The 144,179-nt window shown below is 43.2% G+C and overlaps 6 protein-coding genes, 2 long non-coding RNA genes and 1 pseudogene across 17 annotated transcripts; 2 read left to right on the plus strand and 7 right to left on the minus strand.

Moving 5' to 3' along the window:
* Positions 1–19,153: 19,153 nt before the first annotated feature.
* Positions 19,154–84,210, minus strand: LOC110500698 (RAS guanyl-releasing protein 2). 10 transcript variants are annotated; one of them, XR_016490370.1, is made up of 19 exons: positions 83,696–84,160; positions 70,488–70,572; positions 57,939–58,086; positions 57,538–57,640; positions 57,090–57,146; positions 56,836–56,967; positions 56,098–56,248; positions 55,559–55,732; positions 49,901–50,017; positions 49,436–49,717; positions 44,589–44,669; positions 44,141–44,260; positions 43,764–43,879; positions 34,051–34,192; positions 24,116–24,152; positions 22,221–22,379; positions 20,815–20,914; positions 20,424–20,649; positions 19,154–20,330 (listed from the first exon to the last, which is right to left on the minus strand). XR_016490370.1 is itself a non-coding variant. In XM_036958147.2 (18 exons), exons 3-17 carry the CDS (start codon positions 58,006–58,008, stop codon positions 20,856–20,858), a joined length of 1,800 nt encoding a protein of 599 aa, XP_036814042.1. In that variant the 5' UTR covers positions 58,009–58,086; positions 70,488–70,572; positions 83,696–84,160; the 3' UTR covers positions 19,154–20,649; positions 20,815–20,855. The 10 variants fall into 10 exon arrangements, 4 of the variants coding, with proteins under 4 accessions (XP_036814042.1, XP_036814041.1, XP_090070918.1 ...); XR_016490368.1 differs by lacking the exon at positions 70,488–70,572 and having other exon boundaries at positions 83,696–84,210; XR_016490367.1 differs by having other exon boundaries at positions 19,154–20,649; positions 22,141–22,379.
* Positions 84,211–84,691: 481 nt separating this feature from the next.
* Positions 84,692–86,670, minus strand: LOC118942792 (uncharacterized). Its single transcript, XR_005038443.2, has 2 exons — positions 85,289–86,670; positions 84,692–84,876 (listed from the first exon to the last, which is right to left on the minus strand). It is a non-coding gene; the product is annotated as an uncharacterized LOC118942792 (long non-coding RNA).
* A 5,986-nt stretch (positions 86,671–92,656) lies between these two features.
* On the plus strand, positions 92,657–94,997 carry LOC110500700 (cystatin-B). Its single transcript, XM_021578207.3, has 3 exons — positions 92,657–93,240; positions 93,356–93,457; positions 94,104–94,997. Exons 1-3 carry the CDS (start codon positions 93,172–93,174, stop codon positions 94,230–94,232), a joined length of 300 nt encoding a protein of 99 aa, XP_021433882.1. The 5' UTR covers positions 92,657–93,171; the 3' UTR covers positions 94,233–94,997.
* Positions 94,998–108,004: 13,007 nt separating this feature from the next.
* LOC149973261 (uncharacterized) lies at positions 108,005–109,272 on the minus strand. Its single transcript, XR_016490371.1, has 2 exons — positions 109,135–109,272; positions 108,005–108,279 (listed from the first exon to the last, which is right to left on the minus strand). It is a non-coding gene; the product is annotated as an uncharacterized LOC149973261 (long non-coding RNA).
* A 513-nt stretch (positions 109,273–109,785) lies between these two features.
* LOC110500702 (ependymin) lies at positions 109,786–117,044 on the plus strand. Its single transcript, XM_021578209.3, has 6 exons — positions 109,786–110,025; positions 110,337–110,371; positions 112,441–112,569; positions 114,241–114,430; positions 114,623–114,716; positions 116,523–117,044. The coding sequence occupies exons 1-6, from the start codon at positions 109,959–109,961 to the stop codon at positions 116,659–116,661; spliced, it is 654 nt and encodes a 217-aa protein (XP_021433884.1). The 5' UTR covers positions 109,786–109,958; the 3' UTR covers positions 116,662–117,044.
* On the minus strand, positions 116,846–117,883 carry LOC110500886 (citrate synthase-lysine N-methyltransferase CSKMT, mitochondrial-like; annotated as a pseudogene).
* A 4,227-nt stretch (positions 117,884–122,110) lies between these two features.
* Positions 122,111–126,875, minus strand: otub1b (OTU deubiquitinase, ubiquitin aldehyde binding 1b). The gene is made up of 7 exons (XM_021578211.3): positions 126,681–126,875; positions 125,978–126,045; positions 125,502–125,600; positions 123,603–123,721; positions 123,376–123,460; positions 123,036–123,230; positions 122,111–122,678 (listed from the first exon to the last, which is right to left on the minus strand). Exons 1-7 carry the CDS (start codon positions 126,724–126,726, stop codon positions 122,481–122,483), a joined length of 810 nt encoding a protein of 269 aa, XP_021433886.1. The 5' UTR covers positions 126,727–126,875; the 3' UTR covers positions 122,111–122,480.
* Positions 126,876–129,121: 2,246 nt separating this feature from the next.
* LOC110500705 (cytochrome c oxidase subunit 8A, mitochondrial-like) lies at positions 129,122–129,838 on the minus strand. Its single transcript, XM_090214793.1, has 2 exons — positions 129,618–129,838; positions 129,122–129,340 (listed from the first exon to the last, which is right to left on the minus strand). The coding sequence occupies exons 1-2, from the start codon at positions 129,735–129,737 to the stop codon at positions 129,248–129,250; spliced, it is 213 nt and encodes a 70-aa protein (XP_090070919.1). The 5' UTR covers positions 129,738–129,838; the 3' UTR covers positions 129,122–129,247.
* Positions 129,839–129,981: 143 nt separating this feature from the next.
* Positions 129,982–143,297, minus strand: LOC110500703 (glycogen phosphorylase, muscle form). The gene is made up of 20 exons (XM_036958152.2): positions 142,545–143,297; positions 140,342–140,443; positions 139,896–139,974; positions 139,650–139,753; positions 139,312–139,443; positions 138,896–139,007; positions 138,556–138,638; positions 138,138–138,281; positions 137,712–137,804; positions 137,414–137,560; positions 135,394–135,557; positions 135,139–135,253; positions 134,914–135,015; positions 134,653–134,800; positions 134,511–134,569; positions 133,506–133,647; positions 133,136–133,343; positions 132,707–132,841; positions 132,534–132,600; positions 129,982–131,891 (listed from the first exon to the last, which is right to left on the minus strand). Exons 1-20 carry the CDS (start codon positions 142,986–142,988, stop codon positions 131,739–131,741), a joined length of 2,733 nt encoding a protein of 910 aa, XP_036814047.2. The 5' UTR covers positions 142,989–143,297; the 3' UTR covers positions 129,982–131,738.
* Positions 143,298–144,179: the final 882 nt, after the last annotated feature.

Here is a 144,179-nt window from a genome sequence, read left to right on the forward strand (position 1 = left end):
CCTTAAACATTATACTTTGAATGTCTTGTTTATATATTTTCTCAACTTAATTGAAACAGGTGTTTTATCTGTGATACTGTAAATTGATTTAACATATTAAAAAAAATGTTATCATAGGATGTGATCTTAAGTTACAAATCTTTAACATTGTTCATTGTTTGAATCTCTTTTGTTAGTTTATATATTAGAACATAGTGTTTATTAAACTGTAGACTTGATGGCTCTTTTGGAATTAGGTGTTTTATCTGACTCACAAAATGAATGATTCAGGTGAAAGTCCAAGTTGAAAGCATAGGTCCGATTACCACCCTAATGACTGGCTTACTTTATTGGAAGTTAGTTTAGATTGCAAGAAAAAATCACTAATTCATCAACAAGGTTTTCTTTTAATTAAACTGCTATTTATATTTGACCAAATAAAGTTTTGTCGAAAATGTAAAACTGGTGTTTTTTTATAGTTAGTTCTTATTCCATTTGTACATTACTCATTAAGACCCATCTGAACCACTAAACAGGTGTCAGCTGTAACCATGATGTGCTGACCAATAGTTTGCAATTGGAGAAGAGAGATGTTTTTAAATAATTCACTGTAAATGATAGAGGAGAGAGAGGGTAAAGAACCCAATGATAGAGGAGAGAGAGTGCGGAACACCCAATGATAGAGGAGAGGGAGGGTAGAGCACCCAATGATAGAGGAGAGGGAAGGTAGAGCACCCAATGACAGAGGAGAGGGAGGGCAGAACACCCAATGATAGAGGAGCGGGAGTGCGGAACACCCAATGATAGAGGAGAGAGAGTGCGGAACACCCAATGATAGAGGAGAGGGAGGGTAGAGCACCCAATGATAGAGGAGAGGGAGGGCAGAGCACCCAATGACAGAGGAGAGGGAAGGCAGAACACCCAATGATAGTGGAGAGGGAGGGTAGAGCACCCAATGATAGAGGAGAGGGAGGATAGAGCACCCAATGATAGAGGAGAGGGAGGGCAGAGCACCCAATGATAGAGGAGAGGGAGGGTAGAGCACCCAATGATAGAGGAGAGGGAAGGTAGAGCACCCAATGACAGAGGAGAGGGAGGGCAGAACACCCAATGATAGAGGAGCGGGAGTGCGGAACACCCAATGATAGAGGAGAGAGAGTGCGGAACACCCAATGATAGAGGAGAGGGAGGGCAGAGCACCCAATGAAATAGGAGAGGGAGGGCAGAGCACCACATGACAGAGGAGAGGGAGGGCAGAGCACCCAATGACAGAGGAGAGGGAGGGTAGAGCACCCAATGACAGAGGAGAGGGAGGGCAGAACACCCAATGATAGAGGAAAGGGAGGGTAGAGCACCCAATGATAGAGGAGAGGGAGGGTAGAGCACCCAATGATAGAGGAGAGGGAGGGTAGAGCACCCAATGACAGAGGAGAGGGAGGGCAGAACACCCAATGATAGAGGAGAGGGAGGGTAGAGCACCCAATGATAGAGGAGAGGGAGGGTAGAGCACCCAATGATAGAGGGAGGGCAGAGCACCCAATGATAGAGGAGAGGGAGAGTAGAGCACCACATGACAGAGGAGAGGAAGAGTAGAGCACCACATGACAGAGGAGAGGGAGAGTAGAGCATCACATGACAGAGGGGAGGGAGGGCAGAGCACCACATGACAGAGGGGAGGGAGGGCAGAGCACCCAATGACAGAGGAGAGGGAGGGCAGAGCACCACATGACAGAGGAGAGGGAGAGTAGAGCACCACATGACAGAGGAGAGGGAGAGTAGAGCACCACATGACATAGGAGAGGGAGGGCAGAGCACCACATGACAGAGGAGAGGGAGAGTAGACCACCACATGACAGAGGAGAGGGAGAGTAGAGCACCACATGACAGAGGAGAGGGAGGGCAGAGTACCACATGACAGAGGAGAGGGAGGGCAGAGAACCCAATGACAGTAGAGCGAGAGCAGAGAACCCAATGACAGAGGAGAGGGAGGGCAGAGAACCCAATGACAGAGGAGAGGGAGAGCAGAGAACCCAATGACAGAGGAGAGGGAGGGCAGAGAACCCAATGACAGAGGAGAGGGAGGGCAGAGAACCCAATGACATAGGAGAGGGAGGGTAGAGCACCCAATGATAGAGGAGAGGGAGGGTAGAGCACCCAATGATAGAGGAGAGGGAGGGTAGAGCACCCAATGACAGAGGAGAGGGAGGGCAGAACACCCAATGATAGAGGAGAGGGAGGGTAGAGCACCCAATGATAGAGGAGAGGGAGGGTAGAGCACCCAATGATAGAGGGAGGGCAGAGCACCCAATGATAGAGGAGAGGGAGAGTAGAGCACCACATGACAGAGGAGAGGAAGAGTAGAGCACCACATGACAGAGGAGAGGGAGAGTAGAGCATCACATGACAGAGGGGAGGGAGGGCAGAGCACCACATGACAGAGGGGAGGGAGGGCAGAGCACCCAATGACAGAGGAGAGGGAGGGCAGAGCACCACATGACAGAGGAGAGGGAGAGTAGAGCACCACATGACAGAGGAGAGGGAGAGTAGAGCACCACATGACATAGGAGAGGGAGGGCAGAGCACCACATGACAGAGGAGAGGGAGAGTAGACCACCACATGACAGAGGAGAGGGAGAGTAGAGCACCACATGACAGAGGAGAGGGAGGGCAGAGTACCACATGACAGAGGAGAGGGAGGGCAGAGAACCCAATGACAGTAGAGCGAGAGCAGAGAACCCAATGACAGAGGAGAGGGAGGGCAGAGAACCCAATGACAGAGGAGAGGGAGAGCAGAGAACCCAATGACAGAGGAGAGGGAGGGCAGAGAACCCAATGACAGAGGAGAGGGAGGGCAGAGAACCCAATGACATAGGAGAGGGAGGGCAGAGAACCCAATGACAGAGGAGAGGGAGGGCAGAGAACCCAATGACAGAGGAGAGGGAGAGCAGAGAACCCAATGACAGAGGAAAGGGAGGGCAGAGAACCCAATGACAGAGGAGAGGGAGGGCAGAGAACCCAAACATAAACTCCTCTATATTTATTTTTGTTCCTTTTTACCATTTCAACCCCATAATACCCTTGAGAATATTCACATATACACAGGTGCATATTAAAAAATACCAGGAATTTGTCATTTAAAAAAAAAAACATTTTCATAGAGAGACCAGGGCAGTTGTCAGTGGATGTCAGAGCAAAAACCAAACCATGAGGTTGAAGGAATTGTCTGTAGAGCGCCAAGGAATGATTGTGTCGAGGCACAGATCTGGGGAAAGGTACCAAAACATTTCTGCAGAAGGTCCCCAAGAACACAGAGGCCTCCATCATTCTGAAATGAAGAAGTTTTGAACCACCAAGACTCTTCCTAGAGCTGGCCGCTCGGCCAAACTGTGCAATTGGGGGAGAAGGGCCTTGGTCAGGGAGGTGACCAAGAACCTGATGGTCACTCTGACAGAGCTCTAGAGTTCCTCTGTGGAGATGGGATAACCTTCCAGAAGGACAACCATCTCTCCAGCACTTCACCAATCAGGCCTTTATGGTAGGAGAAACCAAGATTGAAATCTTTGGCTTGAATGCCAAGCGTCACATCTGGAGGAAACCTGGCACCATCCCTACAGTGAAGCATGGTGTTGGCAGTATCATGCTGTGGGGATGGTTTTCAGCGGCAGGGACTGGGAGACTAGTCAGGATCGAGGCAAAGATGAACGGAGCAAAGTACAGAGAAATCCTTGATGAAAACCTGCTCCAGAATGCTCAGGACCTCAGACTGGGGCAAAGGCTCACCTTCCAACAGGACAATGACCCTAAGCACACAGCCAAGACAACGCAGGAGTGTCTTCGGGACAAGTCTCTGAGCGTCCTTGAGTGGCCCAGCCAGAACCTGGACTTGAACATCTCTGGAGAGATCTGTAAGTAGCTGTGCAGCAATGCTCCCCATTCACCCTGACAGAGCTTGAGAGGATTTGCAGAGAATGGGAAAAACTCCCCATATACAGGTGTGCCAAGCTTGTAGCATCATACCCAAGAAGACTCGGGGCTGGAAAAGTACTGTGTAAAGGGTCTGAAAACTTGATATAATATTTAATTTTTTTGTGTATACATTTGTCTGTTTTTGCTTCGTCATTATGGGGTATTGTGTGTAGATTGATGAGGATAAAAAACTATTTCATACATTTTAGAATAAGCCTGTAACATAACGCAATGTTATGTCCCAGACCTGCTGTTTTCAACTCTAGAGACAGCAGAAGTGGTAGAGATACTCTGAATGATCGGCTATGAAAAGCCAACTGACATTTACTCCCGAGGTGCTGACCTGTTGCACCCTCGACAACCACTGTGATTATTATTATTTGACCATGCTGGTCATTTATGAACATTTGAACATCTTGGCCATGTTCTGTTATAATCTCCACCCAGCACAGCCAGAAGAGGACTGGCCACTTAACATAGCCTGGTTCCTCTCTAGGTTTCTTCCTAGGTTTTGGCCTTTCTAGGGAGTTTTTCCTAGCCACTGTGCTTCTACACCTGCATTGCTTGCTGTTTGGGGTTTTAGGCTGGGTTTCTGTACAGCACTTTGAGATATCAGCTGATGTACGAAGGGCTATATGAATAAATGTTATTTGATTTTGATTTGATTTGCAAAAAGTCAAGGGGTCTGAATAGTTTCCGAATGCACTGTATGTAAGATTTACAGCGTTTTTCAGATGTAAGTGGTACATTTCCAAAACTCTTGGCACACAACTTAAATTGTGTAATATCCTCTCATGTTCAAAACCTTTCATTGCCTTTAAAACCTCTCTGGGATATGTGGGACGGTAGCGTCCCACCTCGCCAACAGCCAGTGAAAGTGCAGGGCGCCTCAAGCATACAAGTATTTTACACCATTTTAAAGGTAAAATTCTCGTTAATCCAGCCACAGTGTCTGATTTCAAAAATGCTTTACAGCGAAAGCACCCCAAATGATTATGTTAGGTCACCACCAACTCACAGAAAAGCACTGTCATATTTCCAGCCAAAGAGAGGAGTCACAAAAAGTATAGAGTCACACTAAGTATAGAATCAATCTTTAGGATGTTTTTAGGATGTTTTTAACATAAATGTTCAATAATGTTCCAACCAGAGAATTCCTTTGTCTGTAGAAAAGCAATGGGACGAGAGCTAACTCTCTCGTGACCGCGCCTCAGAGCCTGTGGCAATCTGCCAGACACCTGACTCATTCCTCTCTCATTCGGTCCCACTTCACAGTAGAAGCCTGAAACAACATTCTAAAGACTGTAGACATATAGTGGACTCCTTAGGAAGTGCAACATAGCCCCTATTGTAGATACAGTGGGATATTGGTTGAGTTAAAAAACTACACGCCTCAGATTTCCCACTTCCTGGTTGGATTTTTCTCAGGTTTTCGCCTGCCATATGAGTTATGTTATACTCACAGACATCATTCAAACAGTTTTAGAAACTTAAGGGTGTTTTCTATCCAATACTACTAATAATCCGTGCATATTAGTATCTGGGACAGAGTAGCAGGCAGTTTACTCTGGGCACCTTATTCATCCAAGCTACTCAATACTGCCCCCCTGTCCCAAATAAGTTATTCAAGTCAGGCAGTGTATGACCATAGGAAGCCTCCTCAGTGGATCCTGTTTCTTGCCTTTCATTTAGGAATATTTTATTCATGCCCAGTTTTTAAGGATCCGGTGTAGTATAACCATCCATGCGTTCCAATCCTTGCTGACGCTCTGAAAATGTTGGGTTTATTTTCCTTCCATCGTAATCGCTGATTGTTCCTGTCTCTGAACAGGTGAAAATCCTCTATGTGGGGAGCATTATCTCCACCTGTCCTGTCACGTCATATCAGTAAAGAAGGAGAAAGACAGTTTGCGTTCGTAAGGTTTTGCAACCATAGGGGTCTCTGCATGAATTTTAATCAAGTATCCTTTGAATTTCACAGTGATGGAAATGTGTTTGTATCTCACTGTGTGTGTGTGTGTGTGTGTGTGTGTGTGTGTGTGTGTGTGTGTGTGTGTGTGTGTGTGTGTGTGTGTGTGTGTGTGTGTACTGTATGTGCATGAATGCATAGATAGTGTGGTTGGGGGTGAGGGGTTGTTGGAGAAAATGCCCATCATGAATCATTATTCTGTTCACAGGGTTCGACACACCTTCCTCATGCCTTCATCAATATCACAATATCACAGAGTGCCAGGGCTGCCACTGAGTTGAAACATAGACGCATGGTAGCTTTAAGTTCTTAATCAGTTATTGATCTGTTATCAAATCAATGAGAACATGGATTTTCATATTGATTATTCAATTTGACTTTTGCAGGAAAACAAGGCACCAACCTAACATACGTCTTAATTCAGCAGAACAAGACACTAACATATCATACGTCTTAATTCAGGAGAACAAGACCTGGATAGATGCTCAGAGTTACTGCAGACAGCATCATACAGACCTGGTCAGTGTGAGGAACCAGACTGAGAACACAGAGATAGAGAAGAAGATATCACTGAGGGTACTGCCTGTGTGGTTTCAAGTTTCCTGGAGACAAGAGTGACTTCTCATTCAGAAACTGATGGCCAGGATGGCCTTCAGCAGATCAGAAAAACAACAACACTGTGTTTAGGCTTCTCCTTCATATTCTAATAAATGGTGGAATGAGCCGTGATAGAAGCTGTCCTTTTATCTTCTATGGTAAGTTACCATATTCTCCTCCAGATATTATGATGACAGGAGAACTCTAACGTTGCCCCATGATTCACTACTGTCATTGTGGGATTGTATTATATTGTAGACCCAGCTGTGGAGACCCCTCATAAACCTCAATTTAAGAGACAGGTGGTAAGAGTCAAGGTGACCCCAAAAGACGAACATCGGAACCTCAGCAGTCCTGCTGTTCAGGACGCCATCTTACAAGAAGTGAGTTTCACCCTGTTCATGAAGAATTAACTCCTTATATGACACAAACTGAGATCTCCTCTCTGGTCTTAGTCCTAGTCTGTTGTGGATGACCTCCTCTCTGGTCTGGGTCCTAGTCTGTTGTGGATGACCTCCTCTCTGGTCTGGGTCCTAGTCTGTTGTGGATGACCTCCTCTCTGGTCTGGGTTCTAGTCTGTTGTGGATGACATCCTCTCTGGTCTGGGTCCTAGTCTGTTGTGGATGACCTCCTCTCTGGTCTGGGTCCTAGTCTGTTGTGGATGACCTCCTCTCTGGTCTGGGATCTAGTCTGTTGTGGATGACCTCCTCTCTGGTCTGGGTCCTAGTCTGTTGTGGATGACCTCCTCTCTGGTCTGGGTCCTAGTCTGTTGTGGATGACCTCCTCTCTGGTCTGGGTCCTAGTCTGTTGTGGATGACCTCCTCTCTGGTCTGGGTCCTACTCTGTTGTGGATGACCTCCTCTCTGGTCTGGGATCTAGTCTGTTGTGGATGACCTCCTCTCTGGTCTGGGTCCTAGTCTGTTGTGGATGTATCTCTCTTCTCATAGAGTCAAAGGGTTGAAGTCATGAATGTGTCCGTATAGCAGGAAGGAATGGTGGTTGTAGATCTTCAGAATGACTATTATTAAGTTAAATCGTGTGTGTGTGTGCGCGTGCGTGCATGCGTCCGTGTGTGTGCTCGTGTGTCCCCAGATGAGGAACAAGCTGAAAAAGTAGCCCGATGGGACGGTCTTCCACGAGGAGAAAGAGGGGTCTCCCAAGAAAGAAGAGGAGGATATGAGGATGATAACAAAGCAATAACTCTAATTCTGTCAAATGTTCTCGTTATATTTTTCTTTTCAATTTTGATTAATAATCTGTACTGGTACAGTATTTGTTTTCTCAACCTAATTCAATGTGTTTTATTAACTTTGTCCGTTAACATTAACATTAATACTGTTTTCTCGTAAGCTTTTTTTCTTCATAATTATCTTGACTTGGTTGTTTTATTATTATCTATTATTATCTATTAATTAGTGTTAATCTGTAGTTATATTAACAGAAGTATCAATGTTTTTTCTTTCTTTAATTGAACATGTATATAAACTATACTGTAGTTTTTTATTGGTTAATGAAGATGTCTTTTCTGATGATCAAATAAATTCTTGTTGCCGATTGACAGTATCGGTCTAGAGTTGTTATTTGTCTTATTCTATTTCAAGTTTCAACTTTCATTTATTTTAAAGTGCATTCAACACATTTTACCTTGATGATAAAGACATCTAGACATAATGTGTAATCAACTCCTCTCTTCAGGACTCTGATACACTGGTACCAGTTAGAACCATGTCCTGCTGAACAGAGCTTTAGTTACATTTTACATAACTTCCTCAAACCAGACAGATGGGAACTTTACCACATCAAGCCAGACCCAGGATATTTCCTGTAACACACAAATATGTGACAGGCAAACCTGGTCCCAGATCTGTTTGTGGTTGTGAAATTCATTCATTTGCTACCTTCTGCAGACACAACCTAGGCTTTCAGTGCAGTGGATAGGGACTGACTTGAGGTCAGATCTAATGCCATGATGACCTTGGCTCATGTCTGATGGCTGGAGTTTTCAATTTTGGAACTATCCGTTGGTTCCATTGTGCCTGGCAATTTCTAAGTGTAGCTTTTTACTATTTGAAATACAATTATTTGAACTAAGTGATGGAGATGACCAACCTATATTTTCGTCACTATTAAGTTAATTGAAGGGATAATAGTATGTGTTGTGCACGGTAAGTGGCATTTCCCTCCGAGCTAAAGAACCCCGGCAATATTGATATCACTGTTCGGGAAGGAAGCCATTGTAGAAAGAACAGAGTGGTGGAGAAAATGAAAGAAGGCATTGTAGAAAGAACAGAGTGGTGGAGAAAATGAAAGAAGGCATTGTAGAAAGAACAGAGTGGTGGAGAAAAGGAAAGAAGGCATTGTAGAAAGAACAGAGTGGTGGAGAAAAGGAAAGAAGGCATTGAAGCCCTTTTTTGTTTTTTTGCAATGGTGTATGGCTGGTTACAATTAGTATGATAATTAGCCCATCTGTTTGGAACACCCACAGTCATGCTAGAGCGATTATGAACACCCCACAGAATAAGAACTCACTGCTCACTGCCTAGCAACCGTTAGCACGTTAGCATTCTGCTAAACAACTGATCCCGCTGAGAAGTGGTGCGGACACGATCGTTTTTGAAGTATTAAAGGCGCTAAAGGTCGAATTGGACAATAATTGGACAATACCAATTATGTGAATGTCACGGCTGATGTACAATTTAGTGCAATTCACTGCAAAGGGGCTGCTGCAGAAGGTAGCTAATGAATGACTTCACAATCACAAAAGTGAACACACTGAGAATAAGAAAATGGACGCCCATTACCGCCAGCTCTACCCAAATTGCATGTATTGATTTAATTAAACATAAAGGATCAATTTCATTACAGGTGACTGTTATTTATTATAATCTCATTCAAAAAGCTTGATAAAATCCCCATGCACCAATTGGTCAAGCCTGGTAGAACATGCCCTTGGATACACAGATCTAGGATCAGTCTATCCTCACTAAATCCTAAACTGAACCGTTCAGTGAAAATACAAAACAGACATCAGAGCAGTATAAGTCCTAGAGGGGCAATTTCATCCTATACCTATTCTCCAATTCCCCATACCAAGACCCCTTCCCAACCGTTGTCCAACTGGTTCTCTCTCTACCCTCTCCTCTGCAGTGGGGAGAGGCTAAGAGAGGGCTGCCTGGAATAATTTATTAAAGGCGGTCTCCCAAAAACTCTGTAAAACATACCTGTCGAGCTCCCGGAGGTGAACACTGAGCTTCAAAGCAATTAAAGCTGAGCTAGAGAGTAGAGAGACGGGATAGGGTCAGCCTCAGACCGAGCTCTGGCCTGATCAGTCATACTATTTACACTCTCCAGACCAGCCTTCGTGCCTGGTAGGGCAGGGGGACCTCTGAGACCATCTTCCCAGGTCAGGATCTCCTAGCCTGGGATTAAACCTGCCATGACCCAGGGTGGCTGGAAGAAACCCACCAGAGGCTCCATGAAACCACATGGTCAATGGGAAAGTGGTGATCCCTTTACCAGGCTTAGTGTGTAGGAAATGTTCAGAAGAAAAACAGATGTAGGATCTTAATCTGATCACCCTGTTGCAGGAAAACCTTCCTGCAATGTAGGATAAAATGTGTATTTAACGTTTAAAAAGGCTTCTGAAGTGTGCAATATCCACTGATTTTCCTTTAAGAAAAATTTATCAACCCCTACAAAAATGTCCATTAATTATAACCCACATGACAATTAAAATATCCTGTTACTGCAGGTTTATTTCCCTGCTGTAGCAAACTGGCTCAAATTAAAATCTTAAATATGTGGTGTCTCATGGTATTGTACATAGGATTGGGCAAGAAAATAGATTCAATATAATGTTGATGAATGGGTAGATCTGAGGACAGGTTCATTTGTCTATTAAGTAGTCCCTGTGTTATTGACAAACAGCTAATAGCTATTATACTACTGTAGCCAAAGACCCTATAAACCTACAGGAACCAATATACAGATGTAGGATCTTAATTTGAGCCAGTTTGCTACAGCAGGAAAATAATCCTGCAGCAACAGGAAATGTGAATTTGTCACACCCTGATCTATTTCACCTGCCCTTGTGATTGTCTCCACCCCCTCCAGGTGTCGCCCATCTTCCCCATTATCCCCTGTGTATTTATACCTGTGTTCTCTGTTTGTCCGTTGCCAATTCGTCTTGTTTATCAAGTCAGTATTTGTTCTCAGCTCCTGCTTTTCCCAGTCTCTGTTTTTCTCGCCCTCCTGGTTTTGACCCTTGCCTGTCCTGACTCTGAGCCCGCCTGCCTGACCCTGCCTGCCGTCCTGTACCTTTGCCCCACCTCTGGAATGTTGACCTCTGCCTACCCTGACCCTGACCCTGACTGCCTGGTCACTCTGCCTACCCTGACCTTGCCTGCCGTCCAGTACCGTTGCCCCACCTCTGGTTTACTGACCCCTGCCTGCCTTGACCCGTCTATTACCTGCCCCTGTTGGAATGTTAAACCATTGTCAATTCGATATGTCTGCATCTGGGTCTTACCTTGATTCCTGATATAATTATTATGTGGATTATAATTAATGGACATTTTTGTAGAGGTTGATACAATACTGACATTTCAAAGTGGATTTTAAAAATCAAATACACTACAAATTAAGATCCTACATCTGTAATGTCTAAATCCATCCGTTGGAGGTGTTAGCTGGCTGTCATAAACAGAGTCTAAGTGGTCTTTAATAAACCCATGGTTTTACATGTCTCCCAGGTGTTTTCTCTTAAAACAACTAAAGAGGTTTTGCTCTTTAGCTCTGCAGTCTAATACATCTAAGTGAAGTGAACTGATCGTAACCGCAACAACGGGTTCACTTAAATTTAAATACCTCTTAACACATCTCAACCCTGTGGATAATTGCTTCCCCCTGTCTGTTTCTCTGTCAAAGTCGTCATCTCAACCACCACCACCCCCACCACCCCCACCCCCACCCCCACCACCCCCACCACCCACACCACCACCACCACCCCCACCCCCACCACCACCCCCACCACCACCACACACAGTCCCTTTCGTCCATCTCTCTGGGCGCACAATTATATTCATACGTGTCTGATCTGATGAGAGGAAGGGGGGGGGAAATAGTTTGTCTGAATAACTTCTGAGTCTTTAACTTGGAGCATTATGGTGTATTAGTTCCGCTACTTGGCGTTCCGTGTCCACCGTCGAGGTGGGTTACACAGCTAAGTATGAAGAAGCACGATGACTATTTTTTGGGCAAGAAGGCAGTGTTTTCTTTCTTCAGTACTATAAGCAGGAGGTGGGCTGACGCTGTCGGTTGAACCAAAGAAGAGAGAATGTAAAGCGAGAGATGAAGGGGGAGGAAAGAAAGGAGGAAGGAAGGAGGAGGAAATAGAGTTAGAAATTGAAAAGGAGAAGAGATTTCAAAATGTTTGAGGAAGAAACTTCTTTAGAAATACTTTGCTGACCTCCCTTCATAATCATGGCCAGTGTTATTGACCTTCATAACTATGGCCAGTGTGGTTGACTTTCATAATCATGGCCAGTGTTATTGACCTTCATAACCATGGCCAGTGTGGTTGACTTTCATAACCATGGCCAGTGTTATTGACCTTCATAACCATGGCCAGTGTTATTGACCTTCATAACCATGGCCAGTTTTATTGACCTTCATAACCATGGCCAGTGTTACTGACCTTCATAACCATGGCCAGTGTTACTGACCTTCACAACCATGGCCAGTGTGGTTGACTTTCATAAACATGGCCAGTGTTATTGACCTTCATAACCATGGCCAGTGTTACTGACTTTCATAATCATGGCCAGTGTTATTGACTTTAATAATCATGGCCAGTGTGGTTGACTTTCATAATCATGGCCAGTGTGGTGGACTTTCATAATCATGGCCAGTGTTACTGACCTTCATAATCATGGCCAGTGTTACTGACCTTCATAATCATGGCCAGTGTGGTTGACTTTCATAATCATGGCCAGTGTGGTTGACTTTCCTAACCATGGCCAGTGTGGGTTGACCTTCATAACCATGGCCAGTGTTATTGACCTTCATAACCATGGCCAGTGTTATTGACCTTCATATCCATGGCCAGTGTGGTGGACTTTAATTACCATGGCCAGTGTTATTGACTTTCATAACCATGGCCAGTGTTATTGACCTTCATAACCATGGCCAGTGTTATTGACCTTCATAACCATGGCCAGTGTTATTGACCTTCATAACCATGGCCAGTGTTATTGACCTTCATATCCATGGCCAGTGTGGTGGACTTTAATTACCATGGCCAGTGTTATTGACTTTCATAACCATGGCCAGTGTTATTGACCTTCATAACCATGGCCAGTGTGGTTGACTTTCATAACCATGGCCAGTGTTATTGACCTTCATAACCATGGCCAGTGTGGTTGACTTTTATAATCATGGCCAGTGTTATTGACCTTCATAACCATGGCCAGTGTTATTGACCTTCATAATCATGGCCAGTGTGGTGGACTTTCATAATCATGGCCAGTGTTACTGACCTTCATAATCATGGCCAGTGTTACTGACTTTCATAATCATGGCCAGTGTTATTGACTTTCATAATCATGGCCAGTGTTACTGACCTTCATAATCATGGCCAGTGTTACTGACTTTCATAATCATGGCCAGTGTTACTGACTTTCATAATCATGGCCAGTGTTATTGACTTTAATAATCATGGCCAGTGTTATTGACCTTCATAATCATGGCCAGTGTTACTGACTTTCATAATCATGGCCAGTGTTACTGACCTTCATAATCATGGCCAGTGTTACTGACTTTCATAATCATGGCCAGTGTTACTGACTTTCATAATCATGGCCAGTGTTATTGACTTTCATAACCATGGCCAGTGTTATTGACCTTCATAACCATGGCCAGTGTTATTGACCTTCATAATCATGGCCAGTGTGGTGGACTTTCATAATCATGGCCAGTGTTACTGACCTTCATAATCATGGCCAGTGTTACTGACTTTCATAATCATGGCCAGTGTTATTGACTTTCATAATCATGGCCAGTGTGGTGGACTTTCATAATCATGGCCAGTGTTACTGACTTTCATAATCATGGCCAGTGTTATTGACCTTCATAACCATAGCCTGTGTGGGTTGACCTTTCTAACCATGGCCAGTGTGGTTGACCTTCATAACCATGGCCAGTGTGGGCTGATCTTCATAACCATGGCCAGTGTGGGCTGATCTTCATAACCATGGCCAGTGTGGGTTGATCTTCATAATCATGGCCTGTGTGGGTTGATCTTCATAATCATGGCCTGTGTGGTGGAGTCAGAGAGGTTCAGGCTAAAGATGGAATCAACGATGTTCCCATCAAATCCATGCCAGTGGCGAGACATGGCTGTTGTTGTGTCCTCAAATTAGTTTTTCGAGGTTGTATAATGCAGCTTATGAGCTCTGTGGTGTTATAAAGAAGCTCTGTGGTGTTATAAAGAAGCTCTGTCTGGTGATGTTGTAAGAAGAGGCCTTGTCTTTCTTTAGTGAATAAATCTGGTTTCTGAGACAGAAAGAAATCGTCATTAATATGACGAGTGAATCTTGTATAATCTAGCTGATAGACATTTATTTTTAACATACTGTACATTCATCCACTCGCTATATCCTCAAAAATTGTAGTTTGCATGAACTGATGAGACATCATAGAGTTGGTACAGACCTTTGTAATAAAATGCATTTGAAGTAAAAGCTTTGCCACAGACGTGTCATGTATAACATGTCATGTATAACATGTTATTTTATACTTTATATTTCCTATCAAAGACATAAACATGCAGTCAAGGTGAGGTGACATTATGTGAATATCCTTACATTGCCCAAGACCTTCATCCTCCTCTTCCTGTCCCAGATACAAAATACAGTAGACAGCCTATATAGTATTAAGCAATTTACATGTCAGTCATTTAGCAGACACTGCTATCCAGAACAACCTTCAGTAGTGAGTGCATACATACTCTTCGCTCCCTACTGGTCCCCAGTGGGAATCAAACCCACAACCCTGGCATTGCAAGTGCCATGCTCTACCCACTGAGCCACACAACCTATGTATAGTACAGGCCTAAGGCGTTGGCCAGACTGATCCGTGGAGAACGGACACCAAATCAGAACGGATTCATTTTGGTCCATGCTCCTCTTTTAATTGGCTAACGTATCCATCGAACCGTCAAAAGTTAAACTCATCGGAACTTTTCTCCCATGGAAATTGTACGGATATTGGACTCGTCATCTCCGCTGGCCGTTAACGGACGACTCCCATTGAGAAAGCATTTGAAATCACAGATATGGATGACATCAAAAGGGCTAGTTTGGCCACGCCCGAAGACCCCTCAACCTCACTCACAGATACAAAACACAGAAGACAGAGGGGACAGAGGGGTCGGCGGGGACAGAGGGGTCGGCGGGGACAGAGGGGTCGGCGGGGACAGAGGGGTCGGTGGGGACATACAGAGCCATAAACAAATAGGGAATAAGCTGCTCTTGTTTTTTGCCCATCTTCCTCCCGGGTAGCTATTGACAACAGGCCCGGGCCCAGCGGCGCCTCAGCCTGGAGCTGTAACTAGATAAGTCAGAGGCATGCTATCGCTGATCCCTCGGTCGGGAGATCCAATCTGCCGGTCCATCACTCAAATGCACGGCCCAGGCAAGGAGCGAGCGGCGAGCCCCTCCTCCTCGCCTTCCAATCCTGCAGCTTGAGGGATATTAAATATGCGCCCTGTCCCAGTAGCCGATGCAGTGTTATTGATTATGTGTCAATCCCGGCCGGCCACTGACGGTCGTTGCGGTATCAGTGACGTTTTTTTCTCAACTCGAACCCAACCAACTCTGTTAAATGAAAAGATCTAAATGAGAAGACATGAAGATATGAGAGTGTGTGTGTTTTGGGGAGGGGGGGGGGGGGGGGGGTCAGACAGGACAGTCTTAGGGCCCTCTGGGTTTCTGGAGCTGAAAGACAAATACTAGAAATACACACTTTATACTACTAACTGATTCCCTTTTATGATGTCTCTTATACCCCGGCTTTCAACCAATCAGCATTCCGGGCTCCAACCACCCAGTTTATAATGAGGATTCTAGCAGACTAGCACCCTAGAGTGAGGAGCACTGGGACGTTTTGCAATGAGTCTCGTGCAATTAAGGCTGCAGCACGGTCTGTCTGTGAGAGTGTACTCACCAACCACGGTCTGTCTGTGAGAGTGTACTCACCAACCACGGTCTGTCTGTGAGAGTGTACTCACCAACCACGGTCTGTCTGTGAGAGTGTACTCACCAACCAAAAAAAGGAAGATGCTGTCAGAAATACTTTTTTTTTTATGTGGACAGGATGAGAAGCTACAGTTAACTAATTAAAGATCCCCTCTCTAATCATAAAGACTGAGGCTCTATCTGGAAAGTGTGTGGCATAACAAATACTCCATATCCCAGTGGTGTTAAAGGTCCCATAGAGTGAGAGTGGGAACATACTTATTAAGCCCATGCCACTCAAGATCCTCCTCTCTCCCTCCCCAAACCAATCAGCCAACTCATACATCACTACTGAGGAGGGGTGAGAGAAGTGATAACCGAGCAGTGATAACAGAGTAAAATAAATCTGTTGGTTTTCTTTTAATATTTAATGACTTTACACCCAGCAAACCTGTGTGTGTGTGTGTGTGTGTGTGTGTGTGTGTGTGTGTGTGTGGGGGGGGGGGGGGGGGGGGGGTTTAAGTGCAAAAATTGACTGATTCATTTATTAACTTGTGTTTATAGGAATGCTACCCTTTCCTCATGACAGAACATGTATTATGCATTTCCTCTTCGTGCAATGCTCTTTCTACCCAATGACTGTGCCCCTGAGTGAGTGCCTATCCCTTTAACAGCTCAACAGCACCATCAAGTGGTCTATCCTGGTACTAGTAACACTGCTGGGGGTGCATATACGTGTCTGTGCCACTAGGGGCCCGTGTTGTGACTGTAAATGTACATGTATGAGTATGTTTTCTAATTCCTCTAGCTGTTTGAGTAGACATTAAGTCAATGTGTTTTAACATGGTGAACATGAGAATCCTACCACTCTAACAATGTCAATATAATTTACACATGTACACAGTCTACATAGAATCAAATCCCTGTCAATCACTCAAGATTATCCACATCCATGTCAACTAACAGACTACAAATCAATATACACAGTGTACAAAACATTAGGAACATTTTTCCATGACTTAGTTTTCACCTTGATTCGCCTGGTCAGTCCAAGATCCCTTATTGTTGTCACCTGTTAAAACCACTTCAATCAGTGTAGATGAAGGGGAGGAGACGGGTTAGAGAAGGATTTTTATGTTTCGAGACATGGATTGTGTATGTGTGAATGGGTAAGGCAAAAGATTTAAGTGCCTCTGAACAGGGTATGGTAGTAGGTGCCAGGCGCACCCGTTTGAGTGTGTCAAGAAGTGCAACGCTGCTGGGTTGTTCAAGCTCAAGTGTCCCGTGTGTATCAAGAATGGTCCACCACCCAAAGAACATCCAGACAGCATTGGAGTCAACATGGGCCAGCATCCTTGTGGAACGCTTTCGACACCTTGTAGAGTCAATGCCCTGACGAATTGAGGCTGTTCTGAGGGCAAGGGGGGAGCATCTCAATATTAACAAAGTGTTTCCCTAATGTTGGTCCACTCAATGTACTTTTCTTTCATAAGCATCTATTATTCTGATGGCATATGAGTCAGAGCTGGGTGAAATACATACAGTATTTAAATAGTATTTGAGATGTGCCTTACTATTCCATTCCTTCCATCCTTCCATTGTACCGGGCAAGCTAAATTGATCGCAGCCCTAAAGTGCACTCCACACCAGAATATAAAAATAGGGCTTGTACGGTGTCCACATTAGGACATCCTCAACTCAACTGCTGAGACTGAAGCTGTCCTAATATGGACACCGTAGGTTTGAAACATTGTAGACTGACGAGCAACAGGGCTTGTTCTACTGTACCAGTCTTCTCAAGGATCTGAGAATCCATTTTTGATCCAAACGGAATTCCTTCACATCAAGGTCGATGATGGAGATTGGCTAACAACGTGAGGCTATTTCCTGCAGCCTTCATTACAATGTAATTAGCTCCAGAACTATTCGATTTCCGTCACTGAGATCAATACCAGTCAGGGCCACAGCTAAACGACGGAGCAGGCCGGGCCTTCACGTAGCTGAGTGGAAAGTATCAATCATGGGCCAGACTACACTCCTACTGTTACCGTGGCCACACGCAGGGATGTTAGAAGTAGGCATATGAGGGTGGGTTGAGTGTTTGGATAAAATTGCGATTTTGTTAATAGGGATTTTGAGAATAAAGGCAAATATGTGAGATATGACCACCAATATGCTTATGTATGTTTAAGACACAACTATTGAGCATCTAAGCTTTGAGTGATTACAAATGAAACTGCTATCACAGTAATGTTATTGGTTTCTCTTCAGACAGAGGAAACCAAGGTGAAAAGTCTGACAAAATCACAACGAGAGCACTGTGATGTAATCAGTTCACTATATACCTAATCCATTTGATCAGTGTTGAGTGTAGGCGTTAACACAGGCCTTGGTGTGTGTGCGTTCTAAGGACAGTCTGACCATCAGTTCAGACAGTCCTTGACAACTCTGCTAATGTAATTACACCACAGCTAAGAAATTAAGTGAAACATCCCCGCTCAGTCAATAAAGCAACCGAGACGAAGAGACTGAACTCTCCATTCATCCCACATGAGAGAACTCAGAAATATTCAATACAATAACGTCAGATCAAATAGCTGCATGAATCAATGTGCAAGATGGAAGCTGAGGAATCAAATAGTGCATTTCCACATAACAAATTGGGGGGCAATGAAACAACGGAGCCCCATTCATTTTCAAAGTTGGGACTGTTGGGCGATGCGAACATGGGCGAGGGAGCGTCAACCAGGCAGGACTAAAGTTGGGGAAAGCTGAACTTTATGCAGACACTCTGCGCTATCGCAACGCTATTGTCCAAGCAGAGCTCACTATAGCTTCCATACCCTACTTGATTGGATGTTGGTATCTAGCACTACCTTGCCTGCTTGCTAGCACCCACACGAGGGAGAAGCTGGAGCTTTACAGATTGCCGGGTAGAAATGTAAACTACGTTTACGGTGAATGCGGTCTTGGCTAACGCGGGAACATTGCCTTTAAATTTCAATCGCGCTGTAACTTCTGCAATACGGATTGAATAGAGCCCTTCGTTTCTTTGGTAATAACAGAGCGCATGGCCGGCTGGTTAAGAATTCCAATACCGGACGTCAAGCAACTACATGAAGGCAGGGAAAGTGGGTCGGATATAAACTTTAGACAAGGAATGTGTGGCGGGAATGGATTCGGTAAGAGTCACAAACACACACGACACGTCACTGGGTTGCTGTGCTATTAGTCCTATCATGTTGTGCATCCTCCTTAAAACAAATAGCAGACTGATGCATTCTGCATTTAACACTGAGAAACAGCAGAGACACGTCCACAGACGGTGTACTGTAACAAATGATAGCCTTGTCCAGGAGAAACTGCCATGGTAGGGCTGGCAGTTTAGTTTTGGACATAAGTAAAGAAGCAGGATATTGCTGTATTAATGAAAGCCAGAGGAATAACTTCATTCAAAGATACACAAACAGCTAACATTGTGGGACTATCCCTCAGAGGATACAGACCCCAAAACTAATACGTTGAGGAGAGTCTCTCGCCTACAGGATTTCATGTTGCCATTAAAAAATATATATATACATGCGACATTAAAAATACACTTAACAGACATTTTGGCAAATGTGGATCCCCTTGAAGCATGCTTGATAAGACAATGGACTTACATGTCTCGTATTAAAATAGACGTTCAAACAGATGTCAATTCTCAGGACAATATATAACATTCACCGTTTCAAGCTACACTGAAAGTTACTGAGAGGAAAGGTCGTGTGTGGATGCACTGAAACATAACAGTATTACAACAATATACCGTGCATACACACCACAGTCAAATTACCATAGGAAAAGCATTGATATTCAGGTAAACAGGAGGGCAAAAAACACAACAGCATTCAAATGCTATTCAAATGCAGGATGTACGTTCCACAGTCCATTTGAGTTGTTGCTGTTGTTGTGCTAGATAGCGGTTTGATAACCAATCCACGAAAGCAGCAGTCGTTCTGGAGCCGAAACGTTTCATCTCTGACATCGAACACACCGTGTGTTTTAAAGTTTCTCCCATTACATTTACAAAGAAACAAGCTACTCAGACAAAGCGAAGCTTCACTCCCCAGAGAAAGCAGTTGGAAGTCCAGGTGGCATGTAGCCTATGGATTCTATTTTGGCAATAACAGCACCTCTTATATTTTGGAGAGACATCGTTTAGGTTATTAATATAGACATAATAATAACAACATATAGCTAAATGCATAGCTAAAACATACCACTTAGACTCGAAGGTAATAACATTACACTAAACACAATGTGATTTTATTTTCTATATTCAGTGTTAAGTAAACTAGGTAAGAGATATGAAAACATGGGCCTACATGCAGATTTTAAAATATAGATTTAACACAGAAAGACATTTTGTACAAATTCACTTATATTGGGGGAGTTGAAATCTTGAGTAAATGTAAGGTATGCATTTGCAGTATTTTTCCACTATGTGGCGGCATCTCTCTCTCGCTCTGTGTGTGAGTGACATGTCTTGAATAAAGTGGACAATGTTCTCTCTTCTACACAACCGACAATCATATCTGTTCTACCTAATGGCAGTCTGAATGTTGCAGATAGAAATGGAATGGATAGAGCTGAAACGATTCCCTCTTTTAGACGACAGACAATCATATCTGTTCTACCTAATGGCAGTCTGAATGTTGCAGATAGAAATAGAATGGATAGAGCTGAAACGATTCCCTCTTTTACACGACAGACAATCATAATCTGTACTAGATGATACATTTATATCTGCGTTATGTAACGTTGTACCCTGCTGAGCAGACCCCAGCAGGCTTCTGGCTCCCGACCACTGTTGTTTCCTCCTGGCAGTGTTTGGCTGTATGAATGCCAGAGTACGTAGGACTTCTAGGAAAGTGATCAAAGAGAAGTCATTCATTAATCTGACTACCGGTACTTGAATACGTGAATTGATTGTTCATTTAAATCACATTAGGCTACTTCAGTCATTGGCTCGTGATCTTCCAAGGCCTCCAAAATTAACTATTATAGTAGCTACAGAATGTATTTTACCTGAAGGGACATATCAGGCCTGCCTATTGGTTATCATCTGGTTATAGATGGACATCAAACACACCTTCCTCCACTGCCTGGAGATCTTCCTCTACAATCACTGAGAGCGAGAGCGAGCAAGAGAGGAGAGAGAGAGAAAGAGAGAGAAAGAAAGAGACACAGACAGACTCAGAAGAGTTCAGTGACCATGGTTACTACTGTCTACTGTCTCGTCCACCCATGAACATCATTGCATACTCTCCCCATTAGACAAGGGCATTGTTGAACGGAGTTGCACCCCGCTCCCCCCTTGCCCTCAGAACAGCCTCAATTCGTCAGGGCATGGACTCTACAAGGTTTCTTTCTTTCTTTCTCTCTCTCTCTCTCTCTGTGGACCTGAGCCCTATGACCATTCCTCAGGACTACCTAGCTTGATGACTCATTGCTGTCCCCAGTCCACCTGGCCATGCTGCTGCTCCAGTTTCAACTGTTCTGCCTGCGGCTATGGAACCCTGGCCTGTTCACCAGATGTGCTACCTGTCCCAGACATGCTGTTTTCAACTCTCTAGAGACATCAGGAGCGGTAGAGATACTCTGAATGATCGGCTATGAAAAGCCAACTGACATTTTACTCCTGGAGGTGCTGACTTGTTGCACCCTCGACAACCACTGTGATTGTTATTATTTGACCCTGCTGGTCATCTATGAACATTTGAACATCTTGGCCATGTTCTGTTATAATCTCCATCCGGCACAGCCAGAAGAGGACTGGCAACCCCTCATAGCCTGGTTCCTCTCTATGTTTCTTCCTAGATTCTGGCCTTTCTAGGGAGTTTTTCCTAGCAACCGTGCTTCTACATCTGCATTGCTTGCTGTTTGGGGTTTTAGGCTGGGTTTCTGTACAGCACTTTGATATATCAGCTGATGTAAGAAGCTTTATAAATACATTTGATTGATTGATGTATGATTCCTCCGCTCGTTACATTGCTGTGATTTGTGTCACATTTACATTGCAAATCACAGGCTGGTAAGAATGCCCCAAATGTCTTTGTCTGCGTGTCACAACTATTTGGGGAGAAACATTACACACACTTTGAATAGTGAGCATGGTAAAATGAGTGAAAGGGATCCTCGAACAAAACTAACAACGACACAATCATTCATTTGAACTACATGCTAATGGTGGTCCCGTTTTCAAATGAGATTTTGGACCTGATTTACTAGGCATTTGTGCCAGGCACATTCCAGGGGGACCTGATTTTGAGTGACACCAAATCTGAAGAATCGTGGTCAGATATGGCCATTGTATTAGTGAAACCAGATTGGGGGTTGGAGGGGGTCTCTCACCTGTGTTCTGTAGGCTTGGTGGGGTGTTGGCCAGGGGCGGGAAGCTGTAGGAGCGAGCCTGAAGGGAGGGGGTCTCTCACCTGTGTTCTGTAGGCTTGGTGGGGTGTTGGCCAGGGGCGGGAAGCTGTAGGAGCGAGCCTGAAGGGAGGGGGCATGCTCATGGCTGATGCTCTTGGTCCGTTTACGACACTCCACAGCCAGACGACCTCGACACGCCTTGTGACAATTAATTCCACACGCTGTCCGAGGAAGGGAGGGAGAGACGGAGGGAGTGAGTGGGAGAGATGGGTAGAGGAAGAGAGGGTGAGAGAGGGCAAGAAAGAGGAAGAGAGAGAGGGTGAGAGAGGAAGAGAGGGTGAGAGATGAGCAGAGAAAGAGGAGGAGATAGAGGGTGAGAGATGGGCAGAGAAAGAGGAGGGGATAGGTAGAGAGTAAGGGTGAGAAGGAAGATAGGGATAGGGAACGAGGGAAGAATGCAGGATGAGATGGGGAGTAAGGGGTGAAGTATGCGAGGTTGAGAAGGAGAGAGAGAAAGTTTGATAGAGAGGGAGGGGTGCAAATAGAATCATTGGGGCAGAGGGAAGAGTGAGTGGTGAGAGGTAGGTGCGCTTACACGCAGTGCAGATACACACACACACACACAGCCAAACAGACCCTGACAACAGCTGACAACAAAGGACCCTCTAGGAGCAGGGACAAAAGGGGGAGCAGGGATGTCCAGGGGGTCAGTGAGAGAAATTCAGAGTAATGAAACACATACCTAGATATACACACACACCTATACTCATTCATTTACACACACCTATACTCATTCATTTACACACACCTATACTCATTCATTTAACACACACCTATACTCATTCATTTAACACACACCTATACTCATTCATTTAACACACACCTATACTCATTCATTTAACACACGGGATAAAAATAGTGCACTACATAGGGAATAGGGTTCCATTTGGTACCCGAACCTGAGAGACAGACACAGTCTACTGAGTGTAGTACAGACAGAGTGCAGGTGTACGCTTAAAGGCGAGTTGGAGCTAATGGAAGTCTGCCATGTGACTCATCCCAATGTCAACACATGGTCAGACTACCTTACATTATCCCAGTATCTCCCAATAACAACACATTTAATGATGATCCATTGTGCTCTGTTCACGTGTTGACATAGGGAGCCCTGTAAGCAGATAATGTCATGTACTCTGTTATATTTGCCATGGTTTCCATGCCGTTGACATTAAGCTCAAAGCCACCTTCGGTTTGAGTGATGATTGTTTGCAATCGATGATGACAAAGGGAATTGGTAATTCAATGGCGCCATGTGCGGAAGAATTCATAAAAAATGTATTTCATAGACATGTTGGGGCAGAATGATTTTATTTATTTATTTCATAGACATGTTGGGGCAGAATGATTTTATTTATTTATTTCATAGACATGTTGGGGCAGAATGATTTTATTTATTTATTTCATAGACATGTTGGGGCAGAATGATTTTATTTATTTATTTCATAGACATGTTGGGGCAGAATGATTTTATTTATTTATTTCATAGACATGTTGGGGCAGAATGATTTTATTTATTTATTTCATAGACATGTTGGGGCAGAATGATTTTATTTATTTATTTCATAGACATGTTGGGGCAGAATGATTTTATTTATTTATTTCATAGACATGTTGGGGCAGAATGATTTTATTTATTTCATAGACATGTTGGGGCAGAATGATTTTATTTATTTATTTCATAGACATGTTGGGGCAGAATGATTTTATTTATTTATTTCATAGACATGTTGGGGCAGAATGATTTTATTTATTTATTTCATAGACATGTTGGGGCAGAATGATTTTATTTATTTATTTCATAGACATGTTGGGGCAGAATGATTTTATTTATTTATTTCATAGACATGTTTTAGCCATTTGAACTATTCAAGTTAGATAAATGTATTGATACTCTTACCTTTACACTTGTATCCCTGTTTGTAGAAGCCCCATATCTGGAGAGAGAGAGAGAGAGGTCATTTGTCACTTCTTTTCATGAGATTCTTGGAACATGAAGGAGACAGAGGGAGGTGGGGGAAATGACAGACGAAGGCAGAGTAACAAGGAGGAAAGAGAGAGAAGAGGATGAAAAATATAGAGGAGGAGCAGGTGGTTGTGGGGAGAGAGAGAGGGAGAGGTAGAGAGAGAGGGAGAGGTAGAGAGAGAGGGAGAGGTAGAGAGAGAGGGAGAGGTAGAGAGAGAGGGAGAGGTAGAGAGAGAGACAGGTAGAAAGAGAGAGTGACGGCTGGAAAAAAAGAGAGACATGTCGGTAAACTTTCCAAATGTCGACAAAACAAATTACGCTACACAAGGTGAGCTGTTTTTGTGTCTGTAAAATGAATTATGCAGGAAATCAAATATTGATATAATAATCATCACATCAAAATCACGCGATGATATTGTGTGGTCAACCCACTACGACTGAGGCAAGCATGCAGTTTATTAGGCTCCAGATGAAATACGTTACGATGAACTTTACAGGATGGTGAAAGTGCTTGCTTGAAGCTAGATGCTCCTTTATAATTAATATCAGGGGTCTTATTTAAAATGTATTTTAATTGAACCTTTATTTAACTAGGCAAGTCAGTTAACAACAAACTGTTATTTACGATGACGGCCTACCCCAGCCAAACCTTCCCATAACCCTTATAGCTGTAGGCTATACCCTCACTATCTGGTAGCTGTAGCCCAAACCTTCCCATAACCCTAAGACGCTGGGCCAATTGTGCGCTGCCCTATGGGACTCCAGGATCACAGCCGGTTGTGATACAGCCCGAGATCTGTAGTAATGCAACTAGCACTGAGATGCAGTGCCTTAGACCGCTGCGCCACTCAGTAAGGTTATTCTGGTGACACGATCATCAATTGGCTGTCGTAAAGACAACAGCTTTTTTTGTCCATAATAATCTCATTATGTAGGCTATACCCTCACTGTATCTGTTAGCTGTAGACTATACCCTCACTGTATCTGTTAGCTGTAGACTATACCCTCACTGTATCTGGTAGCTGTACCCTCACTGTATCTGTTAGCTGTAGACTATACCCTCACTGTATCTGTTAGCTGTAGACTATACCCTCACTGTATCTGGTAACTGTAGACTATACCCTCACTGTATCTGGTAACTGTAGACTATACCCTCACTGTATCTGTTAGCTGTAGACTATACCCTCACTGTATCTGTTAGCTGTAGACTATACCCTCACTGTATCTGTTAGCTGTAGACTATACCCTCACTGTATCTGGTAACTGTAGACTATACCCTCACTGTATCTGGTAGCTGTAGACTATACCCTCACTGTATCTGTTAGCTGTAGACTATACCCTCACTGTATCTGGTAGCTGTAGACTATACCCTCACTGTATCTGGTAGCTATACCCTCACTGTATCTGTTAGCTGTAGACTATACCCTCACTGTATCTGTTAGCTGTAGACTATACCCTCACTGTATCTGTTAGCTGTAGACTATACCCTCACTGTATCTGTTAGCTGTAGACTATACCCTCACTGTATCTGTTAGCTGTAGACTATACCCTCACTGTATCTGTTAGCTGTAGGCTATACCCTCACTGTATCTGGTAACTGTAGACTATACCCTCACTGTATCTGGTAACTGTAGACTATACCCTCACTGTATCTGTTAGCTGTAGACTATACCCTCACTGTATCTGGTAGCTGTAGACTATACCCTCACTGTATCTGGTAGCTGTAGACTATACCCTCACTGTATATGTTAGCTGTAGACTATACCCTCACTGTATCTGGTAACTGTAGACTATACCCTCACTGTATCTGGTAACTGTAGACTATACCCTCACTGTATCTGTTAGCTGTAGACTATACCCTCACTGTATCTGGTAGCTATACCCTCACTGTATCTGGTAGCTATACCCTCACTGTATCTGTTAGCTGTAGACTATACCCTCACTGTATCTGGTAGCTGTAGACTATACCCTCACTATATCTGTTAGCTGTAGGCTGTACCCTCACTGTATCTGGTAACTGTAGACTATACCCTCACTGTATCTGGTAACTGTAGACTATACCCTCACTGTATCTGGTAGCTGTAGACTATACCCTCACTGTATCTGTTAGCTGTAGACTATACCCTCACTGTATCTGGTAGCTGTACCCTCACTGTATCTGGTAGCTGTAGACTATACCCTCACTGTATCTGGTAGCTGTACCCTCACTGTATCTATTAGCTGTAGGCTATACCCTCACTGTATCTGGTAGCTGTACCCTCACTGTATCTGTTAGCTGTAGGCTGTACCCTCACTGTATCTGGTAGCTGTACCCTCACTGTATCTGGTAGCTGTAGACTATACCCTCACTGTATCTGTTAGCTGTAGGCTGTACACTCACTGTATCTGGTAGCTGTAGACTATACCCTCACTGTATCCGGTAGCTGTAGGCTATACCCTCACTGTATCTGGTAGCTGTAGACTATACCCTCACTGTATCTGGTAGCTGTAGACTATACCCTCACTGTATCTGGTAGCTGTAGACTATACCCTCACTGTATCTGTTAGCTGTAGGCTATACCCTCGCTGTATCTGTTAGCTGTAGACTATACCCTCACTGTATCCGGTAGCTGTAGGCTAGAGTGCACGTGCCAAGACCAGAGTGGGCACATTCACTATATAACACAACATTTTAGAGTTGAAAATGCGATGAAAACCACTGTAATTATAGCCTGTATTTATGGCTTGTATTTTTTTTTTTTTCGGTACATGGGAATTTAACCGCAAAAGTTATTATATGTGCACTATTTTTATCCGCACCGAGTTAATTTGATGGAAACACTTCTCTGGTAAAAAAAAAAACATTCAAAAATGCAGATTTTCAAACATTCGGATGAAAATCTGTCAACAATTGGACGGAAACCGAGCAACTGATAGGAAGTGTGAGAGAGAAAGAGAAAATGAGCATTAGAGGTAGAAAGAGAGAGGAGGAAGAGAAGGGAGGTGGTGGGAGAGTGAGATCAAGCAGGCACTAGGAGCCCACCGCGGGGGAACAATGGCATGAAAGACTGGTCCAGGAGATCACAGCCACACCAGAGATCTGAGGACAGAGAATACCCCGACCCCACACACACACACACACACGGACGGACACACACATGGAAGGACACACACATGGACGGACACACACATGGACGGACACACACATGGAAGGACACACAAATGGACGGACACACACATGGACGGACACACACATGGAAGGACACACAAATGGACGGACACACACATGGACGGACACACACATGGACGGACACACACATGGACGGACACACACACACACACACACATACAGCAGGGACCGACAAACGAACACAAACAAGCCTCGGTGGCACCAAAACACTGACCAGATATGGCTTCAAAGAGTATACATTTTCTTTCCTAAACTAGACCAACAGGACATAAAAACCTCTCATCAGTCAGACACCAAGAACAAGGGCTACATCCCACAACCACAGGCATGGCTTTGTAGAGAACTAAACACCAATCCTTACAACTGACCCCTTGTATAACCAATATCTCTAGCCCCTAGAGCATAACAACACTCTCTCCCTCCCTGGCAACATACCAAATGGGCCCTGGTCAAATATAGGGAAGAGGAGGCCAGTTGGGATTGCACTGTCCTTCTATCTCCCAGTGAGTACCAACTACACAGTGAGTACCAAGACCCATTCACAGGAAGCTTCAGTAAGTATGTGATGAGACTACAGCGGTGGTTGTCAGAGAGACATTAAAACAATGTTGGATTGTGAAGAGAAGTCTGATCCACTCCATAACGGTGGCGGGTGGCTTGTTTTTTCCAGTGCAGAAAAATGGGAAGTTGAATTGTTATGTTTGACCCGAAGCCAACAGCCAACAGGAAAGCAGGCAGGCAGGCAGGAAGTAGCTGGTGGCCCTGTCGCTCTGCCACACACTGTTACCGAGCTAATCTTTTCTCCCTCCCTCCGTTTCATTTTTATTAAAATTTTCCCAGAAGGGCTTGGAAATTCCACTTAGATCCCTTGTGTGAATCATCAGTGTGTGTAGAAGGTGGGGGTGGGGGTAGGGGTGGTGGGGGTGGGGTAAGTGTGTTTTTCTTTTTTTTTTGAGAGAGAGAAAGAGTGTGTATGAGTCAGACGCTGTGTGTGTTTGTTGATGTTGCTGCACCTCATCTCTCTCTTTCTGTGCACCTGTTGGAGCGGTCACCCAGTCACCTCAGTATAAAGCCATCACTGGCTCTCATTACACACTCTGCTGACTCACTGGCCATGTGTGAGGCAACAGAGAGTTCCTCTGAAGAACTCAGACACCACTCGGTCTGTCTCCTCACACAAGCACATGAAAAACCAGGCTTGTCAAGGACCCAATTACCTGCCTACTGTGTTACCTCACCATCCCAGTGCTGTATCTCCAAATAATTGGCATGGCCCCTAGACCAGACCCAATATTAATACAGAATAATAAATGCGGTTACAGTCCAGAATTTTCATAAAAATATGTCAGTATACTCCAAGCGACAGGGCGTGTCCATTCATTTTTTTTTTCATTTAACCTTTATGTAACTAGGCAAGTCAGTTGAGAACAAATTCTTATTTTACAATGACGGCCTACACCAGCCAAACCCTTCCCTAACCCGGACAGCGCTGGGCCAATTGTGCACCGCCCTATGGGACTCTCGATCACGGCCGGTTGTGATACAGCCCGGGATCGAACCAGGGTCTGTAGTGACGCCTCTAGCACTGAGATGCAGTGCCTTGGACCACTGTGCCACTCGAGAGCCATCAATGGTCATCAATGACATTCTGTCCAAACGGCCCTTTCACCAATCAATTTAATCAATCCAAAAATGCATTGAAGACAGTAGGGAATAGTAGAGGAATAGAGATCTATACAAAATCCTGGCAATTTTGACCAAGGCTCTCTATTGTGATTTAAATCATCTATTTTAAGACATTGTGGTAATTGGTCTGTATGAGTCTGCATTGTACTTTAGAGGGAGGATGGATGGTCAAACTACCATTTACTACCAAGATGGCGTAGCAGTCAATCGTCTTTGTCCCTTGTATATATCTCTTTACATATTTTTCTTTGCATATCTTTTTAAAATATTTTCCTAAACCTCAACTTCTAAATACTTTCCTGCAACCCGCCTCACCCAATGTAGCGTGGATCAGCTTTTTTTTCTAAAGTATTTATATTTACTTTGGAATACCTCAACTGAAGCTAGCCAGCTAACTACCTACCAGCTATCAGTCAGCAAACCATTGCTAGCGGTCATCAGCTAACCTCTAGCTCGGAAAGCTCTCACCAGTTCGAACAACGTGACTCAAACCAGAGCATAACGGACCTATTTCTCTCCATATCCCCGGATTCCTACCGCAAACTCTGAAGATTTTCATCTGGATCTTCGCAACTAGCTAACTGCAATCCCAGGTGACCACTCCTGGCTAACGTTTCCATCCCGGAGCAAGCACCAATTAGCCTGAAGCTAGCCCGGCCAGGGCTCCTGTTCTACCACCGAAGCCCACTCCCGGGCTACAATATCTAGACCCCTTCTACTGCCGGTACAGGACACGGAACCCCGCTGATCCTCTACGACTGGAATACCGACATAATCTGCCCAAGGATTCCAACAAGCCCCACAGGCGCAACGCCCGCTGAAGAAGGCCCATTCTGCTAACCTGCTAGGCATGCTAGCTACCTAGAGCTACCTGGAACCCTACTAATTCCACGACTGGTCTATCGACGTCACCGCACGAAGAGGCAAAAACAGACTTACCCCCATCTGCTAACTGCCAGCTTGCCTGCCCCGGTCTGCTAACTGCTAGCTTGCCTGCCCCGGTCTGCTAACTGCAAGCCCCTGCTAACTGCTTGCTTGCTAACCCGGTCTGCAAATAGCTAGCTTGCCAGCCCCGGTCTGCTAACTGCTAGCTTGTTTAGCCCCGGCCTACTAACTGTTAGCATCGGCCTGCTAACTGTCTGAATCGCCGCGTCCCCAATCAGCCCAACAACTCACTGGACCCATATGTTCACTTGGCTACGCATGCCTCTCTCTAATATCAATATGCCTTGTCCATTACTGTCCTGGTTAGTGATTATTGTCTTATTTCACTGTAGAGCCTCTAGCCCTGCTCAATATGCCTTAACCAACCATGTTGTCCCACCTCCTACATATGCAATGACATCACCTGGTTTAAACGTCTCTAGAGACTATCTCTCTCATCATCACACAATGCCTAGGTTTACCTCCAATGTACTCACATCCTACCTTACCTTTGTCTGTACGCTATGCCTTGAATCTATGCTATCGTTCCCAGAAACCTGCTCCTTTTACTCTCTGTTCTGAACGTGCTAGACGGCCAGTTCGTATAGCCTTTAGCCGTACCCTTATCCTACTTCTCCTCTGTTCCTCTGGTGATGTAGAGGTTAATCCAGGTCCTGCAGTGCCTAGCTATACTCCCCAGGTGCTCTCATTTGTTGACTTCTGTAACTGTAAAAGCCTTGGTTTCATGCATGTTAACATTAGAAGCCTACTCCCTACATTTGTTTTATTCACTGCTTTAGCACACTCTGCCAACCCGGATGTCTTAGTCGTGTCTGAATCCTGGCTTAGGAAAACCACCAAAAACCCTGAAATCTCCATCGTTAACAAAAAACAATTCCACCAAGATAGAACTGCCAAAGGGGGCGGTGTTGCAATCTACTGCAAAGATAGTAATACAGAACTCTGCAGGCTATCCAAGTCTGTACCCAAACATTTCGAGCTTCTACTTCTAAAAATTCACATTTCAAGAAATCAGTCTCTCACTGTTGCCGCTTGCTATAGACCTCCCTCTGCCCCCAGCTGTGCCCTCGATACCATATGTGAATTGATTGCCCCCCCATCTATCTTCTGAGCTCGTGCTACTAGGTGACCTAAACTGGGACATGCTTAACACCCCGGCCATCCTACAATCTAAGCTTGATGCCCTCAATCTCACACAAATTATCAATGAACCTACCAGGTACAACTCCAAATCTGTAAACACGGGCACCCTCATACATGTCATCCTAACTAACTCGCCCTCCAAATACACCTCTGCTGTTTTCAAGATCTCAGCGATCACTGCCTCATTGTCTGCATCCGTAATGGGTCTGCAACCAAACGACCACCCCTCATCACTGTCAAACGCTCCCTAAAACACTTCTGCAAGCAGTACTTTCTAATTGACCTGGTAGGTGTATCCTGGAATGACATTGACCTCATCCCGTCAGTAGATGATGACTGGCTATTCTTTGAAAGTGCCTTCCTCACCATCTTAAATAAGCATGCCCCATTCAAAAAATGTAGAACTAGGAATAGATATAGTCCTTGGTTCACTCCAGACCTGTCTGCCCTTGACCAGCACATGCTAATGCATTCTGCATTAGCATCGAATAGCCCCCGTGATATGCAACTTTTCAGGGAAGTTAGGAACAAAGTAGTTAGGAAAGCTAAGGCTAGCTTTTTCAAACAGAAATTTGCATCCTGTAGTACTAACTCAAAATAGTTCTGGGACACTGTAAAGTTCATGGAGAATAAGAGCACCTCCTCCCAGCTGCCCACTGCTCTGAGGCTAGGAAACACTGTCACCACCGATAAATCCACTATAATTGAGAATTTCAATAAGCATTTCTCTACAGCTGGCCATGCTTTCCACCTGGCTACCCCTACTCCGGTCAACTCCTCGGCACCCTCCACAGCAACCCGCCAAAGCCCCCACCATTTCTCCTTCACCCAAATTCAGATAGCTGATGTTCTGAAAGAGTTGCAAAATCTGGACCCCTACAAATCAGCCAGGCTAGACAATCTGGAACCTCTCTTCCTAAAATTATCTGCCAAAATTGTTGCAACCCCTATTACTAGCCTGTTCAACTGAGATCTGAGATTCCCAAAGATTGGAAAGCTGCCACGGTCATCCCCCTCTTCAAAGGGGGTGACACTCTAGACCCAAACTGCTACAGACCTATATCTATCCTACCCTGTCTTTCTAAGGTCTTCGAAAGCCAAGTTAACAAACAGATTACCGACCATTTCGAATCCCCCCGTACCTTCTCTGCTATGCAATCTGGTTTCAAAGCTGTTCATGGGTGCACCTCAGCCACGCTCAAGGTCCTAAACGACATCATAAACGCCATCGATAAGAGACATTACTGTGCAGCCGTATTCATCGACCTGGCCAAGCCTTTCGACTCTGTCAATCACCACATTCTTATTGGCAGACTCGACAGCCTTGGTTTCTCAAATGATTGCCTCGCCTGGTTTACCAATTACTTCTCTGATAGAGTTCAGTGTGTCAAATCGGAGGGCCTGTTGTCCGGACCTCTGGCAAACTCTATGGGGGTGCCACAGGGTTCAATCCTCGTGCCGACACTCTTCCCTGTATATATCAATGATGTCGCTCTTGCTGCTGGTGATTCTCTGATACACCTCTACGCAGACGACACCATTCTGTATACTTCTGGCCCTTCTCTGGACACTGTATTAACTAACCTCCAGACGAGCTTCAATGCCATACAACTCTCATTCCGTGGCCTCCGACTGCTCTTAAACGCAAGTAAAACTAAGTGCATGCTCTTCAACCGATCACTGCCCGCACCTGCTCGCCCGTCCAGCATCACTACTCTGGACGGCTCTGACTTAGAATACGTGGACAACTACAAATACCTAGGTGTCTGGTTAGAATGTAAACTCTTCTTCCAGACTCACATTAAGCATCTCCAATCCAAAATGAAATCTAGAATTGGCTTCCTATATCTTAACAAAGCATCCTTCACACATGCTGCCAAACATACCCTCGTAAAACTGACCATCCTACCAATCCTCGACTTTGTCATCTATAAAATAGCCTCCAACACTTTACTCAACAAACTGGATGCAGTCTATCACAGTGCCATCCGTTTTGTCACCAAAGCTCCATACACTACCCACTATTGCGACCTGTACGCTCTCGTTGGTTGGCCCTCGCTTCATACTCGTCGCCAAACCCACTGGCAACAGGTTATCTACAAGTCTCTGCTAGGTAAAGCCCCACCTTATCTCAGCTCACTGGTCACCATAGCAGCACCCACTCGTAGCACGCGCTCCAGCAGGTATATCTCACTGGTCACCCCCAAAGCCAATTCCTCCTTTGCTCGTCTTTCCTTCCAGTTCTCTGCTGCCAATGACTGGAACGAACTGCAAAAACTCTGAAGCTGGAGACTCATATCTCCCTCACTAGCTTTAAGCACCAGCTGTCAGAGTAGCTCACAGGTCACTGCACTTGTACATAGATGGGCTGTGTACAGATGGGCTATCTACCTACCTCATCCCCATACTGTATTTATTTATCTTGCTCCTTTGCACCCCAGAATCTCTACTTGCACATTCATCTTCTGCACATCTACCATTCCAGTGTTTAATTGCTATATTGTAATTACTTCGCCAACATGGCCTATTTATTGCCTTAAATCCCATATCTTACCACATTTGCACTCACTGTATATAGACTTTTTGTTTTCTTTGTTCTACTGTATTATTGACTGTATGTTTTGTTTATTCCATGTGTAACTCTGTGTCGTTGTATTGTGTCGAATTGCTACGCTTTATCTTGGCCAGGTTGAAGTTGCAAATGAGAACTTGTTCTCAACTGGACTACCTGGTTAAATAAAGGTGTTCTCAACTGGACTACCTGGTTAAATAAAGGTGTTCTCAACTGGACTACATGGTTAAATAAAGGTGTTCTCAACTGGACTACCTGGTTAAATAAAGGTGTTCTCAACTGGACTACCTGGTTAAATAAAGCTGAAATAAATAATTAACAAATAAATAACTGACCAGTGGATAAGATACTCACAAAGCCAGCGCAGTGTTCACAGAAGGTGGGTTTGACATAGGTGGTCTCTGTGAAGGTATGGATGAAGCCCATCTTACAGTTGAGCAGAGAGCTGGCCTTCATGAAGTAGTCGATCATCTCTTCCCGGCTGATCTGCCCATCTCTGGAGGGAGGGAGAGAGAGAGAGAGGGAGAGAGGGAGAGAGGGAGAGAGGGAGGGAGAGAGAGAGAGAGAGAGAGAGAGAGAGAGAGAGAGAGAGAGAGAGAGAGAGAGAGAAGAGAGAGAAAGGTCATCTGCCATTGGCCTAAAGAGCCGGGAACCCAGACTTCATCAAAGAAATTGGAAATACAGACATTTTCATCTAAAATAAATGTGGTATAGAGAAAACGGGCCCACTGGTTGCTGTCTAGGTTACAGGGAGCTGGTAGTCCCATCAACCAAACTACTAGCAGTGAAACAGGGAAGGGACTCAGGGGGTACGCTCATATAGAGCAGATCTAACTCTCTCTAGTAAATTTGTCAAAACAGGAACATTTTACATCTGGCTAGAAATGATTTATGAAATGATCTCAACAGCGAAAAATGTCCTAATGTGTGCTACCTCTATCCCCCTAATAGAATCCCCATACTTTAATGAAGACAGCTTCTCCATCCTAGAAGGGGAGATGAACCATTTCCATGTACTAGTCTGTGGCGGCCTAAATGCCAGAACTGGACAAGAACCTGACACTCTTAACACACAGGGGGACAAACACCTGACAGCCTTCCCCTCCCAAATATACCCTCCTAGTCACTACGGCAAAACAACCAACAACAAAAAGATCACAACTCCTGCAGCTCTGTCACACGCTGGGTTTGTACATAGTCAATGGTAGGCTTTGTGGGGACTCTTACGGTAGGTACACCTATAACTCATCCCTTGGCAGTAGTACTGTAGATTACTTTATCACTGACCTTATCCCAGTCTCTCAGAGCATTCGCAGTCAGCCCACTGACACCCCCATCAGACCACAGCAAAATCACAGTCTACTTGAACAGAGCAATACTCAATCATGAGGCATCAAAGCCAAAGGAACTGCATAATATTAAGAAATACTATAGATGGCAGGTAGTGTAGAAACCTACCAAAAAACTGTTAGGAAACAAATTCCATCCCTTTTAGAAAACTTCCTGGACATAACGTTTCACTGTAATCGTGAAGGTAGTAGAAAACCTAAACAGTATATTTGACCTGTAAGCTCCCATATCAAATCAAAAAATTAAGCAGACAACTGAAGAAAATAAACAACAATGACAAATGGTTTGATGAAGAATGCAAAAACAAATTGAAGGAAGAAACAAACAACACAAAGAGTTATCTATCCAAAACAGAGATGTATGGATAAACCACTTCACCAATCTATTTGGCTCCATAACAAAGAACAGACAGCAAAAACATATACCGGATCAAAAACAAATCTTAGAACCAACTATTAAAGACTACCAGAACCCACTGGATTCTCCAATTACGCTGAATGAACTACAGGACAAAATACAAACCCTCCAACCCAAAAAGGCCTGTGGTGTTGATGGTATCCTGAATGAAATGATCAAATATACAGACCACACATTCCAATTGACAAACACCGGCAAAAACTTCTAATCAAATCAAATGTATTTATAAAGCTCTTCTTGCATCAGTTGATGTCACAAAGTGCTGTACAGAAACCCAGCCTAAAACCCCAAACAGCAAGCGATGCAGGTGTAGAATCATGGTGGCTTGGAAAATCTCCCTAGAAAGGCCAAAACCTAGGAAGAAACCTAGAGAGGAACCAGGCTATGAGGGGTGGCCAGTCCTCTTCTGGCTGTGCCGGGTGGAGATTATAACAGAACATGGTCAAGATGTTCAAATGTTCATAAATGACCAGCATGGTAAAATAATAATAATAATCACAGTAGAGTTCGAGGGTGCAGCAAGTCAGCATGCTTTGTTGATGTAAAAAAAAAAGTTTCACTAAATTTGGCATGAGGGTCTGCTATACAAATTGATGGAAGGCAGTGTTGGGGGACAAACATCCAACATTATAAAATCCATGTACACAAAACAAAATAGGCTAAAAACACAAACTTCTTTCCTCGGGGCCGTGGGGTGAGACAGGGATGCAGCTTGAGCCCCACACTCTTCAACATATACAGTGCTTTGGGAAAGTATTCAGACCCCTAGACATTTTCCACATTCTGTTACATTACAGCCTTATTCTGAAATGTATTAAATTGTTTTATTTCCCTCATCAATCTAGACACAATACCCCATAATGACAAAGCAAAAACAGTTTTGGGGAATTGTTTGCTAATTTATAAAAAATAAAATAAAATGGAAATCTCACATTTACATAAGTATTCAGACCCTTTACTCAGTACTTTGTTGGTGCACCTTTGGCAGTGATTACAGCCTCGAGTCTTCTTTGGTATGAAGCTACAAGCTTGGAACATCTGTATTTGGGGAGTTTCTCCCATTCTTCTCAGCAGATCATCTCAATCTTTGTCAGGTTGGATGGGGAGCGTTGCTGCACAGCTATTTTCAGGTCTCTCCAGAGATGTTCGATCAGGTTCAGGCTCTGGCTGGGCCACTGAAGGACATTCAGAGACTTGTCAGAGACTTGTCCCAAAGCCACTCCTGCATTGTCTTGGCTGTGTGATTAGGGTCATTGTCTTGTTGGAAGGTGAACCTTCACCCCAGTCTGAGGTCCTGAGCGCTCTAGAGCAGGTTTTCATCAAGGATCTCTCTGTACTTTGCTCCGTTCATCTTTGCCTCGATCCTCGAGTCTCCCAGTCCCTGTCACAACATGATACTGCCACCACCATAGGGATGGTGCCAGGTTTCTTCCAGATGTGACACTTTGCATTCAGAGAAAAGAGTTTAATCTTGGTTTCATCAGACCAGCCTTTTGGGAAAACTCCAAGCGGGTTTTCATTTGTCTTTTACTGAGGAGTGGCTTCCATCTGGTCACTCTACCATAAAGGCCTGATTGGTGGAGTGCTGCAGAGATGGGAGAACCATCCAGAAGGACAACCATCTCCACAGAGGAACTCTAGAGCTCTGTCAGAGTGACCATCGTGTACTTGGTCACCTCCCTGACTCCCCCGATTCCTCAGTTTAGTCGGGCGGCCAGCTCTAGGAAGAGTCTTGGTGGTTGCAAACTTCTTCCATTTAATAATGATAGAGGCCACTGTGTTCTTGGGGACCTTCAATGCTGCAGAAATGTTTTGGTACCCTTCCCAGATCTGTGCCTCAACACATCCTGTCTCTGAGCTCTAAGAACAATACCTTTGACCTCATGGCTTGGTTTTTGCTCTGACATGCACGGTCAACTGTGGGACCTTATATAGACAGGTGTGTGCCTTTCCAAATCATGTCCAATCAATTGAATTTTACACAGGTGGACCCCAATCAAGTTGTAGAAACATCTCAAGGATGATCAATCGAAACAGGATGCAGCTGAGCTCAATGTCGAGTCTCATAGCAAAGGGTCTGAATACTTATGTAGATAAAGTATATATATATTTTTGTTATATATATTTTTTACAAACGTTTAAAAACTGTTTTTGATTTGTCATTATGGGATATTGTGTGTAGATTGAGTATTTATTTTGTAATAAGGCTGTAACGTAACAAAATGTGGGAAAAGTCAAGGGGTCTGAATACTTTCCGAAGGCACGGTACATCAACGAATTGGCGAGGGCTCTAGAACAGTCTGCAGCATCCGGCCTCATGGTATTCCAAATAATAGTAGCTAGTAATAGTAATAGTTGCCAGGACCACAAATACAAATTCCATCTAGAAATCGTTGTCCTAGAGCACCCAAAAAAACTATACATACCTCGGCCTAAACATCAGCGCCATGGGTAACTTCCACAAAGCTGTGAACGGTCTGAGAGACCAGGCAAGAAAAGCATTCTATGCCATCAAAAGGAACATAGAAAAATCAACATAACAATTAGGATCTAGCTAAAAAAAATACTTGAATCAGTTATAGAACCCATTTCCCTTTATGGTTGTGAGGTCTGGGGTCCGCTCACCAACCAAGACTTCACAAAATGGGACAAACACCAAATTGATATTCTGCATGCAGATTTCGGCAACAACAAAAAAATCCTCTGTGTACAACGTAAAACACACAAAATAATGCATTCAGAGGAGAATTAGGCCAATGCCCATTATCAAAACCCTTTTAAAGAACTGTTAAATTCTACAACCACCAAAAAGGAAGCGATTCCCAAACCTTCCATAACAAAGCCATCACCTACAGAAAGATGAACCTGGAGAAGAGTCCCCTAAGCAAGCTGGTCCTGGGGCTCTGTTCACAAACACAAACAGACCCCACAGAGCCCCAGGACAGCAACACAACTAGACCCAACCAAATCATGAGAAAACAATAAGATCATTACTTGACACAATGGAAAGAATTAACAAAAGAACTGGGCAAACTAGAATGCTATTTGGCCCTACAGACAGTACACAGTGGCAGAATATCTGACCACTGTGACTGACCCAAACATAAGGGTAACACTTTGACTATGTACAGACTCAGTGAGCATAGCCTTGCTATTGAGAAAGGCTGCAGTAGGCAGACCTGACTCTCAAGAGAAGACAGGCTATGTGCACACTGCCCACAAAATGAGGTGGAAACTGAGCTGCACCTAACCTCCTGCCAAATGTGATAACCATATTAGAGACACATACATCCCTCAGATTACACAAATCCACAAAGAATTCTAAAACAAATCAAATGTTGATAAACTCCACTCTACTGGGTGAAATTCCACAGTGTGTCATCACAGCAGCAAGATTTGTGACCTGTTGTCACGAGAAAAGGGTAACCAGTGAAGAACAAACACCATTGTAAATACAACCTATATTTATGTATTTTCCCTTTTGTACTTTAACTATTTGCACATCATTACAACACTGTATATAGACATAATACGACATTTGAAATGTCTCTATTCCTTTGGAACTGTGTGTAATGTTTACTGTTCATTTTTGTTTATTTCACTTTTGTTTATTATATATTTCACATGCTTTGGCAACGTAAACATATGTTTCCCATGACAATAAAGCCCCTTTGAACTGAATTGAGAGGAGGGAGGGGGGAAAGGAGGGCGGGCGAGGAGAGGGAGAGAGAGAGAGAGAGAGGCAGAAAGAGAATGAGAAAGTGAGCGATGGAGAGAGGGTGAGAGGGAGGGTGAGAGGGAGGGAGAGGGAGAGAGGGAGGGAGAACAGGAGCAAGAGCCAGAGGGAGAGAGCAAGATGGAGAGGAAGAGAGAGTGAAAGAGAGCAAGGCGGAGAGGAAGCGAGAGCAAGATGGAGAGGAAGCGAGAGCGAGCGAGACGGAGAGGAAGAGAGCGAGAGGAAGAGAGAGCGAGACGGAGAGAGAGCGAGAGGGAGAGAGACGGACAGGAAGAGAGAGGGAGACGGAGAAAGAGCGAGAGTGCGGGAGGGAGACGGAGAGGAAGCGAGAGCGAGCGAGACGGAGAGGAAGAGAGAGCGAGCGAGACGGAGAGGAAGAGAGAGCGAGCGAGACAGGGAGAGGGAGAGCGGAAGGTAGATGGAGAAGAAGAGAGAGCGAGAGGGAGAGAGAGAGCGAGGGAGAGAGAGAGAGGGAGGGAGAGCGAGACAGAAAGAGAGCGAGACAGAAAGAGAGCGAGCGAGACAGAAAGAGAGCGAGCGAGACGGAGAGAGAGCGAGCGAGACGGAGAGAGAGCGAGCGAGACGGAGAGAGAGCGAGCAAGACGGAGAGAGAGCGAGCGAGACGGAGCGAGAGCGAGCAAGACGGAGCGAGAGCGAGCGAGACGGAGCGAGAGCGAGCGAGACGGAGAGAGAGCGAGCGAGACGGAGAGAGAGAGCGAGCGAGACGGAGAGAGAGAGAGCGAGACGGAGAGAGTGAGCGAGACGGAGAGAGCGAGCGAGAGGAAGAACGAAGAGAGAGCGAGATCGAGGGAGAGCAAGAGCGGAAGGTAGATGGAGAAGAAGAGAGAGCGAGAGGGAGAGAGAGAGCGAGGGAGAGAGAGAGAGGGAGGGAGAGCGAGACAGAAAGAGAGCAAGACAGAAAGAGAGCGAGCGAGACGGAGAGAGAGCGAGCGAGACGGAGAGAGAGCGAGCGAGACGGAGAGAGAGCGAGCGAGACGGAGCGAGAGCGAGCGAGACGGAGAGAGAGCGAGCGAGACGGAGAGAGAGCGAGCGAGACGGAGAGAGAGAGAGCGAGCGAGACGGAGAGAGAGAGAGCGAGCGAGACGGAGAGAGAGAGAGCGAGACGGAGAGAGAGAGAGCGAGACGGAGAGAGTGAGCGAGACGGAGAGAGCGAGCGAGAGGAAGAACGAAGAGAGAGCGAGATCGAGGGAGAGCAAGAGCGGAAGGTAGATGGAGAAGAAGAGAGAGCGAGAGGGAGAGAGAGAGCGAGGGAGAGAGAGAGAGGGAGGGAGAGCGAGACAGAAAGAGAGCGAGACAGAAAGAGAGCGAGCGAGACGGAGAGAGAGCGAGCGAGACGGAGAGAGAGCGAGCGAGACGGAGAGAGAGCGAGCGAGACGGAGAGAGAGCGAGCGAGACGGAGAGAGAGCGAGCGAGACGGAGAGAGAGCGAGCGAGACGGAGCGAGAGCGAGCGAGACGGAGCGAGAGCGAGCGAGACGGAGCGAGAGCGAGCGAGACGGAGCGAGAGCGAGCGAGACGGAGAGAGAGCGAGCGAGACGGAGAGAGAGCGAGACGGAGAGAGAGCGAGCGAGACAGAGAGAGAGCGAGCGAGACGGAGAGAGAGAGAGCGAGACGGAGAGAGAGAGAGCGAGACGGAGAGAGAGAGAGCGAGACGGAGAGAGCGAGAGCGAGACGGAGCGAGAGAGAGCGAGACGGAGCGAGAGAGCGAGACGGAGCGAGAGAGCGAGACGGAGCGAGAGAGCGAGACGGAGCAAGAGAGCGAGACGGAGCAAGAGAGCAAGACGGAGCAAGAGAGCAAGACGGAGCAAGAGAGCAAGACGGAGCAAGAGAGCAAGACGGAGCAAGAGAGCAAGACGGAGCAAGAGAGCAAGACGGAGCAAGAGAGCAAGACGGAGCAAGAGAGCAAGACGGAGCAAGAGAGCAAGACGGAGCAAGAGAGCAAGACGGAGCAAGAGAGCAAGATGGAGCGAGAGGGAGAGGAAGCGAGAGGAAGAGAGAGCGAGAGGGAGAGTGATGGAGAGCGATAGGGAACGAGAGCGAGGGGGATGAGAGAGAGGGGAGGGAGAGGGATAGAGAGAACGAGAGGGATAGAGAGAGCGAGAGGGATAGAGAGAGCGAGAGGGATAGAGGGGGAAAGTGAGGGAGAACGGAAGGGAGAGAGGGGAGAGCGGACGGGAGAGAGGGAGAGCGGAAGGGAGAGAGAGCGGGAGGGAACGAGAGCGGGAGGGAACGAGGGGGAACGAGAGCGGGAGGGAACGAGAGCGGGAGGGAGAGAGAGCGAGAGGGAACGAGAGCGAGAGGGAACGAGAGCGAGAGGGAACGAGAGCGAGAGGGAACGAGAGCGAGAGGGAACGAGAGCGAGAGGGAACGAGAGCGAGAGGGTGGGATAGAGAGCAAGAGGGTGGGATAGAGAGCAAGAGGGAGGGATAGAGGGAGAGGAAGAGGGAGGAATAGAGGGAGAGGAAGAGGAAGAGGGAGAGCAAGAGCGAGAGGGATGGAGAGCGGGAGGGAGAGAGAGAGAGGGAGGGATAGAGAGCAAAAGGGCGGGATAGAGAGCAAGAGGGAGGGATAGAGAGCGAGAGGGAGGGATAGAGAGCGAGAGGGAGGGATAGAGAGCGAGAGGGAGGGATAGGGAGAGCGAGAGAGAGGGATAGGGAGAGCGAGAGAGAGGGAGCGAGAGAGAGCGAGAGAGAGGGAGCGAGAGGGAGGGAGAGCAAGAGGGAGGGAGAGCAAGAGGGAGGGAGAGCAAGAGGGAGGGAGAGCAAGAGGGAGGGAGAGCAAGAGGGAGGGAGAGAGAGCGAGAGAGAGAGGGAGAGCGGACGGGAGAGAGGCAGAGCGGACGGGAGAGAGGCAGAGCGGACGGGAGAGAGGCAGAGCGGACGGGAGAGAGGCAGAGCGGACGGGAGAGAGGCAGAGCGGACGGGAGAGAGGCAGAGCGGACGGGAGAGAGGCAGAGCGGACGGGAGAGAGGCAGAGCGGAAGGGAGCGAGGCAGAGCGGAAGGGAGCGAGGCAGAGCGGAAGGGAGCGAGGCAGAGCGGAAGGGAGAGAGGCAGAGCGGAAGGGAGAGAGGCAGAGCGGAAGGGAGAGAGAGAGAGGGAGAGAGAGAGCAAGACGAGAGGAAGCGAGAGAGAGGGGGAGGGAGAGAGAGAGGGGGAGGGATAGAGAGCGAGAGAGAGAGAGGGAGAAATGGAGAGCGAGAATGAGAGGGAGAGAGAGGAAGAGAGAGCGAGGGAAAGAGATAATGAGATGATTAACAAGATGTGTCTCTTTCCTGATCTAATGGTGTTATACTATAACATATATGGTTACAATATCAGTTATTCGTGACTGTTGCTACGTAGCCTACAGTTACAATATCAGTTATTCGTGACTGTTAATACGTAGCTTACGGTTACAATATCAGTTATATGTGACTGTTGATACGTAGCCTACGGTTACAATATCAGTTATATGTGACTGTTGATACGTAGCCTACGGTTACAATATCGGTTATATGTGACTGTTGATACTTAGCCTACGGTTACAATATCAGTTATTCGTGACTGTTGCTACGTAGCCTACGGTTACAATATCAGTTATTCGTGACTGTTAATACGTAGCCTACGGTTACAATATCAGTTATATGTGACTGTTGATACGTAGCCTACGGTTACAATATCAGTTATTCGTGACTGTTGCTACGTAGCCTACGGTTACAATATCAGTTATTCGTGACTGTTAATACGTAGCCTACGGTTACAATATCAGTTATTCGTGACTGTTAATACGTAGCCTACGGTTACAATATCAGTTATTCGTGACTGTTAATACGTAGCCTACGGTTACAATATCAGTTATTCGTGACTGTTAATACGTAGCCTACGGTTACAATATCAGTTATTCGTGACTGTTAATACGTAGCCTACGGTTACAATATCAGTTATTCGTGACTGTTAATACGTAGCCTACGGTTACAATATCAGTTATTCGTGACTGTTGATACGTAGCCTACGGTTACAATATCAGTTATTCGTGACTGTTGATACGTAGCCTACGGTTACAATATCAGTTATTCGTGACTGTTGCTACGTAGCCTACGGTTACAATATCAGTTATTCGTGACTGTTGCTACGTAGCCTACGGTTACAATATCAGTTATTCGTGACTGTTGCTACGTAGCCTACGGTTACAATATCAGTTATTCGTGACTGCTTGTACGTAGCCTACGGTTACAATATCAGTTATTCGTGACTGTTGATACGTAGCCTACGGTTACAATATCAGTTATTCGTGACTGTTGATACGTAGCCTACGGTTACAATATCAGTTATTCGTGACTGTTGCTACGTAGCCTACGGTTACAATATCAGTTATTCGTGACTGTTGCTACGTAGCCTACGGTTACAATATCAGTTATTCGTGACTGTTGCTACGTAGCCTACGGTTACAATATCAGTTATTCGTGACTGCTTGTACGTAGCCTACGGTTACAATATCAGTTATTCGTGACTGTTGCTACGTAGCCGATGGTTAACAGTTGCTGGGATGCTGCTTTTGTCTCTCACTGGTTTTTGTCCAGTTCTCCAAACTTGCTGAGATAGGGGAAGTTGTTCCTGATGATCTCAAACTCCTCCCTGGAGATGTGACCGTCCCCGTCAGTGTCAAAGTTCTTGAAGACAGACTGTAACCGAGGAAACACACATCACCACAGCATATCAAAACAGAGTACTACGGTTGTCATGACTGGGACTCGTTGTGTATTAATGACAGGGTAGCTGTGAGGATAACGACTATGTTCCAAGCCAATTACATGGCCTCAACAAGTTGTAATTAGCCATCAATTGGATGTGAGTTGAACCAGACTAAATGCTGCGCTCACCATTGAGGACAGCATTCAATCTGTTTAAACCAGGCTAGATGTGAGAATCATAGCGTAACGTACATCCACCATCTTCTCTATGTGTTTGTTGATGACCGCAGGGTCGGCTTTGGGCTTCACCGACGCAGCCCACTCGTCAATCATCGATGGCTGGGGGGCAGGCGCAGGGGAGGAGCCGGAGTTCTACCAAACCAATGAAAAGACGGGAACATAAATCAATGACTTATAAAGCGGAAATTGTTGTCATTTCAGCAAAGATAGTTCTGGGAAGAGAGAGTTCCCAAACGAGAGAGTTCCCCAGAGACTTCCTAGAAGCAATGAAAGTTGAGAACAACAGTGTTCAAGTCACATGATTAGGTTTCCTAGAAGCTGTGCAATTAGAAATGCGTTTCCTATAAACTATAACAAGAATACGTTGACTTCCTATAGGAGTTATAAGAACACATAGAAGAAGTTCAATAAGATATAAGCTGGAAGGACACATTGGCCCCTATTGACCCCTAGCTCTCACCGCCGGTTTAGCACTGCGTGGCTCTTTCTGTAGAGACAGCTGGTAGATCTCCTCTTCCGTGTGGTACTGGTCCAGAGACACCTGCAAAACATGACAACTTGATGAATATAGCTACTGCATGTGGATACCATGACAACAGAGGAGAGGAGAAGAAGAATGCATTGTTGTTTCCAGAGGATCACAGCTCTCTCTCATATCGAATAAATAATAATGGAATCATTTTCCTTTTAAGGATCATGAATAAACCTAAATAAATTTATTGATTGAACAAGGAGGCTTAAAGCCTGTTTGGTGAGTTAACATTGGCTCTCCACAGTAAACCGTATTGCCATGGTTTCACAAACGCATTGACTTTTAACTCCATCTTCTAACAGCTATCCAAACGAAGTCTGAAGTTGAATAAACCGTATAAAGCCAGTGAATTATATGATTGAGTATCGACCACTTCTTAGCAAACTTCCACAGGTGTCCTTCAACTCATTAATGGCTGTCAACAGAGTCTCTAATAAAAATAAAAAAAGAAAGCACACAGAGCATATTTTGCAATAAAAAAAAATACCCTGTCCACATTCAACCCACCAATTATCATTTTAGTCCGTCATAACTTAAATCCTGCTATGTGGCAGCTAATTTTGGGGACCCCCTTCCAATTTAAAATATACATCATGGGATAATTGCCCCACTGAAATTTTACACCTGGAATTGTTTTTAAATATTCTAGGTGTGTACAGAAATACCTAACCTAACACACTGTGATCCAGAATGTTATCATCACAAAGCGTTCTTATTCAAACACCGCACCCCCTCAACCATCAATAACCAAATGCAAACCAATAGAAATCTATAACCAAAATACAAGCACTAATTATTGGCTAAATGAAATTCAATTTCATCACAAACTTCAATGTTACCAAATTATAAATATAGATTTCAAAATAGCACAACACCTCGTCAAGATCAAAGAATTCAAACAAACGAAGACATGAACAATGTAAAGACGGATCTTAGCCTGGCCAAAGAGACATGGCGCCATTAAAAAACATGGCCGGTCAGATGAACTAGAGAATGATCAACACGTCCTCCACTGCTCCAATCAGAGCTTTTTATCTCCTGAAATTTGAAGAAAGAATGGATTTGTTGAACTACCAGTTCAGGAGAGAATCTGCATTATTTTAGGAGAAAACGTAGACATATTGCTGCAGATTAAACCCTGGCCTGTCATAATATTAGACACACAATAGCCATGTCATACACATGAGGCCTTGAATATTTAATTTCTCAACTGTTACCTGATTATTATATTTGATGTGTATAATTGTATTTGTTGATATACACTATATATACAAAGGTTTGTGGATTTGCCTATTTCAGCCACACCTGTTGCTGACAGGTCTGAAAACAATTGAGCACACAGCCATGCGATCTCCATAGACAAACATTGACAGGAGAATGGCCCGTACTGAAGAGCTCAGTGACTTTCAAAGTGGCACTGTCATAGGATGCCACCTTTCCAACAAAATCAGTTCGTCAACATTTCTGCCCTGCTAGAGCTGCCCTGGTCAACTGTAAGTGATGTTATCAAGAAGTGGAATCGTCTAGGAGCAACAACAGCTCAGCCATGAAATGCCCAGGATTTTGGAATGTGATGTTTGACGAGCAGGTACAAAACATTCAAGAACACCTCCTCTTTCCATGACATAGACTGACCAGGTGAACAAGATGTCACTTGTTAAATCCACTTCAATCAGTGTAGATAAAGGGGAGGAGACAGGTTAAATATGTATTTTTAAGCCTTGAGACATGGATTGTGTATGTGTGCCATTCAGAGGGTGAATGGGCAAGACAACAGATGTAAATGCCTTTGAACGGGGTATGGTACTAGGTACCAGGCGCATCGGTTTGTGTCGAACTGCAACACTGCTGGGTTTTTCACGCTCAACAGTTTCCCGTGTGTATCAAGAATGGTCCACCACCCAAAGGACATCCAGCCAACTTGACACAACAGTGGGAAGCATTGGAGTCAACATGGGCCAGCATCCCTGTGGAACGCTTTCAACACCATGTGGAGTCCATGCCCTGACAAATTGAGGCTGTTCTGAGGGGCAAGGGGGGGTGCAACTCAAACAGCACCTGGCGGTATCGATCTCCCTCTAGATAACCGGGCTAATAAAGGCACCTGACAGGAAATCAACCTTTACATATCCCAATAGGAAGTGGGTGATAGGGGAGGTTGAATCATGAATGGCAATTAAGAATGTGTGTGTGTGTGTGTGTGTGTGTGTGTGTGTGTGTGTGTGTGCACAGACGTCAGCTCAATGTCTAGATTTTATTTACATTTGGTTGAGTTGTCAACTAACGTGAATTCAACACTAATGTCACCATGACATTGGATTTAGGTTAAGTGCTGGGTGAAAAAGAAAAACACTAAATTCCCTTATGTTATGACACGTTGTTCTTGGATGTTGAATTTTAATGGAAACAATGTTGATTCAACCAGTTTTTGCCCACTGGGTAGCTGAAAACCAGAAATAGAGAATAGTTTTTCACTGTGCAAGCCAGAGTGCAGTACCTGGCCAGAAGAACACACAGGAATCATGAGAGTATTCACTATCACTTTTCACTGGAATGGAAATGACATAGCAATATCACAGTCTAACGGTGTAAAATAAGCATTATCATCAGAGGAACATAAGTTGGAATACATTTGAATAGCAGAAATCTGAATGCCCTTTCGAGGTAGTTATTAGCTATTTCCCAGTGGAACCTATTGGAATTTGCAATTCCTATTAGGCCATCAAGCTCCCTCTCCATCCTTGCACTCCCAACAGGTCACTTTCAATATATTCCCTAATTTTGAGTGACAGTCCTCCTCTTAGCCACACGCCATCATTGATTCCATTCATTTGTGGTAGATTACTGTATATATATATATATATATATATATATATATATATCTCACACACACCCACACACACACACACACACATATATATACAGTGCCTTGCGAAAGTATTCGGCCCCCTTGAACTTTGCGACCTTTTGCCACATTTCAGGCTTCAAACATAAAGATATAAAACTGTATTTTTTTGTGAAGAATCAACAACAAGTGGGACACAATCATGAAGTGGAACGACATTTATTGGATATTTCTAACTTTTTTAACAAATCAAAAACTGAAAAATTGGGCGTGCAAAATTATTCAGCCCCTTTACTTTCAGTGCAGCAAACTCTCTCCAGAAGTTCAGTGAGGATCTCTGAATGATCCAATGTTGACCTAAATGACTAATGATGATAAATACAATCCACCTGTGTGTAATCAAGTCTCCGTATAAATGCACCTGCACTGTGATAGTCTCAGAGGTCCGTTAAAAGCGCAGAGAGCATCATGAAGAACAAGGAACACACCAGGCAGGTCCGAGATACTGTTGTGAAGAAGTTTAAAGCCGGATTTGGATACAAAAAGATTTCCCAAGCTTTAAACATCCCAAGGAGCACTGTGCAAGCGATAATATTGAAATGGAAGGAGTATCAGACCACTGCAAATCTACCAAGACCTGGCCGTCCCTCTAAACTTTCAGCTCATACAAGGAGATGACTGATCAGAGATGCAGCCAAGAGGCCCATGATCACTCTGGATGAACTGCAGAGATCTACAGCTGAGGTGGGAGACTCTGTCCATAGGACAACAATCAGTCGTATATTGCACAAATCTGGCCTTTATGGAAGAGTGGCAAGAAGAAAGCCATTTCTTAAAGATATCCATAAAAGGTGTTGTTTCAAGTTTGCCACAAGACACCTGGGAGACACACCAAACATGTGGAAGAAGGTGCTCTAGTCAGATGAAACCAAAATTGAACTTTTTGGCAACAATGCAAAACGTTATGTTTGGCGTAAAAGCAACACAGCTGAACACACCATCCCCACTGTCAAACATGGTGGTGGCAGCATCATGGTTTGGGCCTGCTTTTCTTCAGCAGGGACAGGGAAGATGGTTAAAATTGATGGGAAGATGGATGGAGCCAAATACAGGACCATTCTGGAAGAAAACCTGATGGAGTCTGCAAAAGACCTGAGACTGGGACGGAGATTTGTCTTCCAAAAAGACAATGATCCAAAACATAAAGCAAAATCTACAATGGAATGGTTAAAAAATAAACATATCCAGGTGTTAGAATGGCCAAGTCAAAGTCCAGACCTGAATCCAATCGAGAATCTGTGGAAAGAACTGAAAACTGCTGTTCACAAATGCTCTCCATCCAACCTCACTGAGCTCGAGCTGTTTTGCAAGGAGGAATGGGAAAAAATTTCAGTCTCTCGATGTGCAAAACTGATAGAGACATACCCCAAGCGACTTACAGCTGTAATCGCAGCAAAAGGTGGCGCTACAAAGTATTAACTTAAGGGGGCTGAATAATTTTGCACGCCCAATTTTTCAGTTTTTGATTTGTTAAAAAAGTTTGAAATATCCAATAAATGTCGTTCCACTTCATGATTGTGTCCCACTTGTTGTTGATTCTTCACAAAAAAATACAGTTTTATATCTTTATGTTTGAAGCCTGAAATGTGGCAAAAGGTCACAAAGTTCAAGGGGGCCGAATAGTTTTGCAAGGCATTGTATATATAAAATACGTTCTTAACTGCCAATTAAGCTCCAACCTCTCTCTCATTAACATTTTCTTGGAAGTCCTTAACTGAAGGTAATTCCTGCATACAAAACCATATTATTTCATTGTCAATTATGCATATTCTTGTTCTCTAGTTCACCATGGTAATAGATAATTGCCATAGGTTTGCAAACTTGGCAAGACAGCGCAAACAGATCTGGAACCAGGCTATGTGACACTAACCGTAAGTAGGTTAAGTAGGTCTGTGTTGGCATCGATGCTGGGTGGCGTGGTCTGGATCAGAGCCAACTCCTGGAGGATAACATACAGCTGTTGGCTCTTGGCCAGGTTGACCCTGCTCTTGCCCGGGTCGGCCCAGTCGGACAGCGCCACGTGCACGGCGATCAGGTCCTTGAGGTGCACGCCCAGGATAGGAAAACGGAAGCCTGTGCAGTCGGAGAAGCGACGCCGGTACTGGCTGTAGTTGCCGCACGACGTCACCAGTTCGATCAGGCTGTTGAACACCTGAGGGCATGGATGGATGAAGGAGGGAGGAAGGGTGAAGGAGAAGAGGAAGAGGATGGGGCATATGTGGGTTAATGTGTTTCTTTATCCTTTCTGTTTTCAGATAGTAATAGTGGTGGTAACACCAGGTTGTTTGTAAAGCGATAGCATGGAGTGTAGATAAGGCATGAGATGTTAGTTCACCTTGTTGGTCTCGTTGCTGATGTGTGATTGGGTGTCTTTGAGGCGAGATATAGAGCTGTTACTGAGCCCCCCCACCACGGCCATCAGAGTGTTGAAGTTCTGAAGCTGGAGCAGTTTCTACGGGAGAGAGATGAGAAGATGGAGAGAGATGTAGTCTTACCCCTCCTACTTTCCTTAGTTTGCTACTGTACCTGAATTCCACATGATTAACTAGCCTAGACCTACCTGAACTCCAAATGATTAACTAGCCTAGACCTACCTGAACTCCAAATGATTAACTAGCCTAGACCTACCTGAACTCTAAATGATTACCTAGCCTAGACCTACCTGAACTCAAAATTATTAACTAGCCTAGACCTACCTGAACTCCAAATGATTAACTAGCCTAGACCTACCTGAACTCAAAATGATTAACTAGCCTAGACCTACCTGAACACCTACCTGAACTCCAAATGATGAACTAGCCTAGACGTACCTGAACTCCAAATGATGAACAAGCCTAGACCTACCTGAACTCTAAATGATTAACTAGCCTAGACCTACCTGAACTCAAAATTATTAACTAGCCTAGACCTACCTGAACACCTACCTGAACTCCAAATGATGAACTAGCCTAGACCTACCTGAACTCCAAATAATTAACTAGCCTAGACCTACCTGAACTCCAAATGATGAACAAGCCTAGACCTACCTGAACACCTACCTGAACTCCAAATAATTAACTAGCCTAGACCTAGCTGAACTCCAAATGATTAACTAGCCTAGACCTACCTGAACTCCAAATGATTAACTAGCCTAGACCTACCTGAACTCAAAATGATTAACTAGCCTAGACCTACCGGAACACCTACCTGAACTCCAAATGATGAACTAGCCTAGACCTACCTGAACTCCAAATAATTAACTAGCCTAGACCTACCTGAACCTCAAATGATGAACAAGCCTAGACCTACCTGAACACCTACCTGAACTCTAAATGATTAACAGACAGAAAAATGTAAACATTCAGAGAGACAGACACGCAGCACTGTGTGAGAGAAACATCAAGAGAGAGAGACATGGGGAAAAAAGAGAAGTATAGGTGTAAGAGCCAGTGACAACAAGGATTTGAGAGAGACTGAGGAGGAGAAGTGGGAGAAAGATTGATAAGGAGCCAGGAGAAGAAGAGAGAGAGAGAGAGACTGAGGAGGAGAAGTGGGAGAAAGACTGATAAGGAGCCAAGAGAAGAAGAGAGAGAGAGAGAGAGACTGAGGAGGAGAAGTGGGAGAAAGATTGATAAGGAGCCAGGAGAAGAAGAGAGAGAGAGAAACTGAGGAGGAGAAGTGGGAGAAAGATTGATAAGGAGCCAGGAGAAGAAGAGAGAGAGAGAGACTGAGGAGGAGAAGTGGGAGAAAGATTGATAAGGAGCCAGGAGAAGGAGAGAGAGAGAGAGAGAGAGAGAGAGAGAGAGAGAGAGAGAGAGAGAGAGAGACTGAGGAGGATAAGTGGGAGAAAGATTGATAAGGAAGGAGCCAGGAGAAGAAGAGAGAGAGAGAGAGACTGAGGAGAAGTGGGAGAAAGATTGATAAGGAGCCAGGAGAAGAAGAGAGAGAGAGACTGAGGAGAAGTGGGAGAAAGATTGATAAGGAGCCAGGAGAAGAAGAGAGAGAGAGAGACTGAGGAGGAGAAGTGGGAGAAAGATTGATAAGGAGCCAGGAGGGGAAGAGAGAGAGAGAGAGAGAGAGAGAGAGAGAGAGAGAGAGAGAGAGAGAGAGAGAGAGGAGGATAAGTGGGAGAAAGATTGATAAGGAGCCAGGAGAAGAAGAAGAGAGAGAGATAGAGAGAGAGACTGAGGAGGAGAAGTGGGAGAAAGATTGATAAGGAGCCAGGAGAAGAAGAGAGAGAGAGAGAGAAAAATTAGAGGGAGAGGGGAGTGGATAGACAACAAAAATCCTGGGAAGGTCACACACACACACACACACACACAGAGAGAGAAGCAGTAAGAGGCACTCCTTGGCTACACTAGAATATTGCAGGGTCTTGTCTAATAATACCATTGAAACAGTAGGCAGAGCAGCACACATTCTAATCATTGTGTCACCGTTACAGTAGTACTTTGTGAATGGAGCTCCGTAGGGGCAAAGCCTTGCCCTTCAGCCCACATGACATCCAGTGAAAATCAATGGGGTCGCAGCTGTTTGGAAGGACTGCCAGCGGGCATTATTTGGTTAAGCTCAAATACCCGCCCGGTCGCTCCAATCAATGGGCAAAGCTCTGTGGTAGCCTTTCAGGCTGGAGGCTCTACTAAACTGCTGTATAAAGACCGACTAACAGTGACACTGACTAACAGTGACAGGTATCAATAGCACAGGGAATATCAGCGTCCCTTGTCGATATGCCGAAGCGTTCCACTGTGTGACATAAGTGATGTTCTGCATTAAAGCTGTGTGTGTGAGGCATTGTAACAAACAACTTAATGACTGGCATATACAATATCTGATGTACAGTGAAGCAAAAAAGTATTTAGTCAGCCACCAATTGTGCAAGTTCTCCCACTTAAAAAGATGAGAGGCCTGAAATGTTCATCATAGGTACACTTCAACTATGACAGACAAAATGAGAGAAAAAAAATTCAGCATGTTGAATCAAGTCTCCACAATGAAACTAGGAAGAAAGAAGACACCACAGAAGATGCAAGAGAAGAAATACAACTGTTTATGAAACTCTGCTGTCCCATGAAAGCACACCATAGCAATAGATATACCCTAATGACCAACTAGGGATACCAGGGTCACAGACAGACAGATGACCCGTAAAGAAAATAGGCCTGGGAACATAGGCACTGAACGTCCTGCTGTTTTATAAACCTTCGTCTGTTTTAATGCGGTTTTGTTTTTTAGATCTCCGTTGAGTATTTCTTATACGGCAAAATCACTTTGAAATGTGTGTAACATGGGGACACTTACACACTGGTGGAAGCTGGGGGAGGGAGAAATTACAGTAGAAAGGGGACACACTTCATAGACACAAACACACACACTTTAGTGAAGTGTAAAGTGGGGACACGTACACGCTGTCGATGAGCTGACTCTGGCGCTCGTTCCCCTCAGTGGTCAAGAGGGAGATCTCCTCTAGAGCAGTGATGTTTTGGGGCTGTTGCTGGGCAACATGGACTTTCAACTTCCTCCAAAGATTTTCTATGGGGTTGAGATCTGGAGACTGGCTAGGCCACTCCAGGACCTTGAAATGCTTCTTACGAAGCCACTCCTTCGTTGCCCGGGCGGTGTGTTTAGGATCATTGTCATGCTGAAAGACCCAGCCACGTTTCATCTTCAATGCCCTTGCTGATGGAAGGAGGTTTTCACTCAAAATCTCAAGATACATGGCCCCATTCATTCTTTCCTTTACACGGGTCAGTCGTCCTGGTCCCTTTGCAGAAAAACAGCCCCGAAGCATGATGTTTCCACCCCCATGCTTCACAGTAGGTATGGTGTTCTTTGGATGCAACTCAGCATTCTTTGTCCTCCAAACACGAGTTGAGTTTTTACCAAAAAGTTATATTTTGGTTTCATCTGACCATATGACATTCTCCCAATCTTCTTCTGGATCATCCAAATGCTCTCTAGCAAACTTCAGACGGGCCTGGACATGTACTGGCTTAAGCAGGGGGACACGTCTGGCACTGCAGGATTTGAGTCCCTGGCGGCGTAGTGTGTTACTGATGGTAGGTTTTGTTACTTTGGTCCCAGCTCTCTGCAGGTCATTCACTAGGTCCCCCCGTGTGGTTCTGGGATTTTTGCTCACCGTTCTTGTGATCATTTTGACCCCATGGGGTGAGATCTTGCGTGGAGCCCCAGATCGAGGGAGATTATCAGTGGTCTTGTATGTCTTCCATTTCCTAATAATTGCTCCCACAGTTGATTTCTTCAAACCAAGCTGCTTACCTATTGCAGATTCAGTCTTCCCAGCCTGGTGCAGGTCTACAATTTTGTTTCTGGTGTCCTTTGACAGCTCTTTGGTCTTGGCCATAGTGGAGTTTGGAGTGTGACTGTTTGAGGTTGTGGACAGGTATCTTCTATACTGATAACAGGTGTCTTCTATACTGATAACAAGTTCAAACAGGTGCCATTAATACAGGTAACGAGTGAAGAACAGAGGAGCCTCTTAAAGAAGAAGTTACAGGTCTGTGAGAGCCAGAAATCTTGCTTGTTTGTAGGTGACCAAATTCTTATTTTCCACCATAATTTGCAAATAAATTAATTTAAAATGTGATTTTCTGGATTTTTTTTCTCTCATTTTGTCTAGTTGAAGTGTACCTATGATGAAAATTACAGGCCTCTCATCTTTTTAAGTGGGAGAACTTGCACAATTGGTGGCTGACTAAATACTTTTTTGCCCCACTGTATGATGGGAACTACAGGCAAGCAATATGTTGACAAACAAAAAGGGATGTATGGGAAAAAGCCAACGGATAATGATGAGACGTTACGGGAGAGAGAAGAGAGAAAATAAAGGCAAGAAAGACTCCAGAGAAAATTAGCTAATTCAGACGAAACCCGGAATAAATCAGAAGATAGATGAATAAAGGAATACTGCTGTGGTAGGGAGGATATGCAGAGTGACAGAGGAGCGAGGGTGTGAAAGGAGAGCGAGGAAGCAGGAAGGAGGTAACCCTTCCCTGGGGTCTATTGGAGTGGGATCACAGCTTTGGAAAATACTCCCACCCAACTTTTAGGTGGATATATATATATATATATATATATATATATATATATATATATATATATATATATATCTTATTTTTTTCTCACTATTCCAAATAACTGAGAGAGAGAATTCTTTGATCCTTGAATATTTCGGAAGGCAAAGTGTTTTATTTAGCAAACTCAGTCGGGGTGCTAAACTAGCTAGCGAGCACCCAGCTGGGATATTTGAGCTTGGGCATATTTGTCAGAGAAGGGTTGAGAAAGGGGTGTGGGGGGTGGGGGTGAGCCTACTGTGGCGTCAGTGAATAAATCATGAAGAGTTGGTTTTGGAGAGGAGAGAGTGGCGTTGGGGGATGAGGGAGGCACACTCCAAACATTCTTCTAAACTTTCTTCTCTAACAAATCCAAATATAGCCTCCCGTCTGGTAGTAGCAGTACTGTGAAAATAACACTACTGGTAAGCACACTTGGATGAGTTCTGTAAGGAATAATGGGCAATAATTGTCTACGAACACCGTTCATAACAATCGAAGCGTAACCACCGGTTTTGTGTAAGGGTAGTTTGGCATCTCCCTCCCTGTCCTCCCTATCCCTCTCCATGACAGAACTCTTCTCTCATCTCAACCCCTGAGGCTTTACTACGATCCATGTCACTGCTTTAAGTGGCCCAGGAACCAACCCCTTACCCTAACCATAACCAAGTGGGATTATTTGTCTGAATTGAACCAGTCACATGACTTTCCTACTAACCAGTCACATTTGCTGCGGCCCTGGAGACGGAGCGTCCTAGCCTGGTCCCAGATCTGTTTGTGCTCTTGCCAGCTCCATTGCTGTCATTGTCCAACCAAACATGACAATGCGTGACAAGTAGATGACATAATAGAACAAACAGACTGTCACTCAGACTAATAGCTTCCCTCAGAACAAGACTGTATAATATAAGAAAAACCCCAATGTGCCCCAGCCTACATACCTGAGCCACCCTGATGAAGTGGGAGATGACTGCAGCCCTCTGGGGGGCGGTGGGCTTGCTGAGCACCATCAGCTGGATCCACTGAGACACACTGTTGAAGAGGGTGATGAAGCGCTCCAGGATGGGGTTGTCTACCGTGCAGCCATGCATCACAAAGCTGTGGTAGTCCTGGAACTGGGGGGGGGGGGGGGGGGGGGGGAGTGGGGGGGTAATGTATTCAGTGGGCCTACAGAAGCTGTTAAACTCACATATAAGTCAGCATGTTGAATGACCAATGCAAAAGGCAGTTTGGACAACAAACCAGGGTTCAAAGAGTATGTGTTTTCTTTCAAATACTTTGAGTGTTTCATGGAGCCTGCCTGGAGTGCCAGATAGATGGGCTTTTCACTTTTGGGACTTTCACTTTTGGGACAATTCCATTAGTTCCATTCCACTAGGCAAGCTCAGTCAAGTGCAGGTTTAAGAATCTGAAAGAAAACAAATATTATTTGAACCCAGATCTGGTGGACAGACACACTGCTCCCCACAGCCCCACATACCAGTATCTTGCAGAAGGACTTGTACTCCAGGTAGGTGAGGTGTGTGGCAAGCTCACTGGAGTCCAGGTGGTCAAACAGCAGAGACATCTTCCTCTTCTTAGACATGGATGGCTGCCTCTGGGTCACCTGACGCTTCCACTTGTATGACGGCCTGAGAGGGACAAAAAGCACACAAGGTTACTGTCTTATATAAGCCGAGCACACAAAATACAAACCTGGAATCCAAATTTAATAATGCATTGTTTCACTATATTTCTGAAACAGAGCGATATTCAGTTTTGCATCCCAAGCTAACAAAATTCAGCATGCTGAATCAAGTCTCCGCAATGAAACTAGGAAGAAAGAAGACACCACAGAAGATGCAAGAGAAGAAATACAACTGTTTATGAAACTCTGCTGTCCCATGAAAGCACACCATAGCAATAGATATACCCTAATGACCAACTAGGGATACCAGGGTCACAGACAGACAGATGACCCGTAAAGAAAATAGGCCTGGGAACATAGGCACTGAACGTCCTGCTGTTTTATAAACCTTTGTCTGTTTTAATGCGGTTTTGTTTTTTAGATCTCCGTTGAGTATTTCTTATACGGCAAAATCACTTTGAAATGTGTGTAACATGGGGACACTTACACACTGGTGGAAGCTGGGGGAGGGAGAAATTACAGTAGAAAGGGGACACACTTCATAGACACAAACACACACACTTTAGTGAAGTGTAAAGTGGGGACACGTACACGCTGTCGATGTCGATGAGCTGACTCTGGCGCTCGTTCCCCTCAGTGGTCAAGAGGTCCTTGAGGTCTTTGATCTGCTCTGCCAGCTCTGGGTTTAGATTGAACTCCGCTGGGAACTCACTGATCCAGTACCTAGAGAGAGGGAGAGAGGGAGGGAAGGGAAAGAGAGAAACACAGAGACATAGTGAGGGAGAGGTAAGCAATTAAGAAACATCCCCAACCTATTAACAAAAGCAATTGTGAACGTGTCTTACTTCACCAAGTGGCAGATTCTTGTCCTGAGCTCAGCAGTGCAGCTGTCCTCCTGTGATCTGATCAACAGTTAAGGTACATAAAACATCTACTAAAACATCCTTTTACTACAATCAGCACACAACCTGACCATGGCCTGACAACAAAAGACATCATCGCAACCAGTTTTGCCCGCTAGGAACATCCCATCCATCTTACCCTTTCCATTCCATTCACTGGCACCTTAAAGAGTATCTGTTGATCTTACAGTAGCTGACAAGACGTGATAAGCCGTAAGCAGGTGCCTAGTGGTTAGAGCGCTGGACTAGTAACCGGAAGGTTGCAAGTTCAACTCCCCAAGCTGACAAATCTGTCGTTCTGCCACTGTTCCTAGGCCGTCATTGAAAATAAGAATTTGTTCTTAACTGACTTGCCTAGTTAAATAAAGGTCAAATAAAAATGGGAGGATACTTGAGCAGTAGTTTCTTTGCCATGTCGGTGGAGGGAAGGTACCAAGGGTGCATCATAAGAAACATACGCACTAGGGAGGGGTCCTTCAAAGTGCCCGTCTCATCTGAAAGAGGACAGACGCAGTGCTCATCACTCAACAGCCCCTGTAAGTCCTTTTAGACACATTTTACAAGTCTTACTGCAAATAAGACAACTAATTCTTATTGATTTGAGACCGACAACATTAGCTACTTCAGGTGGTGCATGGACATATGGGAAACGGTATATTATTTATCTTCTTCTCCTTGCAATCTGTTCCTGGAAATGTTATTCTGATTGCACAAAGAGTATATGTTGTTGATTTAGACATTGAGTAGCATGTATATTTGAGTGCTCATGGACAAATAAAGAGACTGACTGACCAAAGGCTTGGATGCATGCTTCCACCAGCTCATCCACCGTCGCAGATTGATCTAAAGATATGGCCTCCATTTTTCTCCTCCTCCTCTCTTCCTCTGGTTTCCCAGTGTTCTTTGTCCTCTACCCTCTCTTCCCAATTTAGATGCACTCCTGGGCACAAAACAAAGAAGGTGAAGATAGAGAAGATTAAAGGTTTTGGCACAGAAACACATTTCACCCAAGAAATGCAACTCCTGTACAAAGAAATGAGAGCATAGTAAGGAAGCAAAAAAAAATTTGCAGGGTTTGAATGGTTGCCAGTATGTCGCTCTGATCTAGTTATGCAAGATATCCAGGAAGTATACAGGAAATGTTGACTAAAACAAAACAATGGAATTAGAACAATAACATGTCTGGATACTGATGGATTGTGGTTAGGTTACATTTGAAAACAGCATACTCCAGCAAACCAACAGATCAAGTGACATACAGTATAACTACAATGGTTCAGCATCACTATTCTGACATATTCTAATGAGACCATGTTGACTATAAAGTATAGTCCTCTCTCTGTGGGTCTAACCCCAAGAAGTTCTGGAAAATGGTTAAAGACCTGAAGAATAAAACCTCCTCCTCACAGCTGCCCATGTCCCTTAAAATTGATGATGTGGTTGTTACTGACAACAAAGCACATGGCTGAGCTCTTTAACCACCACTTCATTAAGTCAGGATTCCTATTTGGCTCAGACATGCCTCCTTGCCCGTCCAACATTTCCTTATCTCCCACCCCTTCTAATGCGACTATCCCCAATGCTTCTTCCTCTTTTTCCCTGCCCCGCAACAACATTTCTCCTTGCAGGCAGTCACTGAGTCCAAGGTGCTAAAGGAGCTCCTGAAACTTGACCCCCAAAAAAACATCTGTGTCAGATGGTTTAGACCCTTTCTTCTTTAACGTTGCTGCCCCTATCATCGCCAAGCCTATCTCCGACCTGTTTAACCTGTCTCTACTTTCTGGGGAGGTTCCCATTGCTTGGAAGGCAGACACGGTTCGTCCTTTATTTTAAAAGAGGGAGATCAATCTGATCCTAATTGTTATAGGCCTATTTCTATTTCGCCCTGTTTATCAAAGGTTTTGGAAAAACTTGTTAATAATCAACTGACTTTCTTGATGTCTATAGAGTTCTCTCTGGTATGCAATATGGTTTCCGCTCAGGTTATGGATGTGTCACTACAACCTTAAAAGTTCTCAATGATGTCCCCATTGCCCTTGATTCTAATCAATATTGTGCTGCTATTTTTATTGACTTGGCCAAAGCTTTTGATACGGTAGACCATTCCATTCTTGTGGGCCAGCTAAGGAGTATTGTTGTCTCTGAGGGGTCTTTGGCCTGGTTTGCTAACTACCTATCTCAAAGAGTGCAGTGTATAAAGTCAGAAAATCTGCTGTCTCATCCACTTTGTGTCACCAAAGGAGTACCCCAAGGCTCAATCCTAGGCCCCACACTCTTCTCAATTTACATCAACAACATAGCTCAGGCAGTAGGAAGCTTTCTCATCCATTTATATGCAGATGATACAGCCTTATACTCAGCTGGCCCCTCCCCGGATATTGTGTGTTAAATGCTCTACAACAAAGCTTTCTTAGTGTCCAACAGGCCTTCTCTACCCTTAACCTTGTTCTGAACACCTCTAAAACAAAGGTAATGTGGTTTGGTAAGAAGAATGCCCCTCTCCTCACAGGCGTGATTACTACCTCTGAGGGTTTAGAGCTTGAGGTAGTCACCTCATACAAGTACTTGGGAGTATGGCTAGATGGTACACTGTCCTTCTCTCAGCACATACCAAATCTGCAGGCTAAAGTTAAATCTAGACTTGGGTTCCTCTATCATAATCTCTCCTCTTTAACCTCAGCTGCCAAACTAACCCTGATTCAGATGACCATTTTTTTCCTCACCATCCGAATTTTAATTATATATCACTGCCAACGTTTTGGCTTGGTGGCCAGAAAAAGTATCTCTATTGATCTATACATAAAGAGTCATTTAAGAAGTCAAATTAGGAAGCACTTTGGCCACCATGTAGACTAGATGTCATAGCCATGCATTTCTGGAAAATTGCCAAGCATTTGAGCAAAGATTCAAAATGTATGTACATGCATATCTGGAATACATTTAAAGGCTTTACATGCAGTTGAGCAAAGATGTAACAAATATACATGTATTTGAAATAAATACAAATTACCGTATGGGATGTGACTGATAAAAACCCACAGACAACAAGCAGCTGATACAACTGTCAGTCTTGCAATAACCCCCTTTCACCAGGAAAACCACATCTTATCACTTCCTGAAATAGCATTGCAGTCATTAACTTGCACACAGGGGAAAGAATACAAGGCATGTCAATCATCTCACCCTGTGGTTCCACATTCTGTTTTTTTCTTAGTATGCTATTTTAGTTAGGTACTGCTCAGCGGGATGGCAACAAATCCGCATGCCTACCTTCCCCATACGCACGCGCACACGCACGCACGCACGAACACACACACACACACACACACACACACACACACACACACACACACACACACACACACACACACACACACACACACACACACACACACGCCAGAGAGAGAGAGTGCATTCCATGAGGTCACACTGTTGCCACATTTATGGGGTAATGAAATACAACTTTTGTCACCATTCAGCAGATAAAATAGGCCCAACTGAACTGTTATTAAGCACAGTGGGGAGATGAGGTTAGAGCATACAGATTTTGGATCTTCATTTAAGACAGTTTGCCTTTTTAGACCACAAATACTACAAGTTTTACTACAAGTTTTACATTTCTTGCATTGCAGGAAAGCTCTCCTGCATCAGGGTGATCAGATTAAGATCCTACATCTGTATGTTCTGGCTCCGGTTCCCAGGAATTCACATTAGCTCTGAGGTTTGATTGCTTTTAGATAGTGTGTATGTATGTGCATTAGGTCTCCACTGCATAGTGGGTAGAGATGGAGGGTTTGTGTGTGTGTGTGTGTGTGTGTGTGTGTGTGTGTGTGCGTGTCATGTTTGTGTGCGTGTCATGTTTGTGTGCACCAGCAAAAAGGGTGATCTTTGGTGTATGGTTTGCATAGGAATGGATGATGGCACTGCAGCCGAAGTGTGTGTCACAAAAGAAAGAAGCCTTCTTCCCTTGACTGATTCTGCTGCAGAGAGGTGGGTGGACACACTCAATTACAGGCTTCACAAGCAGTCTTACACAAACATACACAGGGGCTCAGAGCGGGAGAGAGCGAGAGAGAGCGAGTGCGAGAGACCTCAAAGCCCTTAACCATCAGTCAGTGAAATCAGGATGACAGAGGTGCTGCTGCCACACAGTTAGCCCAGTAGTGGGACCCATACATCTATTAAAAACAAGTGAGAGGTAGGCATTTGTCTGAAACTGAAAAGGGGTATTCCCATAGCTAGCTAGCCACAGCAGTCAACTAGCTAGCTAGCCACAGCAGTCAACTAGCTAGCTAGCCACAGCAGTCAACTAGCTAGCTAGCCACAGCAGTCAACTAGCTAGCTAGCCACAGCAGTCAACTAGCTAGCTGGCTAGCTTTCTAGCACATTCACCATTTTTTTGTAAACAATTAACAAGCTAGTTAGCTACCACAAGTTCGTGTCAAACTGTCAACAGAGTTGCTAGCATACATAAAAATGTGATTTGATTTGACAAGATATTCCAAATAACAGTCTAAAAACCACTTGAGGGCAAATAAATCAGATTTGACCGTTCAGACACAAGTCACATGGCCAGGAATCAGATTTGTATCTGACTTCAAACCAAACGTGGCTTAAAAATCCGATTCCATGTGCTTTTTGGTTGGTCAGACTGCAAGAAAAAGAACAGATTCGATTCAGATATGCAAATAAATAGGATTTGAGTCACTTCAAAACTGCCAATGTGAACACGGCTTTAGAGCACGTGCTCCAAAAATAACATGATTTGTTCCTCATACAAGGTCATGTATTGCATTCTTCCCACCCCACACTAAGACATTACACTACATTATTATATGCAAGCAAGCTTTGCTTTTATACTTACAATACCAGTAGGCTTTAACAACAGGTATATTTCACTGGTCACCCCCAAAGCCAATTCCTCCTCCTTTCCTTCCAGTTCTCTGCTGCCAATGACTGGAACGAACTGCAAAAATCACTGAAGCTGAAGACTCATATCTCCCTAACTAGCTTAAACTTCTTATGGCTGGGGGCAGTGTTGAGTAGCTTGGATGAATAAGGTGCCCAGAGTAAACTGCCTGCTACTCGGGCCCAGTTGTTAATATATGCATATTATTAGATTTGGATAGAAAACACTCTGAAGTTTCTAAAACTGTTTGAACGATGTCTGTGAGTATAACAGAACTCATATGGCAGGCTAAAACCTGAGAAAAATCCAACCAGGAAGTGGGAAATCTGAGGTTAAGTTTTTCAACTCTTTGCCTATCGAATATATGGGGTCAAATTGCACTTCCTAAGGCTTCCACTAGTTGTCAACATTCTTTAGAACCTTGTTTGATGCTTCTACTGTGAAGGAGAGGGGAATGGGAGCTGAATGAGTCAGTGGTCTGGCAGAGTGGCATGAGCTGGTCACGCGCGCACACGTGAGAGTTAGCTTGCGTTCCATTGCATTTCTGAAGACAAAGGAATTCTCCGGTTGGAACATTATTGAAGATTTATGTTAAAAACATCCTAAAGATTGATTCTATACTTCGTTTGACATGTTTCTACGGACTGTAACAGAACTTTTTGACTTTGTCTGGTCTGCGCGTCATGAATTTGGATTACTGGGCTAAACGCGCAAATAAAAAGGAGGCATTTCAAACATTTATTGTAGAACTGGGATTCCTGGGAGTGCATTCTGATGAAGATCAAAGGTAAGTGAATATTTATAATGTTATTTCTGACTTCTGTTGACTCCATGTAATAGTATAACTTTAGTCCGTCCCCTCGCCCATACCCGGGCTCGAACCAGGGACCCTCTGCACACATCAACAACTGACACCCACGAAGCATCGTTACCCATCGCTCCACAAAAGCCGCGGCCCTTGCAGAGCAAGGGGAACCACTACTTCAAGGTCTCAGAGCAAGTGACGTCACCGATTGAAAAGCTATTAGCGCGCACCGCCGCTAACTAAGCTAGCCATTTCACATCCGTTACACTCACCCCCTTTTGACCTCCTCCTTTTCCGCAGCAACCAGTGATCCGGGTCAACAGCATCAATGTAATAGTATAGACTTTACGTCCGTCCCCTCGCCCCGACCTGGGCTCGAACCAGGGACGCTCTGCACACATCAACAGTCACCCTCGAAGCATCATTACCCATCGCTCCACAAAAGCCGCAGAGCAAGGGGAACAACTACTTCAAAGTCTCAGAACAGGTGACGTCACCGATTGAAACGCTATTAGCGCGCACCACCGCTGACTAGCTAGCCATTTCACATCCTTTACATCCACAACATGGCGGATATCTGTATGGCTTGATTTGTTGTCTGAGCGCTGTACTCAGATTATTGCATGGTGTGCTTTTTCGGTAAAGCTTTTTTTGAAATCTGACACAGCGGTTGCATTAAGGAGAAGTGTATCTATAATTCCATGCATAATAGTTGTATCTTTTATCAATGTTTATTCTGAGTATTTCTGTAAATTGATGTGGCTCGCTGCAAAAATCACTGGATGTTTTGGAACTACTAAACATAACGCGCCAATGTAAACTCAGATTTTTGTTTATAAATACACTGCTCTAAAAAAATTAAGGGAACACTTAAACAACACAATGTAACTCCAAGTCAATCACACTTCTGTGAAATCAAACTATCCACTTAGGAAGCAACACTGATTGACAATACATTTCACATGCTGTTGTGGAAATGGAATAGACAACAGGTGGAAATTATAGGCAATTAGCAAGACACCCCCAATAAAAGAATGGTTCTGCAGGTGGGGACCACAGACTACTTCTCAGTTCCTATGCTTCCTGGCTGATGTTTTGGTCACGTTTGAATGCTGGCAGTGCTTTCACTCTAGTGGTAGCATGAGACGGAGTCTACAACCCACACAAGTGGCTCAGGTAGTGCAGCTCATCCAGGATGGCACATCAATGCGAGCTGTGGCAAGAAGGTTTGCTGTGTCTGTCAGCGTAGTGTCCAGAGCATGTAGTACATCAGGAGACGTGGAGGAGGCCGTAGGAGGGCAACAACCCAGCAGCAGGACCGCTACCTCCGCCTTTGTGCAAGGAGGAGCACTGCCAGAGCCCTTTCAAAATGACCTCCAGCAGGCCACAAATGTGCATGTGTCCGCTCAAACGGTCAGAATCAGACTCCATGAGGTTGAGGGCCCGATGTCCACAGGTGGGGGTTGTGCTTACAGCCCACACCGTGCAGGATATTTGGCATTTGCCAGAGAACACCAAGATTGGCAAATTCACCACTGGCGCACTGTGCTCTTCACAGATGAAAGCAGGTTCACACTGAGCACATGTGACAGACGTGACAGAGTCTGGAGACGCCGTGGAGACCGTTCTGCTACCTGCAACATCCTCCTGCATGACGGGTTTGGCGGTGGGTCAGTCATGGTGTGGGGTGGCATTTCTTTGGGGGGCCGCACAGCCCTCCATGTGCTCGCCAGAGGTAGCCTGACTGCCATTAGGTACCGAGATGAGATCCTCAGACCCCTTGTGAGACCATATGCTGGTGCAGTTGGCCCTGGGTTCCTCCTAATGCAAGACAATGCTAGACCTCATGTGGCTGGAGTGTGTCAGCAGTTCCTGCAAGAGAAAGGCATTGATGCTATGGACTGGCCCGCCCGTTCCCAAGACCTGAATCCAATTGAGCACATCTGGGACATCATGTCTCGCTCCATCCACCAACGTTGCACCACAGACTGTCCAGGAGTTGGCGGATGCTTTAGTCCAGGTCTGGGAGGAGATCCCTCAGGAGACCATCCACCACCTCATCAGGAACATGCCCAGGCATTGTAGGGAGGTCATACAGGCACGTGGAGGCCACGCACACTACTGAGCCTCATTTTGACTTGTTTTAAGGACATTACATCAAAGTTGGATCAGCCTGTAGTGTGGTTTTCCACTTTATTTTGAGTGACTCCAAATCCAGACCTCCATGGGTTGATACATTTGATTTCCATTGATAATTTTTGTGTGATTTTGTTGTAAGCACATTCAACTATGTAAAGAAAAAAGTATTTAATAAGAATATTTCATTCATTCAGATCTAGGATGTGTTATTTTAGTGTTCCCTTTATTTTTTTGAGCAGTGTATGAACTTTATCGAACAAAACATACATGTATTGTATAACATGAAGTCCTATGAGTGTCATCTGATGAAGATCATCAAAGTTTAGTAATGCACAGCAGACATTTTGTTCCAGAACTCTCGCCACACATCAGCTGGAGAGGTGAGGAGTGATATATAAAATTAGGGGGATGATTAGGGGGCCAGGTTGGGAATTTTGCCATGACACCAGGGTTACCACACCTACTCTTACAATAAATGCCATGAGATGTTTTAATGATCACAGAGAGTCAGGACACCGGTTTAACGTCCCAAAATGTCCCCTTCACTGCCTTGAGAGCTACACTGAACAAAAATATAAATGCAACATGTAAAGAGTTGGTCCCATGTTTCATGAGCTGACATAAAAGATCTCAGAAATTTTCAATAGACACATTTTTTGAACAAATGTGTTTACATCCCTGTTAGTGAGCATTTCTCATTTGCCAAGATAATCCATCCACCTGACAGTTGTGGCATATCAAGAAGATTATTAAACGGCAAGATCATTACACAGGTGCACCTTGTGCTGGGGACAATAAAAGGCCCCTCTAAAATGTGCAGTTTTGTAACACAACGCCACAAGTGTCTCAAGTTGAGGGAGCGTGAATTGGCATGCGGACTGCAGAAATGTCCGCTAGAGCTGTTGCCAGAGCATTTCATGTTAATTTCTCTACCATAAGCCACCTCCAACATTGTTTTAAAGTATTTGACAGTACGACCAACCGGCCTCACAACCGCAGACCACATGTATGGCGTTGTGTGGGCGAGCAATTTGCTGATGTCAATGTTGTGAAGAGAGTTCCCCATGGTGGCAGTGGGGTTATGGTATGGGCAAGCATAAGCTACAGACAACGAACACAATTGCATTTTATCGATGGCAATTTGAATGCACAGCGATACTGTGACAAGATCTTGAGTCCCATTGATGTGCCATTGTCCTGCCTTTTTTAAGGTAGGAAATATAAGATCCATAGATTAGGGCCTAATTGATTCATTTCAATTGACTGATTTCCTTATATGAACTGTAACTCAGTAAAATCTTTGAAATTGTTGCATGTTGCGTTTATATTTTTGTTCAGTATACTTAGACCGAAGACAAGTGACCCCTACTGGTCCTCCAACATCCCTTCCAGCAGCATCTGGGCTCCCATCCAGGGACCGACAAGGACCAACCCTGGTTAGCTTCAGAGGCAAGCCTGCAGTGGGATGCAGCGCGGTATGCTGCTGGTTATTAGGTTTTAATTTAACATTGTGCTTCAACCAATGCATACTATAGTCGCGCCAATAAAACCAACACTTCTGGTCTATCACGGTTATCTAAATACATGAATTTGTAACCTGAGAACATCAACAAGGATTCAACCCTGTCAGTAAATATGGTAATGTGTTGTTGGCTCAAATCTGTTTTACAGCCAACACTGCATCCTGCCACAAACTTTCTCTAGTCTGACTTTTCACGTTTCAGTTGCAGCTAAGTAGTTGAAAGTGACACTTCAACTAGTGTGCTGAATTGAGGAAGCTAGAGAAAACCCCAGAAGTGTACCAGAGTGGACTATATTTATGAAAAATGGAAAGAGAGCAGAAATTGTCGTCTCCAAATGTGTGGTACCACAAGTCACTTCTCTGTTCTTCCCTGTTGGCACCTTGTTCTTTCAAGCGCAGGCTGATCCTGTGAGGAGGGTGACGTTGCCGGTTGTCTTTTTTACAGTCACTCTGCACCTGTTGGATTGGTATCATCTTCACTAATATCATATTCACGTACAAGTATTGGTTCCTCTGATTTCTCCTTGCATTGTGGGATCTGATAACCTACGTGACTGCAACAACGCCACATATTTATCCACCAACCAGCCTCTCTCCATAGACACAAGGACCTGCCCTCCTCTGAATTGCCCTCGACATTTGGACCTCACCGTTTCAACGGTCCTTCAACCACACAATAGATATGATGGGTCCATTCTCCCTTATCACCAAAGGCTGAAATTACCCATCCTAAATTACCCATGGCTGCTGATGATAGCTGCAGGCCTGACTGACCTCATCAACGCTTTTCATCAAGGCTCTCATAGACAGACCTACTAGGCTGGCTTTACCTCAGGATACGCAGTATAGGGTGGGATACACCACCGCATAAAGGGGACACACACACAGTGACTCACACGTAGAGACACATTCCAGCACGCATACACACACGGATGTGGACACACTGATTTATGCGTACACACACACTCAGAGACACCTGCCCTACCACAACACACACACACACACACACACATATGTGCACACACACCCTCCTTGCACCATCAATGACATCCATCATGGTATTGAAAATCCCATGATGAGCCAATGCAAATGTCAGCAGTAAATCCCCAGGGCTGATGTGATATGCCCATGCCTCCCACACATACTGCCATTGATTGGTCTAGAATAGATTCTCCCCAGCATTCCGGGAAAAGGCTCATGATTAATGTCATCAGTGGTAATAGCCATGGGCCTCCACTGTAAAGGAACCAGAGGAAGGATGCATTCCTTAATTCAGACTAATGAGTATTCTATATGTACCAGACCCCGCTCACCCCACTACAGACCCTGCCAAGTGACCCTTTCCCCAATCTGAATAGGTATTTTAAGAAATGCACACATTACCTTGAATTGCAACAGGCTGCCTCAACCCTAATCCATTTTGGAAGATGTAACAGTATCTGACCCTGTATCAGTGGTTGGCGTTGGGAGAAAAATATCACCGCCTTCTACCCAGCACCCACTGGGGTTCAAGTCCAGGAAGTGGTGCAGGGGAGGAGCTGTTGTTGTTGCATGACAGATATAGACCTCTATATAGGCACCTTCTGAAAGCTAGTTTCTATTTTGAGTGTCGAGTACGAGGATCAGGAAGGGCCACACATCCTGCCCGGGGCTGCGGTATCTCTGGGACAGGCATGGTAGAGAGGGAGGTTAGGTTACTGCTGCTAACAGAGATTAGTGATGAGAATCGCCAGAGGGAGGGAGAGAGTGAGTGAGAGACAGGGAGCAAGGGATGGAAAGAGAAATGGAGGGAAAACGGGAGGGAAAGTGTGTAGGAAAGAAATACATGGAAAATAAAGTGGGAGATGGAGAGATGATGAGAAAAGGGAGTAGAAGACAACAGAGATTGATTCCAAAAACTAGTGACAACAATCCCTAAAGTTTGTGTGGGGGAAAGCAACACACTCCCTGTCATACTTATGAATACATAAATAAAAGAGGGAAGTTTCTTCAGAGCAACTATGTTTCTTGATTGTGAAATGCACTGTAGACAGAACACAGCTGCAAAAAAACGGACCTGGATTCAAATACTATTTTAAATCTTTCAAATACATAGGAACATTTTGCCAGGCAAGCTCAATCACGCACAGACAACGTATTTAAAATGATTTAAAATAGTATTTGAACACAGGTCTTCTATATAATCATGTATATTATGGCAGGTATTGTGGTATGAAAGCCTGAATGTTTTCATTTCTTTATAGAGATTCTTCCTGTTCAACTTCTGTCCTCTAGCAGATGTGACAACTACATAAGTAACATAACAAATGCCGGAAGTCTGTGGGTGTGTGTTTTTACTATCCTTGTGGAGACCAGAAGTCCTCACAAAGGATAGTAAAACAAGGAAAATGTTCACTGGTCCCCACAAGGAAAAAGGCTGTTTTAGGTTACAATTAGGGGTTCAATTTGGGTTTAGGGTTAGAGGTTAGGGAAAGAATGATTTTGAATGGGAATCAATTGTTTCGTCCCCACAAGGATAGTAAAACTAACATGTGTGTGTGTGTTTGTGCTTTGAATAAGTTGTTACATGAATAAGGATTACATGAACAATGAGTTTAGCTGATATTGATATGATCCTCTTCATACTCATCATTGAAATCACCAAGTAAAGACACAGTATGTTTAACACATTCTCTCACTTAGCGTTATCTCCTCACACACACACTATAATGTTTACATATTTTGCATTACTCATCTCATATGTATATACTGTATTCTATTCCATTGTACCCTATTTTAGTCTCTACCGCTCCGACATTGCTTGTCCTAATATTTATATATTCTTAATTCCATGCTTTTAGATGTGTGTATATTGTGTGTATTGTTGTGAAATTGTTAGATATTACTTGTTAGACATTACTGCACTGTCGGAGCTAGAAACACAAGCATTTTGCTTCACCTGCAATAACATGTGTATGTGACCAATAAAATTTGATTCAATATTCCTATTTCTATGCTGAAAGATGTGTGAGATGAGAACACACGCACCCAGAGCAAGACGAGAGTGACAGATCAACTGAGAAATGACTCGCCGCGGCCTGGATACGGTAACTACCCACAAGGCACTATGCCAAGACACTTTTGTTTTTCTCTAATTTCTCTCTCTCCCTCTTCATCGTTCCTCTCTTCCGTTTCTCTAACTCCCCGCAGTGCTGAATTGAGAGTTTCAAAATTTGCTTCCTGTTGTTGATGGGTTGTCGTGGTCCCTGAGGCAGGCTAACCGTCTCTCAGCCAGCTATCATTAAACTCTCCACAATGCAAATATGGGCCTCTTTCTTACCCCGCGGGCAGAGGATGAACACCGCCAGGTTCACTATAGCCAATATGATACATGCATTATAGACCGAGATAAGCTTTGACTATCCCAGGAGGACATCCTCAAAATATCCTCACTCAAAACGCCAGTACAGATCTGGGATTAAATAATATTAATTTGCTTTTTCAAATACATTTTTTTGATTGAGCCTTGATTGAGGGGTTGCACTTTTGGAACTACTCAGTTGGTTACATTTTCTCCCCCGGGCAAGCTCACTCAAGCACAGGTAAAGTTATTTGTAAGAAGACAATTACTATTTGAGCGCAGGTCTGCTATGAATGAGTTCCATTGACATTCTCAAGTAACAATGAGTAATGTCTAGTATTAAAGTCACAGATACCTCCCTTTTCTTTAGTCTTGTTTAAAAGCCAACCCCACATACTGCATTTTCTCTAGATGGCGCCGGAGAAGGCAGACGTTTTACGTGCACCCAGCTGATTGATTTTTTGTTTGTTTTTATGCGTTGTTTGGCACTTATTATTAACTTATCTTGTATATAATGTTGCCGCTACCGTCTCTCAGGACTGCGATTACTCACCACGAACTAGCAGAATCCTTTAATTTTGTACATAATGTTGCCGCTACTGTCTTTCAGGACTGCGATTACTCACCACGAACTAGCAGAATCCATGAATCTGACGAGCCCGACACAAAAGATATACTGCTTCCTCAGGAATAGGCCCCGATCCCCGTGATCTGTGTGAAGAGGAGGTCGGAGAAAGAGGGGCCGAAGGTCAAGATGCCTTCTGAGTATTTGTAGGCGATCGAAAAATAAAACCACTTCCCTCCATTGTGCTAGAAAATGTGCAATCTTTGGAGAATATAATCGATGAGTTACTCAGAAGATTAAACTACCAACGGGACATTAAAAACTGTAGCATCTTATGCTTCACGGAGTCGTGGCTGAACAACGACAATATCAACATACAGCTGGCTGGTTATATGATGTACCGGCAGGATAGAACAGCGGCGTCTGGTAAGACAAGGGGCGGCGGTCAATGTATTTTGTAAACAACAGCTGGTGCACGATATCTAAGGAAGACACGAGCTATTGCTCGCCTGAGGTAGAGATTCTCATGATAAGCTGTAGACCACACTACCTACTGAGAGAGTTCTCATCTGTATTCTTTGTAGCTGTTTACATACCACTACAGTCAGAGGCTGGCACTAAGACAGCATTGAATGAGCTGTATTCCGCCATAAGCAAACAAGAAAACGCTCACCCAGAGACGGCGCTCCTAGTAGCCGGGAACTTTAATGCAGGGAAACTTAAATCCGTTTTACCAAATTTCTATCAGCATGTTAAATGTGCAACCAGAGGGAAAAAGGATCTCTGGACCACCAATACTCCACACACAGAGACGCATACAATGCTCTCCCTTGCCCTTCATTTGGAAAATCTGACCATAATTCTATCCTCCTGATTCCTGCTTACAAGCACAAATTAAAGCAGGCAGCACCAGTGACTAGATCAATAAAAAAGTGGTCAGAAGAAGCAGATGCTAAGCTACAGGACTGTTTTGCTATGACAGACTGGAATATGTTCCGGGACTAATCCGATGGCATTGAAGAGTACACCACATCAGTCATTGGCTTTATCAATAAGTGCAACGATGACGTCGTCCCCACAGTGACCATACGTACGTACTCTAGAGGTCGACAGATTAATCATAACAATCGGTAATCGGCCTTTTTGGACGCCGATTACACTGCAATCCATGAGGAGACAGGCTGGCCAACTACAACATCAAAAGGACCTTGTGGCTGCAGAGCCACGGTAAGTTGCAAGCTAGCATTAAACTTATCTTATAAAAAATCCTCAATCTTCACATAATCACTAGTTAAGTACACATGGTTTATGATATTACTAGGTTAACTAGCTTGTCCTGCGTTGCATATAATCAATGCGGTGCCTGTTAATTTACCATCGAATCACAGCCTACTTCACCTTCGACAAACAGGTGATTTAACAAATTATTGCGAAAAAAAGCACAATCATTGCACAAATGTACCTAACCAAAAACATCAATGCCTTTCTTAAAATCAATACACAGAGTATATTTTTTTAAACCTGCATATTCAGTTAAAATAAATGCATGTTAGCAGGTAATATTAACTAGGGAAATTGTGTCACTTCTCTTGAGTTCAGTGCAAGCAGAGTCCGGGTATATGCAGCAGTTTGGGCCAACTGGCTCGTTGCGAACTGTGTAAAGACCATTTCTTCCTAACAAAGACCGTAATTAATTTTCCAGAATTGTACATAATTATGACATAACATTGAAGGTTGTGCAATGTAACAGCAATATAACAGAATATTTAGAACGGTTCTGTATTTCACTGAAAGAATAAACATTTTGTTATCGAAATGATAGTTTCCGGATTTGACCATATTAATGACCAAAAGGCTTGTATTTCTGTGTGCTCATTATAATTAAGTCTTTGATTTGATAGAGCAGTCTGACTGAGCGGTGGTAGGCTTGTAAGCATTAATTCAAACAGCACTTTACTGCGTTTGCCTGCAGCTATTAGCAATGCTTGACACACAGCTCTGTTTATGAATTCAAGCCTATCATCTCCCAAGATTAAGCTGGCAATACTAAAGTGCATATAGGAACATCCAATATTCAAAGGTATATGAAATACAAAATGGTACAGAGAGAAATAGTTAACGGTTTCATAATTCCTATAATAACTACAACCTAAAACTTCTTAACTGGGAATATTGAACACTCATGTTAAAAGGAACCACCAGCTTTCATATGTTGTCATGTTGAGAGCATCGGTCGACCTCTAGTACATACCCAAACCAGAAGCCATGGATTGCAGGAAGCATCCTCACTGAGCTAAAGGCTAGAGCTGCCGCTTTCAAGGAGCGGGACTCTAACCCGGAAGCTTATAAAAAATCACGCTATGCCCTCCGACGAACCATCAAACAGGCAAAGCGTTAATACAGGACTAAGATCAAGTCATACAACACCGGCTCTGATGCTTGTCGGATGTGACAGGGCTTGCAAACCATTACAGACTACAAAGGGAAGCACAGCTGAGAGCTGCCTAGTGACACGAGCCTACCAGACGAGCTAAACTAATAACACTGAAACATGCATGATAGCACCAGCTGTTCCAGAAGACTGTGTGATCACGCTCTCCGCAGCCGATATGAAGGCTGCAGGGCCAGATGGATTACCAGGACGTGTACTGCGAGCATGCGCTGACCAACTGGAAAGTGTCTTCACTGACATTTTCAACCTCTCCCTGTCCGAGTCTGTAATACCAACATGTTTTAAGCAGACCACCATAGTCCCTGTGCCCAAGAACACTAAGGTAAACTGTAGAGGTCGACCAATTAATCGGAATAGCCGATAATTTGAAAATAATTTTTCATAACAATCGGAAATCTGTATTTTTGGGCGCCAATTTCAGATGTTTTATTTTTTTTTCAATACCTTTATTTAACTAGGCAAGTCAGTTAAGAACACATTCTTATTTTCAATGACGGCCGAGGAACGGTGGGTTAATCGTTCTGGGGCAGAACAACAGATTTTCACCTTGTCGGCTCAGGGGATTCAATCTTGCAACCGTACAGTTAACTAGTCCAACGCTCTAACCATTGCACTCCACGAGGAGCCTGCCTGTTACGCGAATGCAGTAGAAGCCAAGGTAAATTGCTAGCTAGCATTAAACTTGTCTTATAAAAAACAACCAATCATAAGCACTAGTTATAACTACTAATCCAGTTTAGCAGGCAATATTAACCAGGTGAAATTGTGTAATTTCTCTTGCGTTCATTGCACGCAGAGTCAGGGTATATGTAACAGTTTGGGCCGCCTGGCTCATTGCGAACTAATTTGCCAGAATTTTACGTAATTATGACATAACATTGAAGGTTGTGCAATGTAACAAGAATATTTAGACTTAGGGATGCCACCCGTTAGATAAAATACCAAACAGTTCCGTATTTCACTGAAATAATAAACTTTTTGTTTTCGAAATAATAGTTCCCGGATTCGACCATATTAATGACTAAAGGCTTGTATTTCTGTGTGTTATTATGTTATAATTAAGTCTGATTTGATAGAGCAGTCTGACTGAGCAGCATCTAATACCATTTCAAACGTCACTCACTTTTAGATTTGGAGTAGTTATTCCCCTTGCGCTGCAAGGGCCGCGGCTTTTGTGGAGCGATGGGTAACGCTGCTTCGAGTGTGGCTGTTGTCGATGTGTTCCTGGTTTGAGCCCAGGTAGTGGCGAGGAGAGGGACGGAAGCTATACTGTTACACTGGCAATACTATAGTGCCTATAAGAACATCCAATAGTCAAAGGTATATGAAATACAAATGGTATTGAAAGAAATAGTCCTATAAATACTATATTAACTATAACCTAAAACCTCTTACCTTGGAATATTGAAGTCTCATGTTAAAAGGAACCATCAACTTTCATATGTTCTCATGTTCTGAGCAAGGAACTCAAACTTTCGCTTTTTTACATTGCACATATTTTACATGGCACACATTTTTACATGGCACATATTGCATATTGGCACATATTACTTTCTTCTCCAACACTTTGTTTTTGCATTATTTAAACCAGATTGAAAATGTTTCATTATTTATTTGAGGCTAAATTGAATTTATTGATGTATTATATTAAGTTAAAATAAGTGTTCATTCAGTATTGTTGTAATTGTCATTATTACAAATAAATAAATAAATAAATAAATAAAATACAAAATCGGCCGATTAATCGGTATCGGCTTTTTTGGTCCTCCAATAATTGGTATCGGCATTGAAAAATCAGAATCGGTCGACCTCTAGTAAACTGCCTAAATGACTACCAACCCGTAGCACTCACGTCTGTAACCATGAAGTGCTTTGAAAGGCTGGTCATGGCTCACATCAACACCATTATCCCAGAAACCCTAGACCCACCCTAATTTGCATACCGCCCCAACAGATCCACAGATGATGCAATCTCTATTGCACTCCACACTACCCTCTCCCACCTGGACAAAAGGAACACCTATGTGAGAATGCTATTCATTGACTACAGCTCAGCGTTCAACAGCATAGTGCCGTCAAAGTTCATCAAAGTTCAACAATAAGCTAAGGATCCTGGGACTAAACACCTCCCTCTGGAACTGCATCCTGGACTTCCTGACACACCACCTGGGGGCGGCAAGGGTAGGTGGTAACAACACATCCAACATGCTGATCCTCAACACAGGGGCATCTCAGGGGTGCTGCTCAGTCCCCTCCTATACTCACTGTTCACTCATGACTGACAGGCCAGGCACAACTCCAACACAATCATTACATTTGCTGATGACACAACAGTGGTAGGCCTACGGTCTTGAGGGAGGAGGTCAGAGACCTGGCCGTGTGGTGCCAGGACAACAACCTCTCTCTCAACATAATCAAGACAAAGGAGATGATTGTGAACTACAGGAAAAAGAAGCACGCCCCCATTCTCATCGACGGGGCTGTAGTGGAGCAGGTTGAGAGTATCTTGGTGTCCACATCACCAACAACCTATCATGGTCCAAGCACACCAAGACAGTAATAAAGAGGGCACAACAAAACCTATTCCCCCTCAGAAGACTGAAAAGATTTGGCATGGGTCCTGAGATCCTCAAAAGGTTCTACAGCTGCACCATCGAGAGCATGGTGATACTGGTTGTATCACTGCCTGGTATGGCAACTGCTCGGGCTCCGACCGCAAGGCACTACAGAGGGTAGTGCGTACGGCCCAGTACATCACTGGGGCCAAGATTCCTACCATCCAGGACCTCTATACAAGGCAGTGTCAGAAGAAGGCCCTAAAAATTGTAAAAGACTCCAGCCATTCTAGTCATAGACTGTTCTCTCTGCTACCACACGGCAAGTGGTCCTGGACCGCCAAGTCTAGGTCCAAGAGGCATCTAAACAGATTCTACCCGCAAGCCATAAGACTCCTGAACATCTTGTCAAAGGCTACCCAGACTATTTGCAGTGCCCCCCATCGCCCTCACTTTAAACCACTGCTACTCTCTGTTGTTATCTATGCATAGTCACTTTAATAACTCTACCTACATGTACATACTACCTCAACTAACTGGTTCCCCCGCACATTGACTGTATCAGTACCCCCTGTATATAGTCTCGCTATTGTTATTTTACTGCTGCTCTTTAATTACTTGTTACTTTTATCTCTTATTCTTATCCGTATTTTTTAACTGCATTGTTGGTTAGGGGCTTTTAAGTAAGTATTTCACTGTTGTATTCGGCGCATGTGACTAATAACATTTGATTTGATTCACAGTAAGTAATAACAGTTTCATATCAACCAAGCAGCCAATGAATTATGTAAAGAGTGAATGAATTACCCATAGAGATAGATAGAGGACTCAATAATGTCCATGCTCATCAATCTCCATGTTATATCCATCTAGAGTCCTCAATCTATCTCTATGACACATCCCCCAAAACTGAGAGGAAAACCACCACTTACCGTGTTAGTAATAGGGCCAAAGATGGTGGATAAATTAAGATAGTTCACTCCATCTGTTTACCATTGAAAATAATTCTCAGTTCCGGTCTACTTAATGGGGTGGGTCTCCCATAGACACCAATGCAATAGCAGCTGGGTCTGGTCTACTTAGTTCATTGACTTTCATTGAACCAAAAAAAAACTCAGAGTAGGGTGTCTTGCTTGCTCTTCCATCTCTGCTATGGCTGTGTGCAAGATGGGGACTTGGGGCATGATAGGAATGAAGATAACTCTGAAAAGTCTACATTTGTATCTAGCTATTAGATGAACTCTGAGCAATAGAAGGGTCTCTGTGTGTATTTTTGTGGACACAGACATAAACAGAGGTCACAACAGAAATAATGAAATGTACGAACACACGCTCTATTCCAGGAGTATGGTAAATTCATTTAAACAAGTGAAGTGTATACTCTCACACCTGTTGCAGATACTGGATGTAGACAGTGCACTCTAGTCAGAATAAGCATCAATGCTTTTACTACTCTACAGGGCAGATACTCCTGTGTGGTCACCCATTTTCGTTCCATTTGTTCTCCCAGCCACCTCATTGACTATGTATCACCTGGCTGCTTTAATTATGGACAGCCTGACCTTTAGCTGTTACGAGTGTCTCTCTCTCCCAGGCGTTCCATCTTTGCCCTTTAAGGTGAAAGGAGCACTGACAGGATGAAATTGCCCAGGTCCTCTCAGGAATGTCTGTGGGGGGGGGGGGGGGGGGGGGGGGGCAGAAACAGGAAGGGAAAGAAAGAAAAAGAAAAAGAGCGTGGAAGAGAGAGAGGGAGAGGAGGGAGCGAGTAGGAGAGGAGGCAGTGAAGCGTCTGCATGCCTCTGGTTAGCTGCTTCCCTGTAATTACTTTCTTTGTTGGTTTATTTTGCTCTCCTGAGATTGATTTTGCTTCCTCTGTCTTTCTACTGATCAGCTTCTGTACTTCCTTCCTCCATCCTTCTCACTCTCCCCCAGTCCTAAATCCCTCTCTTTCCTTCTCTACCACCCCCCCCCCACCACCATCACTTTCCTTCTCCCTCGCCCCTCTCTATCCCTCCTCTAACCAGATCTCAGTCCTTTGGCATAAATTAGCCCTTTACAAAGAATCCAATTAAGGCCAGTTTGCCTAACAAGGCACTGGGGCATGGCGGCGTTGACGCAAGTCAGAGGTCGCTGGCTGCTCTAGGAGCCTCTGGAGACAAGCAAAATGTTAAGCATGTATACAGAAGGCTTTGGGAGAGGCAATGTGCCTGCAGAAACGGGAGAGAGGAGGTGAGTTACTGTATATACGGGGAGAGATCTATCTTCTAACTGCACATTACACCCACCCTTGCTGAGTTCCTGCTGCTGAGGTGTGGACAACCAATCAAATGACTTGTTGTAGGTTCTATCACGCCACATGTAATGGAGGTGCTTTTATGGATTTATTTAACCCTTATTTTATTTGTTCAGGTAAATTGACTGAGAAGACATTATCCTTTACAGCAACGACCTGGGGAATAGTTACAGGGTAGCCAATTAGTGAATGAGCCAATGAGTTACCTTGCCTGACATCTGAAGACTTGCGTTAACTCCTGAGCTAATGCTCTTTGACCAATTGTCTGATTTGATTTTGCAAAGGGATTTTGTATTGAAAGTGCTGCATACTATGTGTGGTTGCTAAAGGGAGCACGCGCAAGGACAGTGGATGGATAAAACATATTTTACATGATGGCGCAATTCTCTCAATCAGAAACTGATTCGCAACAAGAGCAGAGTAAGCATGTTACCTAATATTAAAATAATTGCAGCAGCTAATCAACAACATACACACTCAGCTCGTCATGCAACTTGAACAGAATCTCACCAGAACAAGCTGATGAGGTTTGACTTTAGAAGACCTGTACATATACACTACATTTTATGTGGACACCCCTTCAAATTAGTGGATCCGGCTATTTCAGCTACACACGTTGCTGACAAGTGAATAAAGATTAAGCACACAGCCATGCAATCTCCATTGACAAACATTGGCAGTAGAATGGCCCGTACTGAAGAGCTCAGTGACTTTCAACGTGGCACCGTCAGAGGATGCCACCTTTCCAACAAGTCAGTTCGTCAAATTTCTGCCCTGCTAGAGCTGCCCCACAAACTCACAGAATGGGGCCGCCAAGTGCAGAAGCGTGTAGCGCGTAAAAATAATCTGTCCTCGGTAGCAACACTCAATACCGAGTTCCAAACTGCCTCTGGAAGCAACGTCAGCACAAAAACTGTTTGTCGAAAGCTTCATGAAATGGGTTTCCATGGCCCAGCAGCCGCACATAAGCCTAAGATCACCATGCGCAATGCCAAGCATCGGTTGGAGTGGTGTAAAGCTCGCCGCCATTGGACTCTGGAACAATGGAAATGTGTTCTCTGGAGTGATGAATCACGCTTCACCATCTGGCAGTCGAGGGACTCATCTGGATTTGACGGATGCCAGGAGAATCCTAACTGCCCGAATGCATAGTGCCAAATGTAAAGTTTGGTCTATACATAAATGGTTTGTTGAGATCAGTGGTGTAAAGTACTGAAGTAAAAATACTTTAAAGTACTACTTAAGTAGTTTTTTGGTGTATCTGTACTTTACTATTTATATTTTGGACAACTTTTACTCCACTATATTCCTGAAGAAAATATTGTACTTTTCATACATTTTCCCTGACAATCAAAAGTACCCATACATTTTGAATGCTTAGCAGGACAGGAAAATTGTGAAATTCATGCACTGATCAAGAGAACACGTGGTCATCCCTACTGCCTCTGGTGAACTCACTAAACACAAATGCATCTTTTGTAAATAATGTCTGAGTGTTGGAGTGTGCCCCTGGCTATCCATACATTTTAAAAACAGTGTGCCCCTTTACCCCTAACAACATGTACATATTACCTCAATTACCTGGACTAACCTGTTCCCCAAGACATTGACTCGGTACCTGTATCCCCTGTATATACTGTTGCCTCGTTATTGTATTGTGTTACTTTAGTTTATTTAGTCAATATTTTCTTAACTTTACTTTTTTTTAAACTGCATTGTTGGTTAAGGGTTTGTAAGTAAGCATTACACAGTAAGGTCTGCACCTGTTTTAGTCAGTGCATGTGACAAATACATTTTGTTTTGATTAATATAATTTATACTTTTACTTTTGGTACTTAAGTATATTTGAGCAGTTACACTTACTTTTGATACTTAAGTACATTTAAAACCAAATACTTTGACTTACTCAAGTAGTATTTTAATAACTTTCACTTTTAATAGAGTAACTTTCTATTAAGGTATCTTACTCAAGTATGACAATTGGTTACTTTTTCCACCACTCGTCAAGATCATTGTGGAAGAACTTGACTGGCCTGCAGAGCCCTGACCTCAACCCCATCGAACACCTTTGAGATGAATTGGAACGCCGACAGCAAGCCAGGCCTATTCACCCAACATCAGTGGCCAACCTCAATAATGCTCTTTTGGCTAAATGGAAGCAAGTCCCTGCAGCAATTTTCCAACATCTAGTAGATAGCATTCCCAGAAGAGTGGAGGCTGTTCTAGCAGCAATGGGGGAATGAACTCCATATTAATGCCCATGATTTTGGAATGAGATGTTCGACAAGCAGGTGTCCACATACGTTTGGCCATATAGTTTATATCTCTCATCATCACACTGTATTGCTGTAATGTTCTTTGTCAGAGGCTTTATTGAAAACCCCCAGACAGACAGACTTACAAGTCAAAGCCTTAAAGGCTTTGGTTGTTAGAACTCTAATAGTTGGCCGAATTTCAGTTCATGTGACAAAACAAGCAAGTATAGTGTAGAAGATAATCATTGTACCATCTAACCGCTGTTAAATATATTTTCCATAACCAAACATATTGTATTTTCAGCATTTTGAAGCGGGTGTACAAAACCGAAAGTAAAAGAAGCCAAAATGAAACTTGAGCATAGAAAACGGGAAGCATAGAAATTGTGCACATAGAACAGATCTACCACTTCTTAGACTTGCTTTCAATGAGAATGACAGATCTATAACTCACATTTTTATGTGGATTTGGACAGGTTGCCCAAAAAGTTACATATTGCAGCTTTAAGTCTGACAGAAAACATCCTAGCGGGTCAAATCAATGAGGCTGCAGAACAAAAAAACATTCAGAACACCAGGCCCTGCCCTAATCCCCGCTGCTCCGTGGGCGGTTGGAGGAAAGTGCCTGACAGAGCCGGTGGAGTCAGGCCGCCCACGCCCCTGTCTGAGCTCCCACACACAGAGTAATGCAGGGTTTTCTCCAACAGTGAATTCAGCAGAAGTTCCACTCCCATTCATTTTCAACAAGGGCACACAGAGAAAATGTGCAGAGGATTGTGGGAAGGTGAGCGGCGAGGACCCTACTAGCGGAGCGGTAGAAAAGGTTGAACATATTTCATTTTTGACCTGCGGAGCCACACATAGCATGGTGCACAGACTGGAATGTAAACCAATGCTCATAGCTGATTCATATCACTGTGTATAGGGATTTATATGCTGTAATCAGTGGTGGGTAGCAGCACTCAAAACCGCTTATGAATAACAGACCTAATAGTTAGCTATTATTGTAGCTATTATTGCCCTTATACCCTGTACCCTGGGTCGAGACCCCACCCTGTGCAACTGCGTCTTGGACTTTGACGGGAAGCCCCCAGGTGGTGAGGGTAGGAAACAACATCTCCACCCCGCTGATCCTCAACACTGGGGCCCCACAAGGGTGTATTCTCAGCACCCTCCTGTACTCCCTGTTCACCCATGACTGCGTGGCCATGCACGCCTCCAACTCAATCATCAAGTTTGCAGACAACACTACAGTAGTTCGGGCTTGATTACCAACAACGACGAGATGGCCTACAGGGAGGAGGTGAGTGCCCTCAGAGTGTGGTGTCAGGAAAATAACCTCACACTCAACGTCAACAAAACAAAGGAGATGATCGCGGACTTCAGGAAACAGCAGAGGGAGCAGCCCCCTATCCACATCGATGGGACAGTAGTGGAGAAGGTGGAAAGTTTTAAGTTCATCGGTGTACACATCACGGACAAACTGAATTGGTCCACCCACACAGACAGCGTGGTGAAGGAGGCGCAGCAGCACCTCTTCAACCTCAGGAGGCTGAAGAAATTTGGCTTGTCACCAAAAGCACTCACAAACTTTTACAGATGCACAATCGAGAGCATCCTGTCGGGCTGTATCAGCACCTGGTATGGCAACTGCTCCGCCCACACCTGTAAGGCTCTCCAGAAGGTAGTGAGGTCTGCACAACGCAACACTGGGGGCAAACTACATGCCCTCCAGGACACCTACACCACCCGATGTCACAAGAAGGCCAAAAAGATCATCAAGGACAACAACCACCCGAGCCACTGCCTGTTCATCCAGCTATCATCCAGAAGGCGAGGTCAGTACAGGGGCATCAAAGCTGGGACCGAGAGACTGAAAAACAGCTTCTATCTCAAGGCCATCAGACTGTTAAACAGCAATCACTAACATTGAGTGGCTGCTGCCAACATACTGACTCAAATCTCTAGCCACTTCAATAATTAAAAATGGGATGTAATAAATGTATCACTAGTCACTTTAAACAATGCCACTTTATTTAATGTTTACATACCCTACATTACTTATCTCATATGTATATACTGTACCCTATACCATCTACTGCATCTTGCCTATGCCGTTCGGCCATCGCTCATCCATATATTTATATGTACATATTCTTATTCATTCCTTTACACTTGTGTGTGTATAAGGTAGTTGTTGTGAAATTGTTAGATTACTTGTTAGATATTACTGCACGGTCGGAACTAGAAGCACAAGCATTTTGCTACACTCACATTAACATCTGTATGTATTCAAATTTGATTTGAATATGATGTAGGACTATGAGTGATATTAGTGTAGAAAGATATATTACCAGGTCATAACAATGCCTCGTTTTACCTCGCTATTCAATCATACACTGATAAAATATACACGGAACACATAAAGTGTTGGTCCCATGTTTCATGAGCTGAAATAAAAGATCCCAGAATTGTTCCATACCGCACAAAAAGCATATTTCTCTCATGGTTTGTGACAGAAAATTCTTTACACCCCTGTTCGTGAGCATTTTATCCTTTGTCAAGATAATCCCTCCACCTGACAGGTGTTGCATAGATGCTGATTAAACAGTATGATGATTACACAGGTACACCTTGTGCTGGGGCCAATAAAAGGCCACTGTGAAATGTGCAGTTTTGTTAGACAACACAATGCCACAGACGTCCAAGTTTTGAGGAAGTGTGCATTTGGCATGCTAACTGCAGGAACGTCTACCAGAGCTGTTGCCAGATCATGTAATGGGGGAAAAACTCATTCTGATTGGCTGGGCCTGGCACCCCAGTGGGTTGGCCTGGCTCCCAAGTGGGTGGGCCTATGCCTTCCCATGCCCACCCATGGATGCGCGCCACCGCCCAGTATGTTAAATCAATAGATTAGGGCCTAATGAATTCATTTCAATTGACTGATTTCCTCATATGAACTCTAACTCAGAAGAATCTTTGAAATTGTTGCATGTTGCGTTTATATTTTTGTTCAGTATAGATGAATAGCCATACAATCAGTTTCTCCGTGTTGAACAATGATGTAATGAGGTCTATAGCTGCTAATTACAACAGGGGGTAGAATAGACAGCCCAGACTAAACAGCTGTGGTAACATTATCTATGGCAGTCTTAACATGATAACCCTGTCTGTCTCATACACAAATATAGCCTATCTATTTCATCCAATAGGCGTGAGAATACTCACCCTGGTACTCGGCTACTGTGAAAACCACAAAGGTGCGGTTTGCTAGAGAATGCAATAACGCGCCACTGCCTACTGCTCACTGATTATTTGATTTCATGGGGCAATGTGTGTGGTTATGATGTATGAAGCACAGTACATACCCACTGTATGAGTTTACATGATTAACCCTCTCTTGCGCGATTGCCCGTAAATCATATCCAATTATTGCTCAAATAGCATTGCGCAACTTGGGGATCATTGAAAGAGCCATTGGAAAAGAAAACACTATTCAAATATAACTTGCGTCACAGCTTGCCTCTTTTCAAATAACCCTCCACAAGCTCGCCTTATGAGGTATAAAGAGAAAAGTGAGTTAAATGATGCCAAGAGCCGTCCAAACCACGAGAAAACAGTCATGTGTAAAGGTTATAAAATAACGCGGACCACGCATTACATCACAGGTGTATAAACCTGCACTCTGCTGTAGACTAGAGATAGATGTCTTACCTTCAGAGTTTGGAGAGTCCCATCACATGAAATGTCTGCCCAGTCAATAATGTCAGTCTGGCACCAGACTGTGTGCCAGGATACCTTTCATAAACAAATTACCAGACCATGTAGGCTGGCTGTTCCGATGATCTAACTGTTAGGGTATAGCCTTTTTGGTAGCCCCTAAACCAAACGATAAAGCCCATGCATGCACTTGCAAGTCCTTGGAAAAAGACGCAAAAAATTATGCAAAAAATGAAGTCATAAGTTTCAGAAAGGCGATCCGTTGGAGTTGATGCTACAGGTCCCAAATGCACATTTCTGCCCGTGCAACGAACTACCGCCTGCACTTAGCACCAAGTTAAAATAGATGCCTGTTGCGGCTTAGGCTACCGTCATTTCTGTTGATCGCTAGAGCCGTACTAACTCACGTGTGCTCTGCTATGTGGTTCACAATGCAATGGTTTAGCTCAATCCACTGTCTCAAAGTCCCGCCTATTGGCGATGCCTCATCATAGCACCCCACCGGCAATAACAAAAAAAAAATGGATATGTGCATGACTAGCCTTGCAAAATTATTGCAACTTTTTTTTTTAATTCCCTTGTTTTCCCGAAATCTCGGATGGAGGTTTTACGGAATTAAACAACAACACTTTATGTAATGTTTACATACCCTACATTACTTATCTCATATGCATATACTGTACTCTATACCATCTACTGCATATTGCCTATGCCGTTCGGCCATCGCTCATCCATATATATTGTTATGTACATAGTCTTATTAATTCCTTTACACTTGTGTGTATAATGTAGTTGTTGTGAAATTGTTAGATTACTTCGCTACACTCGCATTAACTTCTGCTAACCATGTGTATGTGACCAATACAATTTGATTTGATTTGACAATGTACATTTGATTTGATGAACTCGATGATGGTCGTTTAGAACTGAAAAACTACACACAGCATTCAGAGGACTGAGGAGAAAACAACACCATGCATTCAGCAAACATTGCACTGAGGAAAACAGATTCCTTATTTCTTTATTTTTGTAATTGTCTGATTGGGAAGTACCATTGTCTATCAATTACAGAATAAAAATTTGGCATTGGAAGTTTTTTTAATATAGTCAGTAATACAGGAGTCAAATTGCATGGAGTCAGATCAGATCAGATGTCATCAGCAAGCCAGAGCCATCTGTGGAAAGAGCACAAGTAGAAGATAAGTGCAAACAGAATAAATGTATCATTCAACATCCGATTCCACCTAAAACAATGACATGAACTCTGTCCCAATTCATCTCTGCTTAACTCCTCACATCCTCTCCACTCGCATCCTTCTCAAAAAACCATTGGAGGAGGTCTGAGGCGAGGAACATTGGGTCGTCTCCTCCAATGGGCTTTGAGAAGGGGGCGTGATGGTCAGTCCTTGCATCCACAGCTCTGTCTATGAATTTGAGAGTGGCTACATTTCTTCAGCCCCATCCTTCAGCTTTTTACTGAAGCAGGCGGGGACACCACTTTTTTATCGTTTCAACTACTGGTTGAGAAACACACAAACAATGAAGTATGTTTAAACATACGTGACTGTTGGGAGTGTGGTGTCATACCTTTATCTCCCAGGCGCAGCAGAGCTGACACACTAAAGATGAAGTTGCAGTAGATGTCTTGACCACCCTTTGGCTGTTGTTCAGACAGTGGTAGCGCTGTAAGGTGTCCCAGGCACTGATTTGTGGCCACGTCACCTCCCACAGAACCAGTAATGAGCTCCAGGTTCTTACGGTGGGGCATCAGCATAATCTATAGAGAGGGCAGAACTATACAGGAGATGGAATTAGATTTAGTATGGAGTTACAGTCACAACTTAAAATCCCTGTAGAATCCAGACATAGGTAAAAAAAAATAATAATAATAAGGTAAACAAATGTATGGAACTGGAGTTTGAGGAAGGTGGCGCAATACATACTATATGTGCTGAGTTGTGTAAGGCATAAAATTAGTTGGTGAACGGCTGGCTGGCATGTGTGAGAGAGAGAGAGAGAGAGAGAGAGAGAGAGAGAGAGAGAGAGAGAGAGAGAGAGAGAGAGAGAGAGAGAGAGAGAAAGATGTGAGAAAATGTCACAAGCAGAGTTCAATTGGAATGTAAAAGTTTTATCATCTTAATGTCTTAATGTCTTACCTTGTCTCCAAGGTAACAGTCCATTTACAGACTGCTGTGGCTGGATCAAAAGAGGCAACTATGGATAATCATTTAGCCAAATAAGTGATAACACATGATGTGGGACTGAATTGCCATGTACCAATCCACGCCATCTGTCAGTCAGCATGGCTCAGTGTTGAACAGCCTGCTGTCATTTCATGCTCATCCCACCTCGTAGAGAGCTATCCTCCTATAGGTTTTCACTTCATCACTTACCTACACCACTCATATCGTTTAGCGGTAGCTAGGTTTCCATCCAATTGCTGACAGATTTTCATGTGAATATTCTAAAAATCTGCAAGAAGAAAATGTGTGCCTTTTCCCACCAGTGGGTTGTTTCCACCAAACTGACTTGTTACAGATAAAAATCAGTGTGTGATGACGTCGCTTGAGTTTTCATGTCCCGAGTAAAAAATCTAATGTTCAATGTGTTTCTATTGCATTTTCAACTCTACCGATAGTTTTTTTTCACAAACTGTTGCATTAAAGAGCAAATGTGCCTCCTCTGGTCTTGGTAGGCAACGGGTAGGTTAGTCTACATTAGGGTTGTCAAACTCATTCCATGGAGGGCCTAGTGTCTGCTGGTTTTTCCTTTCAATGTAGCCCTAGACAACCAGGTGAGAGGAATTAAAGAAAAAAGTTCTAAACTGAGTGACATTAAAGCTATTGAAACTGTAAGAATAATTACATGATTGGTCTTTGTATGGACATGTTTGACGGAGGATGACGTCATCGTCTTTCTCCAGGAAGACACCGTCGTAGAAGCCCTTCTCAACACTACATAGAGAGTCAGACTGCAAGATGATATCACAACATTATACATCAAATCAAACCACCAAGGTGTGGTAAGTAGCATAGAGCAGGTATTCTCAAACTGGGGTACGCACAATGCCGTCTGGGTTACGCCAATAAAAATGTGATTGAATTTTTTTTTAAATACAAATATATATATATTTTTTTTTTATTTTTTTTTTAATTCTTCACATTTTCAAACAGTCCATTTATATTTTCCAACAGGGCTAAACATTTGGGTGAGGTTGTTTTCTCGCCTGAGTAGCCTCGTTTCACTGCCAAAAATCAAATTAAACCATCTAGTGTTCAGCGAAATAACAACACAATGTCAAATACAGGTAGCCTAGTCAAATAATTAACATCCAATCACATTAACCGTTGGTGCTCTTCTCTGTCTGCATTAACAAGGACAACACACAGGTCTTTCCATCATTGTATGATTTTTTTGAGTGCAAATTAACTCAAGCTTATGGACAATGTCAAATGTGATATAGCTAAGCACCGGAGTGAGTTGGGTGCGCAATAATGCAGGTACTTTCCCGAAAAGGATGACACAAACAACTGGATTCGTTATCCCTTTCATGCCCTGCCTCCAGTCCACTTAACGATATCTGAACAAGAGAGCCTCATCAAAATTGCTACAAGCGGTTCTGTGAAAATTTAATTTAATCAGAAGCTACTGCCAGATTTCTGGATTGGGCTGCGCTCAGAGTATCCTGCCTTGGCAAATCGCGCTGTTAAGACACTGATGCCCTTTGCAACCATGTACCTCTGTGAGAGTGGATTCCCGGCCCTCACTAGCATGAAAACGAAGTACAGGCACAGACTGTGTGTGGAAAATGATTTAAGACTGAGACTCTCTCCAATACAACCAAACATTGCAGAGTTATGTGCATCCTGTCAAGCACACCCTTCTCATTAACCTGTGGTGAGTGATTCACTATTTGTGATGAACAAATAAGGTTTTATATATAAGATGGTTAAATAAATAGCAAAATGATTGATTATTATTATATAATTATTTGTGCCCTGGTCCTATAAGGGCTCTTTGTCACTTCCCATGAGCCGGGTTGTGATAAAAACTCTCACTCATTCTTATGTTTAATAAATGTATAGTGTGTGTGTGGCAGGCTTACAATGATGGCAAAAAAACAACATTTGAGAGTGCGCTGACCCTGGTGCTAGAAGGGGTACGCAGCTGCAGGTTTAATGTCTGAAGGGGTACGGGACTATAAAAAGTTTGGGAACCACTGGCCTGGAGATTAGAGAGGTGGATTGCTGGTTCAAGAACCCAAAACATAGTAAAAACAAAGGAAAAACCTGCAATGAGTAGGTGTGTCCAAACTTTTGACTGGTACTGTACAGTGCCTTGCAAAGGTATTCACCCCCCTTGGCATTTTTCCTATTTTGTTGCATAACAACCTGTAATTTAAATTGATTTTTATTTGGATTTCATGTAATGGACATGCACAAAATAGTCCAAATTGGTGAAGTGAAATGAAAAAAATAACTTAAAATGATTTTTTTTTAAATGTTCCATGGAAAAGTGGTGGTGCATATGTGTTCACCCCCTTTGCTATGACGCCCCTAAATAAGAAGTCACATAATTAATTAAATAAAGTCCACCTGTGTGCAATCTAAGTGTCACATGATCTCAGTATATATATAAACCTGTTCTGAAAGGCCCCAGAGTCTGCAACACCACTAAGCAAGCGGCACCATGAAGACCAAGGAGCATGCCAGACAGGTCACGGACAAAGTTGTGGAGAAGTACAGATCAGGGTTAGGTTATAAAAAAATATCTGAAACTTTGAACATCCCACGGAGCACTATTATTAAAAAATGGAAAGAATATGGCACCACAACAAACCTGCCAAGAGAGGGCCGCCCACCAAAACTCACAGACCAAGCAAGGAGGGCATTAATCAGAGATCAAATGATACAAACCCTCTAAACAAATCAATTGTAATTCCAGGTTTTAAGGCAACGAAATAGGAAAAATGCCAAGGGGGTGAATACTTTTGCAAGCCACTGTATATGTCGTTAGAATACATGTGCATAACTATGTGGTTTAAATGTACATTAGCTGTGGTTCCTCTTACTTTGGAAGTAATATAACATTTTTAAATCTATTTTCAAAACATGCAACCTAAGAGTTCCTGCCTTCAGGACAGAGGCTGAGGTTACAGTCAGTCGGTCTGAGGATTTGAACGTTTTATAGCACCACTTCGTATTTAATCCCATATTGAAATTGAAGTCAGTGAGCCAGCTAAAATTGGTCCGTTTATTACTACTGCATTTAGTACTAGTTAGAAATGTCCTAACAAGGTAGTCATGCTGCCTGACAAGTAGGCGCAACGTTAGCCTTGATGAGGCCCTTACTCTCTCGGGTTGTTGCGTGTAGTGTGATTTCCTTAGGGTCAAGCGACCTGGCTTCAACCCAACATCAGGTAAATACCCCCTCCTACCATTTTCTACTCTCACCCAGAGGCGGCACTCCTAGTGGCCGGAGACTTCAATGCAGGGAAACTTAAATCAGTTCTATCAACATGTTAAATGTGCAACCAGAGGGAAAAAAATTCTAGATCACCTATACTCCACACACAGAGACGAGTAGAAAGCTCTCCCTCACCCTCCATTTGGTAAATCTGACCACATCTCTGTCCTCCTGATTCCCGCTTACATGCAAAAATTAAAGCAGGAAGCACCAGTGACTCGGTCTATAAAAAAGTGGTCAGATGAAGCAGATGCTAAACTACAGGACTGCTTTGCTATCACAGACTGGAACATGTTCCGGGATTCTTCCGATGGCATTGAGGAGTACGCCCCATCAGTCACTGGCTTTATCAATAAGTGCATAGAGGACGTCGTCCCCACAGTGACTGTACGTTCATACCCCAACCAGAAGGCATGGATTACAGGCAACATTCGCAGAGAGCTAAAGGGTAGAGCTGTCGCTTTCAAGGTGCGGGACTCTAACCCAGAAGATTACAAGAATTCCTGCTATGCCCTGCAACGAACCATCAAACAGGCAAAGAGTCAATACAGGACTAAGATTGAATCATACTACACCGGCTCCGACGCTAGTTTTATGTGGCAGGGCTTGCAAACTATTTCAGACTACAAAGGGACGCACAGCCGCGAGCTGCCCAGTGGCACAAGCCTACCAGACGAGCTAAATCACTTCTATGCTCACTTGTGAGGCAAGCAACACTGAGGCACACATGAGAGCATCAGCTGTTCCGGATGACTGTGTGATCACGCTCTCCGTAGACGACGTGAGAAAGACCTTTAAACAGGTCAACATTCACAAGGCTGCGGAGCCAGACGGATTACCAGGACGTGTGCTCCAGGCATGTGCTGACCAACTGGCAGGTGTCTTCACTGACATTTTCAACATGTCCCTGATTGAGTCTGTAATACCAACATGTTTCAAGCAGACCACCATAGTCCCTGTGCCCAAGAACACAAAGGCAACCTGCCTAAATGACTACAGACCCGTAGCACTCACGTCTGTAGCCATGAAGTGCGTTGAAAGGCTGGTAATGGCTCACATCAACACCATTATCCCAGAAACCCTAGACCCACTCCAATTTGCATACCGCCCAAACAGATCCAAAGATGATGCAATCTCTATTGCACTCCACACTGCCCTTTCCAACCTGGACAAAAATAACACTTATGTGAGAATGCTATTCATTGACTACAGCTCAGCGTTCAATACCAAGGTCCCCTCAAAGCTCATCACTAAGCTAAGGATCCTGGGACTAAACACCTCCCTCTGCAACTGGATCCTGGACTTCCTGACGGGCCGCCCCCAGGTGGTGAGGGTAGGTAGCAACATCTGCCACACTGATCCTCAACACTGGAGCTCCCCAGGGGTGCGTGCTCAGTCCCCTCCTGTAATCCCTGTTCACCCACGACTGCATGGCCAGGCACGACTCCAACACCATCATTAAGTGGTAGGCCTGATCACCAACAACGACGAGAAAGCCTAAAGGGAGGAGGTCAGAGACCTGGTCGGGTGGTGCTAGATTAACAACCTATCCCTCAACGTGACTAAGGAGATAATTGTGGACTACAGGAAAAGGAGGACCGAGCACGCTCCCATTCTCATCGACAGGGCTGTAGTGGAGCAGGTTGAGAGCTTCAAGTTCCTTGGTATCCACATCACCAACAAACTAGAATGGTCCAAACACAGCAAGACAGTCAAGAAGAGGGCACGACAAGGCCTATTCCCCCTCAGGAAACTAGAAAGATTTGGCATGGTTCCTACAGCTGCACAATCGAGAGCATCACTGCCTGGTACGGCAATTGCTTGGCCTCAGACCGCAAGGCACTACAGAGGGCAGTGCGTAAGGCCCAGTACATCACTGGGGCTAACCTGCCTGCCTTCCAGGACCTCTATCCCAGGCGGTGTCAGAGGAAGGCCCTAAAAATTGTCAAAGACCCCAGCCACCCCAGTCATAGACTGTTCTCTCTACTACCGCATGGCAAGCGGTACCGGAGTGCCAATCGAGGACAAAAAGGCTTCTCAACAGTTTTTAGCCCCAAGCCATAAGACTCCAGAACAGGTAATCAAATGGCTAGCCGGACTATTTGCATTATGTGCCCCCCACCCCCCCCCAACCCCTCTTACGCAGCTGCTACTCTCTGTTTATCATATATACATAGTCACTTTAACTATACATTCATGTACATACTACCTTAATTGGGCCGACCAACCAGTGCTCCGCGACATTGGCTAACCGGGCTATCTGCAGCGTCCCGCCACCCGCCAACCCCTCTTTTACACTACTGCTACTCTCTGTTCATCATATATGCATAGTCACTTTAAACCATATCTACATGTACATACTACCTCAAATCAGCCTGACTAACCAGTGTCTGTATGTAGCCTCACTACTTTTATAGCCTCGCTACTGTTTTTCACTGTTGTTTTTATTTCCTTACTTACCTATTGTCCACCTAATACAATTTTTTGCACTATTGGTTAGAGCCTGTAAGTAAGCATTTCACTGTAAGGTGACACCTGTTGTATTCGGCAAACGTGACACATAAACTTTGATTTGATGAGCAGAAGAAGAATAGTGTTTGAGGGTCAAAAGCATGTCCTGTTAAGGTGTGAGGGATTTGTGATAAAGAAGCACAGGAATGTGTTTTCTGAACTGAAGGAGTAGTGTAACGATCCTAGCCTTGAGAAATCCCCCAAGGGAGATTTCACTCTAGGCATCTCTCTTGGTGTTCCTTTAGAGCAGGGTTTCCCGAACCTCTCCTCTGCCCCTCCAGAGGTTTCACTTTATGTTTAACCCTTAACTGACACACATGGTTCAATTAGTCAACTAATTATCAAGCCTTTGACAAATTAAATCAGGTGTGGCTGTTTAGGTGTCACGTGTGCTCCCCCTCTGGCCAAAGGTCACCAGGCTGCTCGTTATGGCGCACACCTGTCACCATCATTACGCGCACCTGCACATCATCAGACTCACCTGGACTCCATCACCTCTCTGATTACCTTCCCTATATATGTCACTCCCTTTGGTTCCTTCGCCAGGCGTTATTGTTTATGCTCCAGTGTTAAATCCGTGTGCTCTTGTTTTGTGTTTATTTATTGAAACACTCACTCCCTGAACTTGCTTCCCAACTAAGTGCACATCATTACATTACGGTTAAAACAAAAATGTGAAACAGCTATCTAAACCCAATGTTCACTAGGGCTGCTAACGTTAGCATACAAGATACTGTCACAGATAGGTGAGAACATCTTGTAGAACATATTTGATACTGTTGGCCAAGCGAATACATATCACTCCCTGTCTACAAGATGAACCAATATCCGTAACTGATTGAAATAAATTAAGAGTTTAGAGTTATGCCGACCGAAATACAGAGAATACTAGATTATTTGTATTTTCTTGTCCGATAATTGACCTCGCGTTCTCACCGTAAAATAGATATCTGCATGCAAATAAGCAGTTGTTTCTTTGTACTAATAGCACAAACTCAGGGCGCGTCGCGTTTAGAGATTAAGAAGGGGCGTGGCATCAGGTCTCTGCTATTGAGTTTGTGCTTATTAGTACCGAAAAACATTGTGCTTATTTTTTGTTCATGTAGCACATATTAAGGGTAGACTGTGTTGGTATACGCACAGATAGGACAATGAGACCGATTTCACCGGATGTATAATTATGAAGCAGTCGCTTGGCAGTTATGTCGCCCGCCAAGCAGGGAGTTTTTGTATGAGGCTAGTAGCATAGAATCTCTCTCCAATAATCAATCTGAGCACCAGGCTTGTCGGTATGTTCTCCGTATACCCCAATGGTCCGAATAGCCTCTCTCTATTTGGTGGGGAGTGGACATTTCAACCGGATGCTTCAGATTTCATATCCGGTGAAACATGTGACTTCTTGTTTTGTCTTTGGTGTTAAAGTGGGCGAAAGTGGTATTTGGTATAACGTGCGATAGTTTCAGTGACGGTGTTCGGTCAGTCTGACAGTAAAGATGCCATTGTGTGGAGGAACAACTGGGCCAAAGGATGCCACTGAGGAGGTGCAGAAGATTTGTGATGAGGTGAGAGAGGAAAGGGGACTGTCAGTGTCTGTGTAGATCGAGTAATGAACGCCATTCGCCACCAAATGTAGTCTACTAAAATACTACTAAAAGATAACCATGTTTTTGCCCACAGATGAAGCCGCATGCAGAGCAGAAAACGGGGAGGAATTTTGACGTTTTCACAGCGAAAATTTACAAGACTCAGTTGGTGGCAGGGACCAACTTCTTCATCAAGGTTTCAGATTATTTCTTGCTACGTAACACTTTACATTACTGTCCCCTTATTACTGTGGTATGTAATTACAGTATAACAAGTATTGCAATTACTCATTCTTCCTAACCTCAGCCCTAAAGTACAGCCCTACAGTACACACTTCTTAGCCCTATCCAGGCTGTGTCACATCTGGCCGTGATTGGGAGTCCCATAGGGCGGCACACAATTGTCTTCCGGGTTTGGCCGGTGTAGACCGTCAATGTAAATAAGAATTTGTTTTTAACCGAATTGCCTAGTTAAATAAAGGTTATGTAACGCTAGTACAGGGTAAATAGTGTAGTAATGGGTCATTACAATACATGTTACACTTTAATTACAGGAATAATTACCCAGTAAAAAGGGCACTGTAATGTGTAACTAAAGAGGGTGGTTTATGGAGTTTATTTGATAGTACCCTTTCAGTAGCCTACATTGTTACACTGTAAGCCAAGTGTCCAGTGGACACAGACTGCATTTCAGTGCATTGATACTGGATTCCATTTCACATGTTCCATGAAACATGGATGGATGTAACTTGTCAGTTGTTAGAGACCTCTAACCCTAACACTCATCCATATATGTATATATTTTTATTCCAGTCCTTCACTTACATTTGTGTGTCTTACAGGTTCATGTTGGTGGTGAAGACCATGTCCACCTGCGCGTGTATAAAATGCTGCCACACGCCGGAAGCAAACTGGAGCTGACCAGCCTGCAGGAGTCCAAAGCCCACAGCGACCCCATTGAATACTTCTGATTAACCCTGACATTTGACCCCATCAAGTACTTCTAATGACCCCTGTGACCCAGCCGCAGTCCGAGCCGAACCCCGGTGCCTACCCTACCCAATACACCACAGCCTCCTTTCCCTCCACATAATAGATCTGTGGTCATTCTACAGCCCAGGTAGCCTTTTAATATTAGTTTTCAGTGTTTCTTAAAATGATTTTATAATATGTAGCTGATGGGAAACCTTCATGTATGAAGGGAAATTGAAATAATGAATGAGCTCCAAACAATAAATAATATTTGCCTACTCAATTAAAGACAATATACTATTTTGCCACATGGTTAATAAATCATAATACTTTTTAACGAAGATTAATTCCTTCTCCATTATCGATGGTCTTTGAACACAATTTCAAACCTAGATCAACCCATCGCCCTCAGGTGACAGGTTAACACCAGCCTGGAAACAAGTCCCTACAGCAATGTTCCAACATTTAGTGGAAAGAAGAGTGAAGTCTGTTACAGCAGCAACGGGGGGACAAACTCCATATTAATGCCCATGATTTTAGAATGAGATGTTTGATGAGCAGGTGTCCACATACTTTTGGTCATGTGGTGTATTTCTTTTAAATTTTATGCATACATTTGTTTACATCCCTGTTAGTGAGCATTTCCCCTTTTCCAAGAAAATCCATCCAATGGACAGGTGAGGCATATCAAGAAGCTGATTTAAATAAAATTATTCTTACATAGGTGCACCTTGTGCTGGGAACAATAAAAGGCCACTTTAAAATGTGCGGTTTTGTCACACAACACAATGTCACAGATGTCTCAGGTTTTGAGTGAGCATGCAATTGGCATGCTGACTACAGGAATGTCCATCAGAGCTGTTGCCAGAGAATTTAATGTTAATTTCTCTACCATAAGCTGCCTACAATGTCATTTTAGAGAATTTGTCAGTATGTCCTATTACTCTGACATTTCACATTCTTAAAGTAAAGTGGTGATCCTAACTGACCTACGACAGGGAATTTTTACTAGGTTTGAATGTCGGGAATTGTGAAAAACTGAGTTTAAATGTATTTGGCTAAAGTGTATGTAAACTTCCGACTTACTTACTTTTACTTCACTACATTCCTAAAGAAAATAATGTACTTTTTACTCCATACATTTTCCCTGACACCCAAAAGTACTCATTACATTTATTTGAAATGCTTAGCAGGACAGGAAAATATTTAAACTCATGCAGTAATCAAGAGTCATCCCTACTGCCTCTGATCAGGCAGACCTATGAAACACACATGCTTAATTTGTAAATTATGTCTGAGCGTTGTAGTGAGCCCCTGGCTATCCGTAATGGTTTTGTTTTTTGTGTGTGCCATCTGGTTTGCTTAATATAAGGAATTTTAAATGATTCATGCTGTTTCTTTTGAACTGAAGTATATTTTAGCAATTACATTTACTTTTGAGACTTCCGTATATTTAAAACCAAATACTTTTAGACTTTTAATCAAGTAGTATGTTACTGGGTGACTTTTACTTGAGTAATTTTCTAACAAATCTTTACTTTAACTCAAATGACCATAAGGTACTGTTTCAACCACTGCATAAAGGAAGGTCCATAAAGAAATGGTTTGTTGAGATTGGTGTGAAAGAACTTGACTGGCCTGCACAGAACTCTCACCTCAACCCCATCGAACACCTTTGGAATGAATTTGAACGCCGACTGCGAGACAGGCCTGATCGCCCAACATCAGTGCCTGACCTCACTAATGCTCTTGTGGCTGAACGGAAGCGGTGGCTTCTTCCTTGCTGAGCGGCCTTTCATGTTATGTCGATAGAGGACTCGTTTTACTGTGGATATAGATACTTATGTACCTGTTTCCTTCAGCATCTTCACAAGGTCATTTTCTGCTGTTATGGGATTGATTTATGGGATTGATTTGGTCCCATGGTGTTTATACTTGTGTACTATTGATGTGTGCTTTGTGGTACCGTCAGGTTTTTGGAATTTCTCCCAAGGATGAACCAGACTTGTGGAGGTCTACAATTTTTTTTTCTCAGGTCTTGGCTGATTTATTTAGATTTTCCCATGATGTCAAGCAAAGAGGCACTGAGTTTGAAGGTAGGCCTTGAAATAAATCCACAGGTACACCTCCAATTTGCCTATCAGAAGCTTCTAAAGCCATGATATAATTTTCTGGAATTTTCCAAGCTGTTTAAAGGCACAGTCAATTTAGTGTATGTAAACTTCTGACCCACTGGAATTGTGTCAGTGTGAATTATAAGTGAAATAATCTGTCTGTAAACAATTGTTGGAAAATGTATCTGTCATGCACAAAGTAGATGTCATAACCGACTTGCCAAAACTATAGTTTGTTAACAGGAATTTGTTTTAATGACTCCAACCTAAGTGTATGTAAACTTCCGACTTCAACTGTAAGTAGTACTTTTACTTTCTATATTTTACTATGTTTTTACTTAAGTACTTTACACCACTGGCTTTATGCACGGGAGCATTGTCATGCTGAAATAGGAAAGGGCCTTCGCAAAACTGTTTCCAAAAATTTGGAAGCACAGAATCATCTAGAATGTCACTGTATGCTGTAACGTTAAGATTTCCCTTCACTGGAACAAAAGGGCCAAGGCTGAACCATGAAAAACATCCCCAGACCATTATTCCTCCTCCACCAAACTTTACAGATAGTATCAAGCAATGTGGCAGGTAGCGTTTTCCTGGCATCCGCCAAATCCAGATTCAGACTGCTAGATGGTGAAGCGTGATTCATCACTCCAGAGAACGCATTTCCAATGCTCTAGAGTCCAATGGCGGCGAGCTTTACACCACTCCAGCCGACGCTTGGCATTGCGCATGGTGATCTTAGGCTTGTGTGCGGCTGCTGAGCCATGGGAAACCATTTCATGAAGCTCCCAACGAACAGTTATTGTGCTGACTTTGCTTGCAGAGGAAGTTTGGAACTAGGTAGTGAGTGTTGTAGCAGAGGACAGACGATTTTTACGCGCTTCAACACTCAGTGGTCCCTGACGAACTACCTTGTTGGAAAGGTGGCATCCTATGATGGTGCCACGTTGAATGTCACTGAGCTCTTCAGTAAGGCCATTCTATTGCCCATGGTTGTCTATGGAGATTAGAGAGTGGGTCAGAGCAGCTCAGACTGTCACTTGGCTGTAGAGGGGGTGGGGGGGGGGGGTAGTGGGTCAGAGCAGCTCAGACAGTTACTTGACTGTAGAGGGGGTGAGGGGGGGGTAGTGGATTAGAGCAGCTCAGACAGTCACTTGACTGTAGAGGGGGGGGGGGGGTAGTGGGTCAGAGCAGCTCAGACAGTCACTTGACTGTAGAGGGGGTGGGGGGTAGTGGGTCGGCACCACTCACTGAACACCGGCTCCGCCCACAACCGTAAGGCTCTCCAGAGGGTAGTGAGGTCTGCACAACGCATCACCAGGGGCAAACTACCTGCCCTCCAGGACACCTACACCACCCGATGTCACAAGAAGGCCAAAAAGATAATCAAGGACAACAACCACCCGAGCCACTGCCTGTTCACCCAGCTATCATCCAGAAGGCGAGGTCAGTACAGGGGCATCAAAGCTGGGCCCGAGAGACTGAAAAACAGCTTCTATCTCAAGGCCATCAGACTGTTAAACAGCCACCACTAACATTGAGTGGCTGCTGCCAACATCCTGACTCAACTCCAGCCACTTTAATAATGGGAATTGATGGGAAATGATGTAAAATATATCACTAGCCACTTTAAACAATACTACCTAATATAATGTTTACATACCCTACATTATTATCTCATATGTATATACTGTACTCTATATCATCTACTGCATCTTTATGTAATACATGTATCACTAGCCACTTTAACTATGCCACTTTGTTTACATACTCATCTCATATGTATATACTGCACTCAATACCATCTACTGTATCTTGCCTATGCCGCTCTGTACCATCACTCATTCATATATCTTTATGTACATATTCTTTATCCCCTTACACTTGTGTCTATAAGGTAGTTGTTGTGGAATTGTTAGCTAGATTACTTGTTGGTTATTACTGCATTGTCGGAACTAGAAGCACAAGCATTTCGCTACACTCGCATTAACATCTGCTAACCATGTGTATGTGACAAATAAAATTTGATTTGATATGATTTGAAAGAACAGCACAGGAGAGGATCATTGAAGTGCATATATCTGTGTGTGTGTGTGTGTGTATTATGGATCCACATTAGTTCCTGCCAAGGCAGCAGCTACTCTTCCTGGTGTTTATTAAGGATTCTCATTAGTTCCTGCCAAGGCAGCAGCTACTCTTCCTGGGGCTTATTATGGATCCCTATTAGTTCCTGCCAAGGCAGCAGCTACTCTTCCTGGGGCTTATTATGGATCCTCATTCATTCGTGCCAAGGCAGCAGCTACTCTTCCTGGGGTTTATTATGGATCCTCATTAGTTCCTGCCAAGGCAGCAGCTACTCTTCCTGGGGCTTATTATGGATCCCTATTCGTTCCTGTCAAGACAGGAGCTACTCTTCCTGGGTATATTATGGATCCCTGTTCGTTCCTGCCAAGGCAGCAGCTACTCTTCCTGGGGTTTGTTATGGATCCCTGTTCGTTCCTGCCAAGGCAGCAGCTACTCTTCCTGGGGTTTATTATGGATCCCTGTTCGTTCCTGCCAAGGCAGCAGCTACTCTTCCTGGGTTTATTATGGATCCCTGTTCGTTCCTGCCAAGGCAGCAGCTACTCTTCCTGGGGTTTATTATGGATCCCTGTTCGTTCCTGCCAAGGCAGCAGCTACTCTTCCTGGGGTTTATTATGGATCCCTGTTCGTTCCTGCCAAGGCAGCAGCTACTCTTCCTGGGTTTATTATGGATCCCTGTTCGTTCCTGCCAAGGCAGCAGCTACTCTTACTGGGGTCCAAACAAAATTAAGGCAAAAAAATGGTAAAATAAAAGAGTACATCACACAACACATTATTACACCACTACAATACAACACAACACGTTATTACACCACTACACATCTACAATACAGCACATTAATACATCACTACACATCTACAATACAACACATTATTACACCACTACAATACAACACATTATTACACCACTACAATACAACACAACACGTTATTACACCACTACACATCTACAATACAACACATTATTACACCACTACATATCTACAATACAACACATTAATACATCACTACACATCTACAATACAACACATTATTACATAGCACTACATATCTACAATACAACACATTATTACATAGCACTACATATCTACAATACAACACATTATTACACCACTACACATCTACAATACAACACATTATTACATAGCACTACATATCTACAATACAACACATTATTACATAGCACTACATATCTACAATACAACACATTATTACACCACTACACATCTACAATACAACACATTATTACATAGCACTACATATCTATAATACAACACATTATTACACCACTACACATCTACAAAACAACACATTATTAAACCACTACTCTGCCACTACACATCTACAATATCTACAAGGGCTGTGAGACACGGGCTTAATCCTAGACACATGGAAAGTCGGTTGAATACGGAGGGTACGGAGTAACAAAAGACAAACAGCAGTGGGGCTAATGACTCTAGAGATGGGGAACGGAACGAAGAAATGGAGGGAAAGTTTACGGGGCTCCACCCGGAGGGGCAGGTCCCGGGTGGAGAGCCACACCCTCTGCCTGAGCCGATAGAGTGGAGCAGAGGTCTGGTAGTGATCCGCTTGTCACCTATACCTGGAAATGGTCTTCAACAGAGCAGCCCTGGCTCTCTTCCAGGTACGGCGACAGCAGCAGATGAACATCTGGGCAGAGGGATTGCTGACTTCCTCCTCTTGCTCAGGGAAGAGCGGAGGCTGATATCCCAAGGAACACTCGAAGATCAAAAGACTCGTGGCAGAGCAATGAAGGGTGTTGCGGTCGTACTCAACCCGTACTGACTACAGGTGACTCCAGGTGGTAGGGTTGGCGGAGACTAGGCAGTGAAGTGTCGTCTCTAAATCTTGGTTGGCTCGCTCCGACTGGCTGTTGGACTGGGGTTGGATACGAAAGACAGGCTGGCCGACAACCCAATGAGCGAGCTGAACGCCTTCCAGAACTGGTACGAGAACTATGGACCCAGGTCGGAGACCATGTCCACCGGGAGTCTGTGGATCCGGAAGACATGCTGCACCATAAGCTGGGCCGTCTCTTTGCCCGAGGGTAGTTTGGGGAGAGGAATGAATTGGGCGGCTTTGGAAAACCAGTCGACCACAGTCAGGATGGCAGTGATGCCCTCAGACGGGGGGAACCCCGTGACAAAATCCAGGGATATATGGGACCAGGGACGGTGAGGGACAGGCAGTGGTTGGAGAAGACCAGCCAGAGCTTGCCGAGGACTCTTGTTCTGTACCGTGGGGTTATAGGGGTTATAGCGGCGAGACAGGGCATCCTGGAATGAGTAGGTTTGTCCAAACTTTTAACTGGTAGTGTATATAATTAATTCAAGCCCTTTGGGTGTTGCCACAGATTTACATTTGAATTGCCCATCCAAGAAGGCTAAAGGTCCACCCTATGGGACTCCCAATCACGGCCAATTGTGATACAGCCTGGAATCAAACCAAGGTCTTCTGTGACGCCTTTAGCACTGAGATGCAGTGCCTTGGACCGCTGCGTCACTTGGGAGCCCTGAATGCTGCTGCATAATGATGTAATATGCAAGGGAGATATGTATACTGTAGCTAAGAAAGTATTACAAAGTGTATGTTGTGTAGTAAGCTGTTAGTAGCCCATGTGCCTCACCCTAATCATTTGGTCCCTTCCCCCATCATAACTTAGCCTACTTTTCTGACTTGGTGGTGCACATGTAGCCTATAGCCTGTTTTAGAGAAATGTAATCATTGAATATTGTAAGAGCTACCATTGTCTGCTTATATGGCCCCTTCATTTATCCTACTGTTCTGACCTGGTGTACATGGAGAATACTGTAAAAACAATCCATGTTTTAAATTTGGTCGATGTACATTTCAAAAGTGCTGAACAAATAGTTATATGGACTACGTCTGTCCTAGCTCGCTCTATAATGTCTTAAGCAAAATTATGTATTGCCTCGTATCCGCTCGTCGTTCCCTTATGCCATAGTTTGTACGTCTCAATTGTCAGTAGAAACCACATTTGTTTAAGCAAGTCAGCCATATCAGCTATGTTTTTTTTAAAGGCAGTAAATAAGGCTGAATTAACAGTTTTTCTGCCAGATAAGACTCCGCTGATAGCCAGGTGTAGAGGTGGTAAGGATTCCCTCCATGGTGCTGAAAAGGGACAGCTTTATGTAGGCCCTAACAGTTTGTGGGCACTGTTTGTCACCGTTATAGTGCAATTAATGTATTGCTTAGTGTTGTGTTGCGTAGTGGCTTTGCTGGCATGCATCGGAAAACTTTTTGTGGAGTTTGCCCCACCAAGATTGACATGCTAAAATCACCACTGGACAGAATAAAAAAATAGCAACGATAATAAAAACGGGTATGACAGAAACAGTGGATTCCTATTAGCACATCGCAGTCACTTACACAGGACACGACTGCCTACACTTAAATGTGAGAACTGTGAAATGTGAAAGATAGGCTTTCTACATGTTTAGGGCTCCCGAGTGGCGCAGCGGTCTAAGGCACTGCATCTCAGTGCTAGAGGCACAGACACCCTGGTTTGAATCCAGGCTGTATCACAACCGGACGTGATTGGGAGTCCCACAGGGAGGTGCACAATTGGCCCAGCATCATCCGGGCTTGGCTGGTGTACGCTGTCATTGTAAATAAGAATTTGTTCTTAACTGACTTGCCTAGTTAAATAAAGATAAAACAAACAAAAAATTCAATGCACATCTATTTTCTGCATGACACAAGTTATTTTTCCAACAATTGTTTACAGACAGATTATTTCACTTATAATTCACTGTGTCACAATTCCAACGGGTCAGAAGTTTACATACACTAAATTGACTGTGCCTTTAAACAGCTTGGAAAATTCCAGAAAAGGATGTCATGGCTTTAGAAGCTTCTGATAGGCTAATTGATGATTGATCATTTGAGTCAATTGGAGGTGTACCTGTGGATGTATTTCAAGGCATACCTTCAAGCTCAGTGCCTCTTTGCTTGACATCATGGGAAAATCAAAAGAAATCAGCCAAGACCCGAGAACAAAAATTGTAGACCTCCACAAGTCTGGTTCATCCGTGGGAGCAACTTCCAAACGCCTGAAAGTACCACGTTCATCTGTACAAACAATAGTACGCAAGTATAAACACCATGGGACCACGCAGCCATCATACTGCTCAGGAAGGAGACGCGTTCTGTCTCCTAGAGATGAACGTACTTTGGTGCGCAAAGTCCAAATCAATCCCAAAACAACAGAAAAGGGCCTTGTGAAGATGCTGGAGGAAACAGGTACATAAGTATCTATATCCACAGTAAAATGAGTCCTATATCAACATAACCTGAAAGGTCGCTCAGCAAGGAAGAAGCCACTGCTCCAAAACCGCCTTTAAAAAAGCCAGACTACGGTTTGCAACTGCACATGGGGACAAAGATCATACTTTTTGGAGAAATGTCCTCTGGTCTGAGGAAACAAAAATAGAACTGTTTGGCCATAATGACCATCGTTATGTTTGGAGGAAAAAGGGGGAGGCACATCACAAAATAGATGGCATCGTGAGGTGGGAAAATTATGTGAATATATTGAAGCAACAACTCAAGACATCAGTCAGGAAGTTAAAGCTTGGTCGCAAATGGATCTTCCAAATGGACAATGACCCCAAGAATACTTCCAAAGTTGTGGCAAAATGGCTTAAGGACAGCAAAGTCAAGGTATTGCATTGGCCATAACAAAGCCCTGACCTCAACCCTACAGAAAATTTGTGGGCAGAACTGAAAAAGCGTGTGCGAGCAAGGAGGCCTACAAACCTGACTCAGTTACACCAGCTCTGTCAGGAGGAATGGGCCAAAATTCACCCAACTTAATGTGGGAAGCTTGTGGAAGGTTACCAAATACTAATTGAGTGTTTGTAAACTTCTGATCCACTGAGAATTTGATGAAAGAAATAAAAGCTGAAATAAATAATTTTCTCCTATTTTTCTGACATTTCACATTCTTAAAATAAAATGGTGATCCTAATTGACCTAAAACATGGAATTTTTCCTAGGATTAAATGTAAGGAAAAACTGAGTTTAAACGTATTTGTCTAAGGTGTATGTCAACTTCCGACTTCAACTGTAGATGTGAAAATGCCTCAAATATGAGTTCCCAAAACCCCAAAACCCAAAATATATGCCCCACAGTTGCCCACATTTAGACTTCCATATGTTTAAGACCAGTCCGGGCATTGACTTGTTGAGTACTCAGTCTTAACCAATGCAATAACTTGTGTCCTAAAGATACACTTTGACATCAGCATAAATTTGATGATTTATGATATTATGATATTGATGATATTTTTCTAATATCTCTGACCCCTGCATGACCTTAGTGTATGTATTTATGTCTGGAGCACTGTTTCCTTGGTGATGGTGGCCATTGTCTCCTCTAAGCAGCTGAGGCAGCCAAAATGGCAGTGATGTACAGCCAGTATGCCTCGCTATACGCACTGACCAATGTGGTGAGTCCTCTCTTTCTCTGTTTTGTGGTTGTTGTTTTTTGGCACTTGTGATGAATAAGTAAGAAAATAAGTATTCTAGAGAGGCTGGAGCTTACTGCTATAGGTGAGCACTGTAGCACGTCTGTCTGTTAACATTTTACTTGATATTATGCCATTATTATGTCTTTCTCTCTCTCATCCCTGTCTCTCTCTTGTGTGGGTAAAATGCCCCCCGTTGGACAAACATTTGGCCAACCCACTAAAACAGACGAGGGCATGGTCACTAGCAAACAGGAGCTACAAACCTTCCTCAAGGCAGCCTACTCCCTGTCTGTCAATCACAAGTAGCTGGGCACCCCTCAGAAGACAGTGGAACAAGCCAGATTGGTATGCCTATTGCCATGCAGAAAGCCAAGAGAGTCTGATAACCCAGGTAAAGAATCTACTGTGGGTCAAACCATTCCTGAACCCAGACAAGGGGTGGTTCATCCCGGACAGCTACAGACACGTTGTGGAGGAAAGAGTGGTGCGGTTCACTCTAGATGGTTTCTCCCAGGTGATGGGGAGGTTCAGGCAGTACCATGCCTCAGTGTAAAAAGGAAACATGAGGGGCCCCAAGCCCCAAAAAGTAACACATTAAGAAGAGTTACAGAGAGACAAAGCACCCAATAACTCTTGTTTTCCTCCAAAGTTACTTTAGGAACAGGACATGTGTACAACTCTGGGCAGTATTGAAGAGCTACCAAACAATAGCTATAACAAAATGGCTACAGAATCACCTAGTAGAAGCACAGATAGAACAATGAGACAGATATTTCACTGTATGTTTAAATGTGAAGCATCCGCTTGGTGTTTCCACTGACTTCCAAATAGGGAGTGAGAGGAAGCCCACTGGCGGACAGTGAGAGGAAGCCCACTGGCGGACAGTGAGAGGAAGCCCACTGACGGACAGTGAGAGGAAGCCCACTGGCGGACAGTGAGAGGAAGCCCACTGGCGGACAGTGAGAGGAAGCCCACTGACGGACAGTGAGAGGAAGCCCACTGGCGGACAGTGAGAGGAAGCCCACTGGCGGACAGTGAGAGGAAGCCCACTGGCGGACAGTGAGAGGAAGCCCACTGGCGGACAGTGAGAGGAAGCCCACTGGCGGGCAGTGAGAGGAAGCCCACTGGCGGACAGTGAGAGGAAGCCCACTGACGGACAGTGAGAGGAAGCCCACTGGCGGACAGTGAGAGGAAGCCCACTGGCGGACAGTGAGAGGAAGCCCACTGACGGACAGTGAGAGGAAGCCCACTGGCGGACAGTGAGAGGAAGCCCACTGGCGGACAGTGAGAGGAAGCCCACTGGCGGGCAGTGAGAGGAAGCCCACTGGCGGGCAGTGAGAGGAAGCCCACTGGCGGGCAGTGGGAAAAGATTGAACGAGATGGATTTTGGCCGACATTCTGTAAATGTTCTCATCAATGAAACATTTGATCTCAATACAGTTTTCTGTTTCCAAAATTAGAATATGTTATGAACAGAGTGGACTAAGGTTTGTAAACTTTAACCTTTGCAAAAGTTTTTTTTAAATGGCTTTTTTTTTTAGAAGGAGTGCAAAGGAGAATTGAGTTATTGTACATGCACACTTCACAGAGTAGGCATTTCCTAACGAAAATATGCAGATGATGCTAGAATGCGCCAATAGGATCTCGCTAGCTTGTGCTTAGCTCTGCCCCCCTCCTTGCTTGTTCTGCCCACTATGGCTCATTTGTTCCCATTGGAAATGACTGGCTGTGGTCTATCTTGGTATAGTCATAAAAATCTTTGGTTGCAGCCTTAGGTCTTTATTTGAAAAAGTGTCTGGGTCTCCCCTCGACAATAGTGGCAACAAAATATAGCATGGAGTATCTGTACAGTCCAAACAATCTCATTGAGCTTAGTGACGATGGGTTGAACAATAGGTCAGAGCCTAAAAGCAAGACCGGGGAAAGAAATGGTCCCAGAGCAAGCCTCAGTGAGCAGACAGGATCCAACTTTTCCACTCGGGTCACTTCCTCTTCCTCCACCCACACAGGAAGTGATGTCATAGTATGCCACCTTTCCAATAAGTCAGTTTGTCAAATTACTGCGCTGCTAGCGCTTTCCCCAGTCAAAAGTACTGTTATTGTGAAGTGGAAATGTTCAAGAGCAACAACGGCTCAGCCGCGAAGTGTTAGGCCACACAAGCTCACAGAACAGGAACGCCGAGTGCTGAAGCGCATAGCGGGTAAAAATTGTCTGTCCTTGGTTGCAACACTCACTACCGACTGCCTCTGGAAGCAAGGTCAGCAAAAGAAATGTTTGCCAGGGGGTTTCATGAAATGGGTTTCCATGGCCCAGCACTCGCACACAAGCCTAAGATCACCATGCGCAAGCATCGGCTGGAGTGGTGTAAAGCTTGCCGCCATTGGACTCTGGAGCAGTGGATACGTGATCTCTGGAATGATTAATCACACTTCACCATCTGACAGTCCGCAACAAATCTGGGTTTGGCGGATTCCAGGAGAACGCTACCTGTCTGAATGCATATTGCCAACTGTGAAGTTTGGTGGAGGAGGAATAATAGTCTGGGGCTGTTTTCCATGGTTCGGGCTAGGCCCCTTTAGTTCCAGTTAACAGGAATGTTCAGGGTGGTATGGCTACAAGCGAAAAAATACATTTACACCCATTTTCTCCCCGAATTACGAGGCGAAGGTCGAGTCATGCGTCCTCCGAAACATGACCCGCCTGGCCACGCTAATTACACAGTTCAAAATGAAATGTTGCTATATACTTTTCCAGATGTCACCACCACCCACACACACACAATTATTCCCACTCAAAATAGGAATCATTTGATTGACTTTTTAAATGAATATTGTGTCAAAGCCAGACTTCACCAAACAGATGTTTATGTACAGTATTGACACCTTTGGTAAAGATGAACAATAATGACTGTATAAAATAAATAATTCGAATACCGAGCTATAATTTATGCTGTACATAATTGTGGATGAAATTATATTATTTTATATCAATACTAATTGCTGAGAGGGAGAGATTTTGTTTAACAAGTAATAATTTTTTCTCCAAAAGGTAGGGGTCAAAATTATTGACACCCCTAAATATTCTTATAAATGTAATCAAAAGTTTAGTATTTGGTCCCATATTCCTAGCACACAATGACTATGTCAAAGTTGTGACTCTGCAAACTTGTTGGATGCGGTTGCAATTCGTTTTGGTTGTGTTTCAGATTACGTTGTACCTCTCGCCATGACCAGTAATGGTTTTGGGAGAATCATTTTGACCCTCTGTAACTTTCTCACTCATCATTGTTCACAATTCATTCGGAATTATCCATAACCATGGTAGCATCCACATTCTTGTAGAATTGTTAAATTATATTCTCATTTACGATGAGAGTATAGAGTCATTAATGCTCATCTTTATTTCATACAAAGTGAGAGTGCTTTACACTAGAAGTAAAAAAAAAAAAACTTCACCGTGATCGTATTGAAAAAAATATTATTTCGAGGAAGTGAACTTTCCCCAACTTAGACAGCTGGTGGTTGTTGTTTCAGATTTTGGAGGGGATGAGGTGGTGGACTGTGTGACAGTGGAGCCCTTCATGCTGTTCGACTGTGTGAAGCTCACCAACAACACTGCTAAAATGGACAGGAGGTGCAAGGCGTGTGTGTGTGTGTGTGTGTGTGTGTGTGTGTGTGTGTGTGTGTGTGTGTGTGTGTGTGTGTGTGTGTGTGTGTGTGTGTGCATGCGTGCGTGCGTTTGTGTGTGTCAGCATATGTCTCAGGTGACTGTACAGCAGGGTTGACCCTGTGGTGAAAACAGCAGTGTAGTGAAACACATTCAGTGACATGTGATTCCATTTCTGGAAGTGAGAATTGTCTGAACCTTTACTGACCTCACCACAGAAAACTGTTGAGATTCTGTTGAAATTCAGCCTGAACTGTATCTTCAAATCAAATTCAATATACTGTAAGTGTTTTTGTGACCCTTGAATCCACTCTCATGTATCTAGGTGCTTATCACCTAAGGTCTGTCCTCTGTTGTAGCCTACAAAAAGACTAGGAATCTCAGCGTCTACATGGTTGATTTCATTTGACATTGATCTGTTTTATTTGCCTTTTGAGGCATATAGCAGGGAAGGTTGGTGTGTAAAGTTGAAATGCTTCAATGGATGTTTATATGGGCTAGTTGAAGCAAAACTTGCTTAGCAGAGGATGATCCATCGACCTCTGCGTCATGGGCCCAGCATGCTTCCACTGCGCCACTCTGCTTTCATCCACCCCAGATGAGACTCTGATGATGAGTCTCCATCACTGGTTTAGGAGGCCAGAGCCTTATCCATTAGGTCACTAGGGCACTGTGAAACAGGAAATAACTATATCAACTGTCAGAAATAGTGAAAAAGAATCTGCATGGGAAGGTCTGAGGCCTGCCCATAAAAGGAGGCTTTTTTCATCCCTGTTTGCACTTTATAGCTAGAATCCAACTGGATAACAGAGGATGGTTTCGATTCATCGACATCTGGGTTATGAGCCCAGCATGCTTCCCGTGTGCCACTCTGCTTCCCATGTCTTCTGCTGAGGAAGGAGGCATATAGCAGGGAAGGTGGGTGTGTAATGTTAACACTCTTCAATGGAAGTTTATATTGTGTATTCAATCAGATCACAGAAACTGCTACTGTGTTACTCTGTTTCCTTTCAGCTGTCTAAACCAAACATTGGATGGATTGTAGCTCGAACGGTTCAACCAAACAAGGAAGTAGTGCCATGCTCTGGTTAGATAAACCAGTTTAGCGCCTGACATTAAACAACAAACAAATGAGTCTCCAAATGATTTGTTAATTCAATGGTACCTTGTAACATCTCTCTTAGTGCACCATGGCTGTATTCAATAGGCACCAAATGGAAGAAAACTGACTCTAACAGAGAGGGACTACTTAGACTTGTCCAATAAGAAACGCTCATTTTCAGCTGTGTGCCCTAATGAATACAACCCAGGATGGCTTGTATAATATTCACAAGGTATAAGTTCAGATGGTCTAGCTCCTTGCATCAGGTGACTCGCCCACCTTCTCGAGATCATATGACCGTGATGTCACAGATGTTGCTATTAGCACTCGTGACCTGTTTTATTCCTGACCATTACAGGCTTTACTAGCTTCCTCCTTCAACAATGGTTATTTAGATAACAAGCCCTGAAATACAGTACTTACAGTTGGGTGGACTTTGAGATACCGATCAAGTTTATTTACACAATCAAAATGATTGTTTTTATTAGTTTGTGGCACCAGCTCATTTGCTTGGAGGGAAACAGGTACAATAGCACCTGCCTTAACAGTACGTCCAAAGTGGAGGCTGCTGAGGGAGAACGGCTCATAATAATCGCTGGAATGGAGCGAATGGAATGGCATCCAACCATGTGTTTGATGTGTTTGATACCGTTTCACTGATTCCACTCCACCCGTTACCACGAGCCCGTTCTCCTCAATATGGGTGCCACCGACCAACTGTGACACAAACAAGTATTTTTTGTAGAAACGTACCTATCACACCATAAAAGCCATATAAAATGCCATCTTTACCAGTTGTGAAGTTGTAAATACCATGCTTTTGTTTTTTTGTTACCGTGCTTTCGAACTTGTTGAGAAACGCTGATTCCACAAGCTGTGTAAACCTTAAACTAAAAGTACAGCTATCATGCTTGTAAACTAATTTTAGTGTCCAAAAAACATATTCATAGATGTATTTTATAAATACATCTTTGTTGTTGCATTGTGGATTTTTCTCAGTTAAATTCCCACTTCCCACTTTGTTATGAATGCAGCATTAGCCTGGCCTATGGCAACATATTATTCTTTGGTCTCATAGGACAGAGGTTTCTGGGCCTCTCTGGTGAAAAGGAAAACCTGAATCCAGTGTTGGCCCTAGGATCTGGAGCCTCAGTTTCGTACTGTTTATAAGGAAGTGACTAAGCGCTCCTGCAGCAGTCAGTCTGCTTATTGGTGTGTGTGAGTGAGTGTGTGGAACATTTGGAAGCATGAGGACCTTCGTGTTGTTGATGTGCCTTGTAATGGGCTGCCTGGCTCAGGTACCTCATACATGCAGTAAGTAAAAGAAAGAGTATGTGTGTGTGTGTGAGAGAGAGAGAGAGAGCAATTGTGTTGTAAATTGAGTAGTAAACCTAAGAGCTGCAGTGTTATGAATGCCTTCTCCAGTCAAAGATTAGCCACTGCGTACAGTATAACCCTGATTTAACACCTGTACTGTACACTACTTGTACTGTAGGCAGAGCAGAGCTGGAAAAGTTGTTTTCCTCTATGTTTATAGTGTACAGGTCCACTTTTACGGCTAAATTGTGCATTTAACACATGAAAATGGATAAATAATTCACTTATAAAACACCTCCCTCTCTCAGGGTCTCCCCCTCTTCTGACCGGAGCCCTCTCTGTGGTAAGTCTGTGCTTTGTTTCTCCACAGTAGGCGGGAATACATGGCTATGGAGTTCCCATGATGATAATACCAGAAGGAATATTTTGACATATAAATATGGCTGTAAATATAAAAAGTATATATATTGATATCCTGTCTTGTAAAATTACAAAATCAAAAATATTAATTTGGTCACAAAAAAGCAAAGCAAATAAAAAAGGAAAGCAAATACTGTATTAATATGGCAATTATTACATAATCTCCTATAATAATGATATACTCTGCTATAATAATGATATGATCTGCTATAATAATGATATCATCTGCTATAATAATGATATACTCTGCTATAATAATGATCTGCTATAATAATGATATACTCTGCTATAATAATGATATGATCTGCTATAATAATGATCTGCTATAATAATGATATACTCTGCTATAATAATGATATACTCTCCTATAATAATGATATGATCTGCTATAATAATGATATCATCTGCTATAATAATGATCTGCTATAATAATGATATAATCTGCTATAATAATGATATAATCTGCTATAATAATGATATACTCCGCTATAATAATGATATACTCTGCTATAATAATGATCTGCTATAATAATGATATACTCTGCTATAATAATGATATACTCTGCTATAATAATGATCTGCTATAATAATGATATAATCTGCTATAATAATGATATACTCTGCTATAATAATGATATAATCTGCTATAATAATGATATAATCTGCTATAATAATGATATACTCTGCTATAATAATGATATACTCTGCTATAATAATGATATGATCTGCTATAATAATTATATAATCTGCTATAATAATGATATAATCTGCTATAATAATGATATAATCTGCTATAATAATGATATACTCTGCTATAATAATGATATGATCTGCTATAATAATGATATAATCTGCTATAATAATGATATACTCTGCTATAATAATGATATAATCTGCTATAATAATGATATACTCTGCTATAATAATGACATACTCTGCTATAATAATGATATGATCTGCTATAATAATGATATACTCTGCTATAATAATGATCTGCTATAATAATGATCTGCTATAATAATGATATACTCTGCTATAATAATGATATGATCTGCTATAATAATGATATAATCTGCTATAATAATGATATAATCTGCTATAATAATGATATACTCTGCTATAATAATGATATACTCTGTTATAATAATGATATACTCTGCTATAATAATGATATGATCTGCTATAATAATGATATAATCTGCTATAATAATGATATAATCTGCTATAATAATGATATACTCTGCTATAATAATGATATACTCTGCTATAATAATGATATACTCTGCTATAATAATGATATACTCTGCTATAATAATGTTATAATCTGCTATAATAATGATATAATCTGCTATAATAATGATATACTCTGCTATAATAATGATATAATCTGCTATAATAATGATATAATCTGCTATAATAATGATATACTCTGCTATAATAATGATATACTCTGCTATAATAATGATATACTCTGCTATAATAATGATATATTCTGCTATAATAATGATATACTCTGCTATAATAATGATATACTCTGCTATAATAATGATATAATCTGCTATAATAATGATATAATCTGCTATAATAATGATATACTCTGCTATAATAATGATATACTCTGCTATAATAATGATATACGCTGCTATAATAATGATATACTCTGCTATAATAATGATATAATCTGCTATAATAATGATATAATCTGCTATAATAATGATATACTCTGCTATAATAATGATATGATCTGCTATAATAATGATATAATCTGCTATAATAATGATATAATCTGCTATAATAATGATATAATCTGCTATAATAATGATATACTCTGCTATAATAATGATATGATCTGCTATAATAATGATATACTCTGCTATAATAATGATATACTCTGCTATAATAATGATATACTCTGCTATAATAATGATATACTCTGCTATAATAATGATATACTCTGCTATAATAATCCCTGTCACACTCCTGTCCTTTCAGGCAAATGAGAAGTTTTATGCAAATGCAAAATACACCTATGATGCGATGCTCAAGCGTATCCGCTTCAAGGAGGTTGGCTATTATGAGAACAAGACATTCGGCATTGATGCCCTTCTGCTCTTCAGAGAGGTAACAAACACTTATTCACAACAATAACCATGTATTCACAATAGCAGCCATTTATTCAACATACCGGTACACCAAAATCCCAGTCATGCTAGGGCTGTCAAACGATAAAGTGTTTTTAATCGAGTTAATTGCAAATTCCAAAATTTGCTCAAAGTGAGCTGTAATTTACGATTTTTCATATTAAAACGTCTTAATTTTGTCTAATGTAACGGTTTTCAGAATTTGTTTTTGTTAGTTTTTTGGGGGGTGGTGGGGGGTAGAGCAGCTTTAATATTGCAGATAGATTGTGGCTTCAATCAATGTGATTGTCTGCATCATTTTCAATCCCTTAGATATTTATTTAGTAAATATATAGATATATTATGTATTTTCACCTAACCCTACCACCCCTCCCCTAATTGGAGTAAACTAATGGACAACAACAAGCAGGCTTCTACTTCGAGTTTATACATACTGTATTTTACGGACACAGTATATTTTACAATAGTTATCTTTTGTTTGTTTTCAGTCCCACACTTCAGCTAACTTCAACCCCTCCCATCTATAGCTGAAGAACATCCCGTTTTGATTTATATTTGTCATTTATTTTTCAACTGTGCCGTGATGTTTCACAAAAGTTCTGAATCGTTCTATTCTCATAGTTTCCAAAACAGCATGGGATACAATTAAGTATGGGAGGAGTTCAAATTGAAGAAGTGGCAGAAACCAACCTATTGGGAGTGCAGCTAGACAACTGCTCTTCATGGTCGTCTCAAATAATTATCTATGTAAAATAATTATTAAAACAGCATGCATAATCAGAAGGATAGCTAAATATTTACCAGGAAAAATTCTTAAGCAAATAACACAAGTATTAATTGAGAATCAGGTGAACTACTGTTCTGTGGTCTGGGGAAATGCATCATCAAGTGAAGTTAGGAGACTGCAGATTGCACAGAACAAAGCAGCAAGGATTGTTTTAAGGTGGAGATATGGTTCTTCTGTTGCAGTCATGCGTAGTGTTCTTGGTTGGTCATCAATCAACAAGGTAATTGAAAAAAAACATGCTTATTTTATTTCATAATATACATAATTTAAAACAGCCAAGTTCTATTCACAACAAAATTAATTTGGTAAGAGACAGACATTCCGTAAATACTAGGAATAGATTGTCCACCATCTATGCATTATCTAGACAGAAAAGAGAAATAGGCAAAATAACATTTCAATTTAGAGCAATAAAGAAATTGAATAAATTATCTGAGCAAACCAGAAACCTTTCAATATATACATTTAAACATTATTTTAAAACCATTTAAATATAGTCCCATGTTGTGGGACTATAGTAGATGAAGAATCAATATTTTGTAGATTCAGTATTCATTGGGTTATTATGTTAGTATATCATGTATGTTTGTACTAGTGTGTTATATGTGAAAATGTGTTCGTATTCTAAATTGTATTTGAATGTTTAAGGACTCCTGGAAGATGAGTCCAAATGGGGACGAAAAGAGATCCAAATCAAATCAAATCTACAGATAGTAAATTAAAGAAACATTTTTGCTAAGAGTATTATTGTTTGATTGATTATGACTTTTATATCACCCAGCAGTGCTATTTGCAGAGTTAGCTCCAGGTAAATGTTGCAATTCAAACATCATACAAACCAGCTTTTCCTCTGACTTCTCCCAGGGTGTCATGTATACGATTAACCACAGGAACAAAACCTGTAAGAAGGAGAGGCTGAAAAGGGAGGACTTCCACCCTATGGAGATCCCTGCCGATGCTGCTCTGCTGGGCCAGGTGATCTTAGGGAGCTCCTCTGGTCCAGGACAAGGTCTGCTGGTCAACACCTGGTATGGAGAAGTTGCAACCCCAAGTGGTAAGGAAATGGACAAGGCAGTTTGTTCAATATTTGCCTCTTATTTGTGGCCTTCCTCTCTCCGAGGGAATACCAAGAAACATTCCTAGCAACTATTTGTTGCATGGCAATTCAGATTTGTGATTCTGTTCTCAAATCACATTTCTACTCCCTGATTGTGGCTTTCTGACTTTGGATCAATTTCATCACCAGGTAAAGACAAGTGGGTGAGTACCTTCACTGAGTTTGGATGCATACCTGTCAGCTCTGCATACTACACGGACAAGACCGGCTGGATGCTTTCAAGGTTAGTGTGTCTATTATTGGGCAGTGAATTAAATATGACAGTTTTTGTATATAGTACCAGTCAAAGGTTTGGACACACCTACTCATTCAAGGGTTTTTCTTTATTTGTACTATATTCTACATTGTAGAATAATAGTGAAGACATCAAAACTATGAAATAACACATATGGAATCATGTAGTAACCAAAAAAGTGTTAAACAAATGAAAATATATTTTATATTTGAGATTCATCAAAGTAGCCACCCTTTGCCTTGATGACAGCTTTGCACAATCTTGGCATTCTCTCAACCAGCTTCATGAGGTAGTCACCTGGAATGCATTTCACTTAACAGGTGTGCATTGTTAAAAGTACATTTGTGGAATTTCTTTCCTTCTTAATGCATTTGAGCCAATAAGTTGTGTTGTGACAAGGTAGGGGTGGTATAGAGAAGATAGCCCTATTTAGTAAAGGACCAAGTCCATAATATGACAAGAACAGCTCAAATAAGCAAAGAGAAATGACAGGCCACCATTACTTTAAGACATGAAGTTTGAAAGTTTCTTTGAGTGAAGTCACAAAAACCATCAAGGGCTATGATGAAACAGACTCTCATGAGGACCGCCAAAGGAAACGAAGACCCAGAGTTACCTCTGTTGCAGAGAAGTTCATTAGAGTTACCAGCCTCAGGAATTGCAGCCCAAATAAATGCTTCACAGAGTTTAAGGAATAAACATATCTTAACATCAACTGTTCAGAAGAGACTGCGTGAATCAGGCTTTCATGGTCGAATTGCTGTTAAGAAACCACTACTAAAAGACACCAATAATAAGAAGAGACTGGCATGGGCCAAGAAACACGAGTAATGGACATTAGACTGATGGAAATCTCTCCTTTGGTCTGATGAGTCAAAATGTGAGATTTTTGGTTCCAACAGCCATGTCTTTGTGAGATGCAGAGTATGTGAACGGAGGATCTCCACATGTGTGGTTTCCACCGTGAAGCATGGAGGAAGAGGTCTGATGGTGTGGGGTGCTGTGCTGGTGACACTATGATTTATTTAGAATTAAAGGCACACTCAACCAGCATGGCTACCACAGCATTCTGCAGCAATACGCCATCCCATCTGGTTCACGCATAGTGGGACTATGACCCATAATACACCTCCAGGTTGTGTAAGGGGAATTTGACCAAGGAGAGTAATGGTGCTGCATCAGATGACTTGGCCTCCACAATCATCCGACCTCAACCCAATTGAGATGGTTTGGGATGAGTTGGACCGCAGAGTGAAGGAAAAGCAGCCAACAAGTGTTCAGCATATGTGGGAACTTGATTTGTTTAGCCCTTTTTTTGGTTACTACATGATTCCATATGTGTTATTTTGTAGTTTTGATGTCTTCATTATTATTCTGCAAAGTAGAAAATAGTAAAACTAAGGAAAAACCCTTTAATAAGTAGATGTGTCCAAACTTCTGACTGGTACTATATATATATATATATATATATATATATATATATAAAACACACACACACACACACACGTGTGTAGTGTCATATTTGACATCAATACATGGTCTATGTAGTCTTTGTTCCATATCCTCGTTCTGAGAAACTTCCTCAGTCCATTATGTGTTCCTGAAAGCAATCAAAAGAATGTCTTAATTTCACTTGTGTGAAACTTATGGAAACATAGAATCCATAATTGTTTAATAAAAGCATTATGAATTATTAACACATAACTCCCCTCAAGCATGGATTTGACTGTTGTTAAATCTACAGATATCCATTATGTTATAAATATATAATTTTTTCATTTTTTTTACTCACAGCTTCTTCAACATTGTCGTTGGGATCCTGGACCCCCTGGAGTTCTTCCCTCCTAAATTCTGTCAGGGCGCTTTACTGGATGAGACTGAAGAGGCTGCCAACTTCTACAGCATTTTCAAAAACCTTACAAAATATTCCTAAAGGACATTGTCTTTCATTTTCTTATGAGAATTTCACACAACTATTGCTTATTTTTAACCTGAGATAAAAAGCCGTTTTTTTTTTCAAATGAATTCATAAATATAAAAAAGGACTGTGTTAGTGTAGGAAAAAAGGGGTAAAACACAAGTTACAAAAATAAATCGACTACTGACCATGTTACAAGTCAGTTACACTGAGCATTATATGTACACATTACCATCGCAAACGTTAATTTCTTGCATTGAACTGTCCTTCTGAATAATTTCTTTTTCAAAGGCAAGTCTACAGTCCGGGTTAGGGTTTGGCCGGGGTAGACCGTCATTGTAAATAAGAATTTGTTCTTAACTGAATTGCCTAGTTGAATAAAGGTCCAATTAAATAAATACAGTAATAGTTTCATAGTATAGTGGACAGCTAGCACTTCACAAGACCTCTTCATATTGTGTAGACATAGAAAGAAACGTCCAGATAAGAGACTCGGTCAGTTGTATCAAGAAATTACTTATTATACTATACTGACTATACTGCAATGGAACAAGACAGACTTCAACAACCAACTAGCTACTGTGCTACAGGACAGGTTAACGTGGTAGCAGTAATATGTCACTCCCCTTAGCTCCTCCACCTCCTGCACTCCCACATTGGCAGCCATCACCCCTGGCTCCCAGCCCTCTTTTTCCAACCACAACATCCTGGCATCAGGGTCATCGTCTGAAAACCGGAGGTGAGACCCAGAGTTCCTCAATGCCTCCAGGTACTGCTTTAGCACCTGGCTGACCTTGGCTCCCCATTCCCTAGACTGCAGCAAGGTATCTATGGTACACTTGTCTAGAATGAGGTCCAGGCTCTCAGAACTACGTCCAGCTTTGAGGAAGGATTCTGAGGTTGCATGGCGTTGGTTGCTCTGTGTTCCTCCATTAGGCGCACAGCAATAGGGGAGATGTCAGCACAGGTCATCTGCACTGGCCAGGGAGAGTCTTTGTGTATGCAGGGTCTTAGGCCAGAGGAACCACAGCCCATGTCGAGGACGCTTAGTAAGGCATCCGAGTTGGGAATGCGGCATGGGCAGGATGAAGTGCCGGATTATGTCAAAATCAAAGAACCATTCAAAGGTCTAGCTTTTGTTTTCTGTGTAGAATCGGTCCCATTTTGCTTTTTCGTCCATGTTGTTGATAAATTAGTAGGGACAGAAAGGTGAATGTCAGGGAGAAAACTAAAACATACTGGCAGTATTATATCATTTTCATAATGTCAGTTTATAAACCCTTAAAGCAGAGTTTCCCTACCACTACACAGCTGATTCAAATAACCAACTCATCATCAAGCTTTGATTATTTGAATCAGCTGTGTAGTGCTAGGGCAAAAAACAAAACATGCATTGGGGGCAGGATCGAGTTTGGGAAACCCTAACTTAAAGGGGCAATCTACAGTTGCTTCATCCATTGTTGGACTTTTGAATTAATGAAATGTGCCCATTGATTCTTGAAGGATAATTTATAAATGCCTCATGAGCTTAGTTCAACTGTTGTACCCCATCAGAACCCAAAATATAAGCTTGTTTCACTCCAATGTTTGTAAAGGAAACGTAAACAAACACTATACAGCCTCAAAACATGGTTAAAACTATTGTCACAAATTCCCTGCTGGTAACTATTATCTCACAACCCTTTCAAGATGTACACTCCTCTCCCTACCGGAGCCTGAGAGTCTTGGGCAGGGGTGTCACACTCATTCGATGGTGGGCTGAGTGACAGGTTTTTTGTTTTTCCTTTCAATGAAGACCTAGACAACCAGGTGAGGGGAGTTCCGTACTAATTAGTCACCTTAATAAATCAATCAAGTACAAGGGAGGAGCGAAAACCTGTAGACACTCAGCCCCTGTGAAATAAATAACCCTAACCCTAACATAAACCAGCCTCTCAAACGCTCTCTGGCCTGTGTGACCTGGGCCCTGATTGGTTGCTAAGAGGCACATTGTTAGGGGGCAGGTCACCTGACAGCTCTTCTGACTGACTTTCTCAACAGAAATATCTGAATAGATAGCAAGTAAGGTAGCTAACAGTATTTAGCTAGAAGCCAGAGGTCAAATTGAATGTGTTGGCGTCTAGGTTGCATCAACTTATTTTACGAAACAGAAAGAAATGGAGACATACTTGTTAGACTGGATTGGTGCCGCACACGTGATGTTGTGATTCATTTCCCTAACCTCCTTGGCTAGATTGTCAGTATGTTTAAAATCTCACTGCTCCTGTAGCTACATACTGTGTACGCAGTGGTGGACGGCTGCACATGCGTCAACCAATGTAAACAAGTATGCAGTACTGTGGAGGCACTTCTATATACTCTGTTTTCGATACACACACACACACACACACATACATACACACATATATATATATATATATATATATATATATATATATATATATATATATATATATATATATATATATATATATATATATATATATATATACAGTTGAAGTCGGACGTTTACATACACCTTAGCCAAATACATTTAAACTCAGTTTTAGACCATTCTTGACATTTAACCGTAGTAAAAATTCCCTGACTTAGGTCAGTTAGGATCACCACTTTATTTTAAGAATGTGAAATGTCAGAACAATAGTGGAAGCCACAACTTTGGAAGTATGCTTGGGGTCATTGTCCATTTGGAAGACCCATTTGCGACCAACTTCCTGACTGATGTCTTGAGAAGTTGCTTCAATATATCCACATAATTTTCCTTCCTCAAGACGCCATCTATTTTGTGAAGTGCACCAGTCCCTCCTGAAGCAAAGCACCCCCACAACATGATGCTGCCACCCCCGTGCTTCACAGTTGGGATGGTGTTCTTCGGCTTGCAAGCCTCCCCCTTTTTCCTCCAAACATAACGATGGTCATTATGGCCAAACAGTTCTATTTTTGTTTCATCAGACCAGAGGACATTTCTCCAAAAAGTACGATCTTTGTCCCCATGTGCAGTTGCAAACCGTAGTCTGGCTTTTTTTGGAGCAGTGGCTTCTTCCTTGCTGAGCGGCCTTTCAGGTTATGTCGATATAGGACTTGTTTTACTGTGGCTATAGACACTTTTGTACCAGTTTACTCCAGCATCTTCACAAGGTCCTTTGCTGTTGTTCTGGGATTGATTTGCACTTTTCACACCAAAGTACATTCATCTCTAGGAGACAGAACACGTCTCCTTCCTGACTGGTATGACAAGTTTCCATGGTGTTTATTCTTACCTTTAGTCGTTTGGAAATTGCTCCCAAGGGTGAACCAGACTTGTGGAGTTTTTTTTTTTCCTGAGGTGAGAGGCACTGAATTTGAAGGTAGGCCTTGAAATACATCCACAGGTACACCTCCAATTGACTCAAATTATGTCAATTAGCCTATCAGAAGCTTCTAAAGCCATGACATAATTTTCTGGAATTTTCCAAGCTGTTTAAAGGCACAGTCAATTTAGTGTATGTACACTTCTGAGCCACTGGAATTGTGATACAGTGAATTATTAGTGAAATTATCTGTCTGTAAACAATTGTTGGAAAAATTACTTGTGTCATGCACAAAGCATATGTCCTAACCGACTTGCCAAAACTATAGTTTGTTAACAACAAATTTGCAAAGTGGTTGAAAAACAAGTTTTAATGACTCCAACCTAAGTGTATGTAAACTTCCTACTTCAACTGTATAGTACCAGTCAAAAGTTTGGACACACCTACTCATTGAAGGGTTTTTCTTTAGTGTTACTATTTTCTACATTGTAAAATAATAGTGAAGACATCAAAACTATGAAACAACACATGGAATCATGTCGTAACCAAAAAAAGTGTTAAACAAATCAAGTTCCCACATATGTTGAGCACTTGTTGGCTGCTTTTCTTTCACTCTGCGGTCCAACTCATCCGAAACCATCTCAATTGTGTTGAGGTCGGGTGATTGTGGAGGCCAGGTCATCTGATGCAGCATCATCACTCTCCTTCTTGGTCAAATATCTCTCACGGCCTGGAGGTGTGTTATGGGTCATTGTCCTGTTGAAAAACAAATGATAGTCCCACTATGCGCGAACCAGATGGGTGGTATATCGCTGTAGTAGCCATGCTGGTTGAGTGTGCCTTTAATTCTAAATAAATCATACAGTGTCACCAGCACAGCACCCCACACCACCAGACCTCTTCCTCCATGCTTCACGGTGGAAACCACACATGCAGAGATCCTCTATTCACCTGCTCTGCATCTCTCAAAGACATGGCTGTTGGAGCCAAAAATCTCACATTTTGACTCATCAGACCAAAAGACAGATTTCAACCGGTTTAATGTCCATTACTCGTGTTTCTTGGCCCAAGCCAGTCGCTTCGTAATGGTGTCCTTTAGTAGTAGTTTCTTTGCAGCAATTCGACCATGAAGGCCTGATTCACAGTCTCATCTGAACAGTTAATGTTGAAATGTTTCTGTTACTTGAACTCCGTGAAGCATTTATTTGGGCTGCAATTTCTGAGGCTGGTAACTCTAATGAACTTCTCTGCAGCAGAGGTAACTCTGGGTCTTCCTTTCCTTTGGCAGTCCTCATGAGAGCCAGTTGTCAAAGCGCTTGATGGTTTTTGCTACAGCACTCTAAGAAACGTTCAAAGTTCTTGACATTTTCCAGATTGACTGACCTTCATGTTTAAAAGACTGTCATTTCTCTTTGCAAATTTAAGCTGTTCTTGCCATATGGACTTGGTCTTTTACCAAATAGGGCTATCTTCTGTATACCACCCCTACCTTGTCACAACACAACTGATTGGCTGAAACGCATTAATGAAAGAAATTCCACAAATTAACGAGGCACACCTGTTAATTGAAATGCATTCCATACCTCATTGTAAATTCAAAATTAACCAGGCAAGTCCGTTAATAACAAATCCTTATACAATGACGGCCTACCACCGGCCAAACCCGTACGACGCTGGGCCAATTGTGTGCCACCCTATGGGACTCCCAATCACGGCCGGATGTGATACAGCCTGGATTCGAACCAAGGACTGTAGCGACACCTCTTGCACTGAGATGCAGTTCCTTAGACCGCTGCGCCACACAGGAAGTAGCCTGAGGTGAGAGAATTCCAAGAATGTGCAAAGCTGTCAAGGCAAAGGGTGGCTACTTTGAAGTATCTAAAATAGAAAAATATTGATTTGTGTAACACTTTTGGTTACTACATGATTCCCATGTGTTATTTAATAGTTGATGTCTTCACTATTAAATTCTACAATGTAGAAAATAGTAAAACAATAAAACTTGAGTATGTGTGTCCAAACTTGTGACTGGTACTATGTGACAGACGCACAGACAGATAAGGACATTACATACACACGGAAGTTACTCAAATACTACATTTCAGATTGCTGCTATGCCCGCTGAAATGTGACAATACCAGACGAGTGACAAATACATCAACATACAAGTCAAATAAGATGTAATCCCTTTAATAAAACGCATGAAACGCAGTGGACCAAAGGAAAATAATCCAACAAAAAAAGCAAGTTGATAACATTTACAACCACCAAAAAAAAAAAAACTGTACAACTCTATACTCCTGGATTCACTGCTATTTTTTGAAAATCTTTTTTTATTAATTCACTTTTCTGTGATGAGGGGAAACTGGAGTGAAGGGGAGGGAGAAGAGGGCTGTATAATGTGATAGTTTTTTTTTCTCTCTCTCAGATACAATAGTGTAACCTTCGTACACACGTATGCATCAACGTGGCAGTTGAAGTATTTCTCCACTGCCACTACAGCAGTGGAAAAGGGGGGGGGAGAATCTCTAAAACAGCAGATTGTTATTTGTACAAGATGTCGTAGTGGCCGGGTCTATAGAGGAGGAAGACACGAGGCTCGCTGCCTTCAGGGAAGACGTGGTGGTTGACAGAGCCTCCCTCACCCCGGTCCATGTACTCCACTAGGATGGACACGTTCAAGGCCTGGGCCAAGGCAATGATGTGGATATGGTCACTTTCTTTAGACATGGGCTCCACCTCCTGGACAAGAGAAACAGATGACAATTGAAGTGTTTTGACTTGTTATCGTTGTTACGCAAGACAAAAAAAGTAATGAAGACATTGGAATGTGCATGCTGCATACCCAAGAGGACCATGTAGGAACACTAGTTCTGACTCATTGCACACAACCAGACAAAATTAAAGCCATATGTAAACAAATCCTCAATCTAGCTTCTCGCCTTAAAACCAGCGTTGTGTTTATTAACACACACTAACAAAAAAAATTCAACAAGAACAACAAGTGTTTTTTTTGGGGCGAGTAGAGATAGTTTCACCCTGTTTCAGAGTGTTTTCATCCGCTTCATACCTACTGAACACGACCCAATAGGAACCCACCTGCTGGCAGAACTCCTTGACGGAGCGTCCACCCTCGATGAAGTGCTGGAAGAAGCCGTGCTCCCTCTGCAGGTAGCCTGAGGTGAGCAGCCGCAGGTACACCACGATGTAGTCTGACACGCTCTGGTCTCTGAAGGAGCCCAGCAGCTCACAGAGGCCCGGCTGCTTCTCACACAGCTCCAACAGGTCCATGAACTAGGGGAAGAATTAACAATAATATGGTCAGTTAAGTGATGATTTTATGTGATGTCACTAACAGCTGTTAACATGTTCAGTATGTGTAACGTGTGTGTGCTGTCACTGTTGTTCAAGTGTGTGTAATAATAGAACAGCAACTCACAGTATTGTGGAAGTCTTCGATGGTGAACTCTGTAAAACCCTGGTTGACCAGGTCCAGTTTGCTCTTTGCTGCCACTGCTTTGAACCTACAGCGACATACATTGCATCATCGGTATTCAGTAGCAATTAATGCAGCAACACTAACCAGAGGACATCCATCTATCGAATTACAGAGTCGGCTTTGCTGAACATCGAGGATCTAGATGCACTATGGAAGTGCTACGTTACCTCTGCAGCTCTTTGCTGTCTTCTAGCAGTGATTCGAGATGTGAAAAGCCAAAAGCTCTGTAGAAACAGTTCCCATCTGGCCGCGTCTTGCGGATATACGAGTATTTTTTGTGTAAATCCTAAAGGGGGGGACAAGGACAGAGTATACACAGTAAATACAATCGTAATGTGACCATTTCGAACCTTCAATAGATGTGGTCATAAGGATCTTTAGCATTTAACCAGTAATATTATAATAAGCCATTTAGCAGACACTAGTCATGCATGCATGCATTTTACATATGGGTGGTCCCGGGAATCAAACCCACTATCCTGGCATTGCAAGCACCTTGCTCTACCAACTGAGCTACAGAGAAGCAATGTTCCCTGCCACGCAGAGCGCAAAATACATTTCATCCCATGGAGAGAAGCACGAGACTGAACTTCACACAACTTTCTAGAGTTTTCCCCGTTAACACTATCAACGTTTCCCAATTGTGATTGAATCAATGCAATATTTGCCACTTTCAATGCAACATTCCGAAACAAAACGAACTATGCAAGATATGTTGTTGTATGCAGAGAGCATCAGAGTAGGATTCTACTGAGCACGACTCAACCCATACAGAGAACAGTGCAGCATAACCAATCAAAGCTCCAGTAGGCCTATATGCAAATAGACCATTGCCATATATGGATCTGTGCCATTTACTTTGAACTGGAGTATTTACAGCATGAGCGGCCACATGTGCACATTTTGATCATATCCTTTGCTAGTTATTGAGTTTTAAGTCCAGTTATAGATAATTTGTAGTCAGCAATAGGGGAGTGATTGCTTCCAACAAGAGCAGAAAATGTGTACATTTCTAGACTTCTTTGAAAAGCTAGTCATGTAAAGACCTTATTTTTTCCTTCTTAAAGGGGCAGTGTTGTATTTTGAGACAGGATGAATAAGCTAAGTAGCCAATAGGCAGAGGGTAGCATAATTTGTCTGATTCGCTGTAATAAATGGTATGGGAATAATGTATTTCTGTAAAGTGGTTTCTTTGCATCAAACAACATTTTCAGTCACATCCTTGTCTGAAGTACCAGTGGATAAACAGGTTAATGTCAAACCCATCATGTTTTTTCTTCTTCAAAAGGTCTCATGGACTGAAAAGGAGACTTAAAAACATCTCTCAAGCCCATCAGACTGTTAAATAGCCATCACTAGCACATTAGAGACTGCTGCCCTATATACATTGACTATAAATCTCTGGCCACTTTAATAATGGAACACTAGTCACTTTTATAATGTTTACATATTTTGCATTACTCATCTCATATGTATATAATGTATTCTACTGTATCTTAGTCTATGCCACCGACATTGCTCATCCAAATATTTACATATTCTTAATTCCATTCCTTTACTTAGATTTGTAAGTATTGTGAAATTGTTAGATATTACTTGTTAGATATTACGGCACTGTCAGAGCTAGAAACACAAGCATTTCGCTACACCTGCAATAACATCTGCTAAACATGTGTATGTGACCAATAAAATTTGATTTGACTGTAGGCATTGAACACCACACATTGGCTGCTACTGTAGGCTGAATGATGGAACAGCTATTTCCATGTTAAAATGTTATGGGATGCATTTTCTCCATTGTTTCTTATGGTAGGCCACTCTGGAAGGCCTGCATTATGATCAGTAGCCTACTTGGCCACTGTTAAAACTGTAACTTAAAGCGGGTACAGCCTCAGTGTTCACAGTAAACGCGCGCTGGAAGTTGCAGAATTTTCAATGTTCACGTTTGCACTCAGCAGACTGGAAATTTGCTCAGTGCCAAAAAAGTTGAGGGAACATTGCAGAGGACCTGTATTAAGTCATGCAGACTCAAATCGTGTAATACAAGATTCTTGTGGTTTACTTACCTTGATCTTGAGCTGATAAATGGTGTCTTCTACGGCATACTCTCGCTGCAACACTGATAGTTCCTGTCTGTCTGACACTAAAGGGATGCTAGTTGCGATCTAGACAGTCAAATAGACAGGCAGACTGTTAAGGCACAGACGTTTTGGAATCAGATTTATAGAAACCAATATAAAAACAGGGTCTGCATTTAGACAGGCAGCCCAAAACTAATATTTTTCCCCCACTAATTGGTATTTTGACCAATCAGATCAGCTCTGAAAAAGATCTGACTGGAAAGATCTAATGTGATTGGTCAAATGCCCAATTAGTGGGATTAAAACATATCAGAATTGGGCTGCCTGTCTAAACAGCCTGGGTGATCCAAAACACGTGATGCAAAGGCATGCAGTTCAACCTTTTCCACATCAGACTTGTCAGTCCAATTAAAAAACAGCCTGCACAATATCAATGTTTATTCAAGTATAAAATCTCTCACCTCCTGCTGGATTCGATCCTGCTGAGCCATAATAGCCTCATCGTAAGCGAGGCAGTTTACTCCTCCCGCTAGAGAAGAAAAAACACCATAGAAGTTTGTAAACATTGAAAAAAAAAAAAAAAAGGCCAGTTCTGGTTATGTAATTTATACCACAACAACATGAAATTGATGACAGTAGGCATGTAGTTTAAGCAAATTCTGTAATCGCATATCAGTCTATTGATAAATATAAGTATTGAAGTTGGTTCACGTGGGGTGCAAGAGCAACGATGTGGTCAGCGTCTGACCATAATTTTTGGAACAATTAGAATTGATGAACTAACTAAGCTTGCGAACGTTAGTGCTAGCCAGCTAACTATCCAATTTCAGTTATGGCGTCAATAAACATTTGACAACCAATTGAAAGTCGGCAAAAATATACTGTGAGTGAGAGCCTTCATTAGGTCGCATAAAAAACAATGGTATTTACTCCATCCTCCCTAAAAAAATATAGCTAGGTCAAAATGCGTTTCTTTGTGTGTGTGACTTGAATGCTATGGCTGGCCTCCCCCATTCCCTTCTCATATTCATACAAGCAGCTTGTCCCTCAACTGCCATCACTAGATTACCTAACAGCCACATCACACCTCCATAAAAAAATAACGCATTAATAGCCGAAGCCGGTTAGATTAGTTATCTTTCGTTTTGATGTTGTGTCACTCACCCTCCATCTCTCCCTGTGTTGTTTCCTGCTGCTGTTCCTCCGCCATTTTAGCTGTAGAATTCTATTTCCTTCGTCTCTCTGACCTCATTCTAAACTTCCGGGTTACACTAGTAGTCCAGGGATGCAATCTATACCTATATGTAAATCCTGTAATCATTATTCCAAACAGACGGAAAACTATAGTTTCTATTGGACAAATTCAGGTAGTTCCCGCCCCGTTTCGTTCTGTTTGGTTCCCTGAGCCAGCAACTAGTGATTTTCTCTGACAAATGCACGTAAATACAGATATAACACATATTTAGAACGGGTCATCAGTTTCCTGGCTCAAATAACTATCTATTATTTACTTGCAACTAATGTGTGCAGATTTAAAACTTTTCACATTTTATATAATATTTGTAATTATTTTTTTTGTCATTTATCAGACCAATTTACAAGACAAATTAGAGTTAAGTATCTTTCTCAAGGGAACGTCACAGATTTTTCACTTAGTCTGCTCGGGGATTTGGACCAGTGACTTTTCGGTTACTGAACCAACGTCCTTAACCACAAGGCTACCCTAGTTTTTTTGTAGGCCCTCATTCTCAAACACTTGGGTCAGCTCATGTGCAAATGGGTTATACAGTGCATTCGGAAAGTATTCAGAACCCTTGTCTTTTTCCACATTTTGTTACGTTACAGTCTTATTCTAAAATGGATTCGGCCTCCATCATTCTTAAATGGAAGAACTTTGGAACCACCAAGACTCTTTTTAGTGCTGGCTGCCCAGCCAAAAAATCGCTGAAGTTGGAGACTTTTATCTCCCTCACCAACTTCAAACATCTGCTATCTGAGCAGCTAACCGATCGCTGCAGCTGTACATAGTCTATCGGTAATTAGCCCACCCATTTTTACCTACCTCATCCCCATAATGTTTTTATTTATTTACTTTTCTGCTCTTTTGCACACCAATATCCATACCTGTACATGACCATCTGATCATTTATCACTCCAGTGTTAATCTGCAGAATTGTAATTATTCGCCTACCTCCTCATGCCTTTTGCACACAATGTATATGGACTCTTTTTTTTCTACTGTGTTATTGACTTGTTAATTGTTTACTCCATGTGTAACTCTGTGTTTTCTGTTCACACTGCTATGCTTTATCTTGGCCAGGTCACAGTTGCAAATGAGAACTTGTTCTCAACTAGCCTACCTGGTTAAATAAAGGTGAAATAAAAATAAAATTGGGAGAGAAGGGCATTGGTCAGGGAGGTAACCAAGAACCAATGGTCACTCTGACAGAGTTCCAGAATACCTCTGTGGAGATGGGAGAACCTTCCAGAAGGACAACCATCTCTGCAGCACTCCACCAATCAGGCCTTTATGGTAGAGTGGCCAGAAGAAAGCCACTCCTCAGTAAAAAGCACGACAGCCCACTTGGAGTTTGACAAAAGGCACCTAAAGGACTCTCAGACGATGAGAAACAAGATTCCCTAGTCTGATGAAAGCAAGATTGAACTATTTGGCCTTAATGCCAAGTGTCACATCTGGAGAAGAGGCAGGGACAAGGAGACTAGTCAGGATTGAGGGAAAGATGAACAAAGCAAAGTACAGAGAGATCCTTGATGAAAACCTGCTCCAGAGCGCTCAGGACCTCAGACTGGAGCGAAGGTTCACCTTCCAACAGGACAACAACCCTAAGCACACAGCTTAGACAATGCAGGAGTGGCTTCGGGACAAGTCTCTGACGCTCCCCATCCAACCTGACAGAGCTTGAGGAGCTGCAGAGAAGAATGAGAGAAACTCTTCAAATACAGGTTACAGACTCAAGGCTGTAATCGCTGCCAAATGTGCTTCAAAAAGTCCTGAGTAAAGGGTCTGAATACCTTTGTAAATTAGAATTAGATTTTTTTACACATTTGCAAACACCAGTGTTTGCTTTGTCATTGTGGGATATTGTGTGTAGATTGGGAAGGGGGGGGGGGAACAATTTAATATGTTTTTGAATAAGGCTGTAACGTAACAAAATGTGGAAAAAGTCAAGGGGTCTGATACTTTCCAAATTCACTGTATACACACACACAGAGATGACAGCGGCATGATTTTGAAGGCACCACACATACATTTGGCACTCCACACCATTGTAAAAAAAAAGCTATGAATCTCTACATTTAATATATACAAATAATTTATTCAAGTATAACTACAGAAAGTTGTTACAGTCCCCACGTTGTCCTTGACATGTAAAATTTAATATAAATACTGTGGAATTTCATTCATGCCTATGGAGGACTGCATCGGAGTGCAATTATGGCCGATTGTTGGCTTCCAGGACTTCAGTACATAGTTGGTTATGTACAATTTTCCACACACACCTCGGTTTGATATAGACAAATGGTCAAATCGTTTCACGACAAATGTACACTAAACTAAAAATGTTGAAACAATGACCAGACACTAGATTACATGTTTTTATTGAGATAAAATGTCAAAAGGTAATTGTGACTTCAGTTCAAGCATCATAGGCCAGAAAAAGGAATGCAGCAGTTGACTTATGATCCAAGAACCGTGGTCGAGAAACAGTTCAGCGCTGCTGGTAGTTCTGAACATTGGCGAGGATCCAACCGGATGGTCCAAGTATGGCCACCGCAAAAATAGTCATGACGAAAGCGGTTTCCTGTGAACAGAGGCATGCAAGACTGTCATACTCATTCATACACGTCACCCAAGAACACAGGTTGGCAAGTCATATTATTGCCAATAATAAGGCATGCAAGAAATGCATCATTTTAAAACAGTCAACATAATTTGGATAAGTATATTTTGAAATGTCGTTGCATAATTGAAATCAGCTAGCCAACTACTATCTGAACTAGCTGGCTAGCTTCAACGATTGCCTACTCACAGAACATGAAAATAGCAAAACGGTTTATGAATATATTTGGCCTACTCACTGCAGCGCCGATGTTGTCTTTAGGGGGTTTACTGGATAACTCTGCTCGTTGGTTGATTGCACGTGTCCTCGAAGCAACAGTTGACCGTACTTTCAGCATTCCGCGCAGAAGGCCAGACATGATTCAACCGCATCAACAGGATCCGTTTTTAAGGCTAGCTTGTTTGTGAGTTTTTTGCGTGTACTTTGCGTTGGCATTGTTTGAGACTTTATAGTCCTGACCGGCGGAAGCTACGTCATACGATCTTTAAAACTTTTCGCGTAGAAATTTGCTCAGTTTTGATTGGTAGACACACAACCATCTCGACATACAAGCGATGAGTGAATGTAGCCATTTTGGAAAGTAACAAAATATCACACAAGTGTTGTAACTTTGTCTCCTTTATTGACTGTTGTTTCACATTGACAAGAGAATGCAGAGTTTGAAGCTTTAAGTGCTTAGAGTCTCTCTAATGGAAGAAAACTACTGGACATGTGCAATCTTTATCAACCCGACACACTCAATTACTAGTGATTCAGTAGTTAACACTAAGTCAACACTTCCAAACAGTGAGAAATACTATTGTACCAGAAATTGTTATTTATCTGAACATCAAAAAAGACTTGCAGCTTAACAGTGAGGGGTCACTTTAGGCTGAACAACTACAGACACAGCTTAGTTATTAAGGCAGCATTATAGTCACTCAGAGAGGTATTAGGCAGAGAATGTGGAGGAGAGAAGGCTTAGTTTGTTGCACTATATGAAGGATCATTTTCCAACACTGGAACAACGTTTTGAGGATATACTGATGGGATCATTCTAAACAAAACGCAGCTTATAGCAGAAAGTATTTCAGCAATAAGGATTGTGTGTGGGCTACCCAAAACACAAGCATTAATAACACGCACAAATTACTACATTCGACATACAGACATACATTGAGCAAACAGTTTTATAACATCAAGGATCACGCATGTTAACCAAGTCCCTTCAACTTGAGTGGTTATTTGGTGCAGATATGAGTAAAGAGGTGGTCCTTCGCAGGCCGAACCAGTAGTGTAGAATCACAGTGTCTATGTGAGAAGAACGTGCTTATTTTGATAAGGCTCTATGTCCCACCATGTCTCATTCTTGGAAGACATGGTTTTGGTACCATTAGACAGTGGTGAGGTTTCCAGCTACTTGTTGGCCCTACTGACTGTTAAAGGGTCTATTCTCTAACCATGTTAGCTTAAATGATGCTGAACAGTGTTATTCATGTTATTCATGTTGCACAAGCCAGTTGACTATGCATTGCTGGTACATGTGAGAAGGTGAATGCTGATTTTGAATTAACCCATTGAGACGGTGAATGCTGATTTTGTATTAGCCCATTGAGAAGGTGAATGCTGATTTTGTATTAGCCCATTGAGAAGGTGAATGCTGATTTGTAGCCCATTGAGAAGGTGAATGCTGATTTTGAATTCGCCCATTGAGAAAATGAATGCTGATTTTGAATTCGCCCATTGAGAAGATGAATGCTGATTTGTATTAGCCCATTGAGAAGGTGAATGCTGATTTTGAATTCGCCCATTGAGAAGATGAATGCTGATTTTGTATTAGCTCATTGATAAGATGAATGCTGATTTTGTATTAGCCCATTGAGAAGGTGAATGCTGATTTTGTATTAGCCCATTGAGAAGGTGAATGCTGATTTGTATTAGCCCATTGAGAAGGTGAATGCTGATTTGTATTAGCCCATTGAGAAGGTGAATGCTGATTTTGTATTAGCCCATTGAGAAGGTGAATGCTGATTTTGAATTCGCCCATTGAGAAGATGAATGTTGATTTTGTATTAGCCCATTGAGAAGGTGAATGCTGATTTTGTATTAGCCCATTGAGAAAATGAATGCTGAATGTCGAGGTTGAAAGTGGTATCAGGTTATTGGCCATCACGTAGCCGGACAGGGATTGCTACATGTATAGTCAATCATCAACTAATACTGACCACACTGAAATGACACAATGAAAATGTACTAGTTACAGGGAGCTTTCAGGTTTCTAAACCATTTCTCAAGTTAAAATGGTTTTTGTGGAACAGCCAGAGGCAAAACCAGAAGCCGGGGCTGTGGAAAAACCAGAGGTTGGTTTTAGGCCTGGGGTTTATTGGCGAGGATCGTCTGGGGCAGGGATCCTTTCCAGGCTGGGCTCCATGCCCCAGATCTCCCGGGCATACTGGGAGATAGTGCGGTCGCTAGAAAATTTACCACAACCAGCAATGTTGTGGATCACCATCTTGGTCCATTCTTTAGGGTTCTGTTGGGATGGATGGGAAGAGAGGGGAAATTAAAACCATTGCAGAAGGAAGGAATACTGTTATGTTATGTATCTGTAAAAATTATTATAACTGACTGGGGAATAGTCAAGTCACAATTTATTTATAGAGCATTTAACAAGTCTCGATACACTTTACAAAAAAGAAAGAAAACAGGGCCTCCCGAGTGGTGCAGCGGTCTAAGGCACTGCATCGCAATGCTAGAGGCGTCACTACAGACCCAAGTTCAATCCCGGGCTGTAGCACAGCTGGCCGTGATCAGGAGTCCCAAAGGGCGGCGCACAACTGTCCCAGCAGGTTAAGGGAGAGTTTGGCCGGTGAGGCTATACTTGGCTCTAGCGACTCCTTGTGGCGGGCCGGGCACCTACAGGCTGTCCTCGGTCGTCAGTCGAACAGCGTTTCCTCCGACACATTGGTGCAGCTGGCTTCGGGGTTAAGCGGGCGGGTGTTAAGAAGCACGGTTTGGCGGGTCGTGTTTCTGAGGACGCATAACTCGACTTTCGTCTCTCCTGAGACAGTTGGGGAATTGCAGCGATGAAACGAGATTGAAATTGGGGGTAGAATACAAAAAAAATAAAGAAGAAAAAAATATTAAAAATATTTTCAGTCTATGAAACACTCACCTTGTAGAGAGCACTGACTTTCTCTTGGCATTTGATGTAAGCTTCGTAGTCAGCGAACACCTTGAATCTGTAACATAAACATCATGCTCGGTTAGACATTGTGTGGCTGCGTGTATAACGGTAGAGTACAGTGTGTCCGCATTTGGGTGTTGTGACTCAGCGCTTTCCCCCACCTGTCATGGTGCAGCAACATGTTGACAATGTCCTTGAAGAGGTCGTGCTGGTCGGGGCTAAAGAATCCACCAGCGATCTGGTCCATGGCCTGCTTCAGCTCAGGAATGCGGTTGTAGTAGTCCATGGCATCATATCTGGGAAGATGGATACATTTATAAAGAATATATTTTTAAAATCCATTATGGGATGCATGCCAGTTATCATCCTTCCTTCCAAGTCATCCAAAAAGCTATCTCTTTCGGTTCTATCCTTTACCATGCAAATCGTCTTGGCTTCTCCACCAAAGTTTACCCAGTAAGCATCATTCCATGTAATTCGAAATGTTCTCTCCTAAGCTATCATCCAATGCCAATCCTCATGTCTTCTTCTTCACCATCTCTGATCAGAACCCTTCGTCCATCCATTCACCCCCCCCCCCACTGTCTTACCCACTCTTGTCCATGGCATCCACGTCGTCCACCCTCATGCCGAAGATGAAGAGGTTCTCTTCTCCGGCCTCCTCGGCCATCTCTACGTTGGCTCCGTCCATGGTGCCAATGGTGAGCGCTCCGTTCAGCATGAACTTCATGTTGCCAGTGCCAGACGCCTCAGTGCCAGCTGTGGAGATCTGCTCAGACAGGTCGGACGCAGGGATGACTGGCGAGAGAGAGACAGAGAGAGAGAAGGAGAGAAACCGAAACAGAGAGATGAGATAAGGCAGAGAGAAAATGTATGTGGAAGAAGTGGGAAGCCCCTTAACTACACTCCAATGGGAACATAAACAAAACCAAGAAAGCAGCAAGTATGTGAACTATTTACTTTTCTCTGCTAGAGTGACCTTGTAGTTCTCCAGGAAGATGACTTTGAGGCGGTCTCCCACCACAGTGTCGTGGTTGACAATCTCTCCGATGGCAGTGATCAGCCTAATGATCAGCTTTGCCGTGTGGTACCCAGGGGCAGCCTGGGAAAAAATGGAGAATATGAAATCACATGGATGCCAAAATCTTATACAGAGGGCACAGATCTGTTTGTGCTGTCTTGCCAGCTTTGGTCGTTGTCTCCATAGCAGTTGGTAAAACAGCTCAAACTGATGTGGGACAGTCTAATGTCGTGGAAATATTCGCTCAATCATATTTCTCTATCATATTTCTCTATTTGTGAATTCAAATAAGAGTTTATTACAAAGTAACAAGCCGAGTTGGCCCATGGACCAACTGCCTTTCCAGCCTCGGCACACTCCTTTTATACAGTTTTCATCCTTACGTCACACACATAGTAACTCCTCTTTATGTTAATGATTCATCCCCTTTGGCATTTAGCCACAAATATCTTTTTGCCTTGCACTCATTTTAGCTTGGTTTCCATTTTCTTATTGGCACAGACATTAGGGCATAGATTCCATTGGTGGCGTAACCATAGCAATGATACAAAAATAAACATTAGGGCACAGATTCCATTGGTGGCGTAACCATAGCAATGATACAAAAATAAACATTACGACATAGATTCCATTGGTGGCGTAACCATAGCAATGATACAAAAATAAACAGACACGCACACTCCTAATGCAGGTGCATGTCTAATGGTGCTTGAGTAATACAAACCTATGCTCATAATGCACGTCTAATGAACCTCACGGGACTAGGTAATGGCTTCCCTTAGCCTAATGACCTAGACACATATACAGAATGCATTGATTCTGCTTAAGATGTATAATGTACACACATGTACTGGAAAATTCCCAATACTAACAAAATATATCCAATGAGTTTTGCAGTACAACCTGTATCCTAATGACTTGATCAAACATCTATTGTGGCTCACCTTTCCTCCAATCATGATAGTCCTGGGGGTCCAATTCTTGTTGGGCTCCTTCTTGATGCCTGAATGAAAAAGACGACAGGTTAACTTGGTTGACCGAATAATGTTTCTCACTAATGCTGTAAAAGAACAGAGGACCACTCACGGTTGTAGAGAGTGATGATGTGCAGGCAGTTGAGCAGCTGCCTCTTGTACTCGTGGATCCTCTTGACTTGAACGTCGAACATGGAGTTGGGGTTGATCTTCACCTTGTAGTGCTCCTCGAGATAGGCAGAAAACTTAAGCTTGTTCTCCTACAGATTGACACAGTAAAGTGTTAGGAGTTATAGTACGGACCTTGGCTCAGACTGAGATGGTGACTCGAATGAAAATGACAACATATTTCAAGAGATTGTTATGTTCTGACCTGTTTGACCTTGGCGATGTCATGAATCAAAGAGTCGTCATCCACAAACGCCAGCAACTTCTTCAGTTGGTCCAGATCGCGGATGTAATCCTCACCGATCCTCTGAACATTCAAACATACAGAAATAACCATTTTTACAATCATCATTTCTCAGACACTACTGCGACACTAGCACCAACTGTCACTCCACTTTGGATATGATTTTAGCTACACTCCACCACACACCTCTGCAATGACTTCAGCCAGCCCAGGGTTGCACATGACCAGCCAGCGTCGGGGCGTGATCCCGTTGGTCTTGTTCTGGAACTTGTGGGGGTCCACCTCGTAGAAGTCCTTGAACCTAGTAGGCTCAATGAATGATTGATAGATCAAATACCATTCAACATATGGGGCCAGTGGGAAAACAGGTTACCATATTGGCTAGGGATAGCGTCATAAATAGCTTGAAATAAAACAAACTAAAACAGCGTTTCTTCGTACAGAGTTGCTTTGAGGATGTCCGAGTGGATGCGGGCCACTCCGTTGACGGCGTGGGAGCCCACGATGCACAGGTGGGCCATGTTGATCTTCTTCTGGTCGCCCTCCTCCACTAGGGACATGCGGCGCAGACGATCATGGTCCCCGGGGTAGAGCTTAGCGATGCGCTGAGGGAAGGAGGAGAAAGAGGATTGGAAACAATTACCTTCACACCCATTTGTTTACATCACATTGAAGAAGAAAATATTGAGGGATATGTTGTTGCTTTTTACAGTAGCTAACTCCTAATCCTCTCAGGCACGTGAATATATGTTTACAGTATATTCTCTCATGTACAGTGCATTCGGAAAGTATTCAGACCCATTCACTTTTTCCACATTTTGTTACGTTACAGCCTTATTCTAAAATCGATTAGATTGATTTGGGGGGGGGGGGAACAATCTACACTCAATACCCCATAATGACAAAGCAAAAAAGCTTTGCAAAAAGTTTTCATTGATCATACTTGAGATGTTTCTATAAATTGATTGGAGTCTACCTGTGGTAAATTCAATTGATTGGACATGATTTGGAAAGGCACACACCTGTCTATATAAGGTCCCACAGTTGGCAGTGCATGTCAGAGAAAAAGCCATGAGGTCGAAGGAATTGTCTGTAGAGCTCCGAGACAGGATTGTGTAGAGGCAGAGATCTGGGGAAGGGTACCAAAATATTTCTGCAGTATTGAAGGTCCCCAAGGACACAGAGGCCTCCATCATTCTTAAATGGAAGAAGTTTGGAACCACCAAGACTCTTCTTAGTGCTGGCTGCCCAGCCAAACTGAGCAATTGGGAGATAAGGGCATTGGTCAGGGAGGTCAGGACAGAGTTCATACCTCTGTGGAGATGGGAGAACCTCCCAGAAGGACAACCATCTCTGTAGCACTCCACCAATCAGGCATTTATGGTAGAGGGGCCAGATGAAAGCCACTCCTCAGTAAAATGCACCTGACAGCCCGCTTGGAGTTTGCCAAAAGGCACCTAAAGGACTCTCAGACCACGAGAAACAAGTATCTGGTCTGATGAAAGCAAGATTGAAATCTTTGGCCTGAATGCCAAGCGTCACATCTGGAGGAAACCTGGCACCATCCCTACAGTGAAGCATGGTGGTGGCAGCACCATGCTGAGGGGAAGTTTTTCAGTGGCAGGTACTGGGAGACTAGTCAGGATTGAGGGAAAGATGAGAGAGCTCCTTGATGGAAACCTGCTCCAGTGCACTCAGGACCTAATACTGGAGTGAAGGTTCACCTTCCAACAGGACAACGATCCTAAGCATACAGCCAAGACAATGCAAGAGTGGCTTCGGAACATGTCTCTGAATGTCTTTGAGTGGCCCAGCCAGAGCCCGGACTTGAACCCGATTGAACATCTCTGGAGAGACCTGAAAATAGCTGTGCAGAAATGCTCCCCATCCAACCTGACAGAGCTTGAGAGGATCTGCAGAGAAGAATGGGAGAAACTCCCCTAAAACAAATGGGAGAAACTCCCCAAATACAGGTGTGCCAAGCTTGCAGCTAACAACAAGACTCGAGGCTGTAATCGCTGCCAAAGGTGCTTCAACAAAGTACTGAGTAAAAGATCTGAATACTAAATGTGACATTTTTATTTTTAATACATTTGCTAACACTTCTAAAAACCTGTTTTTGCTTTGTCATTATGGGGTATTGTGTGTAGATTTGATGAGGGGGAAAAAAACAATTTCATCCATTTTAGAATAAGGATGTAACATAACAAAATGTGGAAAAAGTGAAGGGGTCTGAATACTTTCTGAATGCCCTGTATACGTACACTCGTATGGCTGTAATACTGTGTGTTACAGGAGTGCCCTGTATACGTACACTCGTATGGCTGTAATACTGTGTGTTACAGGAGTGCCCTGTATACGTACACTCGTATGGCTGTAATACTGTGTGTTACAGGAGTGCCCTGTATACGTACACTCGTATGGCTGTAATACTGTATGTTACAGGAGTGTTTGGCTCTACCTCCAGGTGACGTCGGTTGATCTCGTAGATGATCTCCAGGTGTCTGGGCAGAAGGTTCTGGAGCAGGTCTGTGGGCCAGCGCTCCAGAGCCTCAGGCAGGACGGTGTGGTTGGTGTAGGCACAGGTACGTGTGCAGATGTCCCAGGCCTGAGAGATGGGGGAAATACAATGATACATGTAGAAGGAAATTGTTTTGGTTAATGTTTGGTGAATCCATTTAGGAGCATTTCCCCATTTGTGGTAAGTATTCTTTACACTTGTATGTATCATTGCTTTAGCAGGGGGACCAGCACTATACCTTCTCCCATTTCTGGTGCTCCGTGTCCAACAAGATCCTCATCAGCTCAGGGATGGCCATGGCAGGGTGGGTGTCGTTCAGCTGGATGGCCACCTACAATACAGGCCGGGGAGAGGGCATCAGACAATACAGTTGGAAGACACAGTTAGGGGAGGAAACTGTTGCATGTGAACACATAGTCTCACATTCAAATGTATTTATCAAGCCCTTTTCACATCAGCCGATGTCACAAAGTGCTTATACAGAAACCCAGTCTAAAACCCCAAATAGCAAGCAATGCAGAAGTGGAAGCACATTGTGTCGTTGACATCATACCGGAGTGTGCTCGGTGAACAAAGCCGTTTGGAGACTATATGGTACTTAGATGCATAAATTCAGTTAGAACATACACTTAGCGTCCTAGACTATCTATCGTATCCATCTAACCTTGTCAGGTAGGGTGGACAGGTCAACGCGCACAACCTCAGTGGAGCCGAACTTGGAGGACTTGAAGCGACGGACGATGTCCTGCAGAGTGGCCGCCACCACAAAGTACTCCTGCTTCAGACGAAGCTCCTTCCCCTCGAAGAACTGGGGTCAAAAACAGGACCACAGTCCATCACACTCTATTATTATTATGATGTTGTCAGAGAAGTGCTTTGATGACTCAGCTGAAATTCATTCTTACAGGAACCAGTGTCTATGTTGAGCAGGAGACATAACACTTTAAAATGGATGAAATGTTTTTGACAGCATTAGGAAAACTCATTGATTCGTTACAATGAATCGTCATTGTCGATAAGAATTTGTTCTTAGAATTCGTCTGGCTAAATAAAGGTTCAAATCAACACTGGGTTCTACTCACGTTGTCATTGGGGTACAGAACACGGGAGATGTTCTCAGCCAAGTTTCTGTCCAGCACAGCTTGAATATAGCCACCCACATTGACTGTAGAACAAACAAAATGCTGTGGTCACATCTAGCATTTCAAATGTCTTGCCTAGTACTGTTTTCCAGCTCCCATCAGGACAATCAACATCATGATTGTTGAATTAGATTATGGAAAATAAAACTGATGGTTGAATTTGATTACTGATAATAATGTTACAAAGGTTGTAAACATTTTCATTAATGCATAATTTAATCAGTAGGTTTAAACAATAAAGCAGACACAGACAAGCCCAAACAGTCCAGAAGTAACTCACAGTCTTTCAGGTTGAAATCACAAGGGGCCTTGGCAGACCACAGTCTCATGGTGTTCACAACGTTGTTCCTGTAGCCAGGGACTGGGGTGTCATAAGGAAGGGCCAACACTACCTGTTAATGTAGAAGGGCCAACACTACCTGTTAATGTAGAGGTGCCAACACTACCTGTTAATGTAGAAGGGCCAACACTACCTGTTAATGTAGAAGGGCCAACACTACCTGTTAATGTAGAAGGGCCAACACTACCTGTTAATGTAGAGGTGCCAACACTACCTGTTAATGTAGAAAGATCAACACTACCTGTTAATGTAGAAGGGCCAACACTACCTGTTAATGTAGAGGTGCCATGTAATGTTTAGTTACGTCCACAATGATGACTATTTCTATGTTGTATCGTCTGTATGAAGTCTCTCACCTGTGTGTCGACCCATTTCACACCCTCGGGGGTGTGCTCCACTCTGCCGTAGAAGTGGACGGGTCGCATGTACTCTGGGCGGGCCTTCTCCCAGGGGTTGCCGTAGCGCAGCCAATCGTCAGCCTCCTCTACCTGTCGATTATCATGATTATACAGCTTCATGAGTTCACTATGACTAGTTTACAAATATGTGCAAATGTGAGAAATTATTCATAAAATAATTTGACCATCTAAAGCGCATGACTCCAACAACCCCGAAAATGACTATTTACACTGACTAACATGTAATCAAAGACACAGACATACATACATATAGTCAACTTTGCCAGTTAAACTACCTGCCAGCCATTCACAATTTTCTGGTTGAAGATGCCGAACTCATAGCGGATGCCGTAGCCGTAAGCTGCCAGTCCCAGAGACGCCATGGAATCTAGGAAGCAGGCTGATAGCACAGGGGGAGGGGCGAGAGAGATGGGGTGAGACAGGGTTGTCCTGACCACTGAGCATCACTGTCGTTGGCAACACTATTTCTAGGGGGGAAACAGCGAGGTAGACCAATAGAGAGCCAAGGAGGAGGAACTCACCGGCGAGCCGTCCAAGGCCACCATTTCCCAGGCCGGCATCTTCCTCAATGTCCTGCAGCTCCTCCATGTCCAGGCCCAACTGATGAAGATGAAGATAAATTGTTAAGATTCATAGTTCTTCATTAGTCTATAATACATTATGCAATGAGGGAGGATGGAGCTACATTAATAATGTATTAGGAAAAGCTTTTTCTTCTGAATATATGGAAATGGCGCAGTGTTCCATCTCAGAGAAGGACAAGTTACCTGAAATTCTTATATAAGAAAGTATCCTTGAATCTTGAATGAAGTGTGAGAAAAAACACTTATTTTCAGTTGCATAAATGTTCAATGTGCCAGTTACATAGCCTCTGCAGTGTGTGTCAGACGCAATGTTCTAGGTTGAGGTAATTATGATGGTCCACTGTCAGGGTCCAGGAGTGGCCTAAGGCCGATCCATCTCTCACCTGATAGGTAGCCTCGTCGCATGCGTTCTCCAGAGCCAGGTTCACCATTGTATTCTGCAGGGTGCGCCCCATGTAGAACTCAAGGGACAGGTAATACACACGCTAGAGAGGAACAGCAGGGGAAGGTTCATCAAGGAGAGTTAATGCAGTACAGTGTCAATATTAAACACCTTCAGCCACCCAACAGTAGTGTGCCCCCATGTGGTTGCCCTGCGAAAATGCCACATTGTCTATGACCCTTGGGCAGCGGCTGTGGCCAGAGGGAGAGAGCAGGTGCTGCCAACAACAGGAGTGCTATTCTTGGCGACCAGTCAAGCAACAGCTCATTGTGAGTGTGTTTGGACTCACTTGGAACTCCCTGCCAGTGGAGTCTGATTTTAGTTTCTTTAAGGCACGCTCAGTACACCCCAAGGTCTCATAACAACCTATATAAAGAGTGCAGAAAACAGTGCCAGCATTCTGTTCCTGGCCTGAAATCCTAACGAATTAATCAACACTGTACTTACTGTATGTCCGTATAATATTTCTCTGCAGCCTGTCTCCACCCATTACAACATTATACAGAGGAAATGTACATTGTACATCATATAATCGTTCACGTTCCAATTAATGTATGGGGTATGTTACTCACACTGAAGCTATGAAATGAAATGGCTCTTCTGCTTGACTATTTCTAAGGTCACTACAGTACTATAACAGCGTTGAGCAGGGTGGTGTGATCCTACATGAATAGTTGGGAGGGGTTGACACCTGAGCCTTTGATTGACCTTTGACATCTCAAAGGTTGTTCTTCGACAATCGGGGGAATGCAAATGTGGAAATTGAAAACAGAGCGCACCACTGTCCCATTAAGTGTGACTAAGATAAAGTGACAAAGGCATCTAGTCCCTGGATATAAATATAGCAGCATTGGTGATCAGTTCCTAAATGTTCGAGCGACTAGGGAGATTGGTGCAGATGGGGTTGCATTAACACACAAAACAACAGGACAGATTTTATTACTGTGGGTTGTAAATTTGATGACTTTAGGGAGCATGTATTGTTCTTCTGCTTATGTAACCTACATAGCCATATTTATATGTGAAATGTACAAATACCAAAAATGTAGTTGAACCGGAGTCCGATGACTAGGTGTTATCAACTAAGGATTAGTGGACACAAATTACAATATATTTGTTTGGAGGCATTGGGCAAATATGTTCTCAGGGACTTTGACTTTATAAAGGTTGACCTCCGGACACTGATAAAATGAATGTCATTCAAAGCCTGTAGCTCAGGGCCAGGAGTTATGAGCCTAATGACACTGCAGACCTTTTCAATTATATTTCTGTTATAAGTTACCATATCATACAATCAACATGATATCTGCTCTTCTGCACACAAAAATAACAGTTATTTTGTTCCCTTACCAACCATAATAATGAATGTGGCTATACTGGTATGATGCTGATTGTGTCATACACAATGTTCTATCAGCTTCATTGGATCAGACAGAGAGAGCCTCTGGTGCGTTCTGGTTCAATTCATTGATAAATCATTGTTTCTGTGCCACTGATATGTATGAGATAGAAAATAGAATTAACAGCTAACAGCTAATATCCATCTCCAAAAGAATTTAACACATATAATGTGTCTGGACAGTTTTTAGGCTACTATGTAAACATTTGGTTTGGGTTACAGCAACTTCTAGGCTATCCTTTTACGCAATACATAGTTAACAACCAGTTGACTGACTCCCATTAAACAGTGCGCTGCATTAGTGTCATTCTACAAGTGTCAAGCACTAGCTTGCATTTCAGCTATCAATGCATCGTCAGATGCATTCCCTGTTAGAATAGAGAGAGACAAACGTTTACTGAGTCGTGTTCTCATCCAGAGATGCACAACATGGTTATGTAACTTGTAAGGGGCTTTGGAGCGCTCAATCCAGAATTCGGCATTCTCATGTTCACCGCATAATTACATTGCAGATGAAATAGGTAGGCTACTTAAATACATGTTATAAACATAACGTTTCTGTAACTAGAGCGTCTGAAGCGCATCCCTAGTCTATACTTCAGCATCATTGAACATACTGCGCAGTAATATTTCCCTGGGAAGCCATCCCTCCCACTTTCCGGAGTCTGACAGAGGCGTACGTGCCGAGTAGCGTGCGAGGGGATGGGATCACTATGACACTGCGGCAACCATATTGCTTGCTTACTTTGGGGTCTTTCTCATAGTAGTGCTGCTGCGTCCTGATCCATCTGCCCACCAGATGGTCGCGGACAGTGTTGGCCAAGGCGAAGTAGTAGTCCCGTTTGGTCGCCACATTTCGGTCCTTTACCAGAGTAAAGTGGAGATGGCGATTAAAATTGGTCTTAAGGTCTGAAACATTTTCCACTCCTGCAAGCCCCCGCACCGATATCTGCTTCCTCTTATCCTGGTCTGTCAGTGGCTTGGGCATCTTGGTAAATGCGTATTTTCTATTGTGCGACTGTAGATCCGAAAGGCAAATATCAACCGAGGATGATGGGAGATGGCTTCGCGTGTCACACTGTGTGTCCTTCCTTCCTCCCTCTGTCTCGTCAAAGTGTGGACACCAGAGTTGGTATGCCAGACCTGCACTGTTATATATATAAACGCACATACAAACTGTCGAGCACATAGGGCGGGTCTTACAGAACCTCCAGCCCAATTGACAGTTGATCCTCTTCGTGACAATAATGGTTAATGCTATACGGTATGCTTAGGACGTCCGTAACCTAACCCCTACCCTTATCCTAACCTTAACCCTTACCTTAACCATTTGCCATTTCAATCCCAATGGCCTTTGATCCCGGACGTCCCAAGGATTCCAAATAGCACAGACCATGACAATATGCAGGGAGGGATATTCACTATTAATTTAACGAGACCCCCCCAATCCCCCCCCCCCCCCCCCCCCCCCAAAAAAAAAGACCTCCCTCGAACAGCTGAGAAGGGATGATGGCATTGAGGAGTGTACATGAGGGGTGTGAGCCATGTAGCCTATCAGCTGTCGGGACTGCGGTGATGTATAGCATGTTATTTGGGTAGAATATTCTGTCTGCCTGGATACATGTACAAGTACAGTGAAATGCCTTTCGTTCTGGACAACGAAATATTCGCTGAGCTCGATCACATGTCGATTCCGCAGAAAACACAAAGATTCTATTTAATCAATACAAAATGATTGTATACACTGTACAGTATTAGAGGGTCCTTTATTCATGATGTCTTACAGGGTGGTGGTGGACAGTCTCGGTGCAAAATACATGCAACTGGTTTTCAAAGAACGATGTGCATTGCCTGTCCAAGCCTTATTATTGTTGTTATTATTATTATCCAGGACCAATGATCCACCCTATAGGAATTTGATCATGAAATCTATTAATAGCCACGTTGTATATAAGCGAAAGAAAAGGGCGTTTGTTTGACCCATGCGAACGTGACCATCCATATACGTGACTGAAACTTGCCCGCGATTCATACGAAGCCTATGGTGGATTTAGCCAGTGGTGGAAAAAGTATCGAATTTTCATACTTGAGTAAAAGTCAAGATACCTTAATAGAAAATGACTCAAGTAAAAGTGAAAGTCCCCCAGTAAAATACTACATGAGTAAAAGTCTAAAAGTATTTGGTTTTAAATATACAGTACCAGTCAAACGTTTGGACGCACCTACCCATTCCAGGGTTTTCTTCATTTTCTACATTGTAGAATAATAGTGAAGACATCAAAACTATGAAATAACACATGGAATCACGTAGTGACCAAAAATGTGTTAAACAAATCAAAATATATTTTAGAATCTTCAAAGTAGCCACCTGTCACGCCCT

The sequence above is a fragment of the Oncorhynchus mykiss genome, chromosome 21 (assembly GCF_057628025.1).
Source record: "Oncorhynchus mykiss isolate SJ-2025 chromosome 21, ASM5762802v1, whole genome shotgun sequence".
NCBI classification, from domain to species: Eukaryota; Metazoa; Chordata; class Actinopteri; order Salmoniformes; family Salmonidae; genus Oncorhynchus; species Oncorhynchus mykiss.

Bases quoted from the DNA above. Each gene is read 5' to 3' on its own strand.
- LOC110500698 (XM_036958146.2), bottom strand. From the start codon at position 58,008: ATGGAGGCCATATCTTTAGATCAATCTGCGACGGTGGATGAGCTGGTG. The intron at 50,018-55,558 runs GTATGTAGGCTG...TCTCTCCCGTAG, and splicing joins ACTTCATCAGGGTGGCTCAG to AAACTGCTCCAGCTTCAGAA. The intron at 44,670-49,435 runs GTTAGTGTCACA...CATGTTTTGCAG, and splicing joins ACCTACTTAACCTACTTACG to GTGTCTCTGGACCAGTACCA.
- LOC110500700 (XM_021578207.3), top strand. From the start codon at position 93,172: ATGCCATTGTGTGGAGGAACAACTGGGCCAAAGGATGCCACTGAGGAG. The intron at 93,241-93,355 runs GTGAGAGAGGAA...TTTTGCCCACAG, and splicing joins TGCAGAAGATTTGTGATGAG to ATGAAGCCGCATGCAGAGCA. The intron at 93,458-94,103 runs GTTTCAGATTAT...TGTGTCTTACAG, and splicing joins GGACCAACTTCTTCATCAAG to GTTCATGTTGGTGGTGAAGA.
- LOC110500702 (XM_021578209.3), top strand. From the start codon at position 109,959: ATGAGGACCTTCGTGTTGTTGATGTGCCTTGTAATGGGCTGCCTGGCT. The intron at 110,026-110,336 runs GTAAGTAAAAGA...TCCCTCTCTCAG, and splicing joins TCAGGTACCTCATACATGCA to GGTCTCCCCCTCTTCTGACC. The intron at 110,372-112,440 runs GTAAGTCTGTGC...CTGTCCTTTCAG, and splicing joins TGACCGGAGCCCTCTCTGTG to GCAAATGAGAAGTTTTATGC.
- otub1b (XM_021578211.3), bottom strand. From the start codon at position 126,726: ATGGCGGAGGAACAGCAGCAGGAAACAACACAGGGAGAGATGGAGG. The intron at 123,461-123,602 runs GTAACGTAGCAC...ATGTCGCTGTAG, and splicing joins GACAGCAAAGAGCTGCAGAG to GTTCAAAGCAGTGGCAGCAA. The intron at 123,231-123,375 runs GTGAGTTGCTGT...TTCTTCCCCTAG, and splicing joins TCGAAGACTTCCACAATACT to TTCATGGACCTGTTGGAGCT.
- LOC110500705 (XM_090214793.1), bottom strand. From the start codon at position 129,737: ATGTCTGGCCTTCTGCGCGGAATGCTGAAAGTACGGTCAACTGTTGCT. The intron at 129,341-129,617 runs GTGAGTAGGCCA...CTCTGTTCACAG, and splicing joins AAGACAACATCGGCGCTGCA to GAAACCGCTTTCGTCATGAC.
- LOC110500703 (XM_036958152.2), bottom strand. From the start codon at position 142,988: ATGTGCTCGACAGTTTGTATGTGCGTTTATATATATAACAGTGCAGGT. The intron at 139,754-139,895 runs GTGAGTTCCTCC...CTGTGCTATCAG, and splicing joins TGGCCTTGGACGGCTCGCCG to CCTGCTTCCTAGATTCCATG. The intron at 133,648-134,510 runs GTGAGCCACAAT...ATTTTTTCCCAG, and splicing joins CTATCATGATTGGAGGAAAG to GCTGCCCCTGGGTACCACAC.